Below are 144,179 nucleotides of genomic sequence, written 5' to 3'. Positions count from 1 at the left end.
GAGACAGTGGCCTTCTGCAGTAATGGAGCAGAATATTAAAAGGCCTTTGAAAAGTCCCACCAACAGGTTGAGGAAGGTGATTCTTTTCCTCTACCCAACACTGTTGAGGCCACACCTGGAGTGCTGGGCCCAGTTCTAGACTCTCAAGTACAAGAGACACATGGAAATAACAGAGAGAGTCCAGAAAAGGGTCACAGATATGATGAAGGGATGGGAGCATCCCTGTTATGAGAGAAGGCTGAGAGCTGGGACTGTTCAGCCTGGAGAAGAGAAGGTATAGGGGGATGCACAAATACCTGAACACAGAGTGCGAAGAGGATAGAGCCAGATTCTTTTCAGTGGTGCACAGTGATAGGACAAGAGGGAATGGGCATAAACTGAAACACAGGTGGCTCCACCTGAAGATAAAGAAACAGTGCTTTGCTGTGAATGTGACTGAGCACAGGTTGGCCCAGAGAAGCTGTGGAGTCTCCTTTGTTGGAGATATTCAAAAGCCATCTGGAAATGGTCCTGGGCAACTGACTCTAGCTGGCCTTGCTTAAGCAGAGACAGGTTGGACCAGATCACCTCCAGAGGTGCTTTCTAACCTCTATCACTCTGATTCTGTACTGACATGATGTTATAATTCCCAGTCCTAATCCAGTAGGCCAGGGGGTGGGGATGATGGGGAAGACACACACAAGAAAACAAAACAAAACCCCACACTAAATTAAGCTACCCACTTTGCACTATATACAAAGGAAGACCAGGCTCAGTGCCTATGAGATGATTTTGCTATTCTGTTTACACCATTGCCATAGTTAAAAAAAACAGAATACTAAACTTTTCTATCTCATGGTCTGCATGAGCTCCATATTCCTACCCTACCTTCCCCCTTTAAAAAAAGAAAAAAGAGTGCCAGCCTTTACCTCTTCAAGATGTCATAACTGAGCTTAACAGTTACAATCAGTACGTAACGGTAACTAATATTACTGTGCTGCACGGTAATATAGAATCATAGAATAGTCAGGGTTCGAAAGGGCCTTAAGATCACCTAGTTCCAACCCCCCTGCCATGGGCAGGGGTACCTCACCCTAGACCATGTCACCCAATGCTCTGTCCAACCTGGCCTTGAACACTGCCAGGGATGGAGCATTCACAGCTTCCTTGGGCAACCCATTCCAGTGCCTCACCACCCTCACAGTAAAGAATTTCTTCCTTATATCCAAACTGAACTTCTCCTGTTTGAGTTTAAACTCATTCTTCCTTGTCCTATCATTACAGTCCCTGATGAAGAGTCCCTCTCCAGTGTCGTTGTAGGCCCTCTTCAGACACTGCGAGGCTGCCATAAGGTCTCCACACAGCCTTCTCTTCTGCAGGCTGAACAGCCCCAACTTTCTTAGCCTGTCAAATATTAGTTACTGACAGCCACAGAAAACTTTTACAAAGTCTCAGGGTGAAGTCTCAGGTAATTGTTATGACAATGACATCTTGAAAAGTACAAAAAGGTAGTTAGAACGTAGGAAGTCTCTCTTAAATTAAAAGTCTTATTTAATTCTGTACTTAAATCCTCAGTTCTGGCTGCTCTCCAAGTGCACAAAACAAGCTAGCAGTTTGCAAGTGTGAGTATAACATGGATAATCACAGGTGAATGTCACATACAGTCCAAATAATTCCATTTACCACTCAATAAATAAGAGATTAATAATTTATTCTTACAAGAAAGTGAATTTCGAGAAATCATATTATTTTTTTCCCTTAGTCATAAATTCATATTTACACCCAATGCAGTAGAGAATTGGGTGTAAATATGAACACTTAAATATTTAACTGAAAAATATTGATCCCTTTTATTAGGCATGAAAAGCATTTCACTTCATGCTGGAAGCGAGGGCAAACATAAACATTTTAAAACAGTGGGATTTAAAATATTTACTCTGAATAAAGAATAGTAGCAAGCTGTGAATACATAATTAAATCAAAGTAACAGTATGCTATCCTACTACTCTGGTAATACATTTCCCTCCCATCAAACACCACCACTGATTTAAAACACTTCCATTACATAGCATTTTCCTTGTACCTTTTTCCTTCACAATCCCTGTTTTCCCCATTTTAAAACTGAGTTTTGCATGAGCTTAAGAAACAAAAGAATACAAGACCAAAAACAAAGAAAATCAAGAATAACTTTCAAACCTACAAACTGTTATAATTATTATTATGATTAGTCACATTGGATTTAAGAAGGCTGATACTTGGTGAAAGAAAGACTGCAAGAGTTAATGTATTTTTAAAAAGATACCAAACAAAGTAAAACAATTGTTTATTCCGGTTTTAAAATTCATACACTCAAGTTTCAATTTGTAGCTGCAGAGACTAGCGTATCAATACAAATCAACTTTACATATTTCACCTAGATACTTCTGGAAAGGCAGTCAAAACAAGTAAGAAAATCACACACATATCTGAAGGTACAGACCACAGGTAACAGAGTTATAGGAAAACTTGATCTTACAGAAACAAGAATTCCTAAGGCATTTTCCCAGTTTACTAGAAAGATTTTTCCAACACATTCAGTATGGGAGAGGAGGGGAGGAAATCAAAGAAAAATTGTGGTTTGCGTCAGTAAGTTTTAGGACCACATAAGATAAGGACACTAATTTGATCTTTGAATGCTACAGTGAAAGAAAACAAGCTCAATCCAGAGGTCAGAATTATGAGCTAGATTTTCAGCTCATTCGTGGTTACTGAGAATCATAGTCATATATTTGTGCAGCCACTACATACAGCTGTTGCTTTACTGCCATGGTGCTATGCAAGAGTAATAAACACCTCTATTTGGAGCTCTCAATTATAGATGACAAACTATAAATCACTAGCTTGTTGCAGCATCAGAAGCCTCAAGATGCAATCCATTATGTCTAGATCCCAAGAAATAAATTAATCCCTCTGTTTTGTTTAGCAGAAGACATGGATTTATTACATTTATTTATGAGCATGATACTATAGCAAGAAACAATTAGGGCCATACTTATCTTGAGTATTGCATTCTTCTGCCATTACCTATACTGTTTTGCACTGATACCTTTCGATACCCATCCTATGCAAGCATAAAACAATGCATGGTACAAGGCAGTGAAGAAGCAATTACTGTATCTTAATATAAAATGAATCCCATGGGATATTTACTCACATGGAGAAAAGTCCTATTCATGAATTCCATGAACTAAAAAAAAAAAAAAAAAAATATAATCCAGTCACATAAGATTATTAAATGCTCACTGAAAAGCATCAACTACCTACATACATATGTGTGTTATCTGCAGATATGCACAAATATATTTTATGCAAATACCTAGCTATTGGAATCTAGGCAGAAATGGTTCTTCAGATGCTCACTGTTATGAATAATACTACAAAAAGTACTGAAACACATTTGGAAACTTAAGATCTCAAATGAACCGTGAGAAGCACTCTTCAGTGTCAGTAAGAAGACAATCAGAATTTGACAGGGGTAAAAAACACCCTGGGGTACTGAAGAAGGGTTTCCCACAATTACTGTATTTCACTATTCTCAACGCTCACCCATGTTGTTTTACAATATAATGGTAATAGAAGTCAGGCATGCAGGCATGAACTTTTTTAATGGAAGACAAAACTGGCTGGGCTATGGAGACACTCTGCCAGGAAGAACAGCAGGTGAACATATTAGTCATTTGTGTATCGTAAGTAACCATATCCACAGCAGGACTAAATTACTCTTCAAACAAACTTCCTTGACCATCATTACTGTGATCACCAATAGTCCAGCTGAGCAGATAAAGTTCCAGACTGTCTATGCATGTTAAAAAGGCAATGAAAAATGTTTTGTTGTTTCCTATGAGAAAGGCGCTGTGATGGTCTAGGAACACCATCTCAAAACTCTCAGGAGATGAGAGGCTGAGCCCCTGTTTGCAATGAGCACCCTGTTGTCACTTTCAGATAACGTTGGAGAGTCAGAGCAGGGACTGCTCTGTCTGCCTTGAGGCCTCAAAGATCAGCTGCACCGAGACTGTAACAAACTGTCTGGAGACAGCAACAAACTGTCTGGAGACAGTGACAGAAACACTGTGTTGCCCATCAGGGCACAATGTGAACCGTGCCTGGGCCGGATCCCCTGCCAATGAGTCTGATCTGCGGGAGAGTTCCAAGAGAGCCTGACTTTATAAAAAGTGCTGCACACCCCTCCTCCCTGGACCACAGCAGGATCACTGACTACAAGGACTGCAACTGAAAGGACTACCATTGAAAGGATTTTAACTCACTGACCAAGGAGATAGAATCATAGAATCATAGAATAGTTAGGGTTGGAAAGGACCTTTCCAAAAAGCGTGAGGCTTTTCCTATCTGTCTATGGAGTGCTTCATCCGCAGGTTCTCCTTGATCAGGCGGTCTGTAACAGATCCCCACAGTAATGTCTCCCATAGCTATATTCCCTTTAACCCTGACCCACAAACTCTCTGTGGACTGCTCACCTGTCCCCAGACAGAGTTCCATACTCTCCAGCCTATCCCTAACATAAAGGGCAACTCCCCCTCCCCGCCTGCCAGGCCTGTCTTTCCTAAAGAGCCTGTAACCTTCCATTCCAACATTCCAGTCATAGAAGCCATCCCACCATGTTTCTGCGATGCCTATTATATCATACCCCCATAGACGTGCACACATCTCTAATTCCTCTTGTTTGTTCCCCATGCTATGGGCATTTGTATAGAAGCATCTGAGCCGAGCTCCAACTGAAGCCGGCTCATTGGCTGGAGCGGCTGGGATATCTCTACAGTGCTCCAAGCATTTATTATAGGTGCTGGCAACTGACTGGGTGTGTTGGAATGGAATGATGCCCCCCTCCCCCAACACATCTAGTTTAAAGCCTCCTTGACCAGTCTGGCAAGCCTCCTACCAAAACTGCTCTTTCCCTCCTTTATCAGACCAGCTCCACCAGCCCCCACTAGACCTGGCCTACAAACTTGGGTCCCGTGTTCAAGACACCCAAACCCCTGACTATGACACCACCCTTTTAACCAGTTATTAACCTGGCTAATCCTCCTAGCTTTTTTTAGGTCCTCCCCTGCATCCTGGAGGATGAAAAGACATCTGAGCTCCAGAGCCCCTAACCACCTCCCCCAGGGCTCTGTAGTCCTTATGTTCCCCAGGCTACTACTATCTATGTCCCTAGCACCCACATGTATCACCAGGAGTGGGTAATAATCCATGGGATTTACTAGAGCAGGCAGCCTCTCTGCCACATCCCTGATCCGTGCCCCCGGTAGGCAACACATTTCCCTTGAGACGGGGTCTGGACGGCAGACAAGTGCTTCTGTCCCTTTCAGTGTAGAGTCCCCTACTACTATGACCCACTGCTTTTTCCTAGCAGCACCAGTAGAGATCTTCTTTACCAGTGCAGCAGCCGGCTGTTTCTGGCTCGAGTGCGTTTCCTCATTAGCCCCCTGCAGGACAGCAAAGCGGTTCTGTGTGGGGACAGGGGATTTAGGGGGAAGCCCCTTGCTTTTGGTTGTCCTTTTCCTTTTTTTTTTTTTTTGGGTTTTTTTTTGGTTTTTTTTTTTTTTTGTCACTAATTCCCAGTTTCCCAGGTTAACGGTCTCCTTCTTTCCTTCATGAGGTAGAGGTGAAGCTCGAGGCCCCTGCACAGTTTGGGCCTGGAGCAAGCATTCCTGCTTCCTCTCAGCTTCCCTGACATCTCGCAGTCTATCAACAGCATCCCGCAGCTCAGCCCCTGCCGCAGGAGGACCTCCACCAGGGAGCACCGAGTGCAGCCCTGCCCATTGTGCACCCTCCCCTCACCAGACCAGTGCAGGCACTCTCTACACCCCGAGCTCTGCACTGCAGCCTCCCCTCTCGTCGGCTCTCTCTGGGTGCCTACGCTGGCCACCGCCGGGGCAGCCAGAGCAGAGCTCCCGGACCGGGCCCTCATCATACGACGAGTGCTCACCATACCGCTCGCCTGCCCGCACGAACTACCTCACCGCGCTCCCTGGGGCAGGTTTTTACCCACTCAGGGCTGGTGCCGCTGCTTCAGGCTCCGCCCCGTGTGAGTCAGCTGCTCGCTCTCGTCAGCTGAGCTGCCGGCTCCCGGGCAGGTCCTGTCGAGGACTTGAGGCTCCCTCGGTGGCTCTTGTCGCTCTGAGTTGAGGCTCCTGGACGCTGATCTCCCCCCCGCTCCGGTGTTGAAGGCGTCCTCTCTCGAGCTACTCACCTCAGCAATTGATGTTGCTGGATCCACAGATCAGTGATCCTATTTCTTTGTTTTGTTTCCTTCTCTCCTTCCTTTCTCCTTTTCTCCCTCTACTTCTTATCTTCTACAAGAATAACAGCTTGTCAAGACTTTTGTTTCTCCTGACACAGCTTTAGGGAAGTTTATAAGAAAATTAATGGTTAATTTTCAACATCTGGAGGGCCTGCGGTTTCTCCTGCTAGCTGCATAGAGTATGGTAAAAGATCAGCTCCCCACACACCCACCAAGCAGGCAGGACATCGAAATTGGCGTAGCTGGCAGGATCCTCTGTGAGGATTGGTTCGGAGGTTTTTTGTTTCAGGGATAATAACAGTGAAGTGCTGAACAAAGGAGGGCTGATTTTCAGTCGAAGCTGAAATCTTCAGCAGAGGGTCTTTGCAACCCAGGAAATGCCTGATTTTGACTGGTCCCCATTATTGGAGGTGGCTGGTCTTTTCTCCCAGGTGACAAGTGATGGGACAAGAGGTAATGGTCCTAAGCAGTGTCAGGGGAGGTTTGAGATTGGGTATTAGAAAAACTTTCTTCACAGAGAGGGTGATCAGGCATTGCGATCACACACTAGGCCATGTCACCGAAGGCTCCAGCCTGGCCTTGAACACTGCCAGGAATGGAGCACTCACAACCTCCTTGGGCAATCCATTCCGGTGCATCACCACCCTCACAGTAAAGAACATCTTCCTTATACCTAACCTGAACTTCCTCTGTTTAAGTTTGAACCCATTACCCCTTGTCCTATCACTACAGTCCATAATGAAGAGGAAAAAAAACAAAACAAAACAAAACAACAGAAAAAAAAAAAAAAAACACCAAAAAAAAAAAAAGAAAAAAGAAAAAAACCCCACAGCAGAGAGGGTCCGCCTTCAGCCCCGGGGGTGCTCCTTCTCCGCGGAGCGACCAGGGCGGGGGGTCGCTCTCACCATCCTGCGCTCTCCCGGCCGCCGCGGAGGGCTGGGAACCGGGCAGCCGTCACCTCCTTTTCGTCCGCTGCCGTTTCCAGCCGGACACGGCCCAAGGCCGCCGCTGTCTCTGCCACCGCCCGAGCTCCAGCCGAGCCTAGAAGCCCCTCCCGCCGCACCTGTGAATGCACTGGGGAGGCTGCGGCGGCGGCAGCGGCAGCGCGGACACCCGCCGACACGACAGCCCCGCCGTGGGGGGTGCGGCTGTACTGGGGTTCCTGCTCCCCTCGCAGCGCCACCGTCGCTCACCCTCCAGGGATAACGGTTGGACTTGATCTTAAAGGTCTTTTCCAACCTGATTCTATGATAAGCCAAAAGCCCTGCAAACACAAGCATGGATATATTCCGTATGTTAACGTTTTGACCAAAAGAAGCAGCGCACAAGTATGACATATCCAAACAAAGCTGTCATAGCACCAGACTACTGAGAAGAGCAACCAACAATAACACATCTGTCTAAAAACCAACCAACCCAAAACGTTTCCGGTCTGCAACAGGATGTATATTCTCACAAGAAACCTGAGACTGCTATTGGTAGTAGAGGTTCTTCACTGAAAAGGATCAGTAGGATTATGCAATTTAGGAAATGAATCCCCCATAAGGTTCCAGGAAGTGGTTGTGTTTTCTCATATATTTTGTATATAGGCTGATAAAAAAGCCTACAACCAATTACAACAGTAGCAACACTTACCTTCCCTCCCCACCTCATGAAGAACCATCATCTACTGGGTAGCTCAAAGGATAAATATTCACAGTGCTGCTCTAGCTACATCCATTTGCAACAGACTTGTATTACCAGTTAAGGCTTGCGCCATCCTGTACGAGAGCAGCAGCAGACCCACTCCCTTCATTACACACACCAACACTTTTAAGATTAGTACTACAGAAGACACAAACACCTTTGTGTCTTGATCCTTGCAGTAATGCAGTGAAGAGTAGCATGGATACAAGACCTAATGCAGTATGCAAGAGTTGTCAATAGCTTATCCACTGCATTAAACTCTGTAAACAGGCAATGTACTAAAAGCTGGTTTAGTTTTCCTCAAATTCTCTGCACAATTGATCCGTAATCATCTGAGTGCTCACTGAAGCTTAGTATCCTACTTTTTTCCACTGACTGTGAATGGCCTGTTCAGTTCCCTAACCAGTGTTTCAGCCAACATTGTGCTCAGTGGAAAAGGCTGTTTGCAATGTGTTTGAAGAAAGAGTAATGCAATCACACACAGTATGCTGGTTCTGTGTTTGATTCCTTTGAGAGATACCTTTGTTGTTTTCTTTCAAACCTTGGGGGATATATAAATGGAAAGTTTAAATTGAGCCCCTGTCATATGCTCCCAAACGTCTGTATGAGATAGCAGGAGAGCTTGAAAGCCTATTTGAAACAATATCGCTGAACTCACTACAATTAAATACCCATGTAAAAGTACTACCATGATAAAAATCATCATCAAACTTGGAAATAATTGGCAAATCAGCTGGCAAACTTGCTAAAAATTGCCACAAACGGGAAACCCAAAGAGACACCTAGTTTCTCCTTCAAATAGTGAGAAGGCCAAAGGCAGAGGCGGGCCACTGTGGAGAAATATATGACTGCCACTGCCACCAATGTCTGTGCTTTGTTAATTAGCTTCTAGGACTAATTAGTTAATTTAGGTTTTAGGACTGCCAAATACTTTATCTTTAGGAGGCAACAAAAATAGTGGGTGCAAGTTAGTAATTCAAGTTGTGAAGAGCATATCCAGGGAGAAAAAAAAATTCTGTAAGCAAATCAGTAAGCAAGTAAGCAGCTGTGTAGCCTTTGGGTAGGATTTTAGTTTGTTTTAAACAAAAAAGATCTAGAAACTATTAATTCCTCTCAAATAAGAGGTTTCAGAACACAGGGATCTGCACTGATTTCCTTATAGATGGGCCTAAACAAAGACTGGCCAGAATTTACCATGATGAATGTTGTCCTTCGAACTATTTGAACTCAAAATACTTTAAGTTAAATTTGTATGTTAATTTAAAGAAATAAACACAGCACCCTAGCAAGCCAGTGATAATAAGAAAATCAACCTAGCCTAGTCTAAAAAAATAACTGATTCAGAGGTATTTTTGTCAGTTGGAAAGTGCATTGGTGTTTTGGATCTTCCCTCCCAATTGCAGGATAATGAATCCAAGTGAAAGACGCTTCATTTATTTCTTCACTAGCAAATTCACAGCTGCTTTGAGCTCACACAAAATGGTTTTCAAAGGAAACCCCATTAAACTGAAACGTGTTAGTTGTTCTTACATTGTTTCTAGCAGAACAGCGACATGAAATTCTGAGTTTAATTAAGCTTAACAATATGACAGTCTTTAAAACAATGTAGCTATTTTTCTTATGCTTCCTTCATCTCTCACAGCTTGTTTTTTAAGGCTCAGAAGATTCTATGCTCAGAGAAGACAGGAAACTTGTCAGTTATTGCTAACTTGTGAGATTAGCTACAAATGCTTTCAAAAGATGCTAAATACATTTACAGTGCTCTATTTTAAACTTTTTGCAAAGAATCCATTTCATTGTTTAACCCTAATGATACATAGGGCCTGCATCTGCTGGTAGACAGATGCCAGGTTGAGGCTGTCTTCCTCACCCCACACCACTTTCCTGATTCCACTGAGCAGACTATCCAACCACTCAGCAAAGGGCATGCAACTTCAGAAAATGAGTAGTGCCATTAACCTTAACAGATAGCTTGTATGCTTAGACACAGGCATGCATATGTTGTAAAATCAGATCACTAGTATACTGTTATCATTTAAAAGTTTATAACCATTCCCACAGGGCAAAGGAATAAAAAATCACCACCACCCTCACACTGCAGTATTGAACATATTAATGGCACTTATTACTTAGAAAAAGTGGAAGACTTCAGAACCAAAGAAATTCATGTACTTGTTCACCTTCCTACATTAAAGCATTTTTGTCATTCTTTTTCCATCAGAAACAGAATTAAGTTCATTAACTTGACATAGGGTTCATATTCCCCCCCATGCTTGTGGCAGGGGAGCTGGAACTAGATGATCTTTAAGGTCCCTTCCAACCCAAACCTTTCAATGATCCTGTGGTTCTGTGAAAATACACATAAAGTACACCTAGTATTTCAACCTTCCTCTACTTGCACATGCACACAATCATCTGCTACAGTAAAGAACATAAGCAGGATATACCACTGTGCTCCATGTGCTGCATAACTATTGTTTCACTGTTCATTCACTGGAAAGATGCTTTTGAGTAGTTTTATTGTTATCTGTCTTTTCATCCATTCACTCATGTTTGTAGTGATATCAGAAGACTTATAAGAGAAGCTTTAAATATTGGAAGCAATCAGTTAGTGTTGTTTTCCTCAGAGAAGCCCTGAAATCAGAGGTGGTGGGAAGTACTGCTTGAGCAATTACTCCCAGCTTTGTACTGCAGCAAGAGACTCTTAAGAAATCTGCAACAGAAGGCACAATGACAGTAGATCCTCCACAGACACTTCTCTAACAACAAGATGATCTATTAAATTAATAGAAACTAAATTCAGCCTTAGAAGTCCTACAGAGAAAGCAGTTAGCAAGTGGGAGAATAGTCTACCAGATAATCATTACAGGCTTGCTCTAGCCTTCTGCTCTCTTGCTTTAGTCACTGTTGAGAGAGGGGGGGGGGGGGGAACAAAAAGAGAAAAAGTCTTCTCAAAGACAACCTACTGAAAAAGACTTGGATTGTAGGCAAACAATGCCCCCCATGACCACCACCCTAATGTCTTTAAATTTACTTCTATTTCCATTTTCTTACTGCCAGATTGTCCTGGGTTCAGCAGTAGCAGTCATTTTTCCCCTTCTTGGTAGCTGATGCAGTGCTGTGTTTTGACTTTCGGCCTGGGAACAGAGCTGATAGCGATGTTTTGGTTTGGCCAAGGACTTTGTGAGCCTCAGGCTCTGCCAGGGGGAGGGGAAGCCAGGAGGAAGCAGAGACAGGACACCTGACCCAAACTGACCAAAGAGGTATTCCATACCACAGCACGTCATGCCCAGGATGTAACTGGGAGTTAGCCGGAAGGGCTGGGAGTCTGCAGGGTTGGAGGAGGTATCGGTCGGAGCTTGGTCGGGCTTGGGGGCCGAGTTATCGGTCAGCTGGTGCTGAGGTGTTGTATTCTCTTCCCTTGTTATTTTCCTTTATCATTATTATCATTGGTGGTAGCAGTAGTGATCTGTGTTATACCTTAGTTACTAAACTGTTCTTATCTCAACCCGTGGGAGTTGCATTCTTTTCGATTCTCCTCTCTGTTGCTCTGGGAGTAGGGGGAGGGAAAGAAGGGGGGGGGGGGTGAGTGAATGAGTTACCTGACTGGGTTTAAACCACGACACAGATATTCTGACTTCTTTTCTGTAATAAATGCTGTGCAGCAATACAAATCCTGCCTTTTGCTACCACCTTCTAATATGTTAGACTTCTGCCTTAAATATCATGGCACAAGTTTACTGAAGAGAAAACGTTACGTTAACTTAGAGTTTGCTGCTACAATTTAACAGGTATTATAGTAAAAGCTGATAAAACAAGTTACTCTAACACAGGTTGCGTAGGTGCTGCATAATACAACACTGTGATGCATGAACAAGATGCTAATAATAAAGCATTTTGCCTTTAACTCTTTAAAAAATACAAACCCCACCCTAAATTGTTTAGTTCAAGTTTCTGATGGAAAAAAAAAAAAACAAATTGAACAGGAAAGGAAAAAATCAAGAAGCAGCAATGTAATTTATGCAGGTCTGACAGAAATCACCAGAAAACAAGTATTTACAGGCTCTAATTATTACAGGCTCTAAACTAAGTCTAAGATCAGGTCAGACTCAGACTGAAATTCAGCCCAAAGCGACTTTCTGCAGCAAATGTCTGCGCTGCCAAAGGCAGGTTTTATTGGTGAGAGCAGCTGACAGTCTCTCACCTCCAACTTTACAAATGGTATTACTGTAGTCCTCTTCCACCTCCAAATGAAGTCCCACCACATTGTCAGACAAACTTCAGAGCTGTCTGTCAGTCTACTTACATACCCTTTTCACCGCGATGTGCCTCCTGCATTTGAGCAGTGCTTGAGGACTCTAAACCCTCCAGAAATACTGCCATCACAGTGAGTACTTTACAAGGACTGCAGGAGGTAACGATTCAGGATAAGGCCATTAATTGATTATTTTACATTTAGCTCCAAAGGCCATCATAGCTACATGCTGAGCCATGGCAGTTACTTTCCAAGCAAACACTTTCTTAACTGAATGCTCTTGTACTTTCAAAACAGCTGTTTTTTTCTAAAAAAAACCCAACTTTCAAAAGAAAAAAACATATCCTGCAGAAAATTGCTTATTCTTTCAAAAACTACTTCCAAATGTGAGGATTTGACAAGAATCTAGTACAGTTACAGCATACAAGCCATCCCATATATATCCTTTCCATTCTTGTTTTAAAATCTTCATTACAGTTTCTCTGTAGATGCCTTCCAACTTAGTGCCTGCTCTCCTGTTTCCCAGTACTAAAACAGATTCAAAAGATAAATATTTTGTGCTATGAGAAAACTTCACCTTGCTTAGAAGTCTAAGTCCAGCCTTCTCCTTGCAGTTCAGTAAGGGCTCATTGCAGCAGGCCAAGATTTTTCTAAGTTCATTTAACTTACAAAGAGTGTAATACTACATTCCCATGATAGAAACCTTAGTAGATCAATATAGACAAAGTGTTCATAACAAAAAAAAAAAACCTAAAACACATCCTGCAGGCTATTATTTTGGTTTTCAGATTTTAAATCCATCTCTGATAATCTTGAGAGGACCTTTAACATCTCACGAGAGCTTATGATAAATTTGCATTTTTAGACTTTGGAATTAACAAAGGATATAAATAGTACATTTCCACTAGCTGATCTCCAGAGATCTCTTCCAACCCTAACATTTCTGTAACTCTATGATCACCTTGACATCTCCAGCATCCTGGCAAGCCCAAATTATGTGTCACTCAGAATGCCTTCACTTTTAATTAATTTTACTCTGAAAAAAGCAAAGTCAATGGAAAGTCAACTGGTCAAGTTCACAGAAGCAAAACATGCATGTCTATGTAGCCAGCATATCACTGGGCATGTAGAATATTGCTAAGGCTTAGAAGTTTTAAATTAACTCTTAACACCAGTGCCTTCACCTAATACAGAAAATAACAGGATACAGACATTTCACAGAATTATTGTACCAGTGAAGTTTGGACAAGGATTGAGAGTTTGAGGACTATAAGCTCTAAGTACTAGCTCTCATGTAATTTATATCATTGGGTAGCAAACAGGTGAGTGAAAACAAGGCCTTTACTGCTTGTATTCCCCTGCTTGCCCAACAGAAGATATGAAAAGTTCTGATTCTCATGAACAAATAGAAAATTTGTGCTCTTTTAAAATGTGATTTATCCATGGTATTGACTCAGTGACCCACTGAAGCAACACAGAAAAACCTCCTGAAATTTCAGGTAAACTTCTTAGGTGTGAGCCCGCTTCTAGACAATGCCCACTTCTGGTATTTCTCTGATACAGAGTCATTTAAAACTTTGAATGTTAAACCCATTCCTTTTCCTAATATCCCCTCTTTCCTCCCTAACTAAAATGCTGGAATAGAAGATTGCTGCCCTTCCTAATTTGATGTTCATTATTTCTATAATTTAAGGTTATAGCACATTTCAAAGTGTCTCCTTTGTGAAGGGCTGTTTGTCCAAGTGCTAGCTTTTATACTTGGTTGATAATACAACGTATCTGATCTCACTTGAAGGATGATTTTGTAGTTCACAGAAGAGCTGATGTGAAACCTCACAAGTAACAATTAGCTGGGATTTGAAAAAAGCTGTACTGAACCCAGGCTCTGCAAGGCCATGGTACTTGCAACTTTCCTACTAAATTAGGCTCTCTAAACAACAGGGTCCAGTCATACCTGATACTATAGAAGCTGCAGTTGTTTCCTTCGGACTTGCTAGATAATGTTAGCTAACAAAGTTGGGGCAGGAAACAAACACCATGTGCCTTTAAGAAAATATTAAGCTTTGCTCTGTGAAAAAAATTGAAAGAACTTTGATTTTTAAACAGGAAAAATATCAAACATAGGCTTTCTTATAGACTTCCTGTTTTATATAGTTTATAAAGGTGATTACACAATGTTCTTATGAAAGCAATGTACTGTAGTTGCCATTAAGCCCTTACTATTTTGCTTGTAATCTTTCATTCTTTGTAATGAAAGCATAAGAAACATTCCAGGTCTTTTTGACAAAATTCTTTGAGAAATTTCGTTGAGAAAGTTGGGGCTGTTCAGCCTGGAGAAGAGAAGGCTGTGTGGAGACCTCAGAACAGCCTTCCAGTGTCTGAAGGGGGCCTACAAGGATGCTGAGGAGGGACTCTTCATTAGGGACTGTAGCGATAGGACAAGGGGTAACAGCTTCAAACTTAAAAGGGGAAGTTCAGGCTAGATATAAGGAAAAAGTTCTTTACTGTGAGGGTGGTGAGGCATCGCAACAGGTTGCCCAAGGAAGTGGTAAATGCTCCATCTCTGGCAGTGTTCAACGCCAGGTTAGACAGAGCCCTGGGTGACATGGTCTAGGGTGAGGTGTCCCTGACAATGGCAGGGGGCTTAGAACTAGATGATCTTAAGGTCTTTTCCATCCCTAACCGTTTTATGATTCTATATCAGCAGCACCTTACAGTTTTATATTCAAATTATTATATTCTCATAATAAGCATAAGAATTATTTATTGTCATGGTTTAAGTCCAGTCAGTAACTCAGAACCATGTAGTCACTCTCTCAGACCCCCCCCCTTCTTCCTCCCCCTGTTCCCAGAGGGATGGGGAGGAGAATTGAAAGAATGTAACTCGACGGGTTGAGATAAGAGCAGTCCAGTAACTAAGGTATAACACAAACCACTGCTGCTACCACCAATAATGATAATGATAGGGGAAATAACAAGGGGAGAGAATACAACCACTCACCACCTGCCGACCGATACCCAGCCTGACCAAGCAGTGATCTAGCCCTTCTGGGTAATTGCCCTAGTTTACATCCTGGGCATGACATGCTGTGGTATGGAATACCTCTTTGGCTAGCTTGGGTCAGGTGTCCTGTCTCTGCTTCCTCCTGGCTTCCCCTCCTCCCTGGCAGAGCATGAGGCTCAGAAAGTCCTTGGTCAGATAAATATTGCTAAGCAGCAACTAAAACCATCGGTGTTATCAGCACTGTTCCCAGGCTGAAAGTCGAAAACACAGCGCTGCACCAGCTACTAAGAAGGAGAAAAAATGACTGTTACTGCTTGAACCCAGGACATTGATAAGAAAATCCATGTTACATAAATAATAAACCTTCTCAGAAATCCTAACTTGTAGAATTGGACCAGAAGTTTTGGAGACTAATATTCTGCTTATCCTTGTAAGAATTTGATTCCTAAACTACAAAAATTTATTCTATTTGCCTTGTTGAAGAGGTGATTTCAAGTAGACCTTCACTTGTTGCTGATATCAAGAAGTTCTGTTTGTTAAACATCAAAGCTTCTTCAGATTTCAGTGATATAAGTGAGCAGAGTAATATTATCATAAATTGAAAGAACTGCAAAAAAAAAAAAAACAAACCAATCCTACTAAAAATACTGAAAGAAACACAATTTGCATATAATAAGATAGTGCAGGGACATATTTCAGTATTGAGAACAAACTTCTAGTTCTGCAGGAAGATTCTGCTGAAATAACATCTGACAGAAAAGGTCAGAGAGTTAATGAAATAATGCCTTATGATTGAAATAATAAATAATGCCATTTTATACCTTATTATGCAATTTTATACAATAAGGTACTTTGTAGTGTCATAACCAATCCTCCTACATGAGAAAGTCATAAGTCATCAATCTGGCATCAAAATGACAGACTGACTTATTTTGAGAATATTCAGATGTCAGCTATGTAAGTGTTCTGGGAAATGTAGTATAAAACATTCCTCAGTTAAAGTATTAACACTGAGGTGAAAGTAATGAAGTCATCCTGAAAAAGTGAGTAACTGCCATAAAGAGGAAGAGGATTTGCACAACAATCTCTGATCACTGCAGTTACTTCTAATATTTTTGCATTCCAAAAGGATTCACACACACACACAAAAAAACGGACTGAAACACAAGACATATTCATCACTAAGAGAATCTCTTTCAATACAAAGACTTCACTCCCTGCTTCTCCTAAAACACTCATTCTAATTGCAGAGAAATATTGCCAATGCAAATACAAGCAGTAAGAAAAGATCAGTTGCACTGATGTCATGTACGTTGTACTAGATATAGATGATGTCATAGATTCTATTTTTTTCTCCTCCAAGTCAGACTTAGAACAAATTCATCTTAGAACAAATTACCAGGGCAGTTTTTAACAGCTGAACCATTTGAAAGCCTTAATTAAGTTGATCTACTTAAAGTATTTTTCTGCTCTGGCCACCCACATTTTACGGCTGTATACACTACAGATTTTCAAAATGTCACAAAGTACCTGCTTGACAATGACTTTCTTTTTCTTGGATGGATGAGAGAGCAATCATCTTAGTCATTTTACTGTAAAACACCTCACAAAAACAAAAAGGTGGGGTTGAAAAATGTTAACCGAAACTGTGTAATATAAACTTCTTGACATTTCAGAAAATGGTAAATCTAAAAAAGAGAAAGTGGCAACCACCACCAACTACTCTTCAGAAAGCTACCCATTTGGAAGATTTACAGTAATTCAGTGCTTTATGTGAGGACACCAGAACATCTTGAAAGCATCAGTATCAAATGCTGTAACATAGGAAGCGTTAGCCTACAACAGAGCCAGGCCACCTGACAGTGATCAGATTCAAGCACTGCAGTTATCAGAGCTCTGAACCAGTTGCTTTCCACAACCATGTATTACTACCTTCTTTAGGAGTTTATTTCAGATCAGCTTTTACAAAATAATTTCCAGTCATCTCCAGTTTCATCATTCCTCTCACATGCGTTCTTTCCTCCCATAGGTCCCAGAACAGAGACTGATCACAGGCGAGTGGCAAAATGAAGCATAACTTGTATTCAGTGTGTGAGATAACAGCACGTATACTATTCTTTTAGAGGTAAACATTCTTAAACACAGCTATTTACAGAAATACAACCTTAAAAATAGTGGAAATGGGATATTAAGTCTAAACTAAGAAGGCAGTTCCCCTGTCTAGTTTTTGCCAGGCAGGGAAAAAGACTACAAAGGACACTGGGGAAGATATTGTATGCATTCATGCATTCATACAGAGACTTCATAAGAGGCTTATATTATTAGATTCACCCCTTTACAGCATTCATTTTGATTTTCAGATTATTGTATTTCCATTGAGTGATCCCCCTATCTCTGATGCAATTTTTTGTTCTCCACAAATACACCTTTTCCTGTTGACCAAAGGCAGTCTGCTTTGTGCTGTGGCTTTATTTTTATTCCCATGTGCTACAATGCCTGACAATGGGGTTCCGAGACAATATTGTTTACAACGTCTCATGTAGTGCAGATAATTATGAGTTTACATGAGTCTGTATTGCCCATATCAATCCATTTATTCAAATACATTCCAAAACCAGTAGGGTGCACTAAAGAGATCCAACTGAGTTTAAAACGAAAATATTGTTCTACCTCCCCTAGAAGGAACATCTACCACTGTGAACAATTCAGAGCCTTTAAATGCCATCAGCATGCAAGAAAACAGAAAATTACATATCAGTGTATAACACAGACTCAAGTGCATTTTCCAGCTGCTAAAATAAATTACTCTTACATGCATGGCAGATAACATTTGAAACAAATCATGCCATGAAAATGCTCTATTAAAACCATCTCCACTGAGTAGTATACGGCATGCAATGAGTCCCTAATGCTACAACACTGAATGTGTCATTCTGGGGGAAATACAGCAGTAAAAAGTTTATCATAATTTCCTAATAACAATAATAAATTTTGTAAGCTATTCAGCAATCACAGCATTTTCCATAGCACTATAATGAATTATCCTCAGTTTCCGTCTATTACAAGTTTGCTGTTAAAATGCACTCTTGTTTCTTGCCTCAGAAAAGTGTTCATTTCTTGCTACCTGCTAGAATCATCTTTCAGCTGTCACTGTGGCATTACATATTACTTAAGGTGAATCTACTTACTGCAAACAACATCTACTTTCCATACTATTTGGCTTCAACACAACCTGAACTATACTTGCCCATCAGATATAAGAAATATTGTGCAGCTGTGTCACATTATGGTTGTGTCTATCTCATTTAGCCTCCTCACATACATAACAGACTGGATCTTGGCTACCTTCAGATGCTGCACGTCAGTTCCAGAAGCAATATAGCCTGTAGATTCAATATTTATTTTTTTTAAATCTGGAGTGAGACTTTCTAGTAACTCAACCCACAGTTTTTCAGCCTTGGGGCTGCTCTTTTAAAATCATCAAATCATTTAACATTTTGTTGCATGTTGCATGGAAGAATTAAGAAGAATTCCCAGGCTAACACTACGCTTCCAGTTCCATAACTGTATCAACACAGTCCTATATGAACATATTTACCTTGTGTTGCCATAGCATTCTTTGAACCTGCACAGAGATCTACAGATCAACACTAAAGAACCACATTACCAAAGGCTGCACTGCCAAAGGCATAATACAAATTAACATATCTTCCAAATTCTATTATAAAAATAATACTTAGGATTATTCCCTAAAAATTTTGCTGCTTGTGGTTTCTAGGTAAAGTAGAACATGGTCTGAATCTATACAACTTCATGCTGTGCAGAAGACTAAGCAGTTCGAAGGGAGTACTAGACAAAAACATTTTTATGGTATCAAATTCATACAAAAGTGGTTTTCAGAGCATGGGTATTGAAGAATTTTAAAATCTATTCAAGCTGTTGGTTCTTGGTTCACTGATCAAAGATGTGCTGGCATAAGAAACATTTCAAAGGAATCTCTTGCTTCAGCTTAGATGAACAATTATGTTTCAACCATATACACTAACTAAAAGGAAGTGAAATATAACCCATTTTCTATGCAAACCTTAGCAGCAAAGTTCAACTCTGACCCCACTTGCACATTTTACAGTGGAACCATCCTAACTCTTTCAAGAAAAGTGACTTCATATATATAGAAATTAGCACAGCAGGATACAGAAACACTAGGATTGACCCAGTCATAATGAAAACAAAGCCTGGAACAGAATTCACTGTGAGGAGACAGGAATTGCTAGATGGTAGCTCGGCTGCTACTGAAAAGTCATTATTCAAGACAAAATGTGCAGAAGCCCAAAGATCAACAATAAGTATGAACTAGAACTGCACTCAGTAATTAGGTCTTCAGTGCATGACTCTAGGGCAGTCATAAACAAGCACATATAATCAAATGAATCCTGACCTACCAACTAAAGATGGCTAATCAGTGTAACCACACAGGGAGAGCAGCTATTTGGAAAGGATACTTACGTGGCTCCCCCTAGACTTACTGCCACAGTTTCTAGCTACATGGGCTGGAGGGGGAAGATGGAAAGAACATGAGCTTTGTTTTGCTTAGTTAACCCAGCAAAACTGGCCCAGCAGTTCAGCTACTTACAGAATTCTTTTCAGCATCCATTTCTAATCATCAACCTTCACTTCTCAGAAGAAAAAAGAATGTTTGGGCTTTTTTTTTTTCAGATAAACCTTACAAAATTATCTTTCTTACAGTAATCTGATTAGGAACCATTACAAGGAGATGCATTTCACGATTACACTACATGACTGCAAGTGCTTCAACACAACTACAGTTCTTCCTACTTAATACTAGAAAGACAGACTAAGAAAATTACCAATGAGCACAGGACTACACCTTCCCATAAAGGCATTGAGGGAAATACAAATATGAAAAGCAAATTTTGTATTGACAGAACTTTAAACTGTCCAAATGTACACTCACATATTTAACTATGCTTATCACTTGAGTCCTGCTGGGATCAAACCCTCTGCCACAGATACGCTTCTGTCAATTTCTCACTGAAAAAAATCCAGGATTATGGGAAAACCAGGTGATTTTATTCCCCAAAAGCCAAACTAGATATATGCGTAGATACTCAAAGTGAGATTTTGTAGGAGAAAGTACTTTTCAAGTCACTGGTTAAAATACAGTCAAAGAAATTCAACAAAATTTTCTTTTATTTTCAGATAGATACGCTACCTTATAGTTAATTTAAGGCAGCAGGGTAAGATCAGCCATGGAACTGAAAAGCAGGTAACACAGATACAAACTGCTTGGGTGTCAACACCTATTTTTCCCCAGTTACCTGAAGATTGCAATGCAACTGCAAGTTTATGCTATTGCAGGATGGAATTTCTGGATGTTGCTGCTAACTTTCTGCATCACCTTTAGTATCTCTAAAGGCAGCAAAGCTTAAAGGATATGACTGCTGAGCTACTTCCATACGTCCAGAGGTGATAGGGTGAAGTTGCTGATGAACCTCAGATGCCATCAAAACTGCACCATTCTTGATCTACTTAGAATACCTCTGCCTCAAGGAAGCACTTTCCACAGCCTTAAATTCACTTAAAATGCAAACTAGGAAAAGCATCGCCTGTAATGCATCTCCTGTAATGTCAACAACAGCTTTTTAAAACCAATGAGTAAGATTAACCAATTTCAGTGAAAAGTACAAAATTCGTTTCTGTTTAAACTAACTCATTAAACTCCCTTATCTGTTGACGTTCTTAAGGCTAAATAATTGGTATGTCATTTCTTCTGTTGAATCAGTAACCTGTCAGAGAAGTTAATCTAAACATTTTCACTAAAGGACCCTCTCTTTCTCCATTCCCTGTTTTACACCCAGGAAATTCTACCAAAAAAGTAGAATCTCACATGCCTGTGTGAGATTCTCTCACTGTCTGTCACAAAGTTATGGGAGTGTAATGTGAAAATAAGCATTAGTGAAAGTAGCAGGGGAAGTGCTGGTGTATGACTTACGTCCTTTACAGAATAGATGGCTAGAAAGTTCACTAAGTCCCTGTTGCCACATTGCAGCTACTGCATATATTAAATTTATGCTTCAGTTCACGTTTTCCTTACAAATCACTGAAACTTGGTCTATAACCTGTCCAATTCTGCCAGTAGTAAGCAGATGCTACCAGTGTGATATATTCTGTATAAACTTTGCTGGTTTACATGCTTATATTATACTGGAACCTTCTGTCTCTCAGTTGTTTTAATCCACTGGGCAGCTACTGTTATTTTTACCAAGGACATCAGGAACTGCCCCACACCTTTATACGATACTCAGTTCCATCGTCATGGGAAGGGATCAAATGTGATTTACTATAGTTACTATGTGGCCAGACCATTTGCCTGACACTGGTGAAGCTAAAAAAAACCATCTTGACAGCTCCCAGCAGCAAACCTGCCAAATATTCAGCAGATAAAGGAACAAGGGATGTCCCCCTGGTCTCTCAGAAAAAAAAAAAAAAAAAAAGGTAGAGGTTGAAGCCTTATGTATAGCACCTTTTTCTACCTTCAGCTGCAATCCTCTTACGTATGGTAAGAGTGACCTTTTCCTTGCAGTCTCCTGCTGCAGTTTCCAAGGAGGAGCTTCAAAGATAACAGTCTACTGGCTACATTTGCTGTACCAGCCTTACGCTGCATTTCCTGAATGCTCAACAGTCATCCATAGCACAGGAGACTGGTATCATCAGCAGCACAGTTAAATCACAGAGGCGCTAGCCCAAAAGTCCAGCAAATTACTGTCCAGTAATTGATGCTCACAGGTAAACTTGGCATTTTGAGAAACATCCTGGAAATAAAAGAAATTCACATCTCCATAAGGATTACAAGAAACTAATGGATTCCTTGGGCCATCCACACTGACCTTTTTCTTCCACCTGAACTCCACCTCTCTTCTGGGACTCATGACAAACTCTTTAACAAGCTCTTTGTTCTACCTTGGTGCAAGAAAGTTCACCATGGACTCAAAGGCCTTAGCTCTATCTCACCTGCCTCTGTGCAGCGCAGGGAGTTATCTAGAGAGGAAATCCTGTTACTACAGGCTTTTACTACCTTCACGGGAACGAAAGAGGTACATGAGAGAAGCTGAGGTGGGGCAGCATTCATTTTCCTCTAAGATAGCAGAACTTTGTGCTGCTCTCCAGTTCAAGCTTTTGCCTGCTACATGGGAAACACTGGGCGCTACAAGATCCTAAAAGTTATCAGCTGTTACCTACCCTATACACCCTTAATAGTAAAGAACTTCTTTGTGTCCTAAAAACACCTTTATTAGAAATACATATAGCAGGTGAGCATATGCAAGACAGAATCATTCAATGAAAACAGATTACAAGGACAGCCAGACTACCAGCTATTTTAGTGCTCTGAGAAGCACACCAACAGTAGGAAAAATGAATGCTTAACTGCAGGTGACCTTTCACAGATGCCAGCTGCTGCTCACATGAAAACCTGAGTAAACTGTCATCAGCCATTCTCCATGAACAAGACTTTGCACAAGTTAGTGTGTGTTATTTTATATATCACATTGAAATGAGAACAGGAAATGAATAACATAGCTCGGCACAGGAGCTACCTGGAATGCCAAATGCACAAGTAAAAGCTGGACAGTGCTTCCATAGAGCTAGGAAAAAAAATCAGTAAAAAGGGTAAAAAGAGAGAGTGCCCTGAAATTTGCTGCAATGATGCAACAGAGCTTCTCGAGGGGAAAAGGAATATTTAAAAAAGGGGGGAGGGGGGAAGTAAGGGGGCAGTGTAGACGGGAGACATCCTGTGTCTGAAAATAATCTCTGGGTCTTGAAAAACGACTTTTTCCAAGGACCAAGATTCAAACTGCAGATTTAAAGGAGACAGCAGATTATTCACAGCTAGAAAAAGTGTTACGATTACCTGGAGTTAGAAGTTTTCACACACAACACACATGTACTCTCTAACTAGGTAAGTATGTCTATGCTGTGAGAAAATAAATATGATGAAATCTTGGCCAAAATTATTACACAGATATAATTACTAATTCAGGGTAAATCAACTTCTGTTATTCTTGTCTCCAGAAGAGATTACTTTTTCAAAGAAGAATCACAGAGGAAGAAGTAGCGGCTACAACAAACAATGTGCATTATTTTTAGTTGGATCAAGCAGTCACGAATGTGGTGCAGTCTGCTAATGTACGAGAATTAGTTTCTATATGAGTTCTGGGAAAAAAAAAATATAAATTAAAATCAGAAACAAGACTGGTTTTACGCTAATACCAAAGTATTAGTTGGAAACAGGTCATCTGCTTAAATCTGATTTTTTTAATAGCCATGGCAAAACTATCAACACAAAAAAAATCCTTAAATCTTCTTCCTCTTACTGAATGTGACTTTGCCCAGTTTCACTGCTAGATAATTTATTTCAGCTCACAGAGATATGAGATTATAAGAGACATCTACGTTGGAAATCCTTACTGCTGAATTAGTAGGAATAAACAGAGCAAGCTGAGCTAAAGCACTGACTGAAACTCCAATTTTAATAAACCCAGAATACATGTCCCATATAACACAAATATGGATGTGCAGTCTGACTTGAAGATGGGACTCCCTTTGAATTTTAAAATTTGCAGACATCTTCCTCTCTGCACTGAAATGTTACTGTATACAATTTGCCCCAAACTACTGCTGGAACAGCAGGAGTCTCAGAGTGTGCTCCATGAAAGTAAATCAAAATTCCACATACAAGTGTATTTAGCAACTTAAATGGAAGGCCCTTAGTACATCAGAGATTACACTGTACATGCAAACAGTCATTGTGAGGAAATGCCAGAAAAAAAGCCTCTGTTTCCCAAAAGTAATAAACGTTATGGCACTGAGTTTTTTTTTCCAGTTTAGTTTGCTGCCTAATGAGGATGAGATAATGTATGAATGTACTCATCAGTAAAGGATAAATTTCTGAATTCACGTTTTTGAGAAAGAACCCACTGTTGCAGACTGGCATTTTAATGGAATATTGCTGCATAAAACAATGCAAACTTTTTCATATGCAGTTCAACAACAGACAGGTTAACTAGCACTTCAATTCCAAAGAGCATTCTAAACCAACCCACACACAGAGGTCTTCAGCTGCATAAAACTAGAGTCCAATACTTGAGCTTTGATCCTTCAGGAATATTGAGTAAATTAGAGAAGAATCCTTGTGCTCCAGAAATTCCTACATAGTTAAAATAAAAATCAGTGAAAACTGAAGGCTAAAATAACCACCTTCTGCTCGTGCTTTGTACGTATCAAAGTCTGTTTATATAGCTGTATCTGTGGGAAACTAAATACTACTGTGTCACTCCCCTCTCCCACCCTTCAATCCCACATCTTGCTAGATTCTAGCTAGGCTATCCTAACCTCAAGCATCACTTTCAGCAGTCTCAGACTGGTCACATTTCCAATTAGCTGAACCAATCATTTCACATCAGATGAATCTTTATTCTGCAAAGTGCTGCAAATCTTTAATTAGGCTTGAGAGTTTGAAAAGATGTATATAATTATTTCTTCAGAATACCATGGAGGGAGAAGTGAAGCAGAAAATGGACTGGTACGCTAGAGTACCACCCACTTAACACACAACTTAAGCAGGTAAGGTTCAGACATAAATCTGCTGGTCCCAGAGCAAAACATAGATCACAGTCAGTAACTTAATGGCTTGTCAATACAAGCAAATTTGTACAACTGTTTGTTGGGGTTGGTTTTTTTTTTGGTTTGTTGGCTTTTTTGTTTGTTTTTAAGAATTTATATAAGCTGTAAAAGTGAAATGCTGAAATTCAAAAAAAGGAGCAGGATGTTGATTACTTCTGCTATTCCCTAAAGACAGGGTACTTCCAATTGAGTCTTCACCATATGTCCTACAATATGCGAAAGCAGATGCAAATCTTGAAATAAAAAAAAATTACTAAGTATTTGTATTATTCCATTACTTATTCATTAAACATCTTTTCTGGATAGCATAATGTTATCACATTACAAAGTTCAGTCTCTCCTCACATTCAACTCTTACAAGTCTACTCTAAAATAGAAATAAAACTAAAATTTTAAGATCCCTATATATGCATGTGAAAATTGGTACAAAACATGGGGGACGTGTATAATTACTATGATGGGGATTTTTTTCCCTCAAAAACATTCTTTTACTTACCATATCATACAAGTAGCAAACTTGGAATAGAATGATTTCATTTTGGAGTACCTTACCTCTCTTTGCAGGTTTTTGTTAAATGTTTTCACTAGGTACATACAAACACTTCTCTTTGAACATTTCTAGCAGAAATAAAAAAGGAAAGTTGTAAATCAAGGTGTTATAAACCAAATGAGATAAGAATGAAGAAAGAACCGCTGATAATCACGAATGAGAATACATTATTTCCAGATTTTTCTGAACATCGAGATGGTTTTTTCAGCGTATTTATAAAAATTTATTTTTTATCTTTGGTACAGAAGTATTAATGACATTAAACTTTGACAAGCTAAACATCTGCCATAGCTTGAGGGGGTTGTTGCTGGCATTTTTTGTTTAGTAGTTAAATACTTTCCAATCCCCACAGACTAAACTGGGTTTTGGTATTTCAATGAATAAACAGAACATTACCCAGCTATTACACATTCTTCCCTACCTTGCATTTCTTTTTGGATAAGATTTCATCAAGACAGATGAATTTAACTTTGTGCATGAGTGATTCAGGGGAGGGAAGAAATATTAACATTCATTTCAAGTGGTCTGTATGTGAAACAAAACTAATTCTACCTACTAATATATGATCAATATCTGACTCATAAGAGCATTTCCCTTCAAAAGGTCCATCTCTCTTCAAAAGGAAATAAACAACTTAAACCTAGAAAGAATAACTCCCATTTTAGTTTTCTTTAGTGTGTTTGAAAGCTTTATAGTTTTCAACTTTATTATAAACACTCCTACAACTGAAGTAGCATTAATATAAAATAGTATTACTCCTTTTTCACAGACATTTCAAAAGAGGAACAGCATGAGAAAGTTTTCTAAATGTTTTAAAATTTGTAATAAGAACAGAAGAAGCTATGCTTTGACATTCAGTACAATAAATCGTTCCTCACCACACACAACTCACGAGCTAGCCTCATTGCTACCATTTCCCATTCCAATTTATGGTGAAAGCAAGAGACAGGAAATACTGACAGGATTTAACTTTTCATACTAATGCCCCTCCAACCCAGTACATAAAAACAGAAATTAAAAACCATTCCTTGTTCTCATTTTAACTTAATCATAGAATCACAGAATGATTTGGGTTGGAAAGGACCTCAAGATTATCTAGTTCCAATCCCCTGCCATGGGCAGGGACCCCTCACACTAGACCATGTCACCCAAGGCTCTTTCCAACCTGGCCTTGAACACTGCCAGGGATGGAGCATTCACAATTTCCTTGGAGCAACCCATTCCAGTGCCTCACCACCCTAAAAGGAAAGAATTTCCTCCTTATATCCAATCTAAACTTCCCCTGTTTAAATTTTAACCTGTTACCCCTTGTCCTATCACTACAGTCCCTAATGAAGAGTCCCTTCCCAGCACCCTTATAAGCCCCCTTCAGATACTGGAAGGCTGCTATGAGGTCTCCATGCAGCCTTCTCTTCTTCAGGCTGAACAGCCCCAACTTTCTCAGCCTTGTCTTCAGAACAGAGGTGCTCCAGTCCCCTGATCATCCTTGTGGCCCTCCTCTGGACATGCTCCAACAGCTCCATGTCCTTCTTATGCTGAGGATACCAGAACTGCACACAGTGCTCCAGGTGGAGTCTCACGAGAGCAGAGGGGCAGGATCACCTCCTTCGACCTGCTGGTCACGCTCCTTTTGATGCGGCCCAGGATACGGTTGGCTTTCTGGGAAATTTTCGAAACGCAGCTTCTAATGCCATTAGAAACTCAGATTCAGTTATCATAACTTAGTGATTCATTGTGTATCACCTGATCTGTAGTAATAAGCCAGACAAGCAGAAGAGCAATTTTTTTACCTACATCTCCTCCTAATTGCTTGAATGTGTTGGAACACCTGGTAAATACAAGGTAGGCTACTACATGACTGTTCCTGGACAGTAACTCATTAAGATAAATACTTCAGACATACAACTTGATCACTTGTTTACATTCTTAATCTGAAAAAGAATTAATCCATTTCAGCTCATGGTATCCTTATTATACTGTACATATATTTTTGCTGAGCCATTAGCATCAGATAGCCATGTAGCTGCATACAAAAAACCCACAAAACCCAAAGATGCTTCTTGTCTCAAAACACAAGCATATGACAATGAGAATGATTTCAATGAAATCAAGACCATATCCAAATATCTAATAGATTCATGCAAATCAAAACATGCCTGCTAAACAGGCAAAAAAGTTATCTGTGATGAGACTATTCACCATACAACTGCTTTCTGTAACAACTGCTTTCTATATTCAATCACATGTATCAAAAGTGCATTGGAACAGAAATGCATTATGAAAGCTGAGCTGGTTCTCTAATGGCAATTGGGAAAAGATAGGAAGAAAATCCAAAACTACTGAAAGGCCAGCTTGAAGAAAAATACTGTGATTACTAGCCTACACTACAAAAACTTCAGAAATATATAGCTGCTATTAGTTCCCCACTAAAGTAAGCCAACCACAGTAAAAAGCAATGATTCCAGAGTGCCAGCGTTAAAGACAATTGTTCAGATGATATAAACCAACAGGGTTCCAGCTTGTATCAATGAAAGATCACATTAAGCACCCAAGAATATTAATGAATTGTTCATTGAAGACATTTTCCATTTACAGGTACCTCCTTCAAAAAAAAAAAAGAAATCAACACAGACTATGGAACACAGCAGACATCTGGCAAAACAATGACAAATGGTAAAATTAACATTTAGATGTAGTTCTACTAAAAAGACAACTCTTCCACTGTTGGAATAAACTCATAAAAGCCCTTTCATTAAATCACTCTCTCACACTAACTGAGTCCTCTTCAATGCAATTTAAACTCATTATGTTAAATGAGCACCAGTATAATTGCAATAAAATAAACATAAGTACTGTTTTTATGCTTGCCTACCAGGTAAATCACCCATTTAAAAATATTACAGCTCTATCTGTTGCAAAGTACTTAAACATACATGTTTAAAAGTTGTTGGTGGTTACTCTCTTTTTACTTGGATGAGTTGGTCCCTGAAGCACACACAAATACAAGTAAAATCTTTAACTTTGAATTTTTTTTCCACTTACAAATGATTATACTTTCTCTCACAGAAATTGTCCTACTACTTAGACAAATTATGCACTTACAACAAAGATACTGTCCTGTCTTCAGTGTGGAACATTAACAAAATCATTAAAAGCAGCTGCAAGAAAACCTGAGACATTAAGAGAAAAATGTGATTTCAGACTTAGTGTCATGCCCAGGTGTGTATTTTGATGACCAGATTTCATCTTGTGCCTCCTTTTTTTTCCTGTTTCTTCTAACAATTGTCTTGTACAGCAAGAATCTTTTATTACAGAGTGGAACACGCAGCTCAACCTACTGCCTTTTGCAACAGGTATATAAAAAGGGACCTGGCAAAAAAATTAGCTTAAGATTTCATCAAAACATGCAGGTTTTGGAAACAGTGATAATTTCTTTCATGAAAAGGGCCAATGTGGTTACCTAATGTCACCCTTTTTCTTTGTGGAGGTTCCATGTATACAAAGAAAGGAAGATGGGAGTTGAAGAAATGGAAATTTGAATGAAGCCACATGTAACTTTCCAGGTTTGATCATACAGGTGGTAAATACTGAATTTGCTTCTGCTGTACAAGTTAAAAGCAACTGTCAGCTGAAATGAAACCAGTGTACACATAATAATACATACTACTACAGCAGGTTTAGGTCCATCTCAGGCCCATCTGAAGAAGAAAAAATGGATTCCTAGTCTTCCTATCTTCAGAAAAGAAAAGATTATGATCCTGATACTTCAGTGAAAAACTCTGTAACAGTTATGTCTGGTTTTGAGGACCTCTGAACCACCATTTGCGTGGTCTGCTGCACATATGCATTCTTGTTTATGAACAGCAGATGTAAGGTAGCAATAGCCTGAGGAAACTCTGCTAACCTTGTATCACTTTCTAGGTTGACAGTGCTGCGAGGCTTACCTCATTAATTCAGTTAGCAAACTTGCAAGCTACTACATTGCTGTAAGGGGTAGGGACAGCATGCTCTCTTGTTTCATTTACAATAGTGACACCAAAATTTTCTATAAAACATTAAAATGTATAAAACTGTCAAATGCTTTGGAAATTGAAATTAATTTTTAAAGAAAAGTACTTCAAAAAATCCAAAACTAAACAAAAAACAAACCCACAAACACCAAAACCAGCCCACACTGTAAATGTAACAAAACTTCAGCTAGAATGAGCAGTGACAGAACTTTTACTGGTTTATGGCTGCTGAGCACCCACTGACTTTGGCAGCTTCACAGCAGGTCACAGAACATACTTGCACATCTCAAAGGATCAAAGCAACCAGAATAATTCTACATCTTCATTTACAAGCTTAGCAATGAGGCCAGCAACTGAAAGAACTGTGGGACTGAACTACTATTTCCTTGCTAAAGGTGGTTCCTCAAAGGTGCACCAAGCAAAATAAAATCTTGACTGGCCACCTGCCTGTGCAGCATGAACTTCAGCGCCTGTTGTTCTGGCATTCATCACACCCAGTTCACTTGTTAAAAACATTTATATTGCTTCAAGGGATCCCAGTCATCATAAGCAGTGAATAAAAAAGGAGACAAAATGCAGCTGATAATGCTTGTTACACTGGATAACCACCAAACACAGAAATGTTTCAGTTTCTTCATTAGGCAACATTATGCAAGTCAAACTAGAACTGAATCAGCTTTAACTTTATTATCTTTAAAGGTTACATGAAGAAACACTATAGTACAGATCTGCTACTGTCTCTGTAGTACAAAGCACAAGTGCTTACACATGAACATTGCTGCATGAACCAATTCATGTACTTAAATAAAGGTGAGAAATTTTTTTTAAGGTAATCACTACCATAATAAAGGCACAGAAGTCAATATTGTTGTGCTTTTTTTTCTTAACAGACTACTGTGAAACTACACAAATTTGCTGCGATTTGTAACATGCTATGAAATGAGACTAGAGTCCTATTATCATGTCATTCTGGGATTTTTTTGTACAAGGAGTAGATTTGGTCCTAAAGTTACTTCAAGGAACCTGAAAGATCAGGCACATACATTCCATTTTTATATGAATACTTACTCCTAGATAAATGGTATCAGATATGCATTGTTTCCAAAACAACTGAATATTACATACATTAAGAGCAGATATCAGTTCAGCTGTGCTGATAATTAGCACACTTATTCATAGGCCAGTATAGGAGGCAAGTATCAAGAGTCAAATCAGAGAGAAGGTCAGAACAATAGAAAACAGAACAAAAAGGAATTTAAAGAAATTTCATAGTAGATATTCTATTTTCTTAACAAATGCCTTAAATGCTATATTGTTTAGATCTGTGACTTTCTGTCTGCCTTTTAAATCCTCTACTAGAATACACTGAAGTATTTTCTGGATAAAAGAAAATAAGTATTTCTGCATTTAACAAAACCTTTCAAAACCTGTTATTTACCAATAACATTCTAAGGAATCTGAAGGGAACAGCACACATGCTGTTTTACTGCTAGACATAAAAGTTAGTGCTCTCAAAAAAAACTGTGGCTTATGTAATAAGGCACCTTCACATTAAGTACATATGGTGCTCACAAGAAACATTAACCAAGGTAGTAACAAGTATCTATAAAGAAGATATTCCTAAAAATAATCTAACTATACCCAGTACCAAAAACAGACTAACCATGTGATGTCCAACAGTGAAGAAAACCACTTACTTGTATCAACATGTCTCTTCAATCCATCCAATGTCACTTAAAACACCCAAAAATACGACTGCACTTGCTACTGAAAAACTTGCAGGAACAGTCTTGCTTACAGGAAATTACTGACCCAGTTAAGTCAGTAATTTGTTCCAAACCAGTCATTTACCTTTTTGATGCTTAAATAAAGCACCAAATTGACTATAAAATACTCCTTGGTTTCTTCCAACCACACCAACTCAACATAGACTTTACCCTCTGAATCTGCATAGTCTGTGGTATAGATACGACCCATGTAATCATAAAGACCAGATGCCTTGGAAGACAGATCCATGCAGACCGGGGCACTGAAACACCAGAAGGGCTTTCCAGTTTCATCCAAGAGAGTAACATCCATCACATAGCAGTCCTATAAACACAAGCAGAAGAGGTTATTTCCCTGTGCCATGGCACAGTAAGTAGATATGTCCCTGATTTTAGGAGACATATCAAGGATTTAGAGAGCAATTTTTGGTACAAAGGCTTTGGTACAAAATATATTTTGGTACAAAATATAATTGACAGTGCCGCACTGCAAAGCAACAAATACTTATTTAGAGGTTTCCTACAGAAAGCAAAACTGCAACCTACAGGCATCAAAAACTGTGTTACAGAAGATAGCAATGTCAACCTACTTGAGATATTATTTCTTAAACACTTTAGCACCTGTGTTTCTCAATTACTAGTTACCTTGCCATTCAGTATTAATAGTCCTTTCAACATCAGAAAAAAACTAAGTTTAAACTCAGGTGCTAAAATTGCGTGAATGCAGCAATATTTGCAAAGATACTCAAAGAGACTATCCCTAAGGCAGTGTACACACACGACAATTACCCTTATATGTCAACTATAAATGAAAGCTATACAGCACTTTTTGAATGGCTGCAAGCTACAGTTCCCTAAAAGATAATATTAAGGTATCTTTCTACCCTCCAAGTAATTCTTCCTTCCAAAAAGCCTTGAAAATATTTCTTTATAATGCTACACAATTGCATCAATTTCTAATGCAAAAGTCAGGATGCCAGTTCTCGGCCACTTGCAAATGGATGGTTTCACATGTGCCTTAAAAGCATGTGGACTGTGTGTCATGGTTAATACCAGCTGTTACCTAATCTTATGAGTTCTGAATCACTAAATGGATCAGATTATCTTTATTATGCTGTATATATGCATTGTGTGCAGGAGTATCATATGCTCCAAAAGCGTAAATAAACCAACATCATATATTCCATGCTGAAATTTGGAATGCTTTATTTCACCATACTACATAGCTGTGCTTCCATTGCTTTAACATTCTTTCACTATTACCATACTTCCATCAAACAATACAGAGCAGATGGCACAAACATAAGTAGTAATGTCATACATACAGTTTTCTTAAGTTTGGTACTGTAGATTGCTGAAAATAAAAAATCCAAAACAAATCTGATGACCATTTAATATCTTATATAAGCCATAAATTTACTTGAAACAAGGAAGAATTACTATTCTGTGGTCTGACATCTTGCATATGAAAGGTCAATTATGAAAAATAAACCAGGGTGGCCTTAAGTATTGGGTTTTGGTTTTTTCTTTCCATATATTTCCAACTACCTGTACTTCAGCAACTCTTTTTTTATTAAAAATACCCAGAACTGCCAAAAAATAACCTCTTTTTTTAAAACAAAACAAAACAAAACAAAACAAAACAAAACAAAAGCCTTAGAGTACTGGGCAAAACTCAAATAAATTCAAAGCAGTGGCATGTTCTGCTGTGACCTATATTATTTGGCCTTCACAAGTTTCAAAAGTTTTACAGATTCATGTTAAATGCCAAATTGAATTCTACCCTCAACTATCTGTTGGTACGTGCAAGCTCTCACCGTAAATGGTTAAAAAAAAAAAATTAGTATTATTTTTTCCTAGAAACAAATACTCAGTAAACCTTTTGGTGTAAGCACACAGGACGAGGCTAAACTCAAGATTACAGCTATAGCTCTCTGTTTCTTCTGACAGTTAATTTGCCAGATTTTTACGCACTACTCATGATTATTTTTCATGTAAGTAAAAAACCTGCCAAGCAGCTGTAAATCATTCAGAACTATAGAATGGTTTTAACTGGAAGGACCTTAAAGATCACATAGTTCCAACCCTCCTGCTATGGGCAGGGACACCTTCCACTAGACCAGGTTGCTCAAATCCCCATCCAACCTGGCCTTGAACACTGCCAGGGATGGGGCAGCCACAGCTTCTCTGGGCAACCTGTGCCAGTGCCTTACCACCTCATTATAAAATAAATAAATAAATAATTTCTTCCTAATGTTCAATTTGAATCTACCCTCCTTCAGCTTAAAACCGTTGTTCCTTGTCCTGTCACTACAGCGCTTGGTAAAAAGTCTCCCTCATACCTTCTCATAAGCCCAGTTTATACTGAAAAGCCACAATAAAGTCTCTCAGGAGCCTTAATTTTCTGGTATCTGCTCAATGGCACCAAAATATCCTAGCTCTTTAAGCAAATTAAGTATATTCTGTAATTAAGTGTTAAGATCTTACTAACTTTAAGCATGCAAATAGTTCTAACAAAATTAATGGGATACACAATAAAAATGAAGTAAAATTAAACTAATTAAAGTCTGATTTTTTTCAGAAGCCTGAATTAGCACCTATTTTTCATTATCGTTCTCAGTGAACATTCATGGCAATCAAAGACAGATGACAAACAATTCCTTTAAAAGTGTTTTCTTGTTAACTTGAGTTCCTTCTACTCACCAATATACAATATTTTTAATAAAACACATACAGAAAGAGTTGTTCTTTTGAAAACAACCAACCAACTCAAATAAGTTCAGTGTAAACTGAGAAAGAAATGCAAGTGAACAGATTTGCCACTATGCAAACAAGAAGTAAAAACATCACTGCAAGCAGTTAGAGGAAGCACTCAATGGAAACTGTAATTCAAGCTCAACTGCAATTGATGTTCCCAACAGATACTAGTAGATTACTAAATTTTAAAAAAATTTAATATGCCTCATTGCATAGGAAAACTGGCTGACACTGTAAGCTATAAAACAAGTATTTGAATGGCTATGAGCAAAATATTATGTTATCAAACAGTATTCTGTTCCACACTTATGCAGGATTAGCAGAAATGACAGTTTTATTAATTTTTACTTTTTTCAAAGAAAGTGCCAAAATTTAAATCAAATCCTGAACCAGATAATTTTTCAGTTATGCTTAAGTTATATCTGTCAGAATTTTTGGTACTTCTGAAATATTCAGGTAGATGAAATACATTTAAAAATATCTGCTTTCACCGCTACTGCAAAATCCACAGAACTAATTTCAAACTTTCTTTAAAATGATTCTTCTAGGAATTCTATGCAAGAGAACAAGTGAGAATTCCTCTCAAATATGAACGGTTAATCCAGCTGACCCATATACATGACTCAAGGCCAAGGTGCTGGCTGCATGAATATGGACTGTATTTCAGCCTGCGTCCAGCAGCATTTTAACATTCTTCAACAGTTTTCAACCTTCACTGTGCATACATGCTACAACAGAATCTCAGAGTACTTCTGGGTTTCGAGATCTATTGCCTACAAAGAAACCCAAGCCCAACCAAAGAGAAAGAAAAAAAAAAAAAACTAATCACAAAACAAAACAAACAAAAAATCCAAACAAAAAAAAAAACAACCACCACCAAAACCCCTAAAACCGTTACCACCCCCTGCCAAAAAAAAAAGCACATGGGCAGTAGGTTTTTTTGTCCAGCATTTCCAAACAAACAGTGCTGGTCAGTCACAGCATCTTTGCCAAGTAGAAAGCACTGGAATTGTCACACATGTATAATGGGTCTATTATGCAATGTAAACTCTAAGAGAGGAAGAGTAAAACTTTTTATCCTCAAAATTCACATAATTTTTTGCAATATTTGAATCGAGTTTTTTCCTAATTACAGTCATCTTTCACAAATAAAATAATTTCTAATTAGCATATTTAGGATGCATAAACATAATTCTGTTTTGAGATAAGCACTTCCAGAAATAAAAATTATTTCTGACTGACCTTTACATTGCCTTTAAACACATCGGTTTCCCAGGATAAGCCAGGTGTCCCAATAAGAGGTAAGTGCTTCGTATTATCCTTTAAGCTTACAGCTGTGAGCTTCAAATATTCATCGGCAATGTCATCTGAAAATATTAACAATATATAACATTATAGTACTACAAATCAAACTAAGCCCAAGTATACCATAAACTTTCTCTCTGCTCGTCTTCATGTCTTTGGTTTCCTCCCACTCACCAATATGGAACCCCAACACAGAACATACACCTACAGCTAGATACCAAGCATGTTACAGAGAATTTAAGTCATGGTTCAGGGCTTTCATTCTGAGATCTACAGTAGAAGCAGCAGATAAAAAAAAACAACTGGGTATATTTGAGTATAAAAATCTGAACAGCACCTAAAGGACTTATGCAAGAATGCAAGGAGTAAATTCCATGTTCAGTATTTCAATTTCATGCCACCAGTGCCTCCATCACTGCCCACTCTCCAAAAGTCAAGATCAAAACATAACACATAAAGTAAATGAGATACACACACCACCTCTTTTTTTAAATCTCTCTGCTCTGCCTGGTAACTCAACCTATACAACAGGGCATATGGATAACTATTGGTTCTGCCTGGAAAGGATATTGCATCATTTAAACTGACAGCAGTATGCTTTGATTTGAATCAAGTGTTTAAATTATGTGTTTGTTCATTTTTAAAACAGCTTTCCAAAGGCTCATGTTTTGACATAATTACTTTGTGATTTTTTTAAATTATTATTATTATTTTGTCACTACACATAACCATATGTGTTTGGTATGTCTTCCTCTTCCCTCAGAATAGATCAACTTTGCTGATTTTTCCCTTGCTACCTGAGAAGGAAGGCTAATGCTCTAATTATAACTTGGGGTACATCACAACAAACAAAATCCCTGGCCACAAAGACAGGTGTGGGGAGAAAGCACCACAGTGTGACACAACCAGATTTCATAGTAGGACATGCCTTAAACAAATTTCCTTGAACAAGAGATAATCTCTTAAAAGAGCAAACAAAAGCACTACAGACCTCAAAGAAAAAAAAAGAATAAAAAAAACAAAGGAAAGGAATTAAGTATCTAGGACTTGCAGAAGACACGAAGGGAGACAAGAAATTCCCCAGAAAATACTGCATTTCAGGATCCAATAGCAGGCCCTGGATGGTTAGACGGTAACTGAAGGAGCATGTACAGGTTTAAGGAGCAAGTGGCAGAGGTGAAAAAAAGTGTTTTGCCTGTGATTCTCCTTCAAACAAGCCCAAGTAGCAGTATGAGGCTGAAGACAGAAGAAGCAACATCAAAAGGATGCCTCTGAGTTAAAAAGCTAAAGCCTCCGTGAAAGAGCAGCAAAAACCTCTGCCTGGTGGCTGCTGAAGGCAGACAGCTGGAGGAAAAGTGACTGAAAAAGAGAGCCCCCAGTTAACCACAGAAGCCAGAAACTTCTCTGAATTGGTACTGTGGGGCCAACTCCCAAGAGATGCTTGGCCATAAACCAATGCTGGAAAGACGTTGTTCACAAGAGGGGAGTCCAAAGAATACTTACTGTGGGGAGGAAGCAGCCCAACACCTGACAGAAGACAGAAGCAGCAGGTTTTTCAGTACAGACCCTGTCTGGAATAAGAGTTTGAATGCACTGAAACCAACATGACTATGCCCGGAAGTATTTTGTATGGTTGAAGGAAAGCACATCACTCCAGTGATAATCGTTCTTTCAGTGAAGTCCTTGAGAACTCAAGTGAGGAAAATGTAAGCAGAATTCACTTTCAGGACCCAGCTCAAAGTGCAGAAAAGGATATTAAGTTGATACCTGCCCAAATGATTCAGTTCTAAAACTCGGTAAATCAAATCCAATGATAAGATTTTGTTCCAGATAAAAATACTTCAGATAAATAGTCAAGCTTCACTGAGTGAACATTGAAAGCCCACACTTAGAGTTGAGCTTCTATACAAGAGACTTTAAACACCATCAGTCAACAAGCACTTTTTCCAAAGCACCGTTATCTGCAATTCAGATTCAAATGCAAGCAACTGTCCCTGTCACCCATCCAAAACAAAAAAAAAAAAAAAAAAAAGCAATGGACTAAAAGCAGATTGAAAAAAGCATACTGGTAATAACTTAATGAACCCCAGCACATGACTACTATTGCATGGCATTAATAATATGAACTGCTGCATTGCTAGCTGGGTCACCTGATGAAGGTATAACCTATATTGCAGTTACTTCTTAACTTTAAGCCAGAATTGGAGATAGGGAACACAGATCAGGAATCTACAGGTCAATTATTCATGGATTAGTTAATCCAGTCCTTCACTTATTTATTTTTTATATAAAAGCTCCATTGTAAACCTCCTATCCAGAAGAAAGGAAAAGTATGCCCAGAAATTAGCAAGAAGCTGAAGTGCTAAGCACTGAAAACTCCCTTTCCTCTTCCCAGTCAGATGAGAAAAGGAAATTAAAGGACAGAGCAAGCTATGTTAAAAATACAAAGGCAAACAGACAAAGGAAATTGGACAAGTCTTTTTTCAGTCTTATCTAGAATTTGTTTCATTATCCCTTTTTAATATCTACAGTCCAGAGTTTATGCAAGACACATAATAGCAGCAAAGCATCCCTTTAATCAGGTTAATATAGGTTATAGGGAACAAATACTTCCACATAAAGAGAATACCAATACAGAGAACATATATCACACAGACAAACCTCAGGGAAAGAAGCAAATAGTCCAGTAGTTCGAAGGCATTTATTTTAGCTAAAAGGCAAGCAAGTCTGTTTTGCTAACCAAGCCTTTATTGCAAGTTGTAATCTGATTGTTATTTTCACAGGGAAGGCTGTGCTTAACACTAGTTCTGGTGGTGACAACTGGCCTTGTTGTCATGCTGAAATGGTCATTTAAACTTGCAAATCAATCTTCAAGGTCAAGCAAAAACATTTCAAATACATGATGTGACGTTTTACAAACAAATCTTAAGATCTCTTTAGACATATAAAAATCACCCTATTACATTTTACAAGCACAATGTATTGACTGACAAGAAATAACACTGAAAAGCCAAAGTTTAGGCTAACATATGGCTACAAACCTATGCTTAAAAAAACTGGAAACTTAGGTAAATACATTTCAAGAATGTTTATGCAAAAGCTAGATGCAGTATCATGGCTCCTGAGTCATATGAAAGGCCTGTCGCAGCTTCCTGACAAGAGAAGTTTTCTAATGCTTTCAATTCTATTTTAAAGTATTTAGCATATTCACCCTAGAGTATCCATCAACAAGACCATATTACCAATTCCGTTTAAATGGAAGGAAGCATAAAATAAAATGCTAAAAACCAGACAAAGGAGTAAAAGAGTGGCAAGCCAGCTAACTACTGCAGTGCAATAAAATACTGCAGTATTAATAAAACAAACATCTTAAGCCATATATACACCATCCATTTGGTTCAGTGAACTGTGATATAACTTCTTTAATTTAATGTTGAGAACTTTGAAGAAAGAATTGAAAATAGAGCAACAAAATTAAGCACAACATTAATGAAGACAGACAAAAAGAAAACTAGATGTGAACAGGTAAATCAGTTATTCTGCAGAATAACAAATGGATATTCCCTGGTAACGCAGAACTGTCTGCACCTTCGTGATGGAAGCAAATAAGTAAGTATTTGACAACCAGCTGACAACTGCTCTATGTCTTAGGTTATGGAAACTGCCATTGGCATGTCACATCCATAATCTGAAATACATCTGGATTGCGTAGAGCATTTTAAGAAACAGTAAGACTTCCTTCTCACAATGCCAGAGACCTCCATGTTTCAGAGCCCGCCCAGAGAATGGGACAAAGAGTATCACTATAATGGAGCCTAAAAGCAGAATGCAACCCATCAAATACCACCAGATGGGACAAACCTACTCTAATGGACACATTCAGAAGCACCATGTTTACCATAATGAGCAAAGTGGACAACAAACTACCATGAAGATATGTGAGAGCAGACAGCCATAAGCTACCTCACTACATCATTTCTGAACACAAATTATGGAGGAAATCAAACATTTTCCAAAAGGAATTATTGTGCAAGTACACGGAAGGGTCTAGATGACAAATGAGCTTATTGACTACAGAACCATGGCTTCAGCTGGCTGATGTCCTCTGAGAAAAGAATCTAATGGCTGTCACACAGCTAAAGGACACAAAAATAAAACAGTTCAGAAAACACTGGCTATGATATAACAGACTGCCTAACTGGCAAAGTAAGATGGCACCACAACCGTATCATGGACATTTGCTACAATTTGCATAAACATCAACTTAACCTTTAGCAGAAGTAGCTTTTAAGCTGCAAAAAAGTGATACCAACAAAATAGTGTGCCACATACTGCTTTCTTTTGTACAGCTGTATTGCTAGGAGCATAAAATTTTTAGTTTAGACAACAAAACACGACATTCACCTTAAAAAAAACAAAACCAACAACAACCACCAAACCCCAAAACTCAACTCTCTGGCCAATTTAAAGATGAAATTACTTTTTTTTTAGGGTATAAAGAGGAGTCCTGTATTGAACAACACCTCAGGAGAGATTTCTATTGCTACATGGATAGACTTTCACTGAAGTTTTACCCTTATAAGTATTTCTTTATTTCAAGCTTGCAGCTTTTCTGGAATCTGAAAACATACACGTTTCAAATTCAAAAGACTACAACACTCCACACTGTGCACAATGCTACAGACTAACAGTTTTTGGAGTCATCAGAAACAAATTAAAAAGTGTCACACGGGGAAATTTGCTCTAACACTGTAGAAACCTGTGTTTTAGAAGCCTGGTAACAGTGCCCTCTACTGTCATCAACAAAACCAGTATTTTCTGAAACCAACAGAAGGCTCATTAGTACTGTTAGCAGAAAAATACGGGGGGAGAAGCAACTGATTTACAGTGTTTGATTTTAATTGTTCAAGTTTACTACTGTCTCTCTTGACAGAAAGACAGCTGCGTAGCTGTAGGCAAGACTGTGCTGAAGTTAAGTCAAAAGAGAGATCATCTCTATATATTTTGCAAAACTAGCACAACTTTTAAGTTGGGCTGTACCTGAACAAGGATAGCCAATCATGTCTCATTAAAAGAAATACTAAGAAATGAATAAAAGCAGCACAGTTAAAAACAGTCACTGAAATTGCTTATCACACAATGAAAGGATGTCAGAATAGACTACCCTAAGTTGACCTACATAAAAGCTATAAATCCTAAAGTTCTCAGTATCTTCTACAAATGTATTTAAATATTTAATCTGTCAATGCACCTAAAGTATACTTGAGAAGAATTCTACAGAAATAGGTCTCCAAAATGTATGAGGACAAACTTACTTTCTCTTATAGTATACAAGTGGAAGGAACATCAATCTACACCAAAAGCTATGCCACTGCATTATTAATTCAGGACTGAAGCAAACAAAAATATCCTGACAATCTGCAGAACTTGTATCTCAGGCCTGACACTATGTCAGTTTAATAGGCAGATTTCATACAGAGCAAGTTTACAGCACCACACAATGTACTATGGAGATATTAAAAAAAAAAAAAAAAATCACACAATGAAGAAAAATACAGCTTTCATTTAAAAATCCATTTCAGTTTCTCCCCTTAAAACAAAAATATGGGATATAAAAGGAAAACATAACAGCAGGGATCATTTTAAAATCAGACCTTACTTTTCTGCCAACTCTACCTTTTCTGCAGAAGAGGCTCTTAAATGTTCCACACAGGTAGGTGCAGCTTCTACCGTGCATATCAAGATGTAGACTGTAGTCATGTAGTCCATATTCTGGGTCAACATCATCCAATAGAGGTTTATGAGGTGGAAGGGCATATTTACTTTAAAATAATAATAATAATCATTAACAACAACACTAGAATTAAGCAAGGGGGAAAGACTTAACAGAAAGAGTAATGAGCCTACCTTAGGAGAGGCTCTAAGAGGTGAAAAAATTATTAGAAAAATCAAACATCTCTAATTCATCATACTTCTTTTAAGCTACTACAGTGTCTAATACTTCTTATCAGCTGTCCAGCCTAGCCAAATGCAGAAAATATGGCACTCAACCTTAAAAGGTACATCTGCAAAACTCCAAAATAAAAATTTGTTTATGGAAAAACAAACAAACCAACCAAAAACCACACACAAAAAAAGAAAAAAACAAAACCCAACTAACAAAAACCACATCAGCTTAACTATAAATCTAAAAGCTACAGACTTCCCTGGAATAGCAGTTATTGAAAATTTTCTCTGTGTCTAACCTAAGAGAGAAACTACTATACATGAATGACCAGAAGAGACCAAATCCCAGAGGCAACTGAGCAGCTCCTACATAGGATCCTATTTGGTAGCAAGGGAGATAATGTTAAGTATTTCTGTGTGAAAAGAGCCACACTAAGTTATAGCCAGCATTTAAGACTACCAGTAGATCCTACAGTATCTGAGCAGAAAGCTGAGGGGAAAAAATGAACCCCCAAAAACATCCTCTACAGGTAAAAAACCACCATCATTTTAAACAGTTTACAGTGTATAAACAGGTATTACATTGTACACTGGAATATACACATATGCACAAATACTGCATAGGAAATCCAGCTACTTTTTCAATAGGGCTGAAAGATAAATGCAGGCACCTTGCCAGTTCATCAGAATTTTTTTCTTCCCTCTTGCACAACTAAAGATAATTATCCTACTTCTTAAAATGTCTCCCTCTTTTCTAGGTCTTTCAGATAGGAAGAGGGAATAAGACTGCTTGAGAAAAGGGAGAAAGCATGTGCAGTGTATTTCTAACTTTTTCAATATAGCAAGTACTGGTACACTTGTATGACTAAGTTATCTCCTTAACAGCATAACAATGGTTACATTTAAGTGTGAAAATACTTCTCCGGCTTTGTATGTAGTTACTGTCATTGTTGTTTATATTAAACAAGCATAGTTAATTACTCCCTAAATATAAACCTCTTACCAGCAGCCAATTTTAACTGTAAAACTCAAAGCTTTATTCAAAAGGTTATATTTATTACCCACAAAGGAGAACCCAAAACTTACACAGTAGCAGAACCCAAAGTGCTTCTCTCAAAAAGTTGATGATAATGAAGACTCGTCATAACAAAAGCAATTTCATTTTTCTCCTGAAAAGTTAATTAAAGTAGATGTATTTTCATCTGGCAAGACTTTTTCTTCATAAGGTCTTCCTGAGCATTAAAATTCATAGATAAATGCTGCTGCTTATAACTCTGCCGGTTACTCTAATAATGTTAATAACAGCTTGCTTTAACACTAGGACTCCTATTACTCCCTACTATCTACTGCTACAAGAATACAGAATATATGTAAAAGGTCAGGATGGAAACTAGCTATGCTGGGGAAAAAGTTAGCAGCAATCCATGAATTGCACTTCTCTAACTTCTACTTACCGCTTTAAACCAGATACTTAAAAAGAGTCAAATAGGCCTTCCTCCCAGCTCCTAAATACCTAAGCATTAAGCTTATTTTGTGTAAGGAATTATCTGCAAAGAGGCTAACATCAGTGAGGAATACAGAACTACTCAACAGAAATATTGAATTTCAAAGTAAAATCCCAAATGTCTTACCAGATTACATGCTACTGGGTAAACGGTAAGATATACCTTCTGTAGGCCTATATACTTCAAAGAAAACTTCAGAGCTCAACATGAGAACTAAACAGAGCCAAAGGTACCTGTTCACTTCAAGAACACAGAATGCTAGGATTTCAGCTTTAAAAAAACAAAAATAACAATGCATTTTTAAGTTCTACATTTGCAAACACATAAGTCAACAGCAAAATAAATTATTCACTGCCAGCAGCCTATTTCTGTTCTGAAAAGTGGGCAACTGTTATTTTCATCTCTCTGGGTTACCAAACAGAAAATTGCATCCTCTACTTGAACTTTTTTTTAAGCTACTTCTTTAGCTACTTCTCTGCACTTTTTGTAATGCAAAATTACATCTATAAAGGATGCAATGAGAAAGATTTATCAATCACATAGAGTCTCTCAGTCTTTCTCTATCCAAACACGAAAAGGCCCACATAACCTGTCCTTGGTTGTCAAAATTACTAGCATTAGCAATTCCTGTTACACAGCTATGTGTAAAAAACCAAGATGTATGGCATTTATGATTATCACACCCACCTACACTTAACTGCCTAATGCTACTCTCCCACATAAATGATAAGAACAGCTGTTCAGAAAATTAAGCAGGAAAAGTATATCAGAGCAAGGCACTTGATGCTTAACAACTTTGTAGAACTTCAGTTACGACTAAACCGTCTCCAGGTGCTGAAAGAATTCTCTTTCCAAGCATGGGAAGGGGCAACACATCAGCAGGACAATAGGGACAACAACATATGGACACAAATCTACTAAACTGAGGATACAAAAGAAATGGCTATTCACTTATCAGAGCTTCTCACAGGTTGAGATAACTCATAAGAGGTTCATGCAGGTCAGCCAGTCTCCTTTTCTACGAAATGGACACCTTTAAGTAAGGGTGAAACAAATATTCCTTTTGTGGTTTGAAATAATTCCCCTGGTGATTGTGCACATTTGAAGTAGCAAGAGTTTCCAGCTAGAAATGAGACATGGCTTAGATCAACTATTCACAAACTCCCTCAGGGAAGTTCACTGCCAGTGCTAAATATTATATCTATGTCATTAGCATGGCTGGAAGAGGAGTAAAGGGCTGCCACCTCTGAATTCAGTCCAAGAACTGAACACCTGAAACAGGCTTCCATAGCACTTAACTGTATGCAATTTCAGGTAGACAATTCAGTGCTAAAACACAGGTTCCTTTACAGGAGGAATCTAATCCAGATGCTCTGCACTGCTCTCTAAAGACATTTATCCCCACATACAGCCTACACAGACTAACAACTTAACTTGGACACTTGACAGCAAGAACTGAATATCCCCAAAAGGGCAAAATGTACATTCCTACTGCTGGAGCATGCTATGACTATCTGGCAACGTAGATTAAAGGAAACAAGTAGCAAAGTTGCCTTGTGGGAATTCATTGCTTTGAGTGATGGGGACAGGGCAAGGCGTGAGTTAGGGGAAGAAGCACATCCCTCCTGAAACCATTCTCTTTAAAATGTCTTTAGGTTATCAAACTTTGGCATGTGAAGAGTGCAAAATAAGCACAATGGAACACAGAAATAAGATTAGTACAGTATCTGATATACTATGAACCATAACTGTTATTTTTCTTAAAGGTGGATTTTTTTGGGGGGGAAGTACAAATAGTCCTGCAACAGCTCTTTAGAATACAATAAATCATGAACTAGCTCTCCCTACCTGCATTTCCTTGTTATTAGTTTAGACAAGATTTTTCAAAATACAAAAGAAAAAAGGAAGGTGGGGAAAAAAAACAGAACTAAACCCCAAACCTCCTCCCCCCGAACTCCCCAAATCCCAACGACCAGGCAAAATAATGTTTCTTCAAGTCATACTACAGTATCAAAAAAAAAATGTTTATATTACCTTCCAAAGTCCTACTACAAGTCCTGAATTCAGACAGAAGAGTCGGACAAGCTTATCAGCACCAACTTCTACACTTTTTTCAGTCAGGTTAGCCAGATGATATTCAGCAATTAAGGAACGATGACGAGGTCTTTGAAAAGAACACACAGAATGCAGCAACAAGACTATGTCTCCTTATTTATGAAAAGCTCAGCCTAATCTCATTTTTTAACTCTGAATACTGACCGACCGCACAAGATGAAAATGATTTTGAAAGCATTCAGCTATAAATTTTACTTCTGAACAACTACAGCATTCTAGCAGGATCTCAACACCTAACAAGAAACAAAAGCCACCACAGGATGGCCTAATACAGAATTATAGAATCATAGACTCAACTAGGTTGGAAAACGCATTTAAGATCATCAAGTCCAACCATTACCTCAGGACTTCCAATATACTACTTAAAAAAAAAGAAGAAAAACTGATCTATTTGCCCAATATTTTAAAATGGACACAGAATTACTCTATAATTTGTTTTTAATACTATATTGGTACTAGATGGAATCACTGGACAACTGTCAGTATGAAGCTAGGTACTAAGAAGGTACAGAAGCAAAATTCCAAGGAAAGGATCAAACTGCACCTATAATAAATTAAAAGCTTCTCTTAGAGGAAGCTTTCTTTTTTTAGCAAATTGTTTCTAGATTTTGCCTGTAATTAAAGCAAATTAGCTCCATAATATCATTTAACTAAAGGTCATACCTCACGGGCATTGGCTAATGACACATAACAAAAGAGCAGAAAGCAGTCTGTGTTACCTATTCAGAATGGAGAAATAACTTTTTTCTAAAACCTTCTGCAGGTTTATGCTCTTACAATATTCAAAACTGTTCCTAGCTTTCCCAACAGTTTCAAATAGTATCACCTACCACTACACACTGCTAAGAAAACAGCAACCAACTGGAAATTCATCACTTTACCTTGAACGGTAAGATTTGGAGAGGAGATGGGACATCAGCCTCTTCTGGTTTTAAGTCAAGCAATCTGGTATAAATACAGGGAATTTACCAACGTCCCTGCACTAGCTCCTTATAGTCTTAACATTCTCAGTAACATTCTGATATCTGTGAAATCATTACCTTTGTGTATATTCACAAGCGCTAAAAACTTATAATTCTGTGAAATAAATACACTAGCTGCTTGCAAGATTTATTTTACTATTTTCTACACATGAATCAACATCTTGGTAAAGCAACTACATTTTCCACATAATCTGACTGCAAGACTTGAGTAGCTGACTACACAAAAGGCTTCTTGGCATTTTTTTTTTTCTTTAGGTAAATACATTGCTTATTCCTGAGGAACCTTGGGTTTTATATGCGAGCAGTTCGTTCTTTTCAGAGTTATACTGGCTATGGGTTTTGTGTAAGAAGCATGCAGCTGATACTGCATACACTAAAATGACAGGTAAGACACAGATGTGGTAAACTCCTTCACAGGAACCAAATACATATATATCTCAAATACACACTTTTAATTTAAGCATCCTTTCTCAGAATATCATGCCAGCAAAATATTGTACACACTTAAAGTACAAAACAATGGCTATCCCACATGGTGCTGTAGGCTACTTTATGTGCATGTTCTTATATTGTACACGTAGCCAAATACAGAGCTCCCTAAATTCACATACATACCTATCAGATAGAAAAAAAAAATGTTAGCAACACAGATTACCTTATTGTAGCCACATAAACATTGATGTACTGTCTCTAGCTAAGCTTCTCACATTAAATCCTCCTAGATCTACATGTTTGTTTTATGCTCATTTGTATCTATGCCTTAGATTCAGCTTTCCAAGGCAGGCCCTAACAGTCTGTATCTTGCATGCCAGTAGCTACGTTAACCTAAAAATTAATGTCATAGCTTGCTGGATTATACCTATTTCTTGCTAAAAAGCTCTACCAATGAAGAGAAGGACATAGGCTTTGGAAGAAATAATACAGAGAAGCTTTCTCAGAAAGAATTAACTTGTTAAGTTAAACCAAGTTCAGGTAGCTCCTACAGACATATTATGAACCAACTACACTAACCCTCCCCCAAAAAAATAGTTAAAACTCACCCATTCTTGCTGCGAGCTCTGCTTTGGTCAGGAAGCAATGGTATAACTCCAAATAATTTTAGGGTTGACAGGATGTCTAAGCATGGCCAATCTGTACTATACCAAAGTATAGTAACAGATGTATCCTTAAATGATAGGTTTGCTTCCTCCATTACGTGTTCCTTTCCATTTCTGTCCTTTAGAACAATTATCCAACTCAAGCCAGAGGCTCTGTTATTTAGAAATTGAGAGGGAAGAAGGGTGTTTTGGAAAAAAAAAAATAAATAAGCATACAAAAAAAAATAAAATTCTCAAAGTGGCAAAACTTAAACTGTGCTTCCCCAGAATTTTCACATTTCTACTAACAGCTACTTACACTTTTCGGGCTACGTCATTTATAGGCTATCACATTTCTTCCCATTCTGAAATACATTTTATAACTCTATTTCCAATTTCCCCATCATTTCCAAAGCCATCAATATTCTGTACATTGCTCTTGAGTAAACACCTCATGTGATTAAGGCATTGCTTACTTCATAGCTTCTCTGTTTTTACATGGAAGACCTGTATAAGGATCTACAGGTTTAACAAGTTGCATTACTCTAGTTTTGACAACAGCTATTTGTTTGAAGATATATTCTTTCTTCCAGTACCCAGGCTTTCTATCATGTAGAGCAGCACAGCCCAAGGAAACAGTTTCTGTTTGTTTGGACTTCATTTTCCAGATTGTCTTTTTTGGTTGAAAACAACTGGAACAGATTTTCAGCCAGATTCCACTGAAAACAGAATAAAGAGGAAAACCACATAAATTTCAAAAATAGTTATTTAATTATTCTTACATGCTTGTCTCAGCTACCACTGAGCATGTTGGCATAAACATATAAAACCCCAGATTATTAGTACTAGCCAAGGAAATGCAAAGGTGCAGTTGTGTACTTCTCCACTTTTCCCCATTTTGACCTTCCAGCACCCTATATGAGGTCGTTTTCCCTGGTGCAAACATGAAGGCTTAGGAAACAGAAGATGCTAGGTGTTAGCATTTCTCATGGGCTTACTGGGTTACCTCAAAGAATATGTAATCGCTGAAAACGTTTCTTGTTTGGATTATGTATACCAAATGAAATCTACTTACAACCTTCCACTCTACTACAGGGATAAAAAAAAAAACACAACCCTAAAAAATATGCAGTTCTTACAATATGCCAATAATGTTGACAAAAATCTCAACTACATATACAGAAAATGTTTGACTCCTATTTTAGAAAGCAGAATCATCAGATATTGGGAAATTTTATGCATCACAATAGCACACTAGAGTGTGGTGGTTTTTAAAAGGCCTTCCTTCACCTTATGCTGCCACTTTACACTCACTGAAGCAGATTAAAAAAAAAACAACAAAAAAAAACCCCACCCAACAAAGCAAAACAATATATATCTGAGTGAAAGCTAGAATGACAAAACAAAAGGAAAAGTAAATTTTGTCTGTCTTCCTGAAAATGCAGCATCCACAATGAAGCTCAGAGACAGCAGAGCCATACTCTGCGACTTAAAGGAAAACTGATTAAGGTTAAGCAGTTACTTCTGAAAATTCCACCTCAAAACAATTCATCTTCCTCACACAAAATCTGCTAGTAGAAAAAGTGGTTTAATACTTCTTATTCAACAAAGACAATACAGACCCCTCAAGTTTCTCACACAGTCTAGCTAGAAGCAGGGTAGACGAAGACAACTAGAATCACCTACGTTTGGTGGTGGTACCACTGTCATGTCAATCCATTCTGCACTCTCTTTTGAAAAGCTTGGAGAACAGACATCTTTTTTTAAGAGATCAAAGAAACATGCAAGAGGAATGATGGCTTCACCTCTTTCCAGTTAAGAAAAATATGAGGTCACATTTCCCCCCCCCCCCCCCCCCCCGATACTCCAGTATCTCTAGGGCAATTCATGGAATATTAAGTACAAGAACTTACAGGAATTCAAACAACAACCTGTGAATAAAAGTTTCCAGTAAGTTTTTCAATTTTAAAGTGCTACACAGTCTACCTGGCTGCACTAGAAAAAATTAATAGCAACAGAAACAAATTCTCAAGAGAAATTCTCTACCATTCATCAGCAAGATTACCAGCCCTCACTTATCCCCAGGCAAACTTACACTAATGTGCTTTGTAATGCATTTTTTCTCCCCTTAAAGAATTAAAGCATTCAAGGGCTGAATCCATCCCACACTACCTCCTACCAGTGAAAACCACCCTCATTTCATCAGCTGCTGAGACCACATGCCAAGAGCTAGGCTCTTTGTTACCTATGCAGAAAAACTCGGGAATTATGCAAAAACCTTCCAGGCTGCTGCTCTGCAGATATATGTACAGTCTCATCCTGACACTTTTTTAGTCAAAGCTGTTTAAAACACACAGATCCATAAGTTTCTGTGACAGGTAAAAGGGGGTTCAAAGTCAATATAAGCTTTCAATTTTCCTTTCCAAAGTCTGAGAGGGGGGTAGGATATATGAAGAACAATCCCATAAGTAAAACAAAGGCTTAAGATACTTCAATTTTGAGCCCATAAAGGAAAAGACAATCCAGTTATCAGATAGTATAAAATATTTCCGATGGAGGGAGGAAACTGTTATTTAACTTCAAAGCAGTTAAGAATTGCAAGATGATGAAAACAGAGGAGCAATGTCCTTGACACAACATCATCAAGGGAAACTGAGCAGTGTATCATCCAACTGGTCTTACTCAGCCAAAAAGTGCACTAATATGTTCTCCTGTAACTCTCTGCTGTGAACTAGAAACCCCTTCCCAACACAGACATGGGAAGAGATACTCAATAGCTGGCTGCTGAAAAGCCAGGGTTTAGTAGCAAGCACTTCCTGCATTTTGAAGGTACAGTCTCGGGCACTGTATGCTGAAGGAAGACAGACTTACCACCAATACCTACCACCCTTCTCCTCACTCTCAGTTACATATTGCTTCTTCATTTCCCAGAACAGTATTCTGCAAGAAGGTGAGAAATCAGTTCAAGAAGTTCAAAAATTCAATCAGGGCCAGGAGGCGGAGGAGAAGGGGGGACCTGGAATCGCAAGTGTTTAGGGAGGTATCACTGTCCACTCATCCTCAACTTCTGAAGAATTCAGGGCAGACAAATCAAAAAAGGCATCCAGTAGGGAAGCACAAATTTGCCTCTTTACAGCAGAATACACATCACTTCTGCTTCAAAGTATTAAGTATAATATTCATCTCAATGCCTCTTATTGGACATTGTAAACAAGCCAATCCAACCTCTTACTGCTAAATCAAATGCCAGAAGTGAACATGCAGGCAGTCATCACTTGATGACCACAATGGCAAAAAGATCATCCCCTATTCTCCAGCTTCTCACTTCCTCTTACACAAGCACTTTCTGCTGGTGATCAAAATCCTCAGGCTTTCAAACAGACCATCCATGTGAGCTTCCTACACTGCATGATAGGAAGGCTGGAATAATAACATACTGAGGTAAGTGGGGTGCAGAAAGAGCGATCAGAAACAATTCTCTGCCTTCAACATTTACACTGAAGACTTCAGTGCCAAGGAACTGCTAAAGCAGAGACATTATTTGAAGGGCCCAAAGACAAAGCGCTGTATTTGGCAGCACAGATATATCACGATGAAAGACTAACGGTCCTACTGCATCAAGGATAGTATCCTGCAATATCATCAAAACATACTCTTTCTAAAAACCAAGATCGGATCTGTCACAGAGATATGAAGGAACTTTAATTAAACCACAAGATTCAGGGACTCAAGAAGGTCCATAGAAATCCAGCAGGAAGAAGTGACCTAGTCCCACTGACAAGTCAGTCTTCTAGATAAGGGAAAGTTCTTCCTCAAAACCCATCTGTGCACATACAGTAATCTCTGTTGAGATCAGAAAATGGAAACAGACATTGCTGAGATGGAGACAGATGAACTGGCTTCCACGAACAGCCTCAATGATTTTATCCTACCTTACTATCCTGAAGTAGAAAATGCATAGAGATATATAATCTGTGTCCACTACACAACTGTTATCTACATGTAGCTGCTGACAGCCTCAAAAAAATTAATCTGGATAATGGCCTTCTCTTCAAATTCATCAATTTGAAAGGTGTCAATGCCAACGTTAACCGATTCATTGTACAAGTTCTGGCAAATAAGTGAGAAATGGATGAACACCAAGATGCGGCAGCTTCCTATACAGGAAGACATTTTCCGATTTAAATAACACTAATTCAGCAGAATCCTACAAAAAAAGAAAAGAAAAAAAAAAGAAAGCCCACGTGTCCTAGTTATCACATACCAACTAGGTCCTCTCCTGCCGATACTTTCACAAAATCATCATGATACTGGTACAATCAATCTGTGAATTCTGTATAAGCAATTGTTTAAAAAACATGGCAGTATTTATCTTCGCCCGTTTCAGTTAGAAATCACCAAAATTTGACAGAGCAACAGATAAAACATACTAGTGACTCCCCTGACTAAATCAAACCCTCTGCAAAAAACCTGATGGAAAGAGCTAAATGAGGAAGACTTCAAAATTATGAAAGCTATGACAATTCTAGATAGCTACTGGCTACACACCAGTAAGGACTACCTGAACTAAAAAGCCTGTGCAGCTGCATGTGAATACAAGCAAATATACGCAAATAATAATAACAAAAAAAAAATAATAGCTACATTTGAAAACACTGTATTTAATTTTCGCCTCGTAACTCCCATTAAACTGAACAGAGCTTGTACAGCTAGAATTCCATAGAACACATTGTACTGTGAGCTGTGCAGTGTATTTTCAGCAGAGTAATTGCCAATAGGTATATGCATCAGTGCTCTGGCATGAGTGAAACTAAATTAGAAAAGACTCATAACTCAGGAAAACTCAGCTGCTGCACAATTAAGAGTAGCACTTATGCTTCCCTGTTCCTTACTTGTCATTTGCCAGATGATAAAAGTGCCTATTCACACAACCAACAGCCAACAGGGACACAGCATCCAAATAGGAAAATATCTTTATCAGCATTTCTGATGGCATGCTGGAAAACAAGAGAAAGAGAAATACCATTAGACTTGCCTGCAAACCCCAGAAAATCCAATGGCAAAGAATTTTAATTCTAAACCAGAGCAAAACAAGAGATGGAAACTATCAGCTTGTAAATAACATATCAAAACTCACCAGAAGTGTTAATTTTGCAGAGTTTGGGTTCTGATTTGTATCTCTAGTACAAGACATTTTTTTAAAAGCATAACCTATTTAAGTGGCACAGCACAATTACATGAAAAGTTATAGGTTTGCATTTTCATTGAACTTTATTAACTTTAACCCATTTTGACATGAAACTAGCTCATTCAACTTCAGTTTCTCACTGCTTGTAACATGATTTTAACACACAGTCCACAACCACTAGCATTTGCCAGAACTGCCTACACTCAGCCTCCTCCTCACTGTGGCATCAGGGCTTAGGATGTACCAGGACATAAATGGCCTAGTCAAACAGTAAGATTGTGCTCGACCTCACAAAAACCTTCAAACCATATGTGCTCAAGGGTCTCATACAGTTTTCATTTATGTCAACAGAAAGATGCGAAACACAAAATAAGAGCTGAGTGGCATTTCCTGAACATTAATGTTTCTGTGCCCCTGTAAGGCTGCCTGAAATACAAGTGCCAGCCTAAGTACAAGCACAAAATAATCTGGAGCTGACCCACTGTGATTTTCGTATTAACAGATAGAAACCTTATACCCTTAGAGTAGTATCTGGTAACTGCACAGAGTTTTTAAAAAGACGGATTTTATACTCTAAGTTTTGGAGCATGACAATATGGTAACATCAAAATCACCACTGAAAATACAAGGTGCTATGAAAGTCAACACTTCAGCTGTGTCTCTTGTCCATTTTCCACTGTCATTTACAACATTTGTCGATTTATAATACTCTATCCAGAAGCACACAGTTTTCAAGTATGGAATAAATGCCAATACACCAAGGTTTGTATCAAAACTCAGAATCCTAGTTGCACTAACATAGAGATGATTGTGCCAAAACCTGCACAGTTATTATGCGAAATAACTCAAACACTGTAAGCTCAAAGCAGTTACTGCATTTATTTCAGAGAGAATTTAGAAATGATCCCTTAAAAATCTGCAGATTAGCTAAAATAGTATGCTTGATCCAGAATTCTCAACAGTGGTTTTTACAACAATATTATTTTATGTTTGAAAGAAGCTGAGAAAGTTTGGGTTTTTTTTCCTTTCACACCAAATTCACAGTGTAAGGGATTGAACTGTCAATCCAATGGAAAACAGAGACATGGCTACACAGTAAGTTACAAAATGTACATTAAAAAATTAATTAATCTTTCCTGTAACGTATTCTCAGATGTCTTCTGTAGAAACCTAGCTAATTTTAAAAAAGGAAAAACACATGACTACATGGAAAGTGCCCTTTCACTGTCAAACAGGAAGGGAAACATCTACCTTGCAGCAAATATGGAGCAGCCAATCTATTCCTCCCCCCTCATCCCACTCCACCAACCTAAGCCCCTCTATACAAAGCAACAAACATCAAGAGAAACATCAAGAGAAACACTGAAGTTTAATTCCAAGCTGGCTTTTATCGAAGTAATACAATAACAATTTTTATTCTTGAGGAACAACACAGGCCATGATTTGCAAAGGAGCCGCTAAAGTCTTACCGACATACTTCATATGAACTTAGAAAAAAAAGGAGGCGAGGAAGAACATGCCAGATAAGATCAGAAGGTCAACACAGGATCAACAAAGAAGGCCAGGAAAGCAAATCTTCCCTTTCAACTAAAAATATCTGATATGGAACTCTCCATACAGTAGCTGTAAGCAGTCAAAAGATAACATACAGTCTACAAGGGGTGTTCCACTCTTACTCCTAAACTGAAGACATACTCACCTCTCAATACCCAAATTAGACTCTGGTTTTATGGAAGGTGTCAAATACAGACTTTTAATTCCAGCATGTACAGCTCTAGAACCTCCCTGAGGCCTGGCAGCAGAGCTCCTTGACCTAGTTTTGAGAAGCAAAAGCTTTTAGAAATCACATCATCACAAAAGGAAGAAATATGCATACTGTGCACACCTAGACTCCACATCTCAAATGAGACAGGATTCAGGGAATACACTATATGAATTCCCTGAAGATTTGTGAAGTCATTATTATCAGTTCAGAAATTTGAACAATTATCACCAAGTTAAAATACCTGACATCAGGAAGATGCCAGATTTAAACTCATGGGTGTCTCTCCTACGATTAATTTGTTCCAGTAGTCAGAAGGGAAGAGTGTTGCACCACCAAATCAATTTGAATTCAGTAGAAATCCATTAACATTAGACAGCTGCACCACTGTAGCCATCATAATCATGTTCCAAAGTACTCCAGAGATGCTTTTGAGCCACTCAAATTCATTAAGCTATTCAAAGATACCAAATAAAACAGTACATTGAAACTTTCTCAAAACTGACAAGGCTCAAACAGAATTCCTTGGACTACACAACCATACTTGTGTACAGACTACAGAACTGTATCTGAAACAAAATTACAGTCTTATTTCAGACTTCCCTTGCTAAAGTACCCACAAATCTGCACAGTAAGTGGTAGTTCAACAGGCAAAATGGTACCAATGTTCTTATTGCTTAGTAACAAGCAACAGTTTTGACAAAAATTACTTTCTTTTACTAAAGAAAGTAACTTTGTAATTTTAACACAAACAAATTCTTAAAATCCAACTGGCCATACATTTTTTCCAAGTTTCCTGATAGTAAAAATTTTGGAAGCTGTAATTGCAAACATTGTCACTCAACCACATAAAAATATTCATATGGGAGTTTCAAACTTAATCAAATCCTTAACAAATAATACCCACTGATGCCACCAAGCAGACAGAGCTCCCCATACACTTTGTTAGCGATGATTTGTATTGCCAAGTGACTTTCCAACACCTGGTCAGTCCAGCTCTGGGTTTCCAACCAACCAATTAAATTTTGGGAATGAAATTACAATGTAATTTTGAAGTATATGGATACCACACACATTTAATGCACAATGTTCTTGAACTGAGATTGGTTTGTTCTCAAAGAAAAATAAAAATTGGAAAGAACAACTTTGACCTACATTGTCAATTGCTAGGGAAAAAAAAAATAAATAAAAAAAAATCCTTGAAATTCTACTGGAAATTGCTGTAAGCATGACACAAAATTACACACATTTCAGCTTGGCTGAAATGATAAGACTAACTTCACTGATAGGCTGACAAAATTAACAACTACTGTATGTCAAATATACCCTGAAGGTTAAGCAAATGTTTTACTCATGTATTATTATCAAGAAGTACTCTTAATCGATAAGGCTACAACTAACTGCATTTTTCAAAAGCCCACTGAAGGGATTCAGGGATATAAGTCATGTTCAACAGCAGCAGAACTACCACTTCTGGATCTTTCTGGGAAGCACGTCCCAGCCTATTCTCCTATCTATGCTGAAAGCACAAAGATACTTAGTTTGGGCAAATTCTAGAGTGACATACCTACACAGATGCCAGGTACAAAAGTAATTTAGATCAGGTTCTAGATCCAGGTTTTTACAACACACTTTACTTGGTACAAGCATAACTTTCATTGCCTCTATTCAGTCCTTCTTGCTCCCTTTTTAACCACTCCTTGCACCCCCTCTTCTTCACTCCAGGAAGGAATTTCTGAAGTAAGAGAAATGCTGCCTACACATGCCTTGAAAACTTTGATATAGTAGTATTCACCACTTTTGTAAGCTTCGATTCAAAACAAGTACTGAATTTTTGCATCTTCCAAACCGAAAATTTTCTTAAGGTATGCAGAAACAACAGCAAACCCTAAACTATTTTTTTGGAATGCTGTCTGCTAAGACTTTGAAATCATTATTAACAAAACACTTTAATGCTGTATTGACAAACCTTGCCTGCCCAAGTTAAAAATCAATGTTACTCCCCCTCTTTTAGAGACTTCTAGTAACAAACAAGATGCTCTTGCTTAGAGGCCAAACAATCTCAACTGCCATTTCATTAGCTTTCAATCTGTGGGACTCAGTTTTGTACCAGTATTTATACTTTCACACCCTGTAGTACTTGCAAATTACTATTGGGGGTTTTGCTGGCCAGGGAACAAAACTATTTCAAAGAAAGCTTTTAGTGACAAACCCTGACCCCTGTAGAGGTTAAATGCATACCTGGGGATAAACAGAAATGACAGCAATGTTTTGACATCGTGTTTCTTTTTCTCTACTAACAATTCCAAAGGCTTTTAGAAAGGTGGGTATTAGGCATGCCATTTACAGGTTAAACAAATGGGGGGAATGAAACTGCTATGAAACCCAAGGTGGTATGAATGAATTAGCAGAAAAACCTGCTTTCTCAACTTTGCCTCTAAGATTTAAACTTTTGGAAGCTGAACCTTTACTGTAAGAATTAAGCTAATCACACCTTCCACAATGAAATCCTCCCATGTACTACAAAGGCCTAACTACCCTGAACATACATACATTAGCCACAAAGCTAGCTAGTACTTTGTAGAAGGGCTACTGCTCATCACCTTCAAAGCTCATCTAGTCCAGTTCCCTGCAATGAGCAGGCACATCTTCAACTAGATCAGGTTGCCCAGAACCACATCCAGCCTGGCCTTGAATGTCTTCAGAGTTGGTGCATCCACCACCTCTCTGGGCAGCATGTTCCAGTATTTTATCACCCTCACTGTAAAGAATTCTTTCCTCCCATACAGCCCGAGTCTTCCCTCTTAAAGCCATTGTCCCTCATCCTGTCACAACAGTCCCTGCTAAAAACCTCTCCCCACCTTTCTTATAGGCCCCTTTTAAGAACTGAAAGGCCACATACTACTACTTCTAAGCTCAAGCACATGCTAAGTTTAAGCCCCACTACCCAGACAGAAATCAGGGCAATAAACCTTATGTACACGTGGAATGCTCATGCTTCCTACAAGGTGTCACCTCCACAAAGACACCCCCTCCACAAGGCCAGGGAGAGGAGAGCACTATAGCCATAAAAGAGCAGGCCTGAGTTACGGCGAGTTCAGGGCTTCAAACCACAGCCTTGAGACGGGTGGGTCGGGGTTCCCTGACCAGCAACAGGAGTTAAACATCAAACCACTCCCTAAGGGCAACGTGCCAAAACACGAGCCGGCAGCCTTTCCCCAGGCCCGGCAGGGAAACCGTTACCTGGGCCTGACGGCCGAGGGACCAGCGGGGGTAAAAGGCGGCGACGGCAGCCCGACCTCTGCGGCACCGGGAAAAGCTGCCACGCCGGCTGCCGGCGTCGGGCTGCACTCACGCAGGGGCCTACCACAGCCCGCCGCCATTGCCAGCTCCGCCCAGGGCCAGTGGCCTCGCACCAGACGGGAGGGAGGGACGGGCGCTGCTACCTCCTACGTGACGCTGTAGGGCGGGCCCGGGAGCGCCGCCGCGGGGAAGCTGTTGCAATGACGTGGTGTTGTTGGTACCCACAAGCTGCGGGAGCCTTCACCCTTAGCAGTTTACTTGCAACGGGACAGCAGGGACGACGCTGCTTCCGAGAGCTGCCAGCAGGACCCAGAGAGGGCTCCGAAGGCGCCATCGTGGTAGACCCGCGGCAAGACAGCTGTTGGGCTGGACTGCCCGCTACACCTTGCCGTGCGTGCCGCGGCGATCCTTGGGCACCGAGCAGCCCGGTGTGGGGCACACAGAAAGCGCTAACACACCCGGGAACCGCACTGACTCCCGCCATGAGCCCCTGTCAAGGCGTCCTGCGCTCCGCTCCCCGTAGTGAGCCGCTGCGCCGGCTCCGTGAAGCCAGAGCCGTTCTCTGGTGGAAACGTCACCTGCATTGCTGTTAGGCGCCTATGTGTGCAAGATAAAAAAGCAAATATATATATATATAATTTACATATATTAAAAAGCCTAAAAACGTGAGCGGGACCTTTAGCGGCTGAGTGTCCCCGCCCCGTGATGGCGGCGGCGCTCGGCATGGCGGTCGCTGTAGTGATGTTGCTGGGAGCCGCTCTTAGCGGCGGGCGCAAGAGGGAGCCCGTTTAAACTACCGCTCCTAAGGCCCACTGCTGCCGTCCTCCCCGTCGTCCCCGGGAAGATTTCCGCTGGGGTAGCGGCGAGTGGCCGCTACCGCCCGGTAAAGGCTAATGGGGATTCCTGACCGGGAGCGCCGGCTGGGGAGCCGCGCTCTGGGTGGGGAGCTGCCCTGACTCTTCCCCGAGAGAACCCCCGTGGGGACGGTGGCTTGTAGCGGAAGCTTCCCGTTTAGCTCGGGCGTGCTTCCTTGAGGGCGGCTGGGAGCGGAGCCCCGGCATGCTGCCCGCCTCCTTTGCGCGGGCCTGGCAGGGCGGCGAGGGGGTGCGAACCGCCCTGGGGAGGCGGCTGCTCGCTCCCCATGGCTGGGCCCTGCTGCAGACGGCGCCCTGGCAGTGCCTCCGGCTGTGCTTGAGGTGGCGGCACCAAATTCACTGCAGGGAGCCCGCCCTGCTACTCCGGGCCGCCCGGAGGAGTATCGGGACGCAAGCCGGGGGGGTGAGAGCTGAGAAACCTAGCGATGATAGCAAACATGTGGCCCTGCAAAGGGCTGAGAAAGGAGAAACTTTGCTGTCGGCTGCTCAGAGAGGTAAGACGGGCTGTAGTCACTTGTGAGTGGGAGCACTGTGTGCTGGCACGGAGAAAAGTACTGCTGCAGCTGAGATCGTACAGCCCCCAAACTCAGGAATTTAAAACACCGAGCCCTTTCTTTCCACGTCCTTCTGTTTGCAGCAGTTGATCCGTTTATGTATTGCACAAGTAAAACAGAAATTAGTGGCTTCTTCCAAACAGCTTGCTTATTAGTGGTTAAGTCATAATCAGGGATAAGGTTTTCAACGAGGAAGGGCTGAGTGTGAGAGTTGAGGTTGCTCAACCTGGAGAAGAGAAGGCTCCAGGTAGACCGTATTGTGGCTTTTCAGTACTTAAAAGGGGCCTATAAGAAAAGTGGGGAAAGACCTTTTAGCACGGTGTGTTGCAATAAGATGGGGGTAATGGTTTTAAACTAAAAGAGGGGAGATTCAGGCTGAATGTGAGGAAAAAAAATCTTTACAATGAGGGTGGTAAAACACTTGCACAGGTTGCCCAGAGAGGAGGTGGATGCACCATCCTTGAAGGCATTCAAGGCCAGACTAGATGTGGCTCTGGGCAGCAGAAGATATCCCTGCTTGTTGCAGGGAGTTGGACTAGATGATCTTTAAAGGTCACTTCCAACCCAAACTATACTGTGATGTTATGTGTAGTCGCCTCTTATTTTCCTTTTCAAAAGGCAAACCTACTGCGCACAGCCAACCTTGAAGCTGTTGAAACAAGTTTATTTCTAGAAAATAGTTAAATGTCTACATGTGATGCTAGTTTATAGGATGGCTGTCACTTTGGTTGCTCTCACTCACTTCAGTGAAAAGTGGTTTCTGCATAATTAACCTCAAAAATTCTAAGTGCTTTGAAAAGATTTTGGAAAAACACCCTCAACTGGTTAGAAGATTACAGGAGAAACTGTGATTAAATTTTCCCCAGTAACTTGTACTTCACTGAAAGGCACAACTTTATCACCTAAGCAAATCAGTAGTTTCTTTCCAGGTTCTCAAAAATATTTTGTAACAGAGAATCTCATATGACTGTTTTAAGGGATTTTTTTGCATGTATGCTGCCACTTCAAAACTAATAGATAAAATTAATCAGATAAACTGCAGTTAATGATCTCAAATAAAATACATATTTTGGTCTAATATCCTTCCTTTTCATTGTTCACTTAATTAAAAATTCATAAAATTAGTTCTTTTCAGTCAGTGCCATTTATAAGCTTATGCTTTTTCATTTTTTACTTTTTCATTGTATGAGGATTGCAGTGATTGTGGGTTTACACAGTAGCATGAATACTACAGTGCTAAATACCTCATTACTTCTTAAGAAACTGTCATGTACACATAAAGTAGCAGTAAGTACTCTGGGTCTTGAAAACATCTAGTAGGAAAACAGAAAATAATAAGGTTAAGTACAGAGGTATAAGCAAGCTGTGTACAGGATAAGAGATGTTCCATGGTCTCTTTCTTTTAGTGATGAGGCATTATGAAGCTGTTAGTGGATTTCTTTTTTGTGCCAAAATGTTATTTGAGCTGCAGACAAATAGTAGAGCATTTATAGAAGAAAACTATGCAAATCTTACTGTACAAGATTGTAACTCCTGCTTGTTTTCTGTCTATTTCAGTGAAAGATGCTGGAAGAGACTTTACCTATTTTATTGTGGTGCTTGTTGGAATTGGTGTTACAGGTTATTTCTAAAAATTATATTCTTTATTAGAAGATGCTTTTCATTAATTCCGTCTGGTTTGATTAGTTTTCATTCCATTTGCTGTTGTTTCTGTTACAGGTGGTTTGTTTTATGTGATTTTTAAAGAGCTATTCTCTTCTTCTAGTCCAAGTAAGATCTATGGAGATGCCTTGGAGAAATGCAGATCTCACCCTGAGGTTTGTTTTTGAACCTTAGTCACAAGTTTCTGTTTCTCAGTAGTTTACTGTCTAACTTTGAGTCAGAAGTTTGCACAAGGAATCTCACACGTCTGTTGTGACACTTCACTAAGGTTCAGTCATACTGTGAAGCACTGCATAAGTATTCAGGAATTTAAATTCTTCATGAGAAACACAGATAGCATTCCCGTGGCTAACAGAAAAAGAGAGAACAGTCATGTTATCACACAAGGTAGCTAGATGTAAACAAAAGTCACTCTTAACGCTGGATTCTAAAAGCCACTGCTTCAGGCACACCAAGAAATGCATGAAATAACTTTCAAACAAGATTGCCACAGATGCCATGGAGGATAGCCTAGAAAAGAAGTAACAGGTTGTCACTAGAATAACAATGGAGTCTGGTTTGAAACAAGTTTGTAGAATTAAAACTTATCTGCAGTGTTTATGCAGTAAAAATCACCCTCTCTTTTTAACCAACTAGGTTAAAACTAGGTTAATTTGGTCTGGCTTTACAGATCTGGGCAAAAAAAAAATGAATTTCTTAATGTTTTTTAGATAATGTGAAGGGGAATGCATTTGCATTTTAAACTTTGAAACATACTGTTTTGGAGGAGACATGATCAAATATTTCATGCTTTCTTTTTTCCATTTTACACAAAATGTCAGTAAAGTATAAAATATACAGTAAGAACACAGATTAAAATGTCATAATTGCAGAGAACAGTACAAATGGAAGATAGTGGGATTTTAGACATCTAATATGTGATTGTCAAGAAAAGCACTGAAATGTAGAGGAATTTTCCTTACACTGTTCTCTGTCATAAACTCTTCTACCCTTGACACATCAGACTCGGAAGGGGCATTTTGTTGAAAGTGAAATGCATTCATAGCATTTCTGGAATATCTGTTTCAATGTGATACCTTCTGACAACTAAAGCTTCTTTTCTCTTGTAGATAATCGGTGTTTTTGGTGAATCCATTAAAGGTTATGGGGAGGCAACAAGAAGAGGAAGACGACAGCTTGTCAGGTGCCCTTTGGTGTTTGCCCCATACAGGCACTGTGGAGACATTTTAGGTCTCATAATAGAAAGCTAGATCTAGATTAATGAACTGCATGTGACATACACTGTTACTTTTGAGTGAAAACGAAAGCATTATTTTGCGGTACATCTTGTGGAGCACATACTGCTAAGTACAGCATACATACAATACAAAATGCCAGTTCTGAGTGCCTCAAAACAAGCAATGGTCAGAACAGTAAACATAGAGCTGGACTCTTCCAAGAATAGGAAGAGTCTGAAGGGAGCAGTACAGAGGCCTACACATGCATCTGGGGAGCAGGGATCTGACTGAAGTTTACAGTCTGAAACCCTCAAATAGAGTGAAATCGTGCTTTGAAAAGTTGTTCCTGAAGAGTTTTTTCTCCTTTTGAAGCAGTAGTTTTTATCAGGCCAGAAAGAGCAGGAGGTACTAAATTTCAGACTTTACAACTTGCTCTCTTTAAAGCTGGGCTGGGACTGACTGTACAGGTTGTAATCACTGCAGTGATTATATTGTCCCAAGCTGATCTGCAGTATTGGCTGCCCATTTCTTAAACTGATTTTTGGTACTTGAGGCTACATCTATACTGTGTATTTAACAGAACATCTCTCACCTAAACCTTTCATCAGTGTATTTGAGGGAAGTAACAGAAGTAATTCTTAGAAAATGTGAATCCTTCCTGCCCTATAACGCAATAGGGGCTTTGTCTTTATTTCGTCCTTTGACTTGAATTTGCCTGAGGAGATTTCATACAGGATGGGACACATAAGCCCAGATGCATAACTTGAACCATGAAATTGAGAAACTTTTTTTTTTTTCCTCAGAGGAAAGTGATATTTACTGGTGGAAGTTTTATCTTTTCACCAGACTGTGAAAAAGTGTTTAAAGTGGAGCTGCTAATGAAAAGGATATGCACTAAATGTTTTAAGCACCTGTCTGTAAAAGAAATTATGTAAATAAGTAAATGCACTATAAGCTTTCCTAGTATTTCCATCAGTTTGAAAGTTTAGTATTTAAAACAAACTTTTGAGCTGAGGACTTCGTTTGTGTCTGCAGTATAAGGATGTCTCAAAAAGGGCAGATTTCTGTGTATGTTTATGAGTACCTTGAATATGAATTTACTGCAATAAGGCTCTTCGTTCATCTTTGTTCTGTGTAACCCATAAAGTCACCTTAAACATATTGGAAGTTTAATTCACAGTGTGTATCTGAGCATGACTGATGAAAATAAGCCCTTGGTAGTATGCAGCAGTTAGTAATTTCAGTAGGAAACATAAGCTGGCACCAGAACTCTAGTTTGACCATTAGTTTTTGGAATTGGTCACCTTGAAAGTAACATGACCTTTATCTGATATTGAGCATAACCTAACTCCAGTCTAAATATGAGCATTTAGACTGGAGATTTGATATCAGTGCTAAAGTTGCACAACTTTAGTAGAACAAAATTATTGCCAAAATATGTCAAGCATATAGTGAAGTGTTTGTTTTGATTGATTTAACCAACCTGATAATTGATAAGTTAACAAAACATTGTTTGTGTGCTTTGGCTTGGTACCTTCATTTTAAGTGCCTAAAAAACCCAAAACCCTGCCAGTCTTGATGATGGGGGTGTTCCTTTCTGCATGTCAGGCTCTGAATCTGGGGGTTCTTTAGAATAAATGCAAGAAAATTCCAGAATTTTTAGCCACTGGATTGCTGTTGAGTTTCAAGGGGAGGGCTGGGGTGAGGACATATAAGCACTTAGTCTGTTAATCCTCAACTGCTAGTAGTTCTTCTAACTCCACTAGTCCTTATACTCACAGCAGAGCTTCAGAAGAGGAGTAGAGAGAATGAACCCATGGTAGCATAAGGATTGCATCGGAATACATTTTCTTACAAAATAGTTAAGCAGCTCCTCTAAAGAAGTTGTTTGTATTTTAACTAGCATATAACATGTATCCTTGCTGGGTGGCTTGGGTTTTTGTTTTGCTGTTTTAGTCACATTGAATACATAAAGGATGGACTGAAACATATGCGTTTGAAGTTCTATATTGAGGGCTCTGAATCAGGGAAGCGGGGAGCAGTCCATGTGGAAGTCAAAGAGGTACGTACAATTGTTTGATACAGCTGACAAGCTTAATCTTGAGTTTAAAACTACCAAAGATTAAAAAAACAAAACCAAAACAGCCTGAAATTGTTTTTCTCACAGAATCCTGAGAGAGGAAGACTTGAGGTCCGCTACATATTTGTGGACGTTGATACCTATCCTAGAAGAACCATTATCGTAGAAGACAACAGATAGCCTTTGATCAAAGTTACTGTCTCACCTGATAGAGTACAGGATGATACTGGTGTCTCCAGACTGCATGAATTCTTTGGTATTCTCAGTTGTATCTTGCAGCTTCGGGGTTCTGTTACAAGGAAGCAGCCTCTCAGGGCCTCCATTGAGGTCTTTCATAATAACAGGTACAGGATTTGAAGTGAAGCCAATGAAATAATAGTAGAGCCATCACTTATGGCAATTACTTTTGACATAGGAAAATAATGGTTTGTAATAAACAGTTTAATGCTGGATAATACTTCTGCACACCCAAAAACTGAGTATACCAAGGTGTTAGATTTGGATGGGTTTTTTTTTTTTTCTTTCTTTGCTTGCATTTTCCAGTAACACTGCAATAAAGTGTAGGCAAATTCACTGTTTTTCTTTCTGGATGCCTTTATAGAAAGTAAAATGATATATAGGAGATCTAGCCCAAAGGAACGTAACGATAGGAACTGTGTAGAAACACACCTGTGACAAATGACTGAAGATAAAGACTTCATTATCAGTGTCTTCTAAATAACAGGACAACACCACTGTCTGCTCATTGTAATGTTTGCTGTGCTGCTCCATGGAGTTGTAGCCACTCAGCACTGTTCACAGTATTTCCATCAACTGTGTAAATATTCTGGAAATCAGATGCATGTAGGTTTACCCAAAGTCAAAAGTTCAGCTCATGACAAAATTTTTCACCTGGGTTTCTTCCTTAGTGCAGCATGGCAGAAGCAAGCATAACCTTGTGTATTAGTAATCAAACTCAGTTGTGCTGATCTGCCACGTAGCACCAATCAAAAACATTCAAGCTTTAGTTTCTTACATTTAACCACTTTATTAAAATACCAACTACTGTATTTTTCTGTAGTTACCTATCGTGTTACCAGCTTCTTAGTTCACTAGTGAATTATCCCTGCATTAGGTATGCACTGATGTTCAGTTAGCAGTCGTTACTATGCGATTATTTAATGGTATATTTGGACTGTTCTGAAGTTCATACAGTGTTCTCTCATACAATGCCATGAATACTATATGTAGACCTTCAGTAATACTACTCTGGACTTAAGCTATCCTGTTGATCTGTCTCCCAGTAATCCCACTTGCATAATCATAACAACTGTAGATAATATTTTGTTACACCCGGTAGCTGCCTTAATCACTACAACCTTGATTTCAGTCAGATCCTCGTAATGTTTGAAAGTATTCAGTGAAGATGAATCACACATTCATCCCAGTAATGTGGACAGAGTTAACCATTATATCAGAGCAGCCACCAATGCCAATCTGTGTTAAACTGCAAAGCATTTGGGGGTTTCCACACTGTACACAATGTAACTGACTTTTACTGTGTCTTTAAATAATGAAAGCAATTGATTCCCATTGTTCTTCATGTTATTTTTTTGAAAGCAGTAGAGTTACTAACACCTTTTGACTTATGACTCTTCCCAATTCTTAGCATTTCATATGCCAAAACTTCTGATTCAGAAGAAATTTCCAAACTAACCTAATTGATTTACAATCAAATAAGAAGAAGATAGTTAAGGCCCTCATTGCTTCACTGCAACCTGTTGCAGTACTGAATGATAACATTACACTCCATATTTACCTGCCACCGCTTATGTCCGGTTACTATAAGCATCTGTGATACTGTTGTGGTTACTGAGAACCATCTCTGGAAGAGTTCTGTCATGAATGCAAGACAGAGCATGATTGTCAGAGCACATCAGAAACACTGCCAGCTATGTACGTTTAGAATCCATAATCACTAGCCTTAAGCCCATAGTATACCTTGATAAAAATGTAATCGTTCTTCACCTTTTGCAAACCAAGACTACCTAAAAATACATAGTTTAAGTTAGAAAATACGACACTATATTTGCCTTGCCTTCATGGGTTTCTACCATGTCAAGCTGCCTGAAAGCCACTGTAAACCATGTCAACAACAGGCTAGCTTATGGAAGGGTGGGTAACTGGAAGGTTCATCTTTGCTTTTCAGTAACACAGGCAGTAAGTATCTCAGTGTTTTCTTAAAGCTCTTTCCTCTTACTCTCTGAAAAGCACAAAATTGCAGCATATATGGGTTACTTTCTGATGTGAATCTGTCATGTTACTGTTACTAAAGCTGTGGGAAAAAAAAATCATGGCCAGGAAGTCAGAGCTCAAACAATAACCTTTTCATGGAAATTAAACAAATTTTCCAGAGTTAAGTTTTGATTGTTGCAGAATTAATAAAATTACATATGCTCAAAACCCAGTTCTCCCTTAGGAAATGAAAATAATTCACTCAGCAGTGAAAAACTGTTTTCCCAGAAACATTGTGTCGTAAACTACTCAAAATGTACTTGAGGTAGTGTGTAACTTTGTCTTAACTTTGGTGTCTCTGCCTTCATTTTTGTGCATGCCAAAACTTGTGCATATAGTATAGGCAGCCACGATCCTTTGAGCTGGTTTGTGGGAATAATTATGTTACTCTCTCATCTACATGACCTCTGAGTCTAGGCCCTGTGTATACTTGCTGTATTGTGACAGAAAGAAATAGACCTTCAGGAAATTAATTTTGTGAAAACTTTAAAATATAAAAAATGACTACTTGCTAAGCTTCAGTAAACAGAAGATCTTGCAAAGGAAATGGAATTTTAGACTGGAAATGAAAAATGCTGTTGTGCATGACTGACTGAGTTTAAAAATTACCCTGATACATAAATAATTCCAGCACAGAAATCAAGTTTCAACAATCGATTTAGGTAATGGAGTCATGATCTTGGGAATGGTTGCAAATATATGTATGTCTGATGCAGCAAACTTCAACAAACTCACTTAACAAGGAGAGGAGACAGGAATGTAAGACAATTACTGTGTCACAGGGCAGATGCAGAAATAAAAAGACAAAGAGGATGTGCTGGGGGTTTTCACAAATAATTTCAATTCGCTTTGTTCTCAGGCACATCTCACTATCACAAGGGATGCTATTCTAATACTTAGGAGGTTATTACAGTGTGTAAATGATCAGCCACCTAGTTTCAAGGAGCAAGCTTAAAGATGACAGTGAGGGCTTATAACTGGCCTCTGTATATGGGGTTGTGAAGCCTGCTTGAAGATTTTGAATATAGTTGGTACTGGAAAAGTGGAGAAATTTGAAAGCAAAAAGATCTCCCCTCAACCTCTTTTTTGGTGGGGCGGATGGGCTTGTTCCCTAGAGAGGTGTTCGCTTGCTCAGAATAAATAATAGAACTCCAGTGCAAATTCTCCTTAGGCAGCTGGGAAGTCATTACGATACAATATACCAAGAATCATGAAACAATCATTCCAACCTGTACTGTAAATAATGGAACAGCAGAAGTATTTAACAGTTGTTCTTATTAAATTCTCAAGGATTTTTTATTCTGCATGAGTTATGTAAAATAATTTATAGGAATTATAATGTGAATTAGTACCATCCTGTATTCAAATTCAGTATATTTAGATTTTCTTAATAATGATACATAGTTAAAAGTTGAAAATGTACCAAAAATATTTTGCAAGTAAAAGGAAAGAAAAGGAAAAAAAAAAAAAGTCTCTTTGGAAGTCTGCGGTTGTCCTAGGAGGAATACATATGATTCCCTTCATCTCTGGTAGGTCATCAAGGAATATTTGTAACTCAAAAGAAACACAAGTATATGTTTCAGTAAAGGAGTTCAGTTTGGAAAGCCTCTTGCTTGCCTCTCAGTGTTATCAAACTGCATTTCATTTTAAGCAGCCACATAAAAAGTAATACAAGTTGTGGAAAAAAACATAGTAAGCTTATAATTATCGACATAAAGGATATGACACAGTACATCTTAAAAGTATCACGGATTTTAAACTAATAGAAAGTATCAGGTTTAGTTGGCATGTATGACAAGTACAAATATTTACCCATCTATATGAAAGTTTGCTACGTGAGAAATCTTGGGGTTTGGGATGAAGATGGAGATCACTTGCCAATTACAGTTGCAGACAAAATAGACTTCAAAGTTAACTCAGTTTATGGCCTGACACAGCGCAGCAGCATGGGCAACCAGCCGCAGTGGTGGAATACACAGGAGAGCTGGCAGTGGTGTACATGATCTTTACTTCCAGATCATGTACATGTGCCTGCCTCTGCATCTTAAAACCTCCCGGTATTGTGCTGAGAAACGTTTCCAGGATAATCATGTTTATCCAATTTCTATTTAATTACAATTCCCCGTTATCTGAATCACGATTATGTTCTCTAGCATGAGTTGCCTTCTTGTATTACTCCCCACAATTAACTCTATTAACTTTCATTTATCCAAGTGTGTTTTCACTTCTTACAGGAACAGGGTTGCTTTGCAATTTGAATCCAAACTCTATTTCTTTTTTATTCCCCCTAGAAACAATGAACTCAGCCATAGCAGTGCCTTATTACGGTTACACACATAACATGGCTATATTCCCTGACAACTGATTTGCGTCATTAGTGCTACAACATCCAGAGAGGGGCTGGAAATGAACTGCTGTTTTGTATGCTTTCTGGGGTCATGCATTACCCTGTGTTTAATAACATGAAGCCACATACTTGTCAGGGTGCAGATTTGCAGAATGCCACCAGCTGCTTTTCGGCATAATACCTGGTGAGATCCAAGCACCTTCTCCTCCTCCTGGGACTGCAAAACCACCGTGTTCAAGTGTGTAACACTGGTAAGGATAAAAGTGATGGAGAAAAATAACTGACACATATCAAGATTTAGGACAGAAAGCAACTTTTTTATCAACTGCCTTGAGCATAAAAGCCTCATAGTAAGCCACAACTATTTTTTCCTGAAAACATCCATGAAAGATATCCCACTTAACTATTTTTCTTTTTATTCTTCCCACTTCTTTTCCCCGAATTTCCTCTTTAGCACCTTTTTTGAAGGAGTCCCGCCAGCCTCTAAATCTATTTCTGTTTTCCTTCAAAATATTATGCCTAACTTCCATGTCTGTATTTCTCTTCTTTACTTATATTTAATCCAGCAGAACGAAAGCTGATGAAGAAATATCACACCTTCTGTTTCCAAGGTTTCTAGAGCTGGTGGCTTTTCTGCTGTGGCTTTTTACAACTTTTTCCATCATGCTTCACTTACTTAAAAGGTAGTATGAAGTCAGTGGCTACAGCCTGTAATTCAGCATCATCTGGATGACAGGAAGTCTTACAGTTACAAAATATTTTACTCTATGTTAAGGTAAATAAAGTGAAAGGATTCCAGGAAAATCATTTTAATTTTACTGAGTGTCTGATTTCTCCATGAAAAAGCAGCAGTATAACATTCAGTGTATTCCCCATGAAAATCTGGAGGTATGATTATATCAATATATCATATGATATACAGTGGTTTATATCCAAAAGTCAAGGAATTCATCCCTGACCCATCAAAACCTGATTAAGGGGAATTAATTCTGAAGAACAATGTCATCCAAACCAGACATCTGCCACATTCTGCAATTATTAGCATATTAACATGTCATATGTTTCTGCATAAATACATATATATGCATATGCATAAAAATATATCAATATATAAAGTGTATATGTTGTATCATGTATATTTTATATATGTACTAGAAATATCTACATACATATATACATATGTGTGTATGTATATACATTCTTGACCTCACCTTGGTAAGCTTTTCATGGAACATCAAAGTAAACCAGCTTCTTGAGGCCATTCAGAAGCAGACACCTACCATTACAGACCAAGTTAGGTCTCCAGGGATATTCCTACTGTGATCTGAGATCACTGTGGTCTGCATAAGCCACGTGAACTCACAAGTGGTGAATTCTGGATGGTGGCTCAGATCAATCCCTTCATTTTTTAACTCATGTCCAGCACTCCATCCAAATGTTCAAAGACTGACATCTACAAAAACTCCAGACATCTCTCAGTGGCAAATGCTTCAAGGAGAATTAAAAAGAAGAAATCAGATAAGGACAAGGATGTATTTGTGCTATGATTAGAACCTGTCATCTCTAATCTCTCCTGCACTGAATGAATCATGATGGCAGTTTCTCCTTGATAATCTCTCGCTCCATCCTGCATTGTAATGGTAAAGGCCAGAAAAATAGTGCCACATTTGCCGGTAGTTGTCAGCCTTTGGGATGGAATACGAAAATGAAAATCATAGACTCATGGAATAGATGTAAAATATATATATATGTATTTATTATTTTTATTTTTTTAATATTAGATATATGTAATCAATGTAAACCGACTGCCAATGTCACAGTCAGCCCTGTTTAACCACAGTCTAGCCATCGTGCTGTACCACCCACATGAGGGGTGTGACATAGTGACTTCCCTTCCACAGAGGACTGGCCCTGTGCTGTCCAAGCAAAGTGTTCTACATGTTGTCTACAAAATAATTATCCACCACAACATAAATACCAAAACATACAAGATCAAAGGAAAATTAATGCTCTAAAAAAAGAAATCATTGTAATGTGAAGAAAATGACTACGTATTCCGCAGAGTGAAGTCTATGTTTTCAGATTTAACATGCTCCTGTGACCGTTGTTAGGCAACACCATAGTCAGTGAGCAATCTTGCTGTGTGAGAGCATTAAATACTTCTGCTATATGCCCAGTCTGATGTGGCTCCATTGCTGTACCTTGTGATAGAGTTCAGAAGCAACCAGCCCATAGATATCCATGTTGAAGTCACTGAGATGACATAAAGGGTTTTGCTTGCTGTGCCTCTGGTCTGATACTCATGGGAGTCTCCACCTTTCAAAGGCACACATTTGATGGCTTTCTGAAAATTACATTCTGTTCAGTCTTGGAGCCCCGGGGAAGGTTTCTGTCTCTAATTCAAGGGTCATTGATCTCTTCCCTGGGAATAAGAGGTGGTTTGCTGGAGGCCAGCTGCTGGCTGGTCTTTCAGACCTCTTCATACCACACACGTTCCTGGGGCCATGCTTTCTGCACTCACCCAGCAGATCTCACTAGGGTTTTAAAGACAAAAATAATGTGCATATTTTTGGAACTGCCTATATATCACTGCTTTTATCACAGTGTATAGGGTTACATGACAAGCACTTTCACACTAAAATTATTTACTTGGTAGTAATAAGGGCTTGTCAGTAATGATACAAATACTTTCTGCACCACTTAAAACAATAATGAGCACAGGGCTGGGACTCGGGAAATACTGATTCTAAACTAAATTCTGTCATCCATCCCTTCTGTGGGTCTGGAGCAAGCATTTCTGTCTTTCTCTCTGCTATAATAATCACCTGTCACAAATGAGTGTTATGAGAATCAGGTAACAAAGGGAAATGGCAGAAATCCTGGGCAAGCAGGCAGGAGCCCTCAGAATAAAACAATGATTTTGAGAAACCCAGAGGGACAAGTTTTCAGAAACTCTGAAGCACATTTCTTAAACATATTTCAAGTCAGGCACTCAAAAGCATTTTTCCAGGAAGAAGATCTCATCACTTTTGTCTATGAGAGTGATGGGTAAAGAAACAATTACATAATAGGTCATGACATTTAAGTAAAGTCAAGCCATACCTCAAGAAATCCATAATCATACAGGAAGTTTCATAGGAAACTGGTAATATTAGTGCTGATAATGAAGGGCTAAATTGTCCACTAGCCCAAGCCTGGTATTCCTGGGCATCCCACATCCCTGCGCTGCAATTAATCTCTGGTTTTAGTGAAAAGCTTTTCGGACTTGAAAAAGAATGTGACAAGAAACAGAAGCTCACTTTTAAGCTCAGATTAAAAACCAAAACAAACCATAGAGCTTTATGCATAAAAGAATGAAACCGGTCGCTCAAGAGCAGTAGGAACATCTTTATGCATATAAAGAATAAAATACATTTCTCTGAGCTGGATGCAGCTTTCTTCTGATACAAACAGGAGCCGTAGCACCACGTCATTTGTGGGAGCACACATGTTGCTTCACAATGTAACGGGCTGCCTGAATAAAACCATGAAGTTGAGAGCAGATCTTGATTCTTCTCACACAACAAAACTAATAGAAACTGCAGAATGGGTTGAGCTTTCCTAACACTTAAACGGGTGAAGTTTAGATTGGATATAAGGAAGAAATTCTTTACTGTGTGGGTGGTGAGGCACTGGAATGAGTTGCCCAGGGAAGCTGTGAATACTACGTCCCTGGCCGTGTTCAAGGCCAGGTTGGACAGAGCCTTGGGTGGCATGGTTTAGTGTGAGGTGTCCCTGCCCATGGCAGGGGGATTGGAACTAGATGATCTTAAGGTCCTTTTCCTAACCATTCTGTGATTCTGTGTTAACACTGGAACTTTATTAGGAGATATTAAATAATATTAGCCTAAGCCCTTTTACCTTCTTTTTTTACTCTCTTCACATTCCTTCTGCAATCTTTATTGGCTTCAAGAAACGTTAACTAGCATGATGAAGTCCTTTACATGCAACAGAAAGCAAGCTCTCTCGGCTTTGGCTATAATTTGTAGTTTAGCACCACCTTCCTAGACACCAAAGAATTACAGCTTTGCTCTGCCAAATCTTCTAGCTTGAAACCTTCATACGAAAACAAAGAAGGATGGGTTTTTTTTCTGCAATCTGCTTCAATTACTAGACATTTTTAATAATAAGATAGAGTTCTTAGTCCTCAGCATTCTTCGGAGATCATGAATTTTTAGAAACTGTCCCACAGACTGGTGTTCCCTGTAGCACCTCAGGCACGGCTCTGTAGCTGTGAATCTGCCGTCACAGTTTCAGGGCCCATCATTTATGTTTCCAAGTCATGAAAACTGAACTGTAACTGCAGTTTATGCTAAATATAGCATATTTGAGTATTAAAAAACAAGCTTGTGAGTGTCTGATCTGAACATGATATATTCACTTAACATTGTGAGCAAAAATTTCAACCTATTTTCTATACTTCATCATAAATAACTGTTAAGAAAAGAGTTTTAATGATTTCTTGAAAAACAGGATTGACAGAACAAATAGAAGTGTGGTTGGCAGCCTCATAGTTCACAATATAAATACTTTCTTCCATAATCCACAGAGATGATAAGAAAAACAGTAAATGTGATAGACATAGGGTAACTAACCTGCATCAGCATCAAACACAAGCCCATACCTCAACGAATATTTAAGCAAAGTATAAAGGGTTTTTTAATGCATTCTTCAGTTTTCCTCTTCTGCGTGTTCCCCAGCATGCCCTCACTTGCATGAGGCATGTCTAGGATCAGCTAACCAAGAATAAGCTTAATCACAAAATTACCTTACAGTGACCCTCTGCAAAACCTCCTTCTAGGCTGAGCTTCTTATCTTGTAACCCAGAAGCTGCATGCACTCCCCATGTCATGACCTGTTTTACAAAAGTCTCACGTAATTGATACTTAAAAATACCAGAGAGGTCTGTGCACTTTTGCTTGTCTTGGTGCTTCCCACCACAACTACAGGAGGTGTTCCCTAAGATGCGGTCACAGAATTCTGGGTGACATGCCTGTGTTCCTCAGGACAGCCCAGCAGCTAACTCGCTCACTGCCATGTTGCATGCTGAAGCTGCATCCCCTCTTAAGTCTTTGCTGACCTGGGGGTACAGCAGCCTCCCTGGTTGTAAAATTATTCTTCATCTAGAAAATGCCTTTAATATGGAGGAAACCTCTTGTCTCTTAGTTTCTTTGCCTACGCAATTACTGCAGCATAATCTGACTGTGAATGTAAAGCAACCCCTCATTTTTGTCTCTTTAGGGAAGAAAAAAAAGCTATTGCATATTAAGCAACCATCACACTTTCCACCCTTCTATCACATATTTAATTTCTCATAAACAGAATCCTAGTGGCAACCAACAGTGGGTTTAGATATGGCAGTGAGCTAAAGGAACAGACACAGTTACATCTGCTGACTGGGCAATGACACAGAGAGAAAAGAAGATGATAAATGAGAAGAGAGGAACTGTAGGTGTCAGCCTTTAAAATCTTCCCTGAATTCCACATGTGAATCAGGTATGGTTTCTGGAAGCAGCCTCAAGAAAATGCATGTGAGTGAGTCTTTTAATGTGGATTAGTTTGATTTCTTTACACTTTTGTGTGAATATTCTCATTAAGAATTAAAAAGCCTAAAGTGACCTTTATTTAATTTATTTCATTTCCAAGGAGAACTAAAGCAGATTGAATTAAGGACACTGTAATTCTGGCTAAGAGTGTCCACATATTATTGTATAATGCAGTTTAATTCTTGACTTTTCAATTCACATCTTTAGTTTGGACTGCATTTTCAATGAGGCCCTGAGAAGCAAACACCAAGTGCATTACTGTTTGAAGAATGTCACGATAGTATGCAATGCTTAACAGATTTATATTGTTTTCTTGTCCCACTTAATGGAGCATATAAATATTTCCATAGACATTGCTACTCATTAGAGGCAACTGCATAAACAGATCCGCGTGCTTACATGGCACATGTTTTTGATGCTTCTCTTAACATTTGAATTTGGCTTTAATCACACCTAGAGTTTGCATAGAAAATATATCAGAGACTTCTTTCAACTGTATATGACATTTACCCTTGCAGAAATGACTGGTTTTCATACACACATGCCCAGTGTAAACAGATTAACTTAGCAAGGAAACTATTTTTGAATGTCTGCACTTCCATTGGCTCCCCAGCCCTTCTCAGACACTGTTATCTCTGAAACCCCTCTCAGATTCCTCAATATCAGACCAGCCACAGTGTGGGACAGGTAGCTCAGTTAGGAAAGCGAGGGAAAGTCTCAAGCATCATGTCATTTTCCAGTCATAATGTTTATATCCCAGGTAAATTGAGTTTGGGAGGCTCAGAGCATCAAAAGCCATGATCCTGGAAGGGCAGCTGCCCTGGGCTGACCATAGTTTTCCACCTTCCTCTCCATCCTGGTTGTCCCCACAAAGGGGAAAGCACCACCCAGGGGCTTTTGGGCCTTGTGAAAAAGGGGCCTGGAGAAGGGTCTGTGGGCTCCCTATGAGCAGGAATTGTGGACTCGGTCACTTTGATCTAATGCTTTTCTTCAGTGTAATCCACCTTCCTTCATGACCGACTGATAAGCAATTCAAAGTGTTATGGTCAATAAGGTATTTCTACTCCAAATGTATTGACCTGGTGAAGACATTCACTTGCCAAGCAGTTTTCCGTCTTTCAGGTAAGTGAACTTTGCAATTAGCTCCCCGAGCATGGTGTTTGCTTGAAAGTAATCCCATTAAGGATGCTCTCTTTGCCTCCAGCTGCTGCACTTCAAATTTGATGGCATTGCTGTGTTGTTAGAAATCTGAACAGAATGAAGGGCATACAGAGAGAACAGAAGGCACACAGTATTAGCAGTTATTGTTTGATGAATACAAAGTGATAGCATCAACTATAAAAGCTAGAGAAGTCCTGCTTACAGTTCTTTAATAACTTGGAATTAAATTTTACACAATGAGCATCTGTTATCAGTCAATTTTCCCCCACACTCATACACCAAAAGCTTCAGCCAAGATAGCTTGCCTGTTTTCTGGGGCCAAGGCTAAACAAAAAAAACATGTCTCCATTTCTCCCCTGCCTGATGGGATATACCAAGATCCTATTCTGGCAGCTCCAGAAGCCTCTGATTTCAAGCAAGTATTTTGGATTCGCCTGCAGACAGCTTCTGTGGAAGAAATATGGCTTTTATTCCTATGAAAATCCACAAAAACTTGGCCAATGCACAGAAAAGTTATAATTACCCTTCTCTGCTTCCCACAGACCAAGGCTAATGCCCCTGCCTGCAGTTTTCCCCCAGTAATTGGGACAGGGCAGCCCTTCCTAGGTCATGGCACAGATGCCTTGGGGCACCCAAGTCTGGGCACCGAGGGGGACCATACCCCAACCCTGCCATGGCTGCTGGGTCAAATCCATAGAGATATTCCACTGGGCAGCAGGAAATCCCCTAGAGCCTCACAAGCAGTCTTTTCCCAGCATCTCACCCTTTCCTATGGGATTTATGGCAAGTAACTAGGAATAGCTTTCTTGGAAAACTTCATCATATTTTTAAATGATAACATCTGAAACTTTTCTGTGTGCTGACAGATCCTTGCATCTTTCACACTCAGGATGGTTAAAGCCAGCTGAGCAGCTCGCTGCTGAATTGGAGTTGAGTGCTGCAAAATCCATTCAGCAGACCCAACACAGCTGCTGCAGGGAGAATGGGACCTGGACTTGGGCACCCAAGGCATGACTTGATGAAGCAGAGCTGTGAGATTCTGCTATAGAGAAGCGTATCAATAACTAAAAGGGAAATCCAAACCAAACCTTATTTAGAAAATTATTCCAATGTGGATTTGTTCTGTGCTGAGATTACCAGCCACTTGTTCTCTGTAATTCCAGCAGCTGCAGGAGAGTCCCTGGCAGGGACAGGGACTGGCAGATCTGGTTTAATCAGCACATCCCACCTCACCCTGGGGATGAGTAGCTCTTTCAGCCACCATATCTCAGTTGCACCCTGTCACGTCCCTATTGCCATAGGAAAAGTGATAAGCAGAGGCTGGAGCGAAGGTCTGTAACAATGGAAGAGGATGTTTTTCCTAAACCCTTTTAGAAACAGGTTTTACTGAATATTTGCAAACAACCATGCACTGCTAGCAATTGAAAAATTTGCAAAAAATGAACAAATTGTCCTAGGTCACCTGTATAAACATGTAGAAAGTGTGCAGTATGGGTATGTCAGGGAGGAGACTGCCAGCAGACAGCCTTGAGGACCCACTGGGATCCATCATGTCTTCCCTTCATAAGCTTGGGTCAGGGCAGGATTTATTTCCATGGCCTGAGGACTGAAACTCCTTCATTTTAAGCCCAGCTTAGACTCATTAAATCCACACTGATGCCTTTAACAGGTCTCTTTTTCCACTTCAGAGCTCCCAGGATGGTAACTGGATTAATCGGTGTTTACACAGAGCTTTGTGATGGAAAGTCTTGGTAAAATGTGTTCTGCAGATTTAGCCCTTTTTGGACTACAGATTCAAAAAAAAATGCAGTATGAACTTACTTAGGGATCTTCATTCAGTAGGATACTTCCAAGCATGTTTAAGGATAATGATTTGGGTTGAGAACTCCACTAGATTCAAGCCTAACTTTATTAATTTCTTACACAAAATGAGCAGTTTTCTACGCTGGAATGTATGCCAAATGTCAACAATGTTTTATTTAAAGGTGTACGCAAATTACACTTTTGTCAGACATCCGTAAATCCTTCTGAAAAGGTGTCTGAGTTATTGTGCATAAATAATTTGCACAATGTATATTGAGAGATTTTAAGTGTTTGGAGACAGATGCCTCTTCTACATCCCTGAAGAAAAATGGAGAATAAAAGTGTCTTTAACTGTTTAGAACAGATGGCAGGGCAATAAAACTGCTGAACAGCTATAAAGCAAGCAAAAGAAAATAACATCCGTCAGACAGGAGTCAGTGGCAGTGAGATGCACAAATACAGATATTAGAGAAAAGTTACTTAAGAGTAAAGAATGACACTTTTTATCCCACACATCACATTCTGTCAGGCTCTGTCTTTTTGGTCCTCCTGATGCCAGTCTCTAATTAAGCAATGAACAAAAAATACAGTTAATTGCTTTACTGAAAACAGGTCTAGCCATATCCTGCATTTATCCCCCATGGGCAGCAGAGGCTCTATGATGCAGGTATTACTGACTTCTTCACCCACCAATGCTGAAAACAGTGAACACTTTTTGCTGTAAATTCAAAATACCCTATCATATACCCTGAGAAAATTGGTTTCCCACTCTTCTTTGTCTTCTGCTCTGACTTGCCCTGTTACCATTTCTATGCAGAACTGGAAGGATCCAGGATTCCCTGCCTGCGTAGCCAATGGCACATTCATCACCTGATGTACTCACGTGTGTGTTAATTAACAATTTCAGTGATACAACTGTCCATATGTCTGCTCCTACCTGAACTACTGTGGCCTATGACAACTCATTTGCAGGCTTCTGTAAATAATATTCTTAATAGTTAATATTCTTAATCATTACATTATTATTTTTACAGTTGTTATCTCTAGCGCTCCAGAGCTTAGTGAAGAGCTGTAAAACATAACACTTTCAGGATCTCTTATTATCTGCTATCCTCAGACTTCGAAAGTGTCAGTAGAATTCTTAGATCCAGCCTCATCTATTCCAAAAATTCATGTGTCTCTGTAGGTCTTTCTGTCTTATCTGGGGCCTTGGTGTCTCTTCAAGTTCCTTGTGATCTGCATAAGAACTCTTCTTGTTGTCAGCTGTTTCACTGAAAACCCTGAAAAAGAAGATTCTCCATGAGGAATAAATCATAGAATCATAGAATAGTTAGGGTTGGAAAGGACCTTAAGATCATCTAGTTCCAACCCCCCTGCCGTGGGCAGGGACACCTCACGCTAAACCATCTAACCCAAGGCCTTGTCCAACCTGGCCTTGAACACTGCCAGGGATGGAGCATTCACAACCTCCCTGGGCAACCTATTCCAGTGCCTCACCACCCTAACAGGAAAGAATTTCCTTCTTATATCCAATCTAAACTTCCCCTGTTTAATGTTACGTTTCAAAGGATATTTTTAGATTTTGCAAGCCCAGAAATTAAGACTTTGACAAAATATTACGCTTTTAAGAAATAGAGTTTTATCAACCTGAAAAAGGATAGATTTTGACTAGATATTAGGAAGAAATTCTTCACTGTGAGGGTTGCCAAGAAAAGTTGTGGCTGCCCTATCCCTGGAAGTGTTCAAGGCCTGGATGTCCCTGCCCATGGCAAGAGGGTTGGAACACGATCTTTAAGATCCCTTCCAACCCTAACCATTCCATGGTCCTATGACTCCAGAAACAGAAGATTTATGCACATGTCTTAAAATAAATAAATAAAATAAATAAAGAAAGAAGAGTAGCACTGCAAGTCTAATAGCAATGCATGTAAAAGTCTATAAACAAATAGGAAAGCTAGTTTTTCCAATTTTAATCAAATTCCAGGAGTAGACAAGAAAATAAAGTAGGAAAAGTAGATTAGCTACCTTAAGCCTTTTTTTTTTTTTTATGTAAAGACTCTTGGTAGACAAGAAGAGGTTTATTTATAACTGAAAGTATAATTTAATTCTTTAATCATTATTGCTTTGGTTCCACTAAGAGTGTGTAATCACATGTGTTAGCAATGGAAGGTGGTGTCTTTGAGGCTGCACAGAACAATAAAAATTGTATGGCAATTCCTAAAGCAGTAGAGTTAGGCTTCTTCTTTTTTATAGAGGTACAGAAAATGTTTGTTTCTACTCTAGAAACTGAAAAATCTCTTCCCTTTGGTGGTTTCTTTAGAATTTATGACATGCAGAATGCTTGAAGTATATTGACAGCAGGAGGGTTTGCATCAGCTGACTACACAGCAATGTCTACTGCCTCAGATCTGCTGATGCTCCATTTTTGGGGGGATTCATCACTACATAAAAATCAGACCTGTGAATTACGTCTGCTTTGAAACTGTTTTGTGCTTATCTGATGCTCCACACTACATCGCAGTGTTGCAATGACAGGCATTTTGTCCTGAATAAAAACAGATGAAAGTTCACTGGAAATGCAGTTACTTTGGGTTTTTCTTTGGGTTTCTCTTCTGAACAAGACCAATATTTTTTCCTTATTCATAACCTAACTTGTTCAGTACTCTTTACAAAAAGCAGGTATAGGATTTCATAGTGCTTTTGTCTACAGCATGCATCACTTTTTACATAGCTACAGTTACATACTAAAAAATGGGAAAACAGCTTCCAATCAAGTCTGCCAAGTTCACAAACTTTGACTGATGACCAGAAGACTTGGCTGGATCCAAGTATTTTTCTTTCCATGTTGTATGTCAACAAACTATGACTCATACTAAATTCACATAGCCCCTAAGAGGATAATATTAATTCTGGCTAAAGTCAAATAATTCAAAGGTTTTATGTGTGAACAGGAAACAGATTCAGCACAAATCTTCTATTATAACTGAGATTAACATAGTGATAAGGGGGCCACAGCAATAAAGGCATGAACTGTTGAGCTGGATACGCCTAACAGTTTCTGAGAACTGAAGAAATGTCTTTCAGAACCCCTGGGTAGTACCTTAGCATCAGTAAGTCAGTGGCAGAACTCCTAATGACTTAGCTGAACTACCTTTAACTGGGTGGATCTTCCTAGGTATTTAACCACAGACTTGCCTGGAATTCATCCTGGCAGGTCAGCCTGCAGGCACTGATCTTGAGTAACACAGGAAAATGAATTTGAAATGGCTACAGTGTCTATGCAGTACATGTTATCTGCTGCATAGTGATTAAAATTTGTTGCATTGCACAATAACCATCAAGAACATACCCATGAAACTGAGAGTGAATAACTTTTAATCCTTCCCCATTGTGGCACCATTAAAGCAGAAGTAGCCTATTAGCTGAAAACATGTACCTTTTTCTAGCATAGATGCAAAATGTTTTAGCATATCACGACAAAATTCAAGAAAAAGTGCACACTTGTTTACGTGATTGTATACTGAATATACAAACTATGCAATATTTCTTAATGCAGCTCTTAGTCACTAAGGAGAAAATGTTAAGACTGTTAAATGAAATCACAGTAACTGTTCACACTTGTAGAATCCTCTGCAATGTATTTCCTGAAACGTAGACATCCATTTTTTCAACTAGTAAATACCTTATTAAAGCTAAAGTATTTTCAGCAACACAATTCTGGTTTTCACCCACAACTTCTACTATTATTGTTTCCCACAATGAAGCCACACTGGCAGTAGTCACTTGCCCTTATCTGTGATGCTTTGTATGTCTGCACAGCTGAGGAAAGAGGGCTCCAGCATTCTTGGTCTCCTGCTGCTGTTCATACTGCCCCAGGCATGAAGAGCGTTGCTGGCCACTGATCTGGGAACACAGCTCCACACTCCTCTTTTCACAAAGAAGAGCAAAGGAAAAAGATCAAATTCAAAATCCTCTTGTCATTTGAGCCTTTAGATGGGCATTATGTACATACATATTGAAGGTTATGTATTATGGCAGCCTTATAAAGAAAGATATTTTAGTGAGGGTTCGTTAAAAGAGTTCACTGGTATGAAGATTTTTTACCTCATCCCCTGCCTGGCAGTCATAATAAATGAAATCTCTACACTACCTATTACTAACAGGCCTCTCATTACTTTTAAATGATAAGGTTCAGTGTTTTATTTACAATTGTGGCTGATGCATTATGCCTATTTTCTGAAGCAGTAGCTGGAAATGCCCTACCCCTTTATGATTAAATGCTTGCAAAAATTGCTTTGCTTTGCTAGTAGAAATGGGAGTGGAGTGTTTGGCAAATCTAAATTGGTGTTCCACTGAAACACATTTGCGCAGAAAGTTGCAACAAGCGAGTACTGAAACCATCCAGCCCCACTTCTGTACACCCAAATGAGGTTAAAAAGAACACAAGTCACATATATGTTGAAGACATATATCTCCAGGAGTATTGCGGCAGTATGCAAAAAAAAAGGATATGATGTCTTCACTATAGAAAACACAGTACTGGGGAGGTATCTGCAATAGCTGAGACTGAAGCTGCATGTTAACATCATGTCATGCCTATACTGTGGCTCAGGCCAGCTATCACGCCCTCTCAGCCCACACTTTGTTCTGTATAGACAGAAGCTCAGCTAAAATCAAAATGTACTTCAGTTCAAGAAGCACCCACATGAGCTGTGCTCAATAGCTTTCCTCTAGCTTTGCCAAAAGCCCATGCAGACCATATGTGGGGTCTGTCACTTTTGCATGGGACAGGGAGGACACCCAGCTATGTTTTCTGAACTCACAGGCCACATGACCTGCATCACAGTGACAATCTATCTCTGTTGCACTGATGACTTTTGCTGGACTGTGCTGTTCCTGCTGCCTTAGACCTTAATGATGCCCATTTTCACCATTACAGGTAAAGTGCCCACAGGACACCAGAATGCCAGTGCTACCAAACTGTGTCAGAACAACACACGCAAGACTACCCAACACATCTTCACACTCACCAAGACAGGTAGACCCACAGCAAAATCTGGAAATGCATGGGTCCTACCCAGGTGCATGTTAGGTTATCATTCCTGGCTTGATGTCCCAGGAAGATAGCAGTGATGCCCTTGCCCTGCCGTTCACTAGCACTTCCCCTCTACTTTGCAGGCACCAGCCATGGCAGTCATCTAGTCTCTTCTCAGCACCTGTATTTAGCCTATCAGTATTTAACTTCATAGGTTACCAACGATTTAAACTCCGCAGACCTTTTGCTAGGCTTGAACAACAGGGTGCTTTTTGCAGAAAGCCAGTGTGCGCACACCCACTATGTATCTCAAAACTGCAAGCTGTGTTTTTGAACCTGGGAAGTCATGGAAGAGGCAGACTACTCTTAGGAAAGTAATCTGAAGTTAACAGATCCCACAGCCAGCACTGCCAAGATCTAAACAAAGGGTAAGTGGGAATAAATGAAATGGAAACTAAGTTGAAAATATGTTGTAACTAAAATATCTGCAGCATGTTTATGCACAACAGCTAGGGACTTTCCAGAAATATAAACCCTTTCCCTAAAGGAACTAATAAACAAAGGCAGATGAAGGTTAGGGAAACCTTATGCCTGAGACACAGTGGAAGGTCACCAGAAGTTATATAATTAGAATTAAAAGAAAAATTAATTCTCACGAGCAGTGGGAAAGTTTTTAAACAACCGTGGGATACAGGCGAAGTATCTTTCACCTGAAGTTACACTTACAAAATCCTGCATCACATACCACAACTTTGAATAAATGGCTGAATAGTAATTTTACATGAAAAAAGAAGATGCCGTTTGGGATAATAGGACAATTCTGGCTGGGTGGGAGCTCAGGGCACCTCAGCTAAACCTGCTGCTCGCAGCAGGGCCAGCTCTGAGCTCAGACTGGGTTGCTCAGGGCTTTGTGCACTCCATCAGCTTCTTACCACAGTGGATTTTTTTCCCCTTCAAAGTAGGGGAAAGGGGAAAACATGAGAAGAAGCTTCTCTTCTATGTAGTTCACCAAGGAACTACCTAGACCAGGATCTTGTCTCCAGCAGTGCTCCACCTGCTTGGGCACCAAAAGCTGCCTTCATTCTTCACACACAGCCCCAAGACAGCTTCACCTGGTGCCCCAGAGCTGTACTGAGTGCTCAGCCCCTATCCTATCTGGTCACACCAACCTCGATTTTATACTGCTAAGGAGCTACAGCACTAGAATTTCTTTCTTTCCTTTCCTGGATTGTCCTATTCCTTCTTTTGTTTAATTAAAAAATGTACAGTAATGAGCTCATAGACCAGTGGTGCATGGTGTCTGAGCTTTTAGGCTTCAAATATGACAGAAAGGACATACTCAAACACGACCAAATTAAAAGAAGCCAAATCATTGCCTTATAGAAAATAACACAGGTCTAGCAAAACACAAGTTCTTGTATGACCTTCTGGGAGAGAAGCTTGCATGAGAGGAACACATCAAATAATTATATTTTTTCCCAAAAGACAAAATTCTAGGAAAGAATAAAAACTGATACTACAGAAACTATATGAACTTATACTAAATTTGGGCCTCCTGGAAAATATTAAATGCCATATTGAACAGGAAAAGGGGCACTTTTAGCATGAAAATGCTACGTATTTTAAATTAATCAGTAGATCATCAACTGCTATAGGAAAGGCCCCTAGCAATGCTGGAAAATAAGTACTTTTGTAGGCCACAAGAGAGATCTCCCGCAGAAACTTGAAGGGAACTATAAAAAACTGTGCTGTTCTGTACTTTCTCTAGGACATACACAATGTGGAACAGACATCTCAGAACCTGTCTTGTGCAAATGTCAGCAAGCTCACTCTGTTTGCCTTGGTTTAATGGAGGATATTAACTTCTGATGTGGTAAAAATGTTTACAGACATACTTATTATTTCTGAAAATTAAGTCACAGTATTTAGGGTAACTCATTATGGCTGCAAAAGCCATGTTTTTGCATTGCTGTTACCTCAAATATATTTCACCTGCGTGTACAGACTTTATTCCCCAGGGGTTTGAAAGAAACACTCTCAAAATCACCATTAATTCATATTGATCAGTAGCTTATAGATGGGCCATTTATGAGACTGAACTGTCACGACTACAGCCATACTGCAAAGAAAGTTTGATGGCATTTTTCTTGGGTATGTCCCTTGGAGTTGATGGGTTACCCTGCTTCACTCCTAGCTCCCACCCAAGGCCTGGGATGGCAGTCTGCTACCTGCAAATAATGGAAGACTATGTCCCAAAGAAAAAGAATTGCTGGTCTGTTTTTTTATGTGATTGATCTGATAGTTCAGGGCATAGAAACATAATATTCCTTGTATGTTGCTAGCAGAAAATTAATAGCCCCCTTCTTTTGCCACAAGGGCAACAGTGATAGCTGCCCACCTAGTCGAGTCAGTCCCATTTCTCAGCTTATTTATAAGGAATGAGTTTGGATGAAGAGCATTTTTGATGCTATCCTCAAGTTCCATAAATCATGATTAATTCTTTTGGGACATTCACCCTTCTCCAAAACATATGCAGCATCATGCCACTCATCTCTGGGAGCTGCTTATTTTTACAGTTTTGTATGCCTTGCCTGATAGTACTCTAAAACATGTAAACATCCACTGAAATGCATTTAACAGCTTTCTTCTCGTACTTATCTAAAGCTTTAGTGGTCTGTTCTTGTTGTTCACTGCCTTCACTGATGCAGGAGTTATCAGTATGCCAAGCAAAACTGCTTTGCCATCTTGCTGTTATTGTAAAGCTGTAAAGTACTTAGAAGTCGGTCTGATTTTCCTGCTTTAAGGAATGTTACTGCATGCCTTAAATCAAAATGATTATAAGAGAACAATTCTTGCCTTGAAGAAACTGAAATCATACAGTATCGTGTAGACATAGTTAAAGAAAGGTACTGACACAAAATAGGCATTTTGGAGGCAATTCAGTAAAAAAAGAATAATTTTATCAAAATCTAGTCAAATAAAACCTCTAAAAACATTTTTGTAAATTAATCTTTATATATATCTGAAGATGAAGGTTCGGTTTGAACACACAGATCTGAAGCAAGTGTGGGAATGAGGCTGGGTACATAGACTGCCTTTCAGATGCATTTTGAATCTGCTAGATTTACAAGGTCAAACAGTTCTTGTACAGTCAGCCCTGCAAAGCCTGCCAGAGAGCTGTCAGGTTAGGGGGATTTCTCTTTTCTTTTTTCATCTTCATTAATTAAGATTCACAAGAGAGAAGTTTTCCATGTTCCAGCAGCAGCAATTATATCCTACTCTTAATTAAGCTAGTTAAACTGCCCTGAAAACTGTGAAGTGGCTTGAGAGTTTTTGACTGGCTTCCTGATTGCAAATAACATCAAATCTGGTCCCAAGTGCACTTGAAGGAGAAAATAATTTGTTGTGAGATCTTGGCATATGGCTCTTGCCTACATTATGTATTTTTTACACAAAAATCCCGTTATAGCAAGTAAAGCCAAGAAGATACACACTTAATGTGCTGCTGAAAATAAAGATGTGAGGTCCCCTGAAATATATTGTATGGTAATACATCCAAAATGAAAGGAGGTGATCCTGCCCCTCTACTGTGCTCTCGTGAGTCCTCACTTGGAGTATTGTGTGTAGTTCTGGTGTCCTCAACATAAAAAGGACATGGAACTGTTGGAACAAGTCCAGAGGAGGGCCACGAGGATGATCAGGGGGCTGGAGCACCTCCCGTATGAAGACAGGCTGAGGAAGTTGGGGCTGTTCAGCCTGGAGAAGAGAAGGCTGCTTGGAGACCTCATAGCAGCCTTCCAGTATCTGAAGGGGGGCTATAGGGATGGTGGGGATGGACTCTTCATTAGGGGCTGTAGTCATAGGATAAGGGGTAAGGGGTTAAAACTTAAACAGGGGAAATTTACATTGGATATAAGGAGGAAATTCTTTCCTGTTAGGGTGGTGAGGCACTGGAATGGGTTGCCCAGGGAGGTTGTGAATGCTCCATCCCTGGCAGTGTTAAAAGGCCAGGTTGGACAGAGCCTTGGGTGATATGGTTTAGTGTGAGGTGTCCCTGCCCATGGCAGGAAGGTTGGAACTAGATGATCTTAAGGTCCTTTCCAATCCTAAATATTCTACGATTCTAGGAAATCAACATTTGAAGATGTGATCTCATCGGAGGGAATGAAAAAGTTCTAATTACAGATGGGTCTTTTTACATCAGCATTGTGATGCTAACAGCTCTAAAAGACAGAAATAATTAATTTTAATTTCTAAAATATGTATAATTGACTTCACATACAGCCTGGATGCAAAATTTAGTCACGGAAGTCACCATTCTTGCTGTCAAATGCAGAAGAAGCTCTTTAAATATGACTAAAATCCTCAGACCAGTTTATATATTTAGTGATTTTTAGGTCTTGCTAAAGTGATGCTGATTATTTTTCAGATTCTGCACCCTTCCAGTTTTGGAAGATATATTTGCTGTGAGTGTTGCATGTTTGCATAAGTATCTTATGACCACTGAGGCTCAGGTGCTAGGATTTTTTCTTACTGTAATGACCACAGTGTACAGGATGCGCATAGTATCTGGCAACTTCTATATCTGTCACTCCTATGTATGTCCCTCCTTCTCCCACCTTCCCTTGCTGGGTTTGCAGAAAATACTGCCTTTCAAAATACATTAAAAAATCAGTGGAAGCTCTTTAAACACTTGTTAACCTTAGCTTTTTGCACATGCTGAGTATTATGTGGATAAAACCACATTAAATAATAAGAGTATAATGTGTGGGGAGGGAATATGAGGGCTTGCAGTGAGACAGATCTCTGAGGGAGCAAGCCGAAGGAAGAAATGAGGTGATGTGTCATGGCTGCAGGTAGACAGCTAGGCTTTGGCCCACGCTGACACTGTCTATCTCAGCAGGATGGTAATATATCCAAACATATCTCAGCAGGACATGGAGAAATCACTGGAGGTGACAGATAACAGTGGGAGAAACTGACGAAGACTATGGGGGAGTGTAGGGAAGGACAGTTGCATTTCACAGGGCACCAAGGGAAGGTGTGTGAGCAAGGGCCCAACATGACAGCCGAAAGTTGTGCGGGGCAATTCGAGTGCATCGTACCTCACAAGGCCAGCAAGGCCTGGGGATCCACTTTAGTAATACCCTTCAAGGTTGAGGGTATCACAGTGAAATTGAGGTGGGATGCAGCAAAACAAGGAGCAATGAGGAAAAAGGGATTAGGGCAGGCCTTGGGTAGAGATAGGGGGAGGTGGAGAAAGGGATGTAAAATGGCAGCTAAAAAATGATCAAAAAAGGAAAGAATAGGGCAAAGGAAGATAGGGTATGCAGATGTTGTGATCGGGCAGTCTGCAGGTACTTGCAGAGCAGCTCAGCACTTGATCACAGGCTCACAGGATCATTTGAGCTGGAAGAGAGCTCAGGAGGTCTCCCCCCAGCCTCCTGCTCACAGCTCTGAGGTAAGAACTGGTTGCTGAGGGCTTTGTCCAGCTGGGTCTTGAAAACCTACAAGGACTGCCAAAAACAGGATGTTTAAACCATGTTGGTTGTCTTCACCTGCACTGTGTTTCAGCCCTGCTGCCGTGGTCTGGAGGCTGAAGGTGAAGGGGCACTTTCCATCCCAAGTAGCAGTTTGCCCAGAGAAGCTGTGGCCACCCCATCCCTGGCAGGGTTCAAGGCCAGGTTGGATGGGGATTTGAGCAACCTGGTCTAGTGGAAGGTGTCCCTGCCCACAGCAGGAGGGTTGGTACCAGGTGATCTTTAAGGCGCTTTCCAACCCAAACCATTCTGTGATTCTGTTACCCATCGAGCATGAACCTCCCTTACCAAAGCTGCATGTTACATCAACGCAACCTGCCAAAACTGGGTTCAGTGTGTCCCAGGTAGCTCTCTGAAAGCTAAAGGATAATATACAAGAAAGTGGTTTTAATCAAAATATAAGCCGTTTATACAAATCAGGCTGCATATCCAGTGTTTCCACATTTAGTAACTTGTGAGTAATTCTTGCCTCATTAAAAATTTTGGTACCTAGTCATTTAATCACTCAGTTCTTTGCACTCATCAAATTAAGCAGTAATAAACCCTATTTACTTACATTTCATTTTTGATTGACTGTTTATATGCATCACTTTGAGACCACAGTGCCAAACCTGACCTCTTTCTCAGGCATCAGGCATTATGATTTAACCACAGGAAACATCATTCTTGCAGCCATAAGGCAGTACAAGACCACAAGAGGGCAGGTAGTCCAGGTCCTGATTCAAGACCAGGGAAAAACACACCTAAAAATGAACTGCCTAACCTAAAGGCCTGTGGCTATGGCAGCTCCACAATCACCCATGCAGCCTCTTCCATTGCTTCCTAGCCTTGGCATGTTGTTGTAGCACTGTTGGACTTGCAATCCCCAGATGTCCTCTGATTGTCTCCTGTGCAGGGACAGTGCTCAAGACTCCTGCCCAGCTGTACCACCTTTTCTTTCCTTTTATCACCAGGATTAATGTGATCCCTATCTCAGGTTTCTCAAAATGCTTGAATTCTTACCTTGTTCCCCTGTGTTCACACTTTCTGGTATCCAAGAAAATTCACGCAGGAGACACGGTTCTCTAATCTGGCATGAGCCACTAGCAAAGGTATGGCTGGGTCATCTCCACATCAGCCTCCACAGGGGCAATCTGTGTCCACACAGACTCTGCTCCTACACTGCTGTGCTTCAGGGCACGCATTAATGGCTTTTCTTTTGTAGATGTCTAGCTGTTTTTACAAGTAGTGCCAAACTTCATATCTCCAAAAAGATTTTTCCTCCTGCCAAATTTATTTGACAATAGTCAATCATTTCAAAATTATTCAGGGAAAATAATACACACTTTTCATTCCAAAAGTGACAGTTCTTTTGAAAATAATAACAGCAAAAGATGGGCTAATGAGGGGTTTTTTTTGCTAATGTTAAGTAACTAATTTCTTCACTGACTACACAAAATTAGATGAGTCCACACCTGAATATAACATTTTCAGCCCTCAAGCACCTACTTCTTCTATAATTTTAAAATCGTGGTATAGGATGACAACTCTTAAAATAGTGACAGTCTCAGGCCTGGAGAAGAGATTTTCTAAACACTAAAACAAGAACTGATGAAAGAGTTACCTGTTCCATCAGAAAATATATTATGATACTCATTTTGTTTAAGAGGTAGTGGGGGTTTTATCCAGAATAACAAACCTGGTGTCAAGGTGTATTTAGTGCACAACTTTGTTTCTAATTTGAAAAAGCTGAGCTTTTTTTTGTTTGTTTTGTTTTTATGGTAAAAAGGCTTGTTATTTACACTTTGACTTCATAGCATTCCAGATCCAATAAACTTCTGATTCTCTTTTCTTCCCCTCTCACAGTGGCTGTTTGAAAGGAAGGCAGAAACTACAACTGCTGTGCCAGTACCTTAGATACATAGAATAATCTGCAGTTGACAAATTTCATCACTAGAGGGAAATCCATTACAGCGTTCTTCTCAGTAATGCTGGTAGGCACACTGCCATCCAGAGCTGCAAAATGTGCAACAGGCTTCAGTTTGGATGCAAGAGTTGTATCAGCCAAGAATGACTCAGAGACAACTGTTTTTCCCTTTCTCAGAAGGGTGCCCAGAGGAATTTCCTCCAGTCTCATCACATCACACCAGAAAACAAGAAGGAAGAGACTGGAGTAGAAGTGTTCCCATGAAAAAGAAAACCCCAAACTGGGCCAACCTTAGGAGTCCAAGTGTTCTGCAGCAGTGTCTCCAAGCCAAAACCAGGCCAGAAAGGTATCACCCTGATGACAGCACAGGAAAGGAGGCAGTCAAGACTATCTGCATCACCAGCCCTCAAATACAGACATTTTGAAGAAACAGCAGCATTTGGAGATGCTTGTAAAAAACACTTCCAGCTGCTCTTTCCCTAGCTAGTATCCACCTTAAGTCAGAGTTCATGTTGCTGTTGATAACCAAAAAAGATATAGAAGACATCTTGTTCTATCCAGTTTTATAGGCCTGGGACCAAAAAGCTGATTCGGAAATTAGTGGTCATAAGTGAAAAGCATGGCAAGCAGAAAGCTGGGGTGCTGTGAAGGCAAAATATTGCACTGTTGCTATAATTCTAGTTTTGAACATCTGTCAAAATCCATTTAACTTTCAAAGTTTCTTATTCTGTTCCAAAAACTGGAGTAGCTCTGTGTTTGCATATTGTAAAAGCAAGACACAGTAATATATCATGTGTCCTAAGAAAGAGGCTTACACTATAAACACATACAGAGAAACCCATAGAGAAAACTCAGTCAGAACGGTCGTTCTGGTCTCATCTTCTCTGATCCCTGCCCATAGCAGGGCCAACCTTGAAGTTAGACACGATGTTAAAATTAGATTAGACTGCTCAGGGTCACATCTAGTCAAATTCTGATTTAACTCCAAGGATGGCCCAGGAGATGTATGCTCTTTCCACAATAAACAACTGGCTTAGATACAGAGCACAGGCAGCTCAAGGACTTCATTTTTTGAAGTTTGCAAAATAAATTAAGAACACTAACAGAAGGGATCATGTGAAAGCAAAAACACTCCGTATCATTCACTAGACTCAGATCTGGGCTTGGATTATAATCTACTGTTCTGTAGCTTTTCCAATTGCAGTGTTTTAGTCTCACCCTAGTATCACAAAAATCATGTTTTTTTTCCCACTAGGAAAAAAAATGCTTACATTATGCACAGATATGCAATTTAAGGGTTATAATAAAAAATACATCAAGATGTTTCCTTTCAGGTTTCCTCTCTCAGCCACAGACTCTGTAAAACTTCCTTTACTGATTAATAGACTTCTGGCAATTAAGCAGTCCAAAGTTTTCCTGGTGGGATTGAACCCTTTTGCTCTTTCTCGCTGATAAGCCTTTTAAAAGACCTGTAAAAGTAATTAGTTAGACTTTTTCCTAGATCACCCAGAGAAAATAAAAAAATCTTTTCCACCAGCCCAGAGTCGTCAGGTAGCAAAACAATAAAATCGGTTCATGAAAATGTAGGTTTATTTCAAGATAAGTTTCCAAATGTTGTGGCATTTGATGTGTTCCACATTTATTCTGAAAGACTATGCAAAATGTTGATCTCTTGTATTGTAATATCTTATTACTTCAAACTATGAATTGTTTTGAAAAAAAATTAGCACAGTGTTTAAAATGCTCAAAATACTGACTAGCTACATGAAATTTTTCAGCTAGGTATGACTCAGGTGAAATACAGGACCAGACTAGCAAATAAAGGCTACTGTATCTTAAGTCAAAGTCACTTCAGATGTTCTTGACCTTGGTGAATGTCTCTCTTCACTACTGAAGGTTTCTGAGCCCATCCCTATCTCCATTCTTCATCCTTCACAGTCATGGCCACTGCAAACCTCTCACTTATGAAGAAAGACTTGTACTAATATGCTGATTTGTAAACTGGGTTATATACCAGTTGCCACTGGCACAGAGGTGACACCTCTGGGAGAATGAGGCTAAATCCACCAGTATATGTCAGTCAAAGCTATCAGGCTCAGCAACACAGAGCATTAGAGCATTTGTCCTCAAATGAGAAAGAGACTCTAGATTCCTTCTCCCTATGCCTGCCCCTCATCTCTTAGAAGAAAAGTTTATTTCCACCTGTGTAGCATGCTGAGCCTCAGCCTGGCCATAATCTCAGAGGATGCCAAAGCCATTCCTCCCATATCAAGCCCTTGGGGACTTTAAGCAGAAGGACATCTATTTTATGGTTAGCATCATCAAGGTATCAATTTGCTCAGCCCAGTTAACACTGGGACCTCTTTGGATACACATACAGGTGCTACTGTAGTCATTGAGGAAACTTAAGTCAGACAGAAAGATTTTTTTGTGGATACTAAGAGACTCCAGGATTAAGAAACATTCAGGCATGATTTTCAGGGCCTTTAAGTTTCAGACATTGAGTGATACTTTCATCTGGCTTCTGACACCATCAGCAACAGTATATCACCAGTAGGTACTAAGAAAACACCCCAATGAATCCTCCCATCCTGCCCAACAGTACTAAAAATTAGCATCTGCAGAAACTTGCCCACCAAACCCATAAAGGATCCCATACTTCTTTGCAAAGATAACGTGGCAAAGAGATCGCAGCAGATGACCCAACTGAGGCCAAAACAGAGAGAAGAGCCTCCTCTGGTACTGCCAAATCAAAATTCACCTTGCTGCCTTTGATGGAGACCAGCAATTTTCCCAAACACTTCCAGCCTTCTCTGCTGTCTTTGAGGCCACCATGAGTTGGTGGGTTTCAGATCCTGTGAAGCACATCAGGGCTGAGCTGGCAAGGGCTCTCTGGGCTGAACTATTTGCAGTGTTCAGTGTCATGACATTTTAGCACTGGAGGCTACATGGGATGCCTAGGCCAGGACTGGGCTTTTGATAACTTTCAGGACAGCATGGAGCATCTGGGTTTAAAAAATGGGCTGTCCAGGACACACTGCAAGTTGCAGCCTCATAAAGACAGCATAGCTGTTGCAGGTAACAGGACACAGCCTTGGCTTTGACTTTGCAGAGCCTTAGGATGAGGGTTTATCAGTCTTGTTTTGTCCAAATCTGTCTAGACCTGCTCAAGGCTTTCCTTTTTTTGGTTTGATTTGCTGCTGTGACAGCCATTTTTCCAATGACCAGGTAGCTATGCCTAACTTGCTTTGTGCGTCTTCTTACAATACAACCATAGCTTTTATAAAGATGGTAGTAACATGCAGCTGTTTTGTATAGCATGAAATATTCATGACCTCAGCAAAATAATGTAATGCAGGCCTGGTGTGAAAGAGGATGCCCAAAGATGGGCTCACAGGGGGTGGTGTAAAGGAGTACAGGCACAGGGTGATGGGGGCATGGGTTAGCCCTAAGGGCTGCACAGCTATAACCCACACACCAGTGGTTCACGAGAGAAGTAAAAACGTGAATAGTTTTGAAGGTTTTCAATGTTGCAAGGCTTGTGCAGACAGATGTATTTAGGTGAAGGGCAGCACGGGCTGCTAGTCACTGGCTAAGGCTGGAGTCAGATGGGTTCATAGCTCAGGTTCAAAGGGGTTTTCCAGAAATCTTAGAGCTTTGATTCCAAAAGGTCTGTCAGATATGGCTAAGCTAAACCAGTGTCATTGACTGTGGGCCCTTCACATCTGCAGCTACATTTTTGCAGGCATCCTTAACTCTTACAGTTCAAGTTCTAATCTTGTTCAGTGACCCTGTGAAGGAGCAGAGCTCAGTGACCTGTACAGACATCATATGACAGCTTAATTTGCCACCACCTTTTTATCCTATCAGTTTCCCTGGTGTATACCAAATGCCAGCTACGATGGCTGGCTTGACTATATACGTAAGTAGGAGTAGACTGGAGGTGAGTCTAGCTGGTACCACCAGCACTCCTGCAGCTTCTTGCCTCATCTCCTGCCACTGCCCAAATCTGGGGCTTGAAGCTTGGACAAGGGGTCTTGCTGTGTCAACAGGCAGGGAAAAAGAGAGAGGCTGCCAATAGAGAGCCCAAATCAGTTCACTGTCTCCAAGACAATCTCACTTTTCCCTTGAGCTTCCTGCTCTCTGGTGTCTCTGGGCTTGGCTTAGGTCTTGGGAAATACATTACTCTGAACATTTTTCCTTCCAGTTTGGATACTGGACTATGACAATGCTCTTAAGCAACAGAAATAGTAAATTAAGCAGCAAACCTCTGAATGAAATTGTCATGCAACAGGGTCAATTTAACTCTTTTGCCTTGGACTCTGTCCCCTGACTGTTACCTCCACACGGTACAGAAGGACACAGTCAAAGTTCAAGTAAACAAGAGATTATTGGTGTGCTTGGGCAACTGGGAAGAAGAGGAAAGATAAATTAAATTGCTAGGACAACCATAAAAAGCTTGATTGCTGTTAGTAGTGCAGGGCAATGGGAGAGAGGGGACAAGAGGTTTATCCAAGGTTTGCAGTGACAAAAGATAGGAGAAAACATCAAGAACAAAGCCTTTCCTACTTATATTTATATGAAAACTATTCTACACATAGACACTGAGTTAAAAAATTTACTGACTAGCTAGGAAAAGAAAGCTTTTTATCCTTTCTCCTTTTTAACCAAATGTAAAGACCTTGCTTACACAAAAAACTTACAATCACTTGTTTTCTGTTTATACACTTTAAATTTCAAATACTTTACAAAGACTAAAAAATATTTTGACCTCTCATTACACTCCAGTTAAGCCCACAAGCCTGACATAACTATACTTCTCATCATCATAGAAAACTTTTTTGGCAGTTAATCAACTTAACAGTATTCCTGCAAGTATCCCAGCATAAGCTGCTCCCTTAGCACAACTTTATGAGGCCCCGCTTCTAAGGCCACTGGATTTCTTTCATTCGCATGCACTTGCGTGACACAGCTGATCCTGGCATACCTTCAAAAGGTCCTCAGCAGACTCTCACAAACCTCAGAGAAATGTTTGCTCTGAGAGCTTAGCAGTCTTCAGGGGTGCCTGTGAAAGGAGTCCCGCAAATAAAGCCACAGTAACAGAGAAGAAAAAACTATGGAAACACAATAGGCAGCCCTAAAGCATCACCTATGACCCAACCTTCTACAGCCAGACACTTGTTTAAAAACCCTCAGCTGCAGCTAGTAAAACTCTTGGCCACAGAGGGAGTCAACAAAGTGCCTTCAGCCATCAAGCCAGCACTAGCAAGTGCTGAGAAAACACACATGAATACAAAATCTCTTCATGGTGGGTGTGCAGCAATTTTCTTCCTCTGAAACTTGAGTTGAACCAAAACCCAAAAGTAAATCCCACTAAGAAGGAGGGAATTGTCAAGAAAAATCCCCTGGGCACAGACCAAGCCCCTGCACAACTCAGAGCTCTGTTATTTCAGCAAGGTCAGTGGGAGTTAGCCTGAACTTATGGTCAAGCAGCATTTGGCCCAATGCTGTTTTTTAAAGGCACTGAGTTTTCTTCCTAACTTTCCATTGAAGGCCTAACTTTCCATTAAAAGCATGGTAAAACTGTGTGAATGGGGCTGAGTGGGGTATTTGTACTCATCCCCCAGCTGCCCCTGCCTGTAGCATGCTCTGCATCACCCATGCTGGGGAGGGAAGAGCTTCGAAGGAAGAAGACACAGCAGCAGGGTTTACAAAAGCCCAGAAACTCCATATAGTACATATTTCTGTACTTTTATCTTGAAAAGGGCAAAAAATAACACATCGCCTCAAACTCTTAGGAACCCTTTTGTTCCTCACCGATCGTGTTGTCTGGCAACAGAGCTGCTTTGTATTTTGCCGAGACCTGTGTCTCAGCTGTATTCTGGCACAGCTACAAAATCCAGACACAGGTTTTGCCCCATGGAAGAAACCATTGAAGATTCAGAGGGAAGGTGGAAGAGAGCTATTCATTCTTAAATAAAAACTTGAAGAGAAGCTTTCAAAAAGAAAAAGACTTTTCAGCGCCCAGTTCTCACAGAGGAGTGGATAAGCCTAGAACAGATATTTTTTTCCTGAGAGCACTTTATTTTTTTCCAGTTTTTAATAACATGTATCTATATATATGCATGTAGATAAACAAATAGGAAGATATCTAGGTCTTTTCAGAAACTCAGAACAATAACCCAATGACGTTTTGGCATTAAGCAACCTTAAGAAGTAGCTTAGCTCTGTAAGTCTGTTTACTTTGCTCAAGTGTTTCTAATAAATACTGTCTCCTTCACAGCTGTACCTCTTAGAAGCACCACTACCTTGGCACTAGATTGCAAGAGGCTCAGAGTATAGATAGAACAAGTGAAGTGGCCTTGTTTTACCAGCACAAGGCCTCTTGAGAATGCAGCTCCACTGGTACAAAGCATCATTAAGCTGAGGCAATGATGCTCATTTTAAAGGGATAAGCCTGGTCAATGCAACAAAGCATCACTGGAACACTCTGGAGTGAAGACACCCTCTGACACATGAGGACGCTTCAGCAGCCAGACAGTGGTGGCTTAGTAGAGTACAGGAGCTGCAATATACAAGAAGCAGGGGAGGAAAACTGTCACTGTCCAAAGATAACTCTAGAAATTCTCTGCTTTTGAAAACCAGCACCAGTGAATGTTGCAGGACACTCAGAAAGTGGTATAAGAGAAACAACTCTTACTTATTTCAGAAGTTTCTCAGAGTCTTCAAATCCATGTGCCTTGTCTTTGAAACCTTATTTTTATTTTACTAATTAAAAACTTTTTAAATTGTACTTTCCTTCCTTCTTCCCTTTCTACTGCGATTTAAGGAGCCCTTATGAGCTCCACACACTTTCTGTTTTACTATGATACTTCTCATCTCTGAACATTATAACTCACACTAGCACTAGAAACTGGAGGAACATTTGGATGAAAACTTCAGTATTTGGAATACTACCTTTTTATTTAAGTAATGTTATATGTTGGCAAACTTTTCATTTAGGATGGAAATCAAATCAAGTTCTGACCTTGTGAAGTCACTGTACCCTACAAAATTGCTATTCCTAGGGCAGAGATATGAAATGCCTGCACTCTGGCTTGGGCACATTAAATTGTAATAGAAATACTCAAACTATATCATGAAATGGAGAAATCAGAAGGATTATGATCAGGGTATAAAGTAGATCTTTTGTTACTGTCTTAGCCTCTTAAGCAAACAGGTTTCCGGAAGAAGACTATCCTTACTCTAGAGCACTTTGCCAGACCTTTGTTGCATAGACTCAATTGATCCCCCAAAAATGAACACTGTTGTCCCAGTTTATGAAATTTATTTGAAGTTTTAAAATCTAAAACCCACATTTTTATAATACAGAAATTCAATTTCTGTGGAAACCCCGTTTCCTTCATGATGTTTCTGGTCACTGATCTCTGAAGGTAACATCAAAGCCAAGATACAGTCAACGAACACTAGAACTCATAAAGCTTACATGAAACCTAGAAATCCTTTTTTATTGTGTAATAAAACAAAGTAAATTTAGCTGCCTTCTAACAGCATGGTATGAGTGGATTCAAAATGAGATTATTAAGGGAAGGTTTACCCAGAAGACAGAATGACTAGAATGCAGCATGCCGAGTGGAATATGTACTCCTCTTCCTCACTTCTGAAGAACATTCCATAGCACGGCACACAGCCGCAGTGCACCACAACATTCACGTCTTGTGTCTCATTTTGTGCTCAATTTCAAGACAAAGTTGGTAGTCTTAATTCATTCTAGTCTTCAGATTTTTAGTTGTTCTGGTAATTTACATAGTAAACAAAAAAACCTAACACTGACATGTACAAAGACATATTTATAAGGGAATTTAGATTCATCCACTTGCCTGCAAGCCCTGTCACTGATACTGTTTTCAGCAGTGTTACTAGAACTACTGAGCACTCCAAACAAGATCAGAATCTGTTTACACTAGGTATTTTATATGAGTGAAGTCCCTGCAGCAATGCGTTGAAAATATGTAGATTTTTAAGGTACCAGAAAAATGTAGTTTGGTGATTTATTACTAATGTTAACCCTATGCTTTTTTTCAATTCATTTTAGCAGTTGAGAGCAAGGTCATCTATTTTTGTGGGATTCACAATGAGCTTGTGACAACTTAAACAATAAACTGAAAGGTTCTGACATGCAAGTGTGCGACAAGTCTGGAGCTGTACTCTCATGCCTTATGCAAACCAAAAGCGAGACCCAGCAGAAACCAGTAAGGTTACACTTACAGGAATGATGCAGACACATCCAAGCTCACTCTAAACTAGGCCAGAGTTCATCCAGGCTGTAAATCTTTGTCCAAGAATAAGGGCAAATGTTCAAGCAGTTCATCTGTTTCAGTAGAAAAAACAATGCCGAATTCATAGAGGAGAGGAGAGCAAAACTCTGTGCAGCTTAGCAGTCAGGGTACAGAGCTCAAAGAAAATCCCAGATGAGAGATAACCTACGAAGGAAAGACTATTTCTCTTTTCTCCAGTAACTGTTTATTTGCAGACACCAATTTACTGTGTGAAAAAGCATAATTTGTTGTGAAGTCCAATCCTGTTGATGTGTGTTATATATTACCTGAGATACCATCCTGGATCAAGACTCTCATGGGACCTGAGGCAGGAAGGTCTTACTTAGTTAGACTTACACATCTTCTAGATATAGAGCTTCTCAAGCATGTGATCATATAACCTTCAGGAAAGGTGCAATAAATTATCTTGCATGCAACTGAGAGTAAGAGCAGCCCACCCCCAGGAGCTGCCTGGGAGTAGTAAGTTAGCTTTAAATCTACCCACCCTAGCTTGTATTCTAGTAATTTGTTCACCATACCCTCAGGTCTGAAGATCTTGCCATGACAACAAAGTATATACTAGCCTGTAGTACCCAAATGTCTTTCTTACATCAGTAGCATCAAAAGGTAGTTCTACAGAATCGCTTAAAAATAAAACAAGGTTCTCTCATTCTAATCTCAGAAGCTGCTCATACCAACTTTCCTTTAGTATTCACAAATTGTTCAGACTGATGCAGAGCACATTACCCACTACAACACTACTCTGAAAATGGATCCAAACAAATACAAGTTAGGAATCCATTCAGTTTAAAAATGAATGGACATATTTGCATGTTTCCAGTTACCAGCCCACCACTGGGCAAGCTTCTAAAGCAGCAGGCTGAGCTTTTCATTCACATCCACCCTCAACATCCTTGAACTAAACACACCTATCAGGCTTTTATGTGTATCCCTGCAAGCCATGTTAAAACCAGATGAGTGACACTAAAAGCATCAGCTGGCTTCAGAAATCTTTGACAAATATGACAGGAGAATGATCTTTCCTTATTTTCAAGTCATTTAGGAAAACACTCCCATTGCTTGGCTTACCTTCTGTCTAACCACTCCCTTAGTAGACCTTGAAGCAGTTTCCAGAACACATTCCATTTAAAGAGACATTTTCTCACAGCTGACAGGTAAAAACCATCCAATTTCAAACAGTACAGGGCTGCATTTATCCTGGATGTAAGTAGGTGGAACTCCAGGGATACTGTGAGGTGCTCTCGCCCTGCAATAGGACCAATCAATCAGCTTTATCCATAGACCATGGTCTATGGAAAAAGGCAAGATTTCTGTGGTGACTGTGCTACTGGGTACAGTTCCTGGATGCTGGGGGTCCGCATGAGATTTGCCCAGATACACCAAAACAACCTTCCCTAAGGTTTTCGGATAACTCTTCTTGCCTAACAGCACTATTCTCCCCTCAGTGAACAGAGCTGATGGCTCTTGTCAGTACATTCTCTGCCTAAGTGCAGGAAATGTTAAGACCCATAAACAAATTACACTACCCAGGATGAAAGCTAAAATCTATTTCTTATACATGAGACTCAGCAGTGCAACTGAGTCCATTCTGAGCTTTGTTCCAGCAGCTATCAATATAGATGAGGAGTCGCATTTCAGTCCCCAGTTTCAGAAAGCTGGCAAAGAAAATGTCAAAGATGATTGTTTTATGCATACTCTTACATGTAAGAAGATTAAGAACAAGTTTGACTAGTTTTGAGAAAGAGCAGAAAATCCAGCATTAATCATCTACCAAGATCCAACGTTCCAACGTTTCTCATTAATTCCTCTGCTTGTCTGCCCATCTACTTCTAAGCCGGGTCATTCAAAACTCAAAATATTTCAACACATAATGAATTAATCATGAGAAGTAATCTAATGTAGTATGAAAGGAAAGTAAAATTCAAGTATATAATCCATTAGTTATTAGCTTCAACTCAGATCTGGTCAGGCATCACCGCTAAGCATACAGGAGCATGAAGCTTCCTCCCATTCCTTGCTCCTTCTATGCCGTTTCTGAAATAGTTTTCTATATTCAGGAGAAAATGGTGCACTGCTGTTATTGCTCTACATGTTTCAGTACAATGCTTTGATACAGCTCATTCTCAGAGTTTCAGTTAATAATCTTCACTACCAGCCTTAAAGAAAATCAGAAAAGACAGTAACAGTTCTGCTCAAACAGGACAAGAATTTATACGGTTCATTTACCCTCAGTAGAGAAACATTCAGAAAACAAAAATAGTATCTTCCCATTTTTTTTTTTTACCTCAAGAAAAATTGTGATCAGCTTCCATTTGCCTAGCTTGTAGCCGCTTGCCAGTTTCTCTAGCATCCTGTAAAATCCTGACTGCAGCACAGCATTCAGAACTAGAGAACGGCCAGTGTGCTTCAGCAAGTGAGCCAGAGAAAGGGACAGCTTAGTATTATTTCCATAGCAGAGGGAGCAAGTGAACAAGTTGTGCTGGCTTTACAGACACCAAGAAGAAGCCAAGGCTGCCTACATTTAAGGGAACTCTGCCACTATGTATTTCTTGTGCGTAGAAGAGCATACAAAAGTGAAGGCCAATAATGCAGTGCTTAAGTAACTTATGGCAACATAAATATTGTGAGGTTGTACAAGTAGACAACATGAGACATCTGATGTAAAGCTTCAGCCACCAAAACCAGCCTCTCCACGCAAAAATTAGTATTATTACCAATTAGAGCAAATACCTTTACATTTAGCAACAAAGGATTTTGTTCTGAGAAGAAAGCACACTGTCCATTCCTTTCTTTTTGCTTTCAGACTGTAAGAACATTAACTACCCTTAATTCCCTAGAGTAGTCTTTCAATAGCATAGTCATTCAGTCCTCACCACGCTCATGTACCTTTTCATTTCCTCATACTCAAAAACTAAAGTCACATAAAAAGCTCCCGTATCACCCCCTATGGAAAGCAGCTCTAAGCTTAGGGTATTGAAAAGGAAAGTTATAAATCTGGTTTTTGGGGGGTTTTGTTTTTGTTTTTTTTTTTAGTTTATGGTTTTGTCAATTTACAAAATCAATTTAAAAATCTGAAAGTCACATCTATCTCTGAAGAACACCTTCCATCAGCACTGGTGGAAGGGAATACAAACAGACCAAGTATAGGGTACAAGCTGTGTTGCTGCATTAGCATTTTAATTTGTATCACGTTTTGAAGCATTGCCTTCCCAACTCCACTCATTGCACTTTTGGTTCACAGTATGGAAATTCTCTGTGTATGCCTACTTAACTGTGGCATTGTGGAAATAAACATCCAGTATATGGGACTCAGAGCTATATCATGCTAAAATTCCCACAGCATAGGTAAAAAGCCTTTTGCAGGAAGGGGGACCTTACAGATCCACTTTGATTGCACTACCCTATCTGTTGACATGAACATAATTATCAGTTTGAAAATCTTGCAGGAAAAAAGATAGATATGAAAGGTTAAGCTTTTTAAAGTTGCTGGTTTGAGTCCCCCTTCCCTCCCCAAATGTGAACCTGAATTTTCTGTTGGTTTTTAAAATAACATTTAAGACTCAAAACTTGATTTGAGTCTAAATACCAACTCAGAGTTAATCTGTGCTTTTAAAGGTTGTCCATAAAAAGCCTGAATTTTTAAACTCTCTTTCACCCCATCAGAAGGGAAGCTAAGGCAAAACCAGAACAAAGTTAAGTTGATGCCAGACAATCCCAAACACTCCTATTTTTACTGCAAGTTAAAAGTTTCAAGGTAAAGTTGATGGGCTCTACCATAAGTATAAACCAAGTCTGACAGAACACATGAACACAAGACTGAGAGATACTAAACATTTTCACAGTTGAAGGTATAAGATACCCTTACTTGCTATAACAGTAAATGAATTACCACAAAAGGAATCCTTAAAGGATTCCTGTCTTGATATATTCCTACATATGCACAAGACAATCTCCTGAAGTCAGAGTCACTCTCTCATTTTTCTATATTTTTTTTAAGTTCATGTTTATAATGTACTTTCAATTTGATTTGACTTGATACAAGGCCTAACCTCCATGCTGCATCATCTCTGGTGTTGCCAAGAGGCAGGCCTTGGAACAGTGTTTCAAGTCCTGCTGAATGTCAGGGAGGCAAGAGCTTGCATAGCCAAACCACTAAATCACTAGCTAATGTTGATGTCACAGTGATGAAAGTGCTTATCTAGGCTAACTGCTCCGTAACACGCTTTCCCACTTTTTACATGCAACTCCTCTGCATAAAGGACATACCTTGACTCTTAGCATGCACCATCAAACACGTATTCTGAGAAGTATCTCAGTATGCGAAAGCATCCTGCCAAGGCCTTCAGAAACGTTTTCAGTGAACATATTTCAGCCAGCAAAAGTAAGCAATTAAACTTTTATTTATAATCATTTACATATGACTAAAAACATTCCCCACAAAATGCATACTTTCAGTTATCTTGTATTGAGCAGTGAAAATAGTAATCTCTTCATAGTAAAGCACCAAGGAGTACATCACAGAACAGTCAGAAACAGATTCCACATTATCAGTTTTTCCCCCATCACAATGCACATGACAAAGCTGAAGATCTTATAAAAAGCCTAAAAGTTCCAGAACAGATTCCAGAGTCACCTGAGTGCTTGGCAGGAACAGCATTATTTAGTAGCAGTTACATTTTTCTGACATTTTTTTTTTTTTGCAAGAGAGCTACTTTTCACAAAACCAAGACAGATACAATTATGCCAAACATTGGGGTGCATATTTCATTGGGATTTTTTTAAATAGGAGTCAAACAGAACAGTTTGCTAGTAGAGTACCTACAACAACTGTAAGAGCAGATGTCAAGAGGAAAGAAAGAAAAAAGTCAGCTCATTATAGCCTGATAGGTGCCTGTAAGCAGTTGGGCCCCTACCAAGACCCACTACTCACTCAGCTTTTTCCATTATGTTTAATTAGCATTTCATTCAAACATACTACATTTAAGACAACAACATGGGTTTTTTTTAAGTTAAGTTGTGTACATGGACAAAAATACCTGTACACAGTTTTGGTAGTTATTTAAAGCTGTAAAACTTACATGTAAAGGGGGGGTCCTATGGATCCCATTACGGACTAAAGAGAAATAACCATTATCAGTGTTACATACAGAACAATATTCTAATACAGAAAATAATACAGTTATCAAGTAATTCATTAGGGAGTACAACTGTTATACAAAAAGAGAAATGCTGCCTTTTTATCACTTCAGAACAGCAAATAAGAAGGCAACATTAGGAAAAGTGCACAGCAGAAAAGAATGGTTCAGTTTTCTGAAAAAGTGGATTTTTTTTCTTCAGACATCAGGCTTTTATCTGGAAAAATACTGGATTAGGATTGCTTATGTCCTCTCCCAGCTCAATCTCTTCTTGCATTAGCTCTCGGTAAGGCGCTTACTCTGACATGTAGGAACGATACATCAGGGCCACGATGATTGCTGCTATTGCTGGGATCACCCAGTTGGACCATGAACTGGAAGGAACGTTTTGAAACAGCAGTTTAGGAAGTGACAACCAGCAAGTCAAAACGAACAAACAAACAAAAACTTCTAACAAACAATATCATTGCTTACAGAAGTCCTTCCTCCCCACACCAACAAATACTTCAAAGGCACGGCAGCAAAATACCTGGCTGGCCACTAACACTCTAGCCAAGTAAAATAAATCTTGTACTGTTAAGGCCTTGTACTAGAGCTTACAAGAAGTTTGCTTACTAGAGTAAAGCTCTAGTAAGTAAGCAACATTTAAATCATGGCATGCTGCCCAGAGTATCATTCATTCAAAAGCCATTCAAGCAGCACATCATGTGACACTTCCAAGCACCCAAGCTCCCCACTGAGAGGCATGGAACAGTCCTCTGACATTTCAGCAAAAGCAATTGTCAGCAGGATATAACTTCATAAAGTTTGATTCAGTGGTGTTTCAAAGTGTTCTTCCCCTGCCCCAATTCTGACAGACTTTCCTTCTTACAGACATAATCCTCTTATTTCCCCTAGATGTATGATTTGCTACAAGTATTGCAAGGAAGGTGTCCATGTCAGTAAAAAGAGTCAGGCATGGCACCAAATGTCTTCTATTCACCTGGCAGTCACCAGAAATGAAAGCTTGTGAGACATAAACCATTTGGTAGATGCTGATACCTATCAAAGTGAGAAAAAAAATCTAGCTAGTAAGCCAACATGCTTGTAAAGTGGTACACAGATGCCAACTTGGACTTCATGTAGAAAAGAAATGTTCATGCACCACCCTCTGACATCTAAGCTTCCAGCAGACAGCAGCTATTCAGAAACGTAATCAGGAGGAACTTCAAGTTTGACATCAGGTGTCATACTATACCTGGAACTGGACTGAACAGTGGTAATAAGAGGTTCCTGGAAAGCAAAGCATAAAAAGATACATCAGGGAGACATTCCACTCCATCACCACTACCCCCTCAATTTTTCAAGACTCATTGTCAGGGTTTAAGCCTAGCCTGCTACTAAGTAGCATGCTGAAAACAGGACACTCATCAAGTGAGATTAATTTAAAACCAGCTCTGTGCATTGCATTTGGAAAGCATTTTCTCAGAACTCTCATAACAGACTGTTGTCTTAGAAACCAGTTAGCAGCAGTTTCTGTATCAACACTGCATCAAGTGTTATTAAAAGAAAAAAAAATATCGCCACAAAGAATTTTGTTCTAAGTTTTCATGAAGCCAACTTCAGCCTAAGGTTATGAAAAGCCTACCTTATGAGAAGTTCTAATTGCCTAAAGGATCCCTTACTTGTCTGAAATCTAATTAAAAAACACTCTAGTTCAGAGTGTTTTCAATTAGATTTGAACTAATACACAAACACTTCCTTTATCAAATCTACAATAAGAAAGCTACTAATTTACAGCACGAGGCTTATTAAACTCAGGTTTTTAGTGTGGTGTTTCAGATAGCTTAAGCATCAGTCAAATTATAGCTGTTTCTGATACTGATTTGGACACCTTGTTCAGTTTCCACAGGAAAAGTGCTACAAGATCAAATCCCAGTTAGGTACATGTGCACATTTCTATGAAGACTTACTACTTTGAATATTACTAACCGCACATGGCCCTAGTGCATTTATAAGATCCAAGCATTCAAACTGTACTTCAATTTCCATCACTGAAAAATTAGTTGTCCCAGCATAAATGGACTGCAAATACTCTGAAAGAGCAAGAGTACCAACACCCTCTCATGGGTTCAAACAGGCTCCTTTTGGAAGCACTCAAAACATCACAGGTTTGGATGTAACCATGTTTAAGAGTAGGACACAATGATTACATCTATACTGGTGGTGTGAATATCTCCATGAAAAACTAACCCCAAAGCCAGACAGCATGGAACAACTTGTATCTACACTATCAAGGCTAACACCTCATACAACAAACAACCTGTCACACCCAGGGCCAGGGGATGGCTCCCCCCTTGCCAAGACAGTAAGAAAAATACAGTGCAACTCATCAAAACTTGTTTTTAAACACTACCACACTGGACACGTACACTGAGGGTACTTTAAATACAGTGCAAGGACGAGGACATTTGAAAGCACAAGGCCTTGTGACTGCTTCTAGAGAGCCAAGGCACAGAGCTGAACCTGTCACATTGCCCCCCAGAGAACAGTGCAAAGTGAAACTATCCTATCAACTACACCCACACATCGTGCTGAAAGAAAGTGCTCCAGCTTCCTTCTGGAATAATGGAAAACATACATGCAGTGTAGATAACTATGACCAGCATTAAACAAGTGAGTAAGTCAGTCACTTGGATCTTAACTCCCTAATGGCCACCATGCTCTGGCCAAACTAATATTCTAATTACTTCAGTTTAGTAAGTTCCCGTGAGCTTAATCAAGGGATTGTACACTACAACTTGCATTGGGCAGTCAATTTCTCAGCTGTGTTTATCGTTGCTATTCTTACATCTTAAGTGTAAGCTGCCTTGAATTTCAAAAGGAATCCAAATAGCAGATGTTATTCTTGGTGGGGAAAAAAAAACAACTGAATTCCAGTTACCACTCCATTTCTTATTTTTATTCGTATACTAGTTGCAGTCCTTAATAAAAATTAATAATTGCTATAGCAAACATTTCAGGGTATTTTTTGTTTCCATCCCTTTAGCTTATTACTTTTTAAAAAAGCAGTCACTTTTAAGATCTTCCAATAATACTTAACAATGGTAAGATCCTATTCCTACTGCACTTCACCTAAAAATAATATTCAATTATTTCCTAATTGCACTGCTGCTGTTCTGCCAGCCCTGAGCAAACATACTCTATCCACACAGCAGCAGGAACTGTACAAATTAATCCCTGAAGCACTTGCTCCTTTAAAAGACATCTGTATTTTATTAGTTCTATAGTTGAGTGTCAACACAACTTTATTCTATTAAAGATAGGAAAAAAATAGAAAACAAGTGCAATACTGCACTGACAGAACACTCAGTAAAATCTACTGAAACAGTCAGGAAGCAAACAGTATTTTCACCTTGAAAAGGATTCATAATTGCAAATTAACTGATCTATAATACAGCACTCAAATGCCTCTATATTCTATTAGTGTTACCAATATATTATTAAGCATCACATTCCCCCTAAAAAAAAAAAACAAAAACATTTAGTTTAATCCATTCTGTCTATAAACTCATTTTTTCTTTAACTGAGTACTGGAAAACCATTTGGCAATTCTAGACTCACCTTTTTGCTACAGTGTAATGCCTTCACACTTAGTAACCTCTTGGTTCAAACCACACAAATAAGAAAAAAACAGCTAACAGGAGGAGTAATTTGAAGCCATATTAATAGGTTTAAGATATTATTGATTTCAAACATTGCATTTAAATCAAGCTGAATTATTTTTGCCTCTGGGGTATACCATTTACAGACACTATACCCAATGCCTAAAAGAAAAAATGTGGCATTTCAGGAAACACTTACTGGTCGTTTCTGAAGCTTCCCTCTATCGTCCTGCAGGAAAAGAAGCAACAGACATTCAGACAAAACCCCAAAGTATTAAAAAAAAGTCACTAAATCCAGTATGCAATTTATTTTGTTAATGTGCACCTATTTTTACCAATGAATAAGGCTTATAAAAGAGCAGATGTCAGTGTATGATCCTGAGCTATCACAAACAAGATCACTTGCTTAAATAATACTTCCCAGTATGCAATAAAGAAGCAAAACCCACACCTCCAACATATTTCATTATTTCTTCTGCTCTTGTAAAAAATGCCTTTGCATTTTTTTTGTCTCTAAACAGTACACATAACCTTAGCTTATGAGCTATTTCAATTGTATTACCTTGCTTCTGCCTAGTCTAACTTGTATTATCAGGCAAAGTCATTTAACTAGTTTTGTCCAACATCCTGTGCAATGGTCCTAAATTCTATGGATCTTTCATCAACTCATGAAGTTTTATTTAAAAGTCACATTCATTACAAAACACCCAACAGTATATAATCTTAACAGTGCAGTAATTACGCATTAACCTATCTTTTGGTTTCACATTAAATAAAAACAGGCACCTGTTAAACACAGAAGAAATTGACTGGTAGCCAGGTTAAGAACAACTTTACTGGCATCAACTGCTATCTGAACTAAGTAACAAGCAAGTAAGGTTGCAAATGTGCAGAGCAGAGTTATTTCATATTAAGGGAAGATGCATTACTAACATTTATCAAGAGATGACCTAAGAGACACACGATCAGGAATATTACTGTGAGACATGCTGCTCAAGACAGTGACACACGATCAGGAATATTACTGTGAGACATGCTGCTCAAGACAGTGATATTTACTTGAACACAAGACAGAACATACACAAAGCAAACAGAAGAGGGAAAGAGAAGAGGCAGGGATGGGCAATAAAGTAGAACAGATGGGCACATTAGCAGCCTAAACCTTTAACAAGTGGCTTTCAACTATTAAGATGCAGGAGAGATTAAATAAGGCCTATCTGAAGGAAGCCAAGGTAGCAGCTCTGTAGCTAAATGTAAATCCTTAAAAACTTGAGGCAGGAGAAAGGTTCTTGTTAGAAATACAGGAAATGGTAAGGACAGTATAGAAGAGAGGAAGCGACAGATGATCCAGTTGGAACTAATCATAAACAACCCTGACAACTACAAGTAGGGAACACTGAGAGGTCAAAATGAGGGAGCCAGAAAGAGAAGACAGAGCATCAAATTAGTAAGACAGTACTAGTACAATACTAGTACAAAGTACAATACTCACAACAGTCATTTTCTAAACATACAATCCTAGCTCTTCATATGTACTTTTAGATCCAGATGGAGGCCTGGCATTTATATTTACCATGACAAAATCAGCTGTTAGTAATCACTCTGCATATTGACATAAGGTCTAGACATTCTGACATACCACCTTCAGGGGTTAAGAGAGTCTCATTATATAGCTTACAGAGTACACCAGAAATGGCATGATTCCATATTTAGTTTATTCAAGAATTATGCTGTAAAATATTTCAAAGCAGCAAAATTTTAGATGTGACCACCTTTATGCTACACTAATCAAATACCTTCATACTGGGGGAAGGTATCTCCAGCCCAGGTCCATCCACAACTAGTGGTTTTTCTTTATTCTTATGTAAATTACTAGAGAAATAACTAGACACAAACTACTACAGTAAAGAGCAAGTAACAGTACGCTCAGATACTCACCGGGTGAAGCTCCCCAACAATAAAGGTTTCTGACATTGCCCTTGCATCTGAGGAATGGCCAACATCTTCAAAGTTCTCGGTAGCATCTCCCCCAGCTTGCTCCCTGAGGACCTCTTCACCACCTGGGTGCTGCAATTTTTAATGCATTTGAATTTGTTACTGAAAACTATTCCACATTTAAAAAAATGAAATATTTTAATTTCTAAAAATTAGTAAAATGTCCTTGCAAAGTCAACTGCTAGACTTCTTAGTGTAAACAAAAAGCTCTCCAGTAACTCAGAGAAGCTTATGTACTCTCTGAAGCCAAATCCAAGGAAAGTTTCTACTCCACCAGCACAAAATAGTAAAAGGCATTACCCATAGCAACTAAAGCATTTAGAACACCATTGGATTCAGTCTTTTCATAGCTCAACTATTAATATAAAGTTATATTCTGTAATCTCACTTCTGCAGGAAATGTGTATTTTTTATACAAAAAATGCCACACATACAGCCAAAGGGTAAAAGGCAAAAGGTCTAAACTGCAGCAAGAACATTCCAAGCTGACATAAAAAAGTTACTCGTAAGAGCAATCAAGCACTGGAACAGGTTGGCAAGGGAAAACACAACCTCCATCCTTTGGAGTTGCCTACACAAGGCACTAAGGATCCTCACCTTCAAGTTAATCCTAGTTTGGGCTGGGGTATGGACTAGATAACCTTACAGGGTCCTTTCCAAATGAAATTGCATGATTACCTAGTAAGTCAGCTATACTGTGGAATTGTTTAAGCACAACTGAAAGCTCATACAACACACTAGAATACCAATTTGTTTTTAGCAGACTACGGTACCTCAAAATTCCTTTGCTGATAAAACCCTCAAGATGTAGGGAAACCATCTCCCAGTATCTCCTAATATCTCAAAACCATCATCATTCCCTTAACCCAAATCCCTGTTCTCCACTGACTTTTATTCTTCCCCAGCATGCACTTCGATATTGCTGGCAGTTCCACATTTCCAACCAACAAATAACTCTGTATATACTGCAAAATCTAGCATTATCTTCTAGTTCAGGGCATTTTCTCAGCATCAAGTTGTTCATCTAACAGATACGTAACATGCCATAAAAATTCACTACTCAACTTTTAAGTAGGAAACTGCTACATAAACACGAGGAATGATTACGTGAACAAGCTGAATACACTTTAGTACTGCCTGGGAATAAAGCAACCATGAAGTAAGTTCTAATACTTGACCTGTGACACAGGAAATAAGGCTTTGGAGCATCAATTCTGGTTTTGATGCTTCTGACTACAGTGTCTGAAATGGGCAAAATTTCTACTAATTTAGGGTCATCTTGCCTGGAGCATCACTGAACAGGCTATGCTAAAACAGTAGGTTAAAGAAACGGCATAAACATTCCTGCTAGTCTAGGCAATTCAGGTTAGAATTTACTTCACATTCGCCACATTAATCTATCAATCCTTCTCTTCCAAAAAAAAAACAAGATTTCTTTATACAGATCAGGAAGACACTATTATTACTAGTTTCCAGTAGTACCACAACTCCAAAACTCAAATCTTTGCATTAAAGGCAGACATTTATTTTAATAGTTGAAGTTGCCTTAAACCCTAGCACACACACAAAAAAAACCCGACAAAACAAAAAAACCCACCCCTATGTAACACTTTAAAAAGCCGAGATACCACAGCCAGAATGGTAAGGGATCCCTACCATGACTAAGCAAAAGTGAGATTAGGCAACTGATAAAGAGACTAGGCACAACAGCTGAGCCAAATAAAGGTTAGAAGAGTGCATGCAGAGTAAAGATTACGCAAGCAGATGTGTAAATATGGCACGTTCACTAAAATCCTGCCCTTGAATCCATTCTGATAAGTATTCAGGGAAAGGACTAGACAAAAGTTGAGGGATCACTCAAGTTCAGCGCCTTGAAGCTTATAACACATTTAAGAAACTGAACTTCAGTTTAACAGGCTGTAACAGATATTGCCACAATTAGGACTTTAAAGAATACCTGCAGTAATGTGAGGTGTGGGGCTTATGGTTTTTTTGTTTGTTTTTTTTTTTAAATATCATGCTAAAGGATTCTACTCCCCAAAACACACACACAAATATATGCAGTATCTTCAGCAGAAAAAGGCAAAATTCCTTAAAAAAACATACCTAAGACATCAACAAGCAGAAGGAACCAAAGTTAAACTACCCATAAAGCACTAGTTGCATAAGTAGCATGTAGATTCACATACATGCACTGCAGTGAAACCACTGCACAACTAGGTAAAACACTAGTTACTCCAGCAAGCTGTCAATACTACATGGTTTACACTAGTTACCCCCAATAATTCACCAGCCAACTATGTTGGTTATCTCCCAGTATAACAGCATCTACATTAAAACTATTCCACAGAGTACTTCAACCTGCAGGTTGCTGACTAACAGAATGACCGTATATTAATTTGTTCACAAATCCTTCTGTTGTGCCACTACGAAGAAATCACGTGGCTATATGGGCAACTTCACTGAGGCACTTAGCTTTTCTCTGTAGAATTAGCTTTTGGTCTAACTAGTAACTGATCCCCTCTGTCTATGAAACCACAATATTAATGTCACCACAGTGACTGTGACCAGCCCTCTCAGTAGCCAGCACACAGCAGCGGAAGGAGACAAGCTGCCTGACCTCTGCCACCACAGCTGGAAAACAGGTAGTATTTTTCCACTCACATCACCAAGGCTAAGTTAGAGATAACCAGACATAGAATTCTTCAGCTATATTGCAGATGACACTAGTAACCTACTAGACACACATAGAAGTATTCTGAAAAAGTACATTAAAGCTAAGCCCTTCTATTAGATGGTACCTCTGCATAAAGATGCAAACAACTAGCACGCAATACAAGCTATTAATGAAGAGTCTTCACCTCCCTTAATGAAAGAGAGCAACTGTAATGTCTCACAAAAGGCAAGAATTGACTTTTCTATCAAAAGCAGAGAATTTTCCATGGCTTACCAAGTTTCTCAAGGCTTGTTTACACAGGGTATTTGTTCACGCTTCTGCCTGGTGAACAAAGATTTCTACCAGAATTTCTACTTTAATGAGGAGCCTCTGGACAGCCCCTGAAACTGAAGAGCCTGATAAATTATATAGATAGCGACTTCTAAACTGAAATCTTGCTGATGCAAATAACTGAAGTATTTTGCAGGCAAAATAGTGGGTCAAAGGAAACAAGAAAGCTTGTGTTGATAAATTAAGCTAGTCCGGCTCATTCCTAGGATACTCCCAATAAAGCAACATAGATATTTAAGTTACATGCATAACATATCTGTACAGAGCCAGCACTAATACACAGCATAGACTAATTCTTAACAGCAACACATTAGAAAGTTTTAGATAAGGCACAATAAGCAGTTAAACTTGCTGCCCTCATCTGGGTCAGAAGTCCATAATTACTTCAGCCTGAACACCTATCGCCTCTTCCCCCTCTCACTACAGTCATGAAACTTTTTCAGTATCATAGTTCAAGACTCTATTAAAGTATAACTACCCTAACTCATAACTGCTCTAATGCACAATACCTGGCCCCTCCCCCTTCCCATATGAGAGTCCACTTTTAACTTTTAGTGAGATTAGCAATGGCCTTCATCAGTGGCAGTCTTGTAAATTCAAGTTTTGTTTTCTGCACTACAGGGAATGAGAAGCAGAGATGGGCAGCAACAAAGCCAGGAACACCAGGATAACCTCAGCGTTATTGTGCAAGACAGACAGAATAACCACGTTTTCAGACTGCATGAAAGTGGCCTTAAGAGAGTCCCCTAAATTATTTCCATCTTGTAACTAAGTTATAGGATAGAAATTCTGTACTCATGCAAAATTTTAGAAGCCAGGATCTTTTTACAAGTGTATTTTTGAAAACCAACATCACGGTTTTACATAAAGTACAGAAGAAATGCCCTGTAACTGGGTGCCCATTTCCCCATTTCCAATTATAGCTTGCAGTGCCTAGTGTAAAAGAGTGCTAAGAAGTGCAATTTTTTCCACAGCATTTGCAAATTCTCCCACAAGCTTAATCAGAACTTAGGGTAGTGACAAAACTAGTTTTAATTCTTAAACTGCAAGGTTCTGCAATAAAAACTCACAAGATACACTGACAGACCTCAAAATGTGCTAGTACCAGCACCCTTCACTGCAAACTTTTAGTACCTTCCACGTTTAAACTAATGACATTACTCCTGCACAGTATCATTGTACTGAATGAATGCAAGTTTTTGGCACATAGAGGACAGAACATTTTTCATTCTGACAGTAAAACAGTATTTGCTCTTCTGCAGTTTGAGCAGCATGACTAAACAGATTTTGTGGGAGCTGCCCATTCTGTTTAGAAATAGCGCTGTGAAAGCTCAAGTTCATACTTTCTGAAAATCCATTTTCATTGGCCATTAATGTTTTTGCTAGATTTTGAGTCCACCAACAACTGAAATAACAAAAAGTCTGCATTGCATCAATTTTAGACACGTACCACAGTTTCTGGAACAAAGTATTTCTCTCAGAGACATGCTCCTATTCTTGTTAGCTTCTTTGCCTTATTTAAGGAATTCAACCAAATTCCCACAAAAGCCTTAGGGAACTCTCACCACAATGGGAAGCAGATCAAGATTCTTATTTTTATAGGCTCAGCTACTCTTATTTAGCTCATTAGATGTCAAAGTTTGACTAGTAGGATTACCTCATGAATCCATTAACTGACATTTAATAGTTAAATTATGTTGGTAATGCTCAGCAGTATTAATCATATACGTATTTTATCAGCAATACAGATATAGCCATAGAGATCCTGCTGTGATTAAACATGAATTTTCCTTTAAATGACATAGAGCCTGAAACTATGGAAAAGTTTCACAACTTTTCTGTAATACAAGTCCAACAGCCTTTGAATGAAAAAGCTGATATACAAGTTTCTGTTTTCAAGAATAGTCTTTCATACCAAGAGCTTTCAGATACTGAACCGCAAAAGACAAGGTCTCTTGATTTCCTCCTCTAGAGAGCATACTTTGATATCCAAAGAAAATTCAGAGATATATATTCAAGTTATAAACTCTGCTAAGATCTGCCATTTAAAAAAATACACACGCAAAAAAAGCAGTTGCTGGAATCTTCATCTTCAGTAATCCCCAAGATAAGGCATCAAAATACATAATCCTTTCCTTCTCCAGCACTTCATATGTATTTCAAAAGACTTTTTTTATAAGCCTTGTCCTCAGGAAACCAAGCCAACATGGTCACACTATGTGATGCCTCCACTCCAGCCTCACCACTCCCAAAACACATACACATCACCGCCCCCTATCCACTTACTATCCGACTTCAAAGAAATGCTCAGAGGCTGATGGCTCCCAAGAACAAACCAAACTTTCCTAAACATCTATAAGCTTTCTAAACAGACAACAGCTCCATTACAGCACTGTAGGAGAGTGAAAAGCAGCAGCATACTTTCACTTACTAGACATGAGAGCATTCAGTGTCTTTAACAGTGAAGCACTGTAAATTTTTCAACTTCGTAATCAATAAGAAAACATTTCCATAGGTTAATGCAATGGCTGGAGAGACTGCTTGCTGAATTAAGAAACTGGACCAGGGAAGTAAGCTTCTGTCCCCAGTTCTTGACTCCTTAGTCAACTGATACTTTTACTTACTTAATACTTGGAAGAGGAGGCCTGAGGTGATGCTTTAGCAGAGCATCCTCTTTACTACTACTAGACTTGTCATAGTAGCCTACATTTAATTCTTGAAATACTTTAAGCTTTTATACTCCTAGAAGGAGCTGCAAGAAGCAAAACTAGGTTTAATCAATAATGCTGTTGAAACAGCTAATGTAATTCTTACTTCACTGAGAAATATTTACAGTAGTCTGGAACAAACCAGCAAGAGGCTAGCTCCAATTTCTCCTCATCTATTACAGGCAAATGCCTCAGGGCATCTTCACAGTGTCAAAAGAATTAGCACATCACTTGAAAAATTAACCAGGTATCAAAAGCATATATTAGAAAAAAAGTAGTAAAAAAGTGGCCTATGTAACATTTTATTCTGTGTTCCATACCAAAAGTCACCAACACAAGAAACATGACAGTATCAAACAGCTTTCCTTAAGAATGTAGCTTCATTTAAATACTTTGTTGAAAATTGTCATCTAACCTCATTTATTGTCTCAGAATATGACTTGGGAATTTCAGCTCCAAACACCCATATTCTATTGAAAGCTCTTTAGAGCAAGGAAAAAAAAAAGGTTTACCCAAGTGCATCAGACATTCCACAGTTGTCAAAAACACAACTATTCAACTACTTACAGGCAAGCCGAATTCTTTTGATAGGCTGCTGAATTAGTAACATCATCCTGAAAGTTGCAATGAAGACTTTCTTGGAGAAATCTGGTAGGTGGGGCCTCTTAACAATAACCAATTTCATCACGTACTGAAGGAAGAGGCTGTCAGTTCCCTTGTGCAGCTACTTACATCCAAAAGCTCATAATGTTCTGCTGGATTTTGTCAAGTGCGGGGCTTTTTTTTCTTTCCCTTGTGTTGTGTTCAGCTTAGAGTTTTGTGTGCATGTTGTGTATGATCAGCCTCTCCTGCAACTAATCTGGAAGCGCTTACACAGTTATGTATCAACCAAAACTAATCAAGTTTTCAAAAACAGCTACTTCAATTTTCAGGCCATATGAAAAACTTTATTTTCCTCCAGGCAGTCTATAATTAAACTGGTCTTTCCTGCATAACCGAACAAACATTTCCATAACTAAAGGATAAACCAAACCTGAGACAGAGCTAGATGAAAAATAATCAAGGAAGAGTTAACAGATCAATTTCACAATACTGCCTCACTGAAAAGCCAAATTGTGCTGACACGCAGCTAAAGAGTGACATACTATCTGTGCCAACACTGCCTTTTAAAAACGGCTTGTGCACCTCTTATTTCTAAAATTCTCAATTTAGGTTCTGAATTTTAAGTTTATAACCACAAAAATCAAGATGGAGCTGCAGGGCTACTTAGGTTTGCATTCTGTCATGTCTCTACAAACCTAAACTGCACCCTCAAAGAAATCACTGTAAATCTACAGTAACACTTAACTGGATGCTAGACCTTTGCAGAGGGGGTATAATGGGAGTGAGAGAAAAAAGTTACCACTGCTTGCTCAGTAGCTGCATTTCTGAATCTCCACTGAAGAAAGTTTCAGACAAAGAACTAAAATGCCTCTTTGTTAACCATGACTATCAGCGTTTACATCAGTTCTTCACCATCAGCAAGTGATGAAAAAACATCAATCATTAACCAGAGGAGGGGAACAAAACAACCAACCAAAGGCATTCCACCCGACCACCGCACTAGTTTGATCGCATACCCACGCCGAGTGCTTTGTGACACCAGCAAGGGCATAAAGCCTCCGGGCACTGCGGTTTATACCATGGCACAGAGTTTAAAGGCAGGTGAAGGGAGCGAGCAGTTCCTAGCAACAGGTTACATGCAGTGGATGACAGCGTGCCCGGCACACTCAGGTTTTGCTTGCCCCAGCGCGGGGCGCCCGCAGCATAACCCGCCGTTAGGGCCTCCCTCGCGCGCCTCCAACGCCTGCCGGCCCCACCGCCCTCCAGCCCAAGGCCAGCAACCGCCACACGATCGTCTCGGCAGCACGACCTCGGCAAGCCGGCGGCAGCACCTCGCCCCGCCGCGACCGCCTCGCACCCGTCCCTCGGTGGAGGCCGCCGGAAGCCCGCAGCGGGCTGCAGCCCTGGCCACAGAGCGGGCAGCTAGCCGGCATCGCCCCACCAGGGTCCCCTTCTCCCTCCCCGGACACCCACCTCATCCAGAAACTTAGTGAGATCGTAGATGCGGTGGTGCAGGATGATCCAGGTACTCTGGCTGTTGTTGTGCTTCTGCACCTCCTCCAGCCGGTAGTACCGGCCCCGCCACGGCTCGCTGCCAGACTCGCTAGAGCCCACCATTGCACCTCTGCTCAACGCCGCCTCCCCAGCAGACTACAACCCCACAGCCCGACGCACACTGACCTGAGCCCCACTGCAAGCCTATCACCGCCCGTCCCCTCGCTTGCCGGCTTCTCATTGGAGGAGACAACCGCCGCTCAAGGAAGGCAGCAGGCTGGTGAGCGCGGTGGGCGGGACCTGTGAGGGGTGGGCCGGCGGCCTCATGCCTGCTTTCTCTCCTCACCCACTACTCTCGCGGCGGCGAACTTGCGCGGCTCTCTCCATGTGACCAGACGCGGTCACGTGTCGCTCTCGCCGGCGTCTGTCAGGCCGTGGCCGGGGGTCGAACTCGTAGCCCTTCCTTCTACCCCCCGACTTGGCGAGACGGGCGCTTCTGTGTGGCGGTGGTTGTAACTTGAGCGCACGCCGGCCGTCTCCTCAGTCAAGTGCTGCTTGTTGCTCAGCTACTGCGCCTTTGCTGCCTGCGCACTTCAGCTTTAAGAGCAGGCAGATGTTACAGCCGAAACAGAACGCGGCTGCCTGCTGGCGCTGAATGGCGCTGCCGCCGCTCGGTTCGTCCTGCAGGAAAACCCTTCCGGCTGCTCGTAGAGCGTTACGCCTGCCTGGTCCTCCCAGCCTCCCGGCGGCTCACCAAGCAGCGGCTGGGGCACAGCGCCGCGGAGCCACCTCGCAGCTCCCTTCCGTCCCCGCCCGTTTTCTCGCTCAGGAACCCTGAACACGGGTCGGCAAGTCGCGGGGGCGGCCCGTACCGCCAGCGGCCGCCCTGCCTTCTTAAGCGGGCGGCTGTGCCCTCAGCGCGGAGTCGTCATCCCCCTCCCCACCCCCTAGCCCTCACCCGCATGCGCGGCGGCGGTTCCTCGCGCGGAAGGCGGGAATTGTGTAGCTGCCTCAGCGGTCCGCGTACCCTGTGAGGGAGGCCAGCGGCAGCGCGAGAAGAGACCCGGTCAAAGGTGCCTCCTTACAGCCATCCCTATGTCCTTCTATTTTATAGAAGCTAAAACTCGGTTCATTCCGTGTGGCCTTTGACAGTATTGTTCAGCTGTTGGGCCAGAAATGTGTTTTTCTTTAAGGGTAAGAAACAAGGAAACATGTTAAATTAGTTATGAAACACTGACCGTGTGCTTTTTATAGGATATGGCTGAGGTTGATCTTTTTAATGTGTAATACTGTTAAGCAAAGCAAAGAAAAATCAGAACAACAAAGTTGTCTTTGACATTGTTCCTCGAAAAATGTTTCCAATTCATAATTTTTTTATAATGATTTGCAAAATTGCTCTTCAGGTGAATACCTGGTGGCTTCCTAAAATTTGGAAACAAAAATATTTATTGATATCTTCACTGTGCAGATAAGATCATTTCGCAAAAGGTTTTTAGGGTTTGGAGGGGGGAGAACTATCAAAACAGCTTTTTTTGGTGTGCAGTGTTTATTCCTGGCTTTTTATAACAGCAGACTTTCTACCTGCTTGTTTTTCTTCAAAACACTTTGATTGAGAAAGGTGCTATAGTTAAAAGGTGTATTTTCTTTAAATAATGAAATATTAGTTACCCTTTTTTGTCATAAATATTATAGTTCCTTTACTATAAGCCTTGCATGTGCTGCAACAGGCATCATCCAACAGGCTGGAACAGCACAGCTGCTTGTGTGTTTCCATGTTCTTGGTTTTCATTCTCTGCCACAGTACAGCCATGGTCTTTATATGACTAAGCACATCTTTGTGGAGCTCCTGGGAATTAAACATTCTTGCCACATAGGAGGGGACCAGCTTCACAGAGGGATTCCTTGGCTCTTGGATCCCACATAGGTGCCAGCCCCAGTGGAGACTGAGAAGATGGAAAGGATGCTTTCATCCTTGTCTTTACTCTGAATATTTTTACTCTTGTAAATACTTTGGTTTTTTTTTCAAATGTAGTGCAGTATTTATAGCAACAGTATATTGAGCTGGCCATTTTAGTTGACTCAATTATGTTATATTGTCTACCTAAAATTAATCAGAAGATAAATGATTATCCATTTACCTGATACCATATACTTAAAAGTTCAGTAAACAAATATCTGCCTTATAAAAATGAAATTTTTTTTTCCTTTCAAGACCCAGGGGCTGCTTTGGGGCAATCAACATATAACATGAATGGCACCAGGCACCAGCCTTTGTTCTTTGTCAGTCTGCCAGAGTTACAAGAACTCTGTGCTGCTACAGTAACACTGAGTTCTCATATACCAGAAAGCGAGACAAGGAGTACACAGATAAAGATTTGCAGGTAAAAAATTTCAAGGGCTGTTATTTCAAAAGCTGGTGGTGATTATTAATCAAAGATTTTATTAGCAGTACTAAAATTAAGTGTAATTAAATCAGCAAAATTCTTATCTGCAGCAAACGGTATAAAACTGTTCAAAATAGATTTTGGTTTTTGGGTTTATTTTTTTGGTGGGGGACTCATGCTATTGGGGGAAAAAAAAACATTGCTATTATGTTTTAAATATCATCAGGTAAAACTAACAAGGCCAAATTAAAAAATAATTGAAATTGACCTCCGTTCATTTGTAAAGCTGGAATGCTTTATGTAGGTGGAGACTGACTAAAAAGAATACTTGAAAAGCATATGTACATTCCTTAATGTTCACCAATCATTATGTTATTACCTTTAATAGGAAAGGGGAGAAACAAGAAACTCTGCCAAAAGGAACACTTTTGGAGAGTTCTGTTTATGTGCCAAAGATCTGTAGTCTTTGCCTGAGACCACTGTGGGTGGGTTAAGAACAAGTAACTTGGACTAGCCCAACATACTATACTGAGCCATTGAAAACCCGTTAAAAGGGGAATATATTATGTTTGGAGATGGTGAGGAAAATAAATTTGAGAAAATCAAGTATGGAAAATATTTTTTTTCATAACATTTTATTTATTTGTTTTTATAGGCAGTTATTATTCCTACATCAAGACATCCTTTCTGCACCTCTTATTGGAACACTAAATCAAATTTCAATTGTAATGGCGGTCAGTATCACTGTGTAAATGAGTATATGTAGTTACATACCTTAGCAGATGAGTGGAATGCACCTCACTCAAAAGAGAGAATCTGGAATATGTTTTATTGAGGTAAAATAATAATTTGACGGAGTTCAATAAGCTTGATGGAATTTAGCAAGGTTCACCTTATTAATTACTGCATGGAAGAAACATAGAGAGGAAAATTGACTTAGAATGACTCATACCAAGGTTGGAGGCAGGAAGAGTAGAGGACCTTTCTGTTGAGTCATGAGGTTCAGAGTATACCCCATTGTTTTCTAAACTCTTTTTGAAGCCTAGGTGTCCAGTCTTAGTTTCAGACTTGGTCAATGGTTCACATCTGATGGAATTATCTACACAATGCTTATAATATCTGAGTAGCTATATGGATTATTAATGCTTCATAGTATTAATTCTGCATGATATCAGTAATTTACCAAGGATCTGCCATAGGTAGAGCTTTCCACCTTGGCTAAGGAAGGATCTCTTAGTCTTAGCTAAGGAACCTCTAGCCTTTAGAAGGTCCCTGCTCAAGAGGAGAATCATCTGGCACACAAGTCAGCTGCCATTCTGGAATAGCTCAAGTCTGGCCTATCCTGATTTCAGTATTTATAGGGTGAAGTAGTTTGCTGCTAGTCAATATATAGACAAGGCAGAGGTCTTCAGTTCAGCTCTGGCATCTTGTTCAGTACGTTGGTTATCTTGTACTTTTGGGTTTCAAAATCACCTTTCAAATATTTTTCAAGACACTTCACTCCCTTTTACATGAGCCAGGGGCTTTCCAGCTCTCAGGTTTATCCCAAGGACTTGAGGCCTGTTGCTTCTTTGTCAGCCTGAACCAAAGTACAGCTAGGAGTCAAGTTTATCCATCACCCATCCCTCCATGTTTCTCTAAGAAGTGTTTTGTTTGAGAATCAAGGATAAGTAAAATAAAGTCATTTAAAGCAAAATTTTATTTTTGTGGCTTAGTTAGTACTGTAGATGTCAGCTTATGTCTTCTACTCTTCTGATGAAACGGCCTTTTCAGATGGTGAACCTTTTATGGAACAAAATGGACTCAGTTGGTAAGATGCCACCGAATTCACAGTGAGAGCATGAGGGACAGAGTTCTGCATTTTTGTTTTGGATAGTCTTGGTTGCTACATAATGTATCTTTAGCTGGTGATGAGTTTACACTATGGCAAATGCCTGAACTCATTTTAATTATTGTGCTCCTTTAACGTACAGGATATGGCATTTGCTCTAACTATTCCTTAGCATGTTTTTCTTAGGCAAAGTCAGTGATGGGCCATAATTTAATTTATGATTATGATAAATTATGATACCCCTTAATTTGCTTTTTTTTTAATTATTATTTTTAGATACCGTTTTACAAATCAGGAATATGTCAGGCCTACATAGAGAAACAAGGAGCTACTGTAAGTGCTGAAACGTGTCTCAGTTCTTAAGACTGTTACACTTGTCTTCAATTGCTGTTTCCAGAGATGTGTGTTTTTGTAGGGCATGCAATTTGCACTACAGAAGCCAAGTTTCAGGGTAAAAAAGTCTTCCAAACTGTCCTTTATGAATCTTGGTTTAGTAAGTATATTTTGTCAGTCAGAAGTTTTAAGAAGTTCCCGAGCAATATCATTAGATTGCTGCAGTTGGAATACTGATCCTACTCAGAAGTGTTGAGGTTTGTCCTCGAGGCAATGACAGACCTGCCCCTCGGGCCAAAGACCTGCAGCTCTTCTGAGGGTGTCAGCTCCCTCTGTGTGTGCTCTGTAGGTTCCACATGTGCAGGTATTCAGACAACAGAACTGTCTCCCCATTCACGGTTCAGGTTTACACCGCCTGCGTAGGACAGTCTCAGAAAAACAAAACACAAACATAAAGAAGAAATGGAACCCATGAGCTTAACATCTGATATGTTTTTAGACCATTATGCATATGATTTACTATCTTCTAGTATGTCATGTTTGTGGATTTTATGAATGTATGTATGGGCACACTGAAGTTGCTGAATCAAAAGACTGCTTGTAATCAAAGCCAGGAGCTCTCAAGATTCATTTACACACTCAGTCAGGTGTATTTCTCTTTGTTCCAAGAAGTGTAAATGCATATCCAGAGGGACTTTGACACGATTGTGAGGTGGGCTGATGCCAACCTCATGAAGTTTAACCATGACAAGTGTAAGGTCCTGCACCTGGGTCGGAGTAATCCCAGGCACAGCTACAGGTTGGGCAGAGAAGAGATTCAGAGCAGCCCTGTGGGGAAGGACTTGGGGGTGTTGGTTGATGAGAAAATGAACATGAGCAGGCAGTGTGCGCTTGCAGCCCAGAAAGCCAACTGTATCCTGGGCTGCATCAAAAGGAGCATGACCAGCAGGTCGAAGGAGGTGATTTTGGGAGGAATATAAGGCTGCTGCTAGAGGATGTAGGAAGGCAGCTAGGAGGACTAAGGCATCCTTAGAATTAAACCTGGCAAGAAGGGTCAAGGACAGCAAAAAGAGCTTTTTCAAATACATGGCAGACAAAACTAACACCAGAGGCAATGTAGGCCCACTGATGAACGGGATGGGTGCCCTGGTGACAGAAGATACAGAGATGGCAGAGTTACTGAATGCCTTCTTTGTCTCTGTCTACTCTGCTGCAGGCAGTCCTGAAGAGCCCTGTACCCCTGAGATCTTAGATGAAGTCAGGTCGACGGAGCGGTTTGCCTTAGTCGATGAGGAATGGGTTAGAGATCAGTTGAGCAATCTGGACATCCATAAATCCATGGGTCCAGATGGGATGCACCCGCGGGTGCTGAGGGAACTGGCGGAAGTCATTGCTAGACCACTCTCCATCATCTTTACCAAGTCTTGGGAAACGGGAGAGGTGCCTGAGGACTGGAGGAAAGCAAATGTCACTCCAGTCTTCAACAAGGGCAAGAAGGAGGACCCGGGTAACTATAGACCGGTCAGCCTCACCTCCATCCCTGGGAAAGTGATGGAACACCTTATCCTTGGTACCATCTTAAGGCATATCAAGGATAAGAAGGTTATGAGGGGCTGTCAACATGGCTTCACCAGGGGGAAATCATGTTTGACCAATCTCTTAGCCTTTTATGAGGAAATAACACGGTGGATGGATGATGGCAGAGCGGTGGATGCGGTCTACCTTGACTTCAGCAAAGCATTTGACACAGTCTCCCACAGCATCCTCACGGCTAAAATGAGGAAGTGTGGACTGGATGATCAGGTAGTGAGGTGGACTGCGAACTGGCTGAAGGAGAGAAGCCAGAGAGTTGTAGTCTATGGGGCTGAGTCTAGTTGGAGGCCTGTAACTAGTGGAGTGCCTCAAGGGTCAGTACTGGGACCGGTATTATTTAATATATTCATCAATGATTTAGATGAGGGAATTGAGTGTACTATCAGCAAGTTTGCTGATGACACTAAGCTGGGAGGAGTGGCTGACACGCCAGAAGGCTGTGCTGCCATCCAGCGAGACCTGGACAGGCTGGAGAGTTGGGCAGGGAGTAACTTGATGAAATATAACAAGGGAAAGTGTAGAGTCCTGCATCTGGGCAGGAACAACCCCAGGTTCCAGTATAGGTTGGGGAACGACCTGTTAGAGAGCAGTGTAGGGGAGAGGGACCTGGGGGTCCTAGTGGACGACAGGATGACCATGAGCCAACACTGTGCCCTTGTGGCTAAGAAGGCCAATGGCATCCTGGGGTGTATTAGAAGGGCGGTGGTTAGTAGGTCGAGAGAGGTCCTCCTTCCCCTCTACTCTGCCCTGGTGAGACCGCATCTGTGTCCAGTTCTGGGCCCCTCAGTTCAAGAAGGACAGGGAGCTGCTGGAGAGAGTCCAGCGCAGGGCAGCGAAGATGATTAAGGGAGTGGAGCATCTCCCTTATGAGGATAGACTGAGGGAGCTGGGTCTCTATAGTTTGGAGAAGAGGAGACTGAGGGGTGACCTTATAAGTGTCTATAAATATATAAAGGGGGAGTGTCACGAGGATGGAGCCAGGCTCTACTCAGTGGCAAACAATGATAGGACCAAGGGGTAATGGGTACAAACTGGAACACAAGAGGTTCCACTTAAACTTGAGAAGAAACTTCTTCTCAGTGAGGGTGACAGAACACTGGAACAGGCTGCCCAGGGAGGTTGTGGAGTCTCCTTCCCTGGAGACATTCAAAACCCGCCTGGACACATTCCTGTGTAACATTCTCTAGGTGTTCCTGCTCCGGCAGGGGGATTGGACTAGATGATCTTTCGAGGTCCCTTCCAATCTCTAGCATACTGTGATACTGTGATACTGTGATCCTGCCCCTCTACTCTGCTCTCATGAGACCTCACTTGGAGTATTGTGTATAGTTCTGGTGTCCTCAGCATAAAAAGGACATGGAACTGTTGGAACAAGTCCAGAGAAGGGCCACGAGGATGATCAGGGGACTGGAGCACCTCTAATACAGAAAGATAGGCTGAGAAAGCTGGGGCTATTCAGCCTGGAGCTGAGAAGGCTCATAGCAGCCTTCCAGTATCTGAAGGAGGCCTATAAGGATGCTGGGAAGGGACTCTTCATTAGGGACTGTAGTGATAGGACAAGGGGTAATGGGTTCAAACTTAAACAGAGGAAACTTAGATTGGATATAAGGAAGATGTTCTTTACTGTGAGGGTGGTGATGCCCTGGAATAGGTTGCCCAGGGACGTTGTGAATGCTCCATCCCTGGCAGTGTTCAAGGCCAGTTGGACAGAGACTTGGGTGATATGATTTAGTGGGAGGTGTCCCTGCCCAAGGCAACAGGGCTGGAACTAGATGATCTTAAGGTCCTTTCCAACCCTAACTATTCTATGATTCTGTATCTAGACTAGTAAGGCATACACTGCTCAAGTATGCTTACATTGCATAACTGCTTTATGTTGATCTGTGTCACTGACCTGTTACTGTTAGATTTTTTCAAAACCATCAGATTAGTGGTACAAAGTATGGTTAATAGCTATGAGCTGCAAGCAGATCCTTGCCAGATCTCATTAGAAACATACTCCTGGAGGTGTATTAGTTGGCTCTTCATAACCCATTGTAATTAGTTGCTCTTTCTTGACTAATGCTAACTGCCCACAGGCAAGCAGTCAGGCAAGTAGTACTGCTGGGTGAATGAAGCTACTGTTTATTTATCTTTATTTATTTAATTAATCTGTTTATCTATTGTTCTTGTAACTGCAAGAAATGTTTCTGGTCCTGAGTTTGACAGCAGGGTTAATATATGTAAATTTTGAATGTTGTGCCTATTGTCTGGAAAGAGATGCATATCTAGTAAAGTACTCCATTTAGCTCAATTAATCTTTTCCCCAGGTCTGTTATTACATTAAGTGAAGGGTAGTGCACATTACTTTGATAACACATGAAAACTAAATGCCTATGTTAAATACTGTGCTAACTTCCTCTTATAGCCAAGTAGGTGAAAAATAAAGATATGTAACATATACTAGGATTTGGCTCCAGGATGCAGTAGTAGTGTCTATGATTAAATTATGACTGAAGCCTGTAAAAAAAATGTGTTAAATTATTAGTAATGTATTTTTCTTTGCTCACTGTCATTATTAGCTGCAAGCACCACAAACAGTTAGTCCAGCAGTTCTCCAAGCTTGTCTTTCCTACACACTGACAGCCAGACTTGCACCCAGGTGGAACAAAGCTGGTCATTTCCTGGTGCAAGGTATTTGACTCATCTGGGTCGGGAATTGAGCATTAAGTTTTCAGTTCTTTATTGTTGCACTTGCTTTCCATAATTTAATTTCCATCATTATTTCATTCATTATATTATTTCATTCATTTATGTCCTATGACTTTTTCTTTGATTGCATTTTTATTCCTTTATCCAAGTTCGGTGATTCGTGTTAAGAATTCACTTTTTCATCTTCCTCCTCATCTTTGTAATAGATCAAATAATTTTTTCAACTGAATGCTATATACCAGATTAATAATTTCCAAACCAAATACTGTTGGATGCTTAAAGTGCTCTAAAAATTGGACCTTTGTTTCAGATTCATGCTTTCATCTGTGCCACTTCTGCATATGGTTTGAATGCTTTCCTAATACAGAAGTGGTTTTCTGTCAGAACATCTCCTTCTATCCTTCTGTCTCCTTCTATCTATCTTTTTAGATGGTAGTTCCTTTGCCTGACATGTCTCTACTAGCTTCCGTGTAGGATCTGAATTACCAAAGTATGGAAACCAGATGTGTTTCAGATACTGTGGTGTGCTCTCTTTAAGTAGAGCAATTATATAGATATAACAAATACACATTGTGAAAAGTATGTAAGATATTGTCTTATTTCCAGACACGATATTAACAGTATCTTGTTTTCAGTATCCTCAAAATATATCGTGCTCTGAATGAGATCATCTGATATGGGAATAACAGGTAGAAGTAGAGGGCTAGATAGTAACTGATACAAATGAAAAACATTGACTAGCAGCAATGTGATCCTGGTACATGCAGCTTGTCTAATGATTTATGTTTCTAAAGCTGGGTGAAAATGATGATATATGGTAGAATATGTAGTAATACGATACAGATTTGCTTTTGAACCTGAGAAATTCATTAGCTGTTGGTCAATTAAAGATAGTTCTATGTAAAATTTCCTTACTGGGTGAAAAAAATGGTATATAAGTTGTTGCCCACTGCTATACTTTCACGTATCTTTTTTTGATATAACATGTTAATGAATCAGTGAAAAGTTAATTGACAAAGATCTTTCTCTTTCATTTATGACACACACAAACAAAACTCTGTCATTTCTCCTTTTTTTGCATAAACATATTAGACATATGGTTTAGAAAATAATGTCTATCTGTTTTATTTATTAAGGAAAAGATTTTTTGTCTCGTTCAGGAAGGCAAAATGCTGTTGGTAAGTACAATATTCTGTTGATAGTATTACCAACACAGCATCTTTCTGTTTTTCATTCTGAAATAACCTCTGTCAAAATACACTGTGAAAAAAGGTATTTTTTTCTACTATTAATCTATAGCCAAGATTGAAATTTATCATTTACAAGTTATGATTATTACAATTAAATGTACTTGCATCAAATTATGAGTCTTGCAAGTGATGTGAAAGTTCCATAATAAGAGATAGGAGAATAAGCTAATGTGACTGTCTTGTATTGTACTACCCCTGCTGTTCACAAAAGTTAAATTAGCTAATAGTTGAGCATATTGCTTAGCTATTGCAAAAATTGCAAAGTCGTATTTTAATTCCAGTATAAAAGTTAAAGATGACATCTAGGGATATTGGTGCCTAAATCTGTAGCAGGGATATACGTTGAGGAGCATGATACATTCAGTCTGTGTGCTACAGTTTGTTGAGAGCTGAGTGAATGTTCTAGAGATGTGTCAGTAAATGCTTGCATTGCTCATGCAGTCTTACCTATTGACCACTTCAGGATGTGTAATACTGGGCTTGATGACTCAGTACAGGCAGTGGTTATAAGAATTACATTTGCTTTGAAAATAGGTGCTTATATATCAAGGATGTATCAAGCACCTGGATGCAGGGACAGCCATGAGTTCCTAGGGAGGTGTACTCTATAGACGGTGATTCATAATTATTTTAATTTTTCACAGTTAAAATGCACTTTAATTTCCATGCTAAGCAAGTCTAGCCTTTTGATTTTCAATTGCAGCATTTTCGTTAGCAATTACTTTAAATAAATAATTTAGTTTAGTTTTCTGCCTAACAGATGCACTATGGTTCAAAACTAGGCTTTGTGCTTTGGTTTTATCTTAGTCATAGACCTCAGTGTATCAGAGAGACAGCTTTGCATCAGTGTGGAGGCTTGCTCGGTTCGGTTGCCACCCCCTGAGGTATAATACAGTTATATTTTCTGTAATTGTTTGACTTACTAATTTTTATCTCTTCTGTTATGTGACTTGTAGTTAGAGTGATGGGGATAGAAGTGCTTGCTTCTGATTTTATTAAGATGGTAATCATATTCACTGACTATCTGCAGCTGTTATAAAGGCATAACATCCCTATTATACCAAAATTGACACCCATATTATATCTATTATTAACACATTCTAGCAAACATTGTAAACTGAGAGTTTTGACTACTTAACAGGCCTTTCAAAAAATGCTAACAGAATATAGTAAAGTGCCTTTATGATTCTAGATTTCATTCTAGCAGTGTTTTTAGAAGGCATTCACTGTCTCACTGTCATACATAGTTTTGAATAACATCTTAAAAGTGAAGCTACAGATAAGTTGTCAGCACTGTATTTCAAGTCTGTATATAATTATTCTGGAATCTGCTTGATTTTCTATTCAGCTTCCAAAATACTGGAGCATCCTGGACTATGCTGCTTGTAACCATAATTAATAAACTGTTTAGGAAATCATGGATTAGGTTGAAAAAATACCATCCTTTGTGACAGCTGTGTCACCTTTGTTGAATATGTCCATACATACAGGTGCACATTTGTCAGGCTTGCTAATTTCTTCCAAAATAAGTATTTCTGATCCAAACACTTACTTAGTGTAGAAGAACAGGGTTTCTTCTGTGACCTATTTGGGCAGCATAAACATTAAAGCTATCTATAGAAATCCAGTTCCAAAATGACACAAAGCAATGATGATAGTGATCATGATGTGGCTTCACTGTCAGTTGGATCATTTTTATACTTTTTTAAAACAGAAATGGCTAAATTTTCATGCCAGTGAATAAATGCAAACCATAGTAGAACACAAAGAGAGAATATGTTTCTCAAATATCAGTGTTTGATTGTCCCCTACAGTCAAATATTTCTGCATTGTGAAAATGTGGTGGTTTTTGACTTCTCACAGGGTGAAGCTGTATATCCCATTAATTCTCTTGCTTGAATCTTTGCACTTCACTTGGCAAGCTGGCATACACAGTTACTAAGCTGTCCACATGGGTTTCTGATTTGAACTTCAAAAATGTACATGGACGTGAGACAGCTTTTAGGCTGAGAAATTCCTTCTGTACTCATTAAAACTCTTCAGCCCTGCCCATGGCAGAGGGGTTGGAACTAGGTGATCTTTAAGATCCCTTCCAACCCAAACCGTTCTGTGGTTCTACAAAAGTTTAAATCTCACTGATTTAAATAACCTTTAAACCTTGTACTTGCATAACATTTGAAAGTATTGGCTCTAATATAAGAGTCTGCAATTTGATGATCTTCTGAAATAATCGGTTTGTGAGAGCTAATAAAAGAATGGTAAAGTACAAGCTTCAATATATTGTGATGCGTAATTATTTTTGAAAATTTTAATTGTGTACTGCTGTAGAAATATTTGCAAATAACTTTTTTTTTTCATTTTAAGTTGTCAGACTTTGATATTTCAGCAAACATCTTAAAGCTGTTTGATAGCAATGAAAATACAGTTATTCACCAACATTACATATCAAGTAACTGGTGCTACGTTTTGCCAAGGTAGGAGTCTGTTATTGTTTCATCAGAAACAAACATTTCCTGGAATTGTTGCCCTCCAAATTGTGAATTTGATACTAGTGATAAGAACACCTCTGTTTTACAGTCTGTTTTACATTCAAGAATCTTTCTTTTTTATTTTAATGGTCTCAGTGTTACAGAAAATGAGAAAAATAAACCAGTGAATCATAAATTACACATTTAAACATTACTTCAAGTTTAGTAATCTCTCTGCTACTTCTGTGGTATGCAAGAGTATTAATTCTTGTCAAATATAATTTTAGCTGAAAGTGTCAATTTAAAGAAAAAAAAATTTCCACCTTCACAACAAGCTGTCCCTACTTTCATCATAAAAATAAGCGAAGTAATGATATATTCGCTTTTGTTCTGCGTTCACTGGTAGTGTGTATTGCAGATGAGAAATTAGACTTGTAAGTGCCAAGTTCTTTTCCATACATCAGGAAATATTGCCATTGTTCTGTCGTAAACTTAAAAGTTAATGGTATTAGTCCTCAAAACATAAAAATAATCCATAAGTCCTTTCAATGCCAAAAAAAAATTTACCTTTTTCGCCTTAAAGTCCAGTATATCTTCAGCTGAGTTTTATGACACCCTTTCTAAGCAATCCCCCCTTACCTATCACAGCATGAAAATGGGTCAGATTATAAACATCAGCCACATAATTCCTCCAGAATCTCCTTTCCATTCATATAAAGAATTTCAGATGCACTGGAAGAATCTGGTAAGAGACAATATATACTGATTTTGTTTTTCCCTCCCTTTTTTGTACCTATTGAGTTTGTATTTGTAATGCATGTTCGTATATTGTTTTTTCTTTTTCAAGTATGGATATATTCTTCCAGAGGATCTTAAAGAGACAAAAATATACTTAAGTGTTTACTTCAAACCAATAGGGGAAAGGTTCTTTACATATCCTTTCGGAATATTTTTGTTACATTTCCTCTGCTTTTAACAAAGATCTAAATTTTCATCTTTGAATGTGACATATTTTCTTCTTCCATAATTTCATAGAAGTCAGTGAAGAATTGTTTCACTAGACAAATCCGAACAATATATATAGTGAAGTCTCTTTGTCTCATATATTGAATAATAGCAAGTCAAATAGAACAGTTTGCTTCACAGCTTCCATAAACATGATAAATGCCATTCTAAATGGTGATGTATAAAGATGAGTTAAATTCCTGTAAAAATATGTCCAGCAAAGGTTTGTTTTAAAGAGAATTTTCCTGCTGTGGAAGGCTAGACTAAGGCTTACTTATACTGAGTAATCTTTACTATGCTAGGTTAGTATGGTATAATCATGTTGAAGTCCTGTAACTTAACTTCAGTCCCTTAATTAAGTATGTGCTTCTGTTCACCTCTTTGAAAAAGCTTTAGCTATGTTCATGATTTCTTCTCAACAATTATGATTCATAATTCTAGAAATGGAAAGAAACTTGTTATGTATCCCTGAGCACTTATTCAGGTACCCTTTGAATTGCATTCGAAGTCAGCCAGTGCAGTCTTTCCCCAGAACAAATTCGGAAAGCGTGTTGAACTCATTTCTTTCTGACCTGAAGTGTAATCTTTCACATCTATGTGGATTTCCAGTGAGAATGACAAGTAAAGCACTTTACGCTACACAGGAACTCTCCAGGGCTCCGGTGTGTATAAGATTTTTTTATGAACATATTAAGGGCATGTACTTTGTTCAAGGTATGGAGTGGTCTTTATCATATTCAGAACACAGAGCATAAAACTGCTTTTCACAGCAAAGAACTATCAATCATAACTTTTATTTATATGTAATTAAATATCATGCTATTTGCCGTTTTTAGGTTGTTCACATCACAAATACATTTGAAAACTAGACTTAGTGTTAAATAGTTGCTAGCAATACTTGCAGTTCTGTAGATCTTATTTTAAAGTTGGATATCCAAAACTTCCTCACACTTCTTCCATGAGAATAATAATAAGAACAATATCAACAACAATAAAAACAAGGTGTTGTTATTGTTGCTATTATTATATTATTATTACAGATTATTATTACAATTTATTAAAACTGAAACATGCAAAACCACAACCCAAGAGCAATATAAAGTTCTGTGGACTTGGGCATTTAAAAACAGTCAGTCTGTAAGGTTTACTCCATTGCTGGTGATGGAAAGGAGGCAAGCAATCAAAACTCATTTAATTTGAGGTTGTGGCAAATGCTGAGACTCAAATTTCTGTGGTAGCAGTATGTGAAAGAAGAAATGAAGTAATTAATTCTGAACAAAGAGCAGTGACAGAATTTGCAGAGATTCTAAAATACTATAATCCTCTTTCAGAAAGCAGTTGCTGTTTATGTCTTCTCAGTGATCAAAGCTAGAATGGCTCCTTTCTGTCATCTGCAGTTTTTACAGACATCCAAACTGTCTTTGAGTCAGAATATAGATGCCCTTAGAAGTTTAAAGAGACAAGGAGCCCTGTCAGTCAAATTCTTTGCAGATCCCTTCAAAAAGGGTAGGCATTACCTAGCTGGAAAGCACTAAACCTAGATAATGGCTGCAGTTTAAGTCTTTCCTTCTGAGAAATAAGATACTCCACCATAGTTTAGAAATAAAGAACTGGGGGGAGGGGAAAACAAGTTTTCATTTGTAATGACAACAAAATATTTATTGAAAATATAGTTCATTCTAAGTCAAAAAAGGAAAATGTGTAGTTATATTTTGTGGTATTAGGTCGATAATGTATAGTGATGCATTATGTTACTCTATCAGATTTTTAAATCCAGTTCGTTCTATTTATTAACTCTTGTTGTATTGCAGGAAATAAAATCTAAGCATATGAACTTGGCTGGTGAGATGGTTTGTGTAGTATCTCTAACACAGGCTCCTCCAAGGAAACAGACTTTGCCTGGAATTTCTTCACCATGCAGTATGGAAAACAGCCACTGGATGGAGCGTTTGATCAAAGAGCCAGAAACAAACGGTTTTTCGAGTAGCAGTAAGAATATAGGAAAAGTTAGCATTGAAGCAACAGCGATGTCAATGAATAACAGGCAAATACCAGAAGTACAAGAGTTACCAGTTGCAAAATCGCTAGAAATGCCTGTAAATTCAGCCTTTGAGCTCCCCTCGCAGAAAGTCAGCAAAATTATACCAATTTTCAAGGGAAAGTTGATGCAAATGAATGGAAGGACCACATATCATACGGGTGGGAAGAAAAGAGAAAGTGCTGAAAGACATTCACCAATGAAAATTATGGGTGTTTCATCTTCTATGCTGACTGGGTACAAGCCCAGCACGACTCAGGTTTACAAACCTGTTCAAAATATATCAGTTAAAAATCCTGCTCATAGCAGCATACTTCAGGTAACGAACACGAAAACATATGTAAAACATGGTGCACCTGTATTTCAATGGAAAACCGAGTCTGCTGGACAAATGACTAGTTCTGATTTGTCTGATAACTCAGCTTCAGGTGGGAATTCGAGTGAAGCCAATCACAGAATGGCAAATTTTCCTTCCTTTCTTAAGAATGTTGGGTCAGTGCTTCCGAAATCAAACATCAGTTTAAGTCTGAATGCATATGAATCTCCTGTGTCCAGTGCAAGAAGGGGGAAAAAGTTTGCAAGTCAAAATACCATGCAAGTTCTTCAGAAACAAAACCAGTCAAAGAAAGTAGATTTGCAGATTCATAAATTAGACAATGAAATGACAAATTCCAGTTTATCACAGCAACAGAGATCAAATGAAAGAGCAGGGTTAAATATTAATGAATCTGTCTTAAAAGATAAAGCATGCACCGCCAAGAATGAAGAAGGTAAAGCAGCATGCCACTATACGGACTATATTGCTGAGACAATCAGTCATCATTCCAAATCTATCTTTGAACAGGTATGGTAAAATAACAGCCTCATTCTCACTGGTTCTCGCAAATTCAGTATATTCTAAAACAATGTTAAGCAATAAAGAGCATGACTTTCATCATGTTCTACCAACATTCTCAATATAGTTTTCTAAAATTTGTATCATACAAGTTAATGTTTTCAGCCACTGATGTTGTGTTTTTTTTTTTCTGAAAGGGAAAATATCTTACTGTGTTGTCTGAGATAGACACTTCTTTTTTTCTGTTTGGGACTTTTAAAATGGGATAATTAGTTTTCCTTTCCTTAAGACAGTTTATCAGGGAGTCAAGATTTGTGGGAGTTTAACTGCTAGAGGTACTTCACAACTTAATTTTTTTATGATGCTGTCTGCTTTTTAGTAAAATAAATAGCTGAACTTATTTCAGCACAATTTTCATGAGGATGATAATCCCACAGATTGGGTGCATGGGTGAAATGTGTTCTGCTTCTAACTGTTTTCACCTATAAAATGTAATTTGGTGGGTTATTTAATATTTGTGTTATGAGGGCGTCTTTTAAAAAAGTAGCCCATTTTAACAACTAGAAAAATACTGGGTTGTTTTGGTTTTTTTTTAATAAGGGTATAAATTTCTTTACTTTAAGATGATTACAGGGAACAAGTATCTGACATGTGAAACTCTGACCTCAAAACTGACTTCCTCAGTCAAGGAGAGCGATGTGGAAGAATTTGTAAAGAAAAGTTGTGCCAGAAGAAGGCAGGTAAGCCCCCACACACACATACACCCCCTAGTCCTGTAGACAAGGGCCTGAATTAAGAGAAAAAAAGGAAAGTTTTTTGTGTTTTATTTTTTTTTTTTTTCATTTTCGCACATTCCAGTTAAAATGGGGAAGCCCTCTCTGGATAAAATTAACCTTAACCAGGATAAAATAAACCTTAACCATTAGTTATGTTTCTGGTCCTTCAAACATGATCTGGTTTTAATTATTTACCCACTATACCTACAAACATATTTGTCATGGAAATTATATTTCCATTGGAAAATGACAACTTTTATTAATTATTTCTCATATCATTCAACTAAGGATTTCACTCAGAAACAGCTTTTTAGTTGAGCTATTAGTTTAGTATTACTGCTTTATTTGCTTTACTGTTTTTTTGCCTTTTGTTTGTTTTGGGTTGTTTGGGTTTTTTTTGTTAACAGAAAGAAGAAGGTTCAAAGTTAAAGAAAGCCAAGAGAAGTAAGCCTTCTATTTAGGATGTTCTGGAGTACTGAAAGAAAACCCTGGGTATGCTCATTACAAATTTTAAATATCGTTCTTTATTAAAATAGTATCATGTCTGTAATAGCTCCTACTCTTTTGGATCACAATAATGATATCAGCAGTCTCCAAAGGAATTACTTTACTGAACAAATGGTTTCCAGAAGCTAAGATTTGTTGTTTATTGGACACTAGCAAGTAAAGCTTTTCTTTTTTCTTTTTCTTTTCTTTTTTTTTTTTTATTCATTGAATACAAAGGCATCTTGTACTTAGTAGAACTTAGAATTTGGCTTAAATTTGTATTTTGATTGGCTTATTTTCTTTCAGACTAAAATAATCCTGGGTTTTGTGCTGCTTTCATTTGAATCTGACCTGAAATTAAAACCGTAAACCATTAAAGTGAAGTTATGTATATTATTTAGTATCATTACATGGAATGGGGCAAGGACAAAATGGCCTGTCATATGAAAGGAATAAATTTACTTTTGTAACCAGATATGTCAACCCACATCATGGGTTGTTGTCGACAATAGTCCTGCAGGATAGAACAAGCTTTTTTTTGAATGTTCTTTCGAATATTAAGCATACATCCAGCATATGAAACCCACCAGTTTTATTGACCTAATGCCTATCTGAAGTCAGCAGTAGTAAAGCATGCAGGAAAGAGTAGCCTATACAGTGAACTGTTTCAGATATAAATAGAAGTATATTTATTACAAAGAAAATATTGATGTAAACAAGATGATCACACAGACACAACAGCATAAAAATGTATATTATACAAAACCAATAGAAAAACATAGCAATAAAGAAGCAAAATATGAGCTATCCATCTTCTGATCTGGCTTTCGGCTTCAACGTAACTGATAACAAGTAGCCAAATGTGCATTTTGTCTCAGAGATGCACTTTCTAATCTTCCTTTCTTCGTGTGGATAAATTTCTTCCAGTAAACAAGAGATCAGTTGTTTGCTTTCCCTAAAGAAAGTCTGTTGTATGAATGGAAGCTTCCCTTATAAGGCCTTCATACTTCATTGTTCAGTCTATCTTGTTCCTGGATCTAGCATTTCATCTTTCCTGCTTCAAGCTGGGCAGTTCAAGCATGGTGCTTCTTCAGATATGATCTGGTTTAGCAGTTCAGCATAGATAGGTCCAAAGTCTCTGACTTTCACTGAGGACTGATAAACAGAAATGATGTCTCTGAGAATAGCCAGAACTTGACTTTTTTACTCAAATAATTTTTTTTTTTATTATTATTTATTATTATTTATGAGTTAAATGCCACAGGATCAAGTTGATTGTGGTAGGTGATGCTTAAATCCTGGGGAAGAAACAGCATCTTCCATAAAGTGTTTAAAATATGGGTTCTTCATTGGTGTTAATGACTTAAAAACAAGACTGGAGCTAAAATAACTTCAGCTATTGGATAGGTGCCTACAGTTCTGATTCTGAACATCTTTGGTCTGAATTTCTTTATTATATATTACTACACATGCATTCAGAGTGCATGTTTTCATTTGAACACTTGAGAATTACTTACAAGTTTTCAAATGGGTGAGAAAGTCTCAATGTAATTCAATGACATAGTCAACAGTAAGGACTTGGATCTATAATTCATGACAATAAAAACATTTTTTTACAATTATCTTGCAAAAAGGGTCAGTTTTTATGACTAAAGTGCCAAGCTGCACTGCCTCCTAATTTGCCCAGGAAATCACAGCATAATTCTGATTTACTTTTTTCTTTTGCGGATGAAAATAGTTGGTATGTTAATAAAGCAATGTGAGAGAAGTATTTAACATTTTAATAAATTGAAAATTTGGTTCTAACACTAAGTCATTCTCATTCATTCTGGTTTTACTCATATGCAGACAATCCCCCATTCTCTGAGGAAGGATTTTGGCTTTTCTTTGGCATAAGAGTAGCTAGATATTAAGCATGAATTTGAGATACTCCCCTCCTGCCTCCATGTTTAGTGGTCTAGACTACACTGGGGTACATTATTCTTTTTCAAGGCTGTGCAGGTTGGGCCAGTGGAAACTACAAGGCTGCTGAGGCGCCCAACCCATGAAGTGGGGGCAGGATACCTGCTATAATGAGCTCTGTAGAGTCTGTTGGGTATGTCTGCTAGATTTCCATGGAATTTCATAGGAGTTTTGACATCTAAAACAGATGTAGACAGCTAAATGTAGGTGGTCTAAATCTGGAGCTCAAAACCATTGCAAGAGTCAGACTTGAACAGTTATTAAGTTTAATAAAGATCTGCATGATTAAAAAGTTTTCAGAAGCAATTTATAGATCCTTTTTAAGCTATTTTTTATTTGCTATCAAATAGGAAATAAAAAGTCTCCATGTTTGGTCCTTCATTAACAGAAGTCATCCTATCATTTTCAAGGTCAAAAGGAAAGTTTGGCTCCTAAAATCAGTCAGAAGAGCAGAGCTTCCAAGGGAGAGCATATACTAGTACTGAAAGACATTTTAAAAGAAGGATTTTCAGCATTTCAAACATTCATGCTAGAACAGAAATGTTAAAAATCGTAGCACTGAAGTTACCAAGCCTTTTCTGCTGATCTGCAAAACTCTTCCTGTTACTCTGCTCCTGTATTGTCATATGATACCAATCTTTTGGTTTAGACACCAAATTTCATTTAGCAAATGAAAATCTACAAATTCATTACATAAGGTAGTAACAGTATTATTTTACATGAAAGTAATTGCTGCCATTACTGTAAGGATATTGTATGAACACAAGATAGAGACAATGGATCCACACAACTGGAATTTAGTAAAAAATTTTTGCAGTTTTGTATAAAGGGCTAGAGATCTATTGGACTCTTTCTTCTGAAAAGTGTATTGTCCCAAGCCAACATTTAGGAATTTCTCTTCTAATTGAAAGGCTATGATACAGAGATTTCCACAAAGCCATCTTTCAAATGCTTTCTGAAAATATTAGGCTAAAATAATACCTTTTAAGATATATAAATATAATAGCTTGAGCTGCTTTTTGAAGAAACAGTTTTGACTTACATGTGAAAATATTTGCATGGAAATTTTATGTGGTGAAAATATTTGGGATTTTGTAAAAAAAAGATTATGACAATGTTAAGTCTTTCAATGAAAAAGCAATTTCTTTTATGATCGGGGCAAATTCATTTCCTAATCAAATCTAGTGGCAGAAGTAACCTTTGGTCTGTGTACATTAGTAGATTATTGGTACTTAAATACATGAGAAATACTCAAAAAAATAGATGCTATCATAACTTTATTGCTATTATCCTATCCATTTTTAATTGCTGCAGGATTGTTTCAGGTTAGGGGCAATCTAATTTATTGCATGGCTGACCACTTAAAAATGCTAAAGAATACTTCCTCAAGATTCTGTTTCTTATGTTCTTATAGAGTTAAGAATGTGATTTGGCTGCCTGATCTCAGCTGGTTCAGGAGTCATGAATAGACTTCTGCAGTCGAAGTTGCTTCTTCCAGCACCACAGCTGACTGTAATATTTTGAGGCCTTTAAATTTAAAATCCCCAGACCTAAGAGGAAGGACAAATCTGTGCATAGTACCATAGTGAGAGGATTCTTTCTTTGTCTGTATAAAAATGCAAACATTTAACTTGAATATGCTAAATCCAGAAAAGGGCCACAAGGATGATCAGGGGACTGGAGCACCTCCCGTATGAAGATAGGCTGAGGAAGTTGGGGCTGTTCAGCCTGGAGAAGAGAAGGCTGTGTGGAGACCTCATAGCAGCCTTCCAGTATCTGAAGGGGGGCTATAGGGATGCTGGAGAGGGACTCTTCATTAGGGATGGTAGTGACAGGACAAGGGGTAATGGGTTAAAACTTAAACAGGGGAAGCTTAGGTTGGATATAAGGAGGAAATTCTTTCCTGTTAGGGTGGTGAGGAACTGGAATGGGTTGCCCAGGGAGGTTGTGAATGCTCCATCCCTGGCAATGCTCAAGACCAGGTTGGACGAGGCCTTGGGTGATATGATTTAGCGTGAGGTGTCCCTGCCCACGGCAGGAGGGTTGGAACTAGATGATCTTAAGGTCCTTTCCAACCCTAACGATTCTGTGATTCTTTGAAATCCAAACTTTGTAAACTTTGTGTATTAACCCTACTGAACTACCTTTTGGTTTCTTTTATGATCTAAACTTTCTCTCTGTTTCCACCATTCAGGTTCCCAAGAGGGCATTAACATACTTGCGGATCTCTGAGCTGTGTGAACTTTGCTGTTTATTTCACATCTTTTATACCTGTTTCTGAGTGAAAAACTGAGTGTTAAGTACATACAGTAAAGTGAAACCATGTATTGAGAACTTTTCAAGTTCAGGTTAAGCAAGTGTCTCTAAAGAATTTGAAAATGTAGCTAATTGCTTAGGTTTTGAATCACATTAGATCTGTTCTAGTACTTGCACTTAATCATTCTTCCAAGTTAGTTTTAAGTTTCAAGTCTGTCTTTTTATGATATAGTTATATTTAATTCCTAGCTACAATGTTTAGGTTTCATCAGTAAAACATTCCTAAGTAACTTTTCCTTGTCAAGTCCAATGGTTAGAAAACAAGTGGCGCATTTTTTCTTAGGGGAATAATCTGGAGGCTGGATTTGATTCAAGCTTCTTTAATTCTTGTTATATATTCTAATGAATTAAAAAATGCCCAGAATTTTGCCCTATTACAGTGACAGCTTTTGTTTTGTTTTGCTGTTTCTCAGATGGTGACTGTTAACATAACTGATTTAATGGTGCCAGTGTTCAAAAGAGAGTGGGCACTTCAACAACAAGTATTTTTCTCATACAAAGCATACAAAACCACACAAATATTACAAAAATTAGAGCAACATGCGCAGTGAGGAATCAATATTTACATTTCGTCCAGAAGTTGGTATACAAAAGTACCTTTCAAATGCTTTCATAGATTTGCCTATATGTAATTGATCTTTTTCTTGTCTTACAGTATGAAAAAGCCTGTAGAGCAGTTTCATTTCTGCTGTGCTAGATAAATTAATGCTTCATCTGATCTGTTTCATATTGTTGCCTTTTAAATGCTGCTGGTTGCCAATATTTGCCTTGTATTATAACTGAATTAATTTTGCATTATTCTTGCATTTTCAAATGTTTACCTAATTTTGTGTTATGTATTATAATACTTAAAATATAGAAAATTAAATTATCACAGGTCCATTTTCTTACATTTAAAATAAACTACTGAATTATTTATTTGTGCTAAATTGCTAAATGCTTCCTAGTCTGTGCTGTAGGGAAAGACCCTGCTATTCTACCCGCTACACACGCTCCTTGTAAATGTAAAGCAAGGTGTTGATAGTGAGTGGAAACATGCTGGGTGTAGGAGTGGTGGTGGAAATACCACTGATGGGAAAGAAGGGTTAGTGCTGTGGCTGCCTTTGGAGGAGCTGATGATGCTGAAAGGACCTTTGCTGCTGCCTACCCTTCACTACTTATTTAGAGAGGTTGCAAGAGCCCATCCCAGTTCCTCTTTTTAACCAGTTCTTATTAAACTGGGCAGAATACCCAGGCTTCTGACACAGGAGCCCTCAACATCTAGCATCACCTGGGGCCTCCATGTGTGATGCCCGCAGTCCTGATTTCTCAGGATTAAAGGAACAGACCCTTCTACCTGCCCCAAAATATATAAATGTACATCCAGAACAAGTGGAAATGTAAAAGGTAAAAATAATCACCAGGTGTGATAAACTGGTAAGAGGTCAAGTGGCAGAAGATATCACCTGCCCTTTGATGCCTGCAGGTCTTACAGTGTTTTAGATTACAGTGTTTAGCTTTTTCATCAGTTTTCAAATAATCTGATTCTTTGTCAAAGTTGAATCAAGTTCACATTTGTGAAAATGTACATAGCTGTTTTTTGAACCCCTGTATTAGGTTCAGAAAGTATTTGTTGAGTTGAAGTACTCACAGTGAGTTCACATTATTTAGTAAATATGCACTTTCAGAGAGTGATCTTTTCTCTCATATTTTCATAAATTGACAGTATTCTTTTCCTCCCCCATCTTCACAGATGTAAGCCGGAGGGACTTTCTACATAGTTTAAATTGGCACGTACTCAAGAGCTCTGTCAAATCTGAATTTAGAAGTTTACAAATTATTCTATGGGTGCTTATAACTTCAGGGAAGCTTGCTGTTTAGTTTCTTTGGTGCTTGTTTTATGCCAGCTTATGGTTAATAGTTGGTTTAAAAATAGTAAAATTAAGACCTCTGAAAGTACTATGTCACTGTATCACAAAGTAATTTAGTAAACATAGCAATTTAAGGACTTTGGTCTGGATGCTTATTCTCTTCAACATGCTCATCCCCTAGCTTCCCAGAGAACCATGAGTTGAACAGCTGTGGTATTTCTTTCATAGTTCAGGAAGAGGATTTGTCCCAAACCTGGAAAACATACATTGTTCTGTCTCCTTGCAAAACCGTAGTTTCACTGGCCCACAGAGGCAGCACAGAGCAGTGGCTCAACCTCTCACCTAAAAACTTACAGCCAGGATGAGCATCTACATTTTCCCTGGGATCTATGCAAAATTCGATGCAACCTCTGAACAGCTTAATCCCCCTAGGGCAGCATTAGAATCCAGAACAAAGCAAGCTAACTTTATTGGAAAATATGTGAAAATTGTTCCCAAAGAGTTTACAATTGCACCAGGAGCACAAATAGCTTCTTACAATGACTTTTTAAAATTGTTTAAAACAGTGACAACAAATTTCTTTCTAAACCCAGTATGTAAAAGGGATTTAAACTCACCTCCAGTGAGAGGAGTTCAAAAATACTGAAAGCTAATACGTCTGATTGGCTTGCAGGACAAAGCTTGTTCTCTGGGATCAAATAATCACTTTTAGGAATAGACACAGTTTTGTTCCAGTGTGAGAGTAGCCCAATATGTGTGTAAAAAATAAAATATATACATATGCACACATATGTATATGTGTTAGAGCATGTGTGTGTGTGCACACATCCGTACATATAGCTGTATCTCATTACAGATGTTTTAAAAATATGCAACATAATGTGAAAAATGTTGTTCTAGTACAGACAATTCAGTTTGGGCAGCAGCATTTGGTAGTTCCCCATTGTTGTGTACCAGAAAATGATGCACGTGGAATAATCCCTTGCCCATGCCACAAAACTCCATTTACATTGATGAGAGCAAGCTACCAAAGCTCAGCTGATTGCAACTGTGCTGTCTCTATCAGTAGATGAGCTTAAATACTATTAAACCATCAACTACTATTTAAATAAATCAGCAATTAACCAAATATGCTGATAGCTGCAGCAGCCCGAAGTTGAATCTTCATGTAAATCACAGAATCACAGAACAGTTTGGGTTGGGAGGGACCTTAAAGGTCATCTAGTTCCAAGCCTGCTGCCATAGGCAGGGACACCTTCCACCAAGTTGATCAGGTAGTTGTGTGCTTTCCAGCTAACACAGTGCAGTAAAATGCATTTCCCTTAATTATGCAGGATATCACACCACAGATTTTAGCAAGAATCAACATTCATCTTACAAAGCAGCTGGCCACCGGTCTCAGCTCAGGCAGGGAACAATACCAGAGAAATCAGCTGAGGCTGCTCAGTGCCGAAGTGCTTTCCAGAATAAAAATAAGAAGGATTACTGCACTGGGAGGTGCTAGCAGGAGATACCTATGCCTACACACCCCAAACAGGTGCAGATACCTTTTTATGTTAGGTGTTGTATTATGTAGGAGATTTATTATTATTGCAACTGAAGCTGCATGGCTCTGGGATATTTCAAAGCAAATGAGGTAAATGAAGCAAAATTAAACCTCTGCTGAAGAGGCAGAAAAAGGGTGTTAAGTCATAATTCAAAATGGTAACACATGAGTTTTGTCTTCAAAAGAAAAATTTATCAGAAAATTAATTTAACTTCTTTTTCTACCATTCATATAATGAAAAATAAAATGGAAAGAAGAAAAAGGGACCCTCTCTAAAGGGGATAGTGTTCTGCAGCTTACTGTGCATCTTTTAATGTATGTGACCAGCATGGTAAATAACTGTAATTTGTGTAAACTCAAATATTTGTTAAGCAGGAAATTTCTGTAGTGCTCTTTCTATTGAAAGGGAGATTTAAGTCAGATTTAGTTCCACAAGGTTTTATTTTCTGTTAGATCAGATGCTTTGAAGGCTGACGAAAGCAGTTTGGTTTCTATCAGATCTCACAACCCCTTTGGGAATGCCCTCACTGAAATGCCACCCAGACAAAAGGAGCGCTTTGTCCTATTGACCAGACTTGGGTTATTGTTTTTCAGTCTTCTGGTACTAATTGGATATTCTGCATCTGCAGGGTTTTTAATTTAGAAAGAATAACAATAAAATCTAAATTCTGCACATCACTGAGAGTAAATGGATTCCAGTAATGGAAAACATGTAGCTCCCAATACCTGGGCACCCAGCCAGTCCAGCTTGGTAGTAAGCATACATCTTCATTAATTCTCATTTAGAGACAAATCAATTGATTTTAGCAGTGTAAGCTCAAGTAATGTGAACCAGCATTCAGATGGAAAGGAAAAAAACACGTCCATTTGGGGATTTTGCTCCTACTTGGAATACTGGATGTGTGTATATCCACTGGCTATTGGCCTGCATGCATCTGCTTAAATCTGAGGCCTCAGCTGGGTGAAGGATGCTAAACTGTACTCCCTCATGTCCTGCACTCCCCTGGCAGAGCCAAATCTGCTGGCCTTGGGGTCAGAATGCTGATTTTACCTACTTTCCCAGGCTTTTGGAGGCTGAAGGCAGCTCACTGGGTGGGAGTAGGCAAGAAGTTGTGTTAAATCACAGAGACATTAGTTCAGAAAGCTGGTTTGAATGTTTGACATACACCTACAGAGATTATATAATTTTAAATGAGTCCTAATTCAAAGGCTAAAAGCCACTTACTTTCTGCACTGTTAGTGAATGAAAATAAGCCCGTCAGAATTTATCATAACAATTACACTGGGATTTTCAATACTCTGAATGCTATATACCTTTGCAAGTTTATGGAGGAAAGTTCTCATCTGCTTGGATCTTTTCAAATATTACTGGAAAGTTTAAAAGGTGCTATAGAATAAGGTGGGGTTTTTTTTTTCTGTTTCACACTTTAAAATATTGGTTTTTTTTCCAAACTTTAGTTAAAACACCCATATTTTTATGTTATTGTACATAATTTTTAACCCAAGATGAAGGTCTAAAGCAGTCTTCTTGGCAACTGGAAAGGAGAACACAGAGCAGAAGATCTCAGAGAAAGCCTCTGTAGATAAGGTAGAAAAATAAAGGTACATAAATGAAAAGCTTTTTGGTGAGCTAAGCCCATTCCCCTATATACCAAGAGTGTACCCCCTCTGGCTAGGATTTCATCTGAACCCACTGAGTTGTGCATCAGTAATGAGATAATATAGAAAGTACGCATCATTAATTTTTAAGAGACCTACCACTAGAAGAAAAATACCACTCTGTAAAAAGTGTAATAGACCTGGCAGGGCTACATTTTAACACCACAACATTTTTATTTTCATGTCTCCATAGAGTCAGTATCTGTTTAAGTTAGAGCAGCACTCATTTATTGTGCAGTTTCACACAGTACCCAGGGGAAATTTGGTGCAAAGTTTAGCTCCTTCACATCAACTGCACATGCCTACCACTGCATAATCAGGGCAAGTATTTTCAGAATATCTCAGAATAATAAAACAGCAACTTTTTAACATGTTGATTACAAAAAAGAATAAAAAGTTCAGCATGGAATGCACCAAGTGTGTGTGGGGGTTAATATTTTTGTGAACATAGGAAAAAATATTTGTGCTGTAACTCACTATTTCATTAAGGTATAATGTGTTATTATCACTTTTAGATATAAAAGTTACAGAAGCTCAGAAGGTCTGTAAAAGTTTGGATCACTGGTTATGACACTTGCTGTTCTGATGAGCTTATCCTTTTATTCCCAATGACGAGTGATTACTGCCAAGTATATGCTTTCAGTTGTGTATATGGATATTTGGAAAGTGATCCAGTATGGGGTAATGGGTAGTTAGGGCCCTGGATGTGTCTAAAGTAAACAAGATGGGAGGCAGCTGCAAGGGCTTGGGGGTAGACCCTGTGCTTAGGGTATGCCAGGGTGCCCTAAAGGGCTGTAGTGATGATGCAGGATGCTTCAGCCTCAGCTACCTTCAGAATTAACCTAATAACGAGTTGTAGAGGTGGCCTCAGAGAGGAATCCTGTAGTTCTTGACTTTGCTGATTTAAAGTCATGGGAGTTTTCCATATGTAAGATTTGCCCCAAACCTATTCTTAGTACTTGAGTACATTTCATTGCTTAGAGTTTGTGATTAAATGGG

General features: G+C 39.2%; 4 protein-coding genes and 1 long non-coding RNA gene across 9 annotated transcripts; 2 read left to right on the top strand and 3 right to left on the bottom strand.

The window, feature by feature from the left end:
* Window positions 1–30,155: 30,155 nt before the first annotated feature.
* On the bottom strand, window positions 30,156–57,218 carry FBXO15 (F-box protein 15). Of its 3 annotated transcripts, none has more exons than XM_057414765.1 (10): window positions 57,134–57,218; window positions 53,828–53,941; window positions 51,833–51,937; window positions 47,417–47,659; window positions 46,905–47,114; window positions 44,801–44,930; window positions 42,348–42,430; window positions 40,992–41,137; window positions 35,253–35,377; window positions 30,156–31,578 (listed from the first exon to the last, which is right to left on the bottom strand). In XM_057414765.1, exons 3-10 carry the CDS (start codon window positions 51,934–51,936, stop codon window positions 31,309–31,311), a joined length of 1,311 nt encoding a protein of 436 aa, XP_057270748.1. In that variant the 5' UTR covers window position 51,937; window positions 53,828–53,941; window positions 57,134–57,218; the 3' UTR covers window positions 30,156–31,308. The 3 variants fall into 3 exon arrangements, with proteins under 3 accessions (XP_057270748.1, XP_057270746.1, XP_057270747.1); XM_057414763.1 differs by having other exon boundaries at window positions 57,128–57,200; XM_057414764.1 differs by lacking the exon at window positions 57,134–57,218 and having other exon boundaries at window positions 47,537–47,659; window positions 53,828–54,066.
* Window positions 57,219–58,182: 964 nt separating this feature from the next.
* Window positions 58,183–65,300, top strand: TIMM21 (translocase of inner mitochondrial membrane 21). Its single transcript, XM_057414756.1, has 6 exons — window positions 58,183–58,562; window positions 60,180–60,242; window positions 60,342–60,439; window positions 61,394–61,467; window positions 63,458–63,563; window positions 63,669–65,300. The coding sequence occupies exons 1-6, from the start codon at window positions 58,253–58,255 to the stop codon at window positions 63,759–63,761; spliced, it is 744 nt and encodes a 247-aa protein (XP_057270739.1). The 5' UTR covers window positions 58,183–58,252; the 3' UTR covers window positions 63,762–65,300.
* Window positions 65,301–76,899: 11,599 nt separating this feature from the next.
* LOC130602168 (uncharacterized) lies at window positions 76,900–100,000 on the bottom strand. The gene is made up of 2 exons (XR_008972837.1): window positions 99,856–100,000; window positions 76,900–78,031 (listed from the first exon to the last, which is right to left on the bottom strand). It is a non-coding gene; the product is annotated as an uncharacterized LOC130602168 (long non-coding RNA).
* A 1,953-nt stretch (window positions 100,001–101,953) lies between these two features.
* On the bottom strand, window positions 101,954–116,295 carry LOC130602155 (cytochrome b5). The gene is made up of 5 exons (XM_057414751.1): window positions 116,137–116,295; window positions 108,289–108,417; window positions 106,550–106,579; window positions 103,944–103,978; window positions 101,954–103,080 (listed from the first exon to the last, which is right to left on the bottom strand). Exons 1-5 carry the CDS (start codon window positions 116,278–116,280, stop codon window positions 103,002–103,004), a joined length of 417 nt encoding a protein of 138 aa, XP_057270734.1. The 5' UTR covers window positions 116,281–116,295; the 3' UTR covers window positions 101,954–103,001.
* Window positions 116,296–118,354: 2,059 nt separating this feature from the next.
* Window positions 118,355–138,641, top strand: CUNH18orf63 (chromosome unknown C18orf63 homolog). 3 transcript variants are annotated; one of them, XM_057414740.1, is made up of 12 exons: window positions 118,355–118,538; window positions 119,197–119,275; window positions 120,649–120,705; window positions 124,860–124,971; window positions 126,126–126,167; window positions 127,047–127,123; window positions 128,604–128,713; window positions 129,356–129,452; window positions 131,524–132,594; window positions 133,209–133,325; window positions 133,769–133,853; window positions 138,004–138,641. In XM_057414740.1, exons 1-11 carry the CDS (start codon window positions 118,405–118,407, stop codon window positions 133,820–133,822), a joined length of 1,950 nt encoding a protein of 649 aa, XP_057270723.1. In that variant the 5' UTR covers window positions 118,355–118,404; the 3' UTR covers window positions 133,823–133,853; window positions 138,004–138,641. The 3 variants fall into 3 exon arrangements, with proteins under 3 accessions (XP_057270723.1, XP_057270721.1, XP_057270722.1); XM_057414738.1 differs by lacking the exon at window positions 133,769–133,853; XM_057414739.1 differs by lacking the exons at window positions 133,769–133,853; window positions 138,004–138,641 and adding an exon at window positions 135,840–136,076.
* The last annotated feature ends 5,538 nt before the right edge of the window (window positions 138,642–144,179 follow it).

This window comes from Pezoporus wallicus, unplaced genomic scaffold (genome assembly GCF_028554395.1).
Source record: "Pezoporus wallicus isolate ANWC-B61680 ecotype Strahan unplaced genomic scaffold, APGP_CSIRO_Pwel_v1 contig_2, whole genome shotgun sequence".
Taxonomy (NCBI): Eukaryota; Metazoa; Chordata; class Aves; order Psittaciformes; family Psittacidae; genus Pezoporus; species Pezoporus wallicus.
This window is presented reverse-complemented; position numbering and strand designations above follow the sequence as displayed.

Bases quoted from the DNA above. Each gene is read 5' to 3' on its own strand.
- LOC130602155 (XM_057414751.1), bottom strand. From the start codon at position 116,280: ATGGTGGGCTCTAGCGAGTCTGGCAGCGAGCCGTGGCGGGGCCGGTAC. The intron at 108,418-116,136 runs GTGGGTGTCCGG...TAAAAATTGCAG, and splicing joins TCACTAAGTTTCTGGATGAG to CACCCAGGTGGTGAAGAGGT. The intron at 103,979-106,549 runs GTAAGTGTTTCC...TTTGCTTTCCAG, and splicing joins GGAAGCTTCAGAAACGACCA to GAACCTCTTATTACCACTGT.
- FBXO15 (XM_057414765.1), bottom strand. From the start codon at position 51,936: ATGCCATCAGAAATGCTGATAAAGATATTTTCCTATTTGGATGCTGTG. The intron at 47,115-47,416 runs GTAAGCAATGCC...TCTAAATAACAG, and splicing joins AAAAACAGAGAAGCTATGAA to AGCCTCTGGCTTGAGTTGGA. The intron at 42,431-44,800 runs GTAATATAAACA...TTAACTTTTCAG, and splicing joins TTGTAGTAGGACTTTGGAAG to GAGAAAAATGAAATTGCTTT.
- CUNH18orf63 (XM_057414738.1), top strand. From the start codon at position 118,405: ATGAATGGCACCAGGCACCAGCCTTTGTTCTTTGTCAGTCTGCCAGAG. The intron at 126,168-127,046 runs GTAAGTACAATA...GTTTTATCTTAG, and splicing joins AGGAAGGCAAAATGCTGTTG to TCATAGACCTCAGTGTATCA. The intron at 127,124-128,603 runs GTATAATACAGT...TTTCATTTTAAG, and splicing joins TTCGGTTGCCACCCCCTGAG to TTGTCAGACTTTGATATTTC.
- TIMM21 (XM_057414756.1), top strand. From the start codon at position 58,253: ATGCTGCCCGCCTCCTTTGCGCGGGCCTGGCAGGGCGGCGAGGGGGTG. The intron at 60,243-60,341 runs GTTATTTCTAAA...TTTCTGTTACAG, and splicing joins TGTTGGAATTGGTGTTACAG to GTGGTTTGTTTTATGTGATT. The intron at 61,468-63,457 runs GTGCCCTTTGGT...TTGCTGTTTTAG, and splicing joins GGAAGACGACAGCTTGTCAG to TCACATTGAATACATAAAGG.